General features: G+C 45.4%; 2 protein-coding genes across 2 annotated transcripts; one reads left to right on the forward strand and one right to left on the reverse strand.

Moving 5' to 3' along the window:
* Positions 1-43,964: 43,964 nt before the first annotated feature.
* On the forward strand, positions 43,965-49,685 carry Sod1 (superoxide dismutase 1). Its single transcript, XM_051191868.1, has 5 exons — positions 43,965-44,103; positions 46,022-46,118; positions 47,655-47,724; positions 48,418-48,535; positions 49,489-49,685. Exons 1-5 carry the CDS (start codon positions 44,032-44,034, stop codon positions 49,594-49,596), a joined length of 465 nt encoding a protein of 154 aa, XP_051047825.1. The 5' UTR covers positions 43,965-44,031; the 3' UTR covers positions 49,597-49,685.
* A 2,430-nt stretch (positions 49,686-52,115) lies between these two features.
* Positions 52,116-103,887, reverse strand: Scaf4 (SR-related CTD associated factor 4). Its single transcript, XM_051191873.1, has 20 exons — positions 103,737-103,887; positions 85,281-85,364; positions 84,578-84,622; positions 82,802-82,963; positions 80,529-80,664; positions 79,894-80,033; positions 79,158-79,334; positions 74,822-75,036; positions 74,469-74,577; positions 72,372-72,644; positions 71,874-71,959; positions 70,872-71,062; positions 70,110-70,210; positions 69,567-69,680; positions 67,658-67,814; positions 66,894-67,051; positions 65,863-66,028; positions 65,688-65,774; positions 65,342-65,467; positions 52,116-53,399 (listed from the first exon to the last, which is right to left on the reverse strand). Exons 1-20 carry the CDS (start codon positions 103,764-103,766, stop codon positions 52,465-52,467), a joined length of 3,492 nt encoding a protein of 1,163 aa, XP_051047830.1. The 5' UTR covers positions 103,767-103,887; the 3' UTR covers positions 52,116-52,464.
* Between the last annotated feature and the right edge of the window lie 40,292 nt (positions 103,888-144,179).

Raw genomic sequence — 144,179 nt, forward strand, 5'->3', positions numbered from 1 at the left:
GGCAAGTATCTCTTTGAGTGTCTCTGAGGCACAACTAGGAGGTCTCCTCACCTTCCAAGAGGCTCTGAATCTGCATCAGCATCAGCATCAGCCAGCCTCAGGACCTCAGAGGCTCTGCATCTGCATCAGCATCAGCCAGCCTCAGGACCTCCACCTGGACTTCTCAAGCTACTAAGCAGCCTTGGAACCACCCTGCAGCCCCTCCCAAGTCTCGGGCTAAGTTAAAATAAAGCTTTTGAAACCGTAGAGTAAATAAATAAATAAATAAATAAAAGAATATAAAGTAGACCCAGGGCACATCCCTTAATTTCAGCATATGGGAGGCAGGAGTGTGTGGATCTCTGTGACTTTGACCAACCTGGCCTATACTGAGTTCCAGACAACCAGGGCTACAGAGTGATAGCCTGTCTCTAAAGGCCAGGGGAGAGCTTGAGAGGTGACTCTGAGACAAAGGACGGAGACGATGCGTACAAAAGGCCCATGTTCATCCCCAGCACCTGTAACTGCAGAAAAGGGGATCAGATACCCTCCCATGGGCGTTTGCACATGTGTGGTGTTCATGTGTGCGCTCGCACACACACATACATATATACACACACAATACACGTGTGCATGCTCACATACATATAGGCATGAATGAAAGCATCTGTGAATGAAAAGAAGGGAAGCCAGTGTCTTCACCGTCCAGTGACCAAGAACATGTCACCTAGTGATGGGCCCTAAAACTAGGAGGTGACATCACCAGGCCAGCCCAACAGTTTCCCACAGAACAAAGCAATGAGTAATCAGGCAACAGCCGCCTCTGTGGGAAGCAGAGAAGCCATGCAAACAGACAGACACAATGACAGAAAACACCCTGAATCCGGGTTTCTTCCAGACTCTCCTGAGGCACAGCTGCTCTGGCTCCATGTGACAACCTTGAACCGTTTGAGTCAACACCTTTCAAGAGTCTCTGTCTGATTCTTTCAACTGACGGACCTCAGCCAGCTAAGTCTCCCATAAAAGCTGTGCAAACAAAGGCTGGAACAGCGCTTGACTCACTTTAGCTCAACAGAAGGCCTGCCTTTACCGTAAAGCCAGCAGCCCCTCAGACAGCACGAAGTACTCAGCAGCCACCCTGACCTGTGCAGGGGTGGGGGCTGGCCGGTTACGCGGAGCTCCCGTCCTCTCAAAGAGGCTTCTTGTGCAGGAGACGGACGCTACTACAGACGTCGGGACTGGTGAAGACAGTTCCAGGTTACCCGTCATCAACGGACGCGTCTACAGCAAAGCTTATTTCTAAGGCGCAGGAAGGAAGCATCGTGGAAGACGGGGCAGACAACTGTATGAGCCAGAGGACCAGGAGGGCGGCTGTGGAGGAGGCTGTGTATGTCTTCTCTGTATGACAAGAAAGCTGTACCTGTGAAAGCTCAACAACATGGTCACCAGCATGGATGCTGGCAATCTCACAAAGCTTCCCCCACTAAATGAAGAGCCGCCGGCAGTGGATGGCTGCTGGGAGAGGCAGAGTCTGCCTCCGAGGAGTGGGTGCTCTGGGAGGTCAAGTGTAAACACATAAGCAGGGGGACAGCCCTGACTGAACCCCGGTGTGTGCTGGGGGGTGGGGTGGGGAAACAAGGGCAATTACAGAATAGGTCACGAGTTCAAGGGGGTGGGAGGTGGGAACTGTGAATACAGCACATGAAATTCTGGGGAAAACAAACAAGGACTCTCAGAGCCTTCATTCAGGGCTCAGCTTGTGGGTCCAGGTGCACCTGGGGGAAAAAGAGGGAGGTGATGGACTTGCACAAGGCCAGCAGCAACAGTGGACGGTGCACGTGTGGAAGGTGGACACCCTGCCCCCTCTCTGCGGGACACAGTTCCTCCACTCTGCTTGTGCTAGGTCTACAGGCCCTGGTGCCCACAGCACCTCAGCCACATGATTTTGCCGGAGTCCTCACCACTGGACCACATGGCCCGGCACATGACCCACTCCCAGGCACTCCCAGTGATGAGGGCTAAGTACACAAACTGGACCAGACTGAGTTTCCTTCCAGCTTTGCTGTGTAACTCAGGGAATGACACAGCCTTCGCCTTCTGGTGGTCTAGTGGAAAGATCCGGCCAGACAGTATTTCCTGAGACAAACGGGGATCGCAGAGGAAAGGGCCCGGATAGCATCACTTGGACCCCTGAATCAAGCTCTACCTGCAAATGTCCCCATTAATCCTTATGCTGCCCAGTTACAAAGAATCAATGCATCTACATTTATCCCATACAATGGTGGGAAATGCATTTATGTCCGTGCCATCAAGAGCCTTAACAAAGATGGAGGGAGGGTGGGTCATAGAGACGGCTTGATGGTGACACTGGGTGGCTTACAATCACCTGTAACTACAGCTCCAGAGGATCAAATGCTCTGACCTCTGCTGACACTGCACTCACATAAGCACAGACACAGACACACACACAGACAGACAGACACACACACACACACACACACACACACACACACACACCCTCTTAAGAAAAGCATGGAAGATGCACTAGGAAACTGGGGCAGGATTAGACATGATGGGTGTGGCTGAGAACTGTGAGGCCAGGCTGGGACATTTGCTTTAAGCAGACAAGTAAACCCTTCCCGGGATTCTATGTCCACAGGCAGAAGATGGGTGGTGAAAAGGGAGGGGCAGGGGAAGGAGAGGGTGCAGTGAAGACAGGCCATGTCACGGAAGGGGGACATGGTGGGGAACGGTAAGCAGAGGAGGAGAGGGGACACGGGAACAGAGGCCCATCCAGGACCCTCCACTCCAGGACCCCTCCCACTGGGACCCCTCCCCTCCAGGACCCTCCCATCCAGGACCCTCCCATCCAGGACCCTCCCATCCAGGACCCTCCCACCGGGACCCCTCCCATCCAGGACCCCTCCCACCGGGACCCCTCCCATCCAGGACCCTCCCATCCAGGACCCCTCCCATCCAGGACCCCTCCCCTCCAGGACCCTCCCATCCAGGGACCCCTCCCATCCAGGACCCCTCCCATCCAGGACCCTCCCATCCAGGACCCCCATCCAGGACCCTCCCATCCAGGACCCCTCCCATCCAGGACCCCTCCCCCATCCAGGACCCTCCCATCCAGGACCCTCCCATCCAGGACCCTCCCATCCAGGACCCTCCCATCCAGGACCCTCCCATCCAGGACCCTCCCATCCAGGGACCCCTCCCATCTAGGACCCTCCCATCCAGGACCCCCATCCAGGACCCTCCCATCCAGGACCCCTCCCATCCAGGACCCTCCCATCCAGGACCCTCCCATCCAGGACCCTCCCATCCAGGACCCTCCCATCCGGGACCCCTCCCACCGGAACCCTCCCATCCAGGTGCACGCTGAGAGAAGATTCACAGATTTCCAGGGGGCAGCTATAGGAGGGTGGGGTCACCGGTGACCCCAGCACTATGCAGGCTGGTGCAGGAAGACTGTGAGTTTGAGACCACATAATGAGACCATGTCCCAACAAAACAACAAAACAGTAATGATGACACAGGGTAGCATTAAACCAAGGGTGAGGCTATGGTTTCCTGGGCAAGTGCTCAGGTCAAATGCTCTGGAAGTCTGTCCTGTCCGCAGGGAAAGACATACTGACCAGAAGTCTACAACCTTCCGTGTCAGGTGTCCAAGCACAGAGGTATTTACTCTCCTGGGTCGCTTCCTTAAAACCAGCCTTTCTCAAACTCATTTGGCCACAGAAGCATTTTTATTTAATTCTCTGCACTAACCACTTCACAGGACCATTGTGAAAACGCTCTGAGCAGCAGGGCTGGAGGATCCTGGAGCTGGAAGAGGCAGCAGCCATCATTCATGGCCATCCCTCTCCTGAGGTCAGTGCTTAGCAATCTGCTCTGATGCCTCCACAGTCACACTGGCCTCTTTGTGCCGAATTTGGTGGGGGTGGAGAATTGGGAGGGACAGGAGATGCTACGGCTGCACAAACTGAGAGGTTCTAGAAGACGGGGTATCCAGCCCCTTGCACACCCTATACCCAGGCACAGACAAGCCTTTGTTAACATAAGTACACTCCAAGGGTTTTCCTCTTCCCCGTGTGCTGGACAGGGACTCCTCAGTTACAATAAATAAACACAGTGCCTATAGAGCACATGACTCTCAATGATTGTATCTAAGATGGACAAAGCATCCCAGAGGAGTCCTGTCAATCAGAACCCCAGAGTTCCCAGCATGCTTATCTAGCTTGTTACTAACAACAAAGTTCAATGCAAAAGAAAATTCCAGAGCAGAGTTTTTCTTTCTTTATAAATGTAAGAGTGAGACATTCTGCATAAACACCTGAGGTTAACTCTCCCCTACTGGCTTTAATGCATCAGACAAGTTGCTACATTCTTTGTCTGTGCCTTTACTTTCTCATCTGTAAAATGGGATGGATAGCAGTCATAAAGGTTTTCTCTGGGAGTTAAGAAAATGTGTGAGGGGCCAGGCGGTGGTGATGCACGCTTTTGATCCCAGCACTCTGGAGGCAGAGGCAGGCAGATATCTCTGAGTTTGAGACCAGCCTGGTTTACAAGAGTTAGTTCCAAAATAATCTCCAAAGCCACAGAGAAACACTGTCTCAAAAAAATCCAAATAAGAAAGAAAGGAAGGAAGGAAGGGAGGAAGAAGGGAGGAAGAAGGGAGGAAGATGCATGAAGGGCTGGAGTGTTTACTGGTTTGGTTCCTGGCACCCATCTATAACTCCAGCTCTGGCCTCCTCAGGCACCAGAACACACACACACACACACACACACACACACACACACACACACACACACACAATTTAAAATAAAAATATATCCTGAAAGAAAGGAAATGAAAATGCCATCTGAAACCCGAGCCACAACTGTGAGTGCAGAAGTGTCCCTTTGGCTGGCCTGGTGTGGTGACACTCACCTGAAACCTCAGTATTTGAGATGTGGAAGCAGGAAGACTCAGGAGTTCAAGGGAATCTTCGGCTATATAACAGATGTAAGGCCAGCCTGGACTGCACGAAACCCTGTCTTAAAAAGCCAAAGGCCACACCAAATGAACAACACAGCCGGAAGAGCCAGGTTTCCATCAAGATGTGAACAGATGATTTTAAAAATCAGAAAGAACAAAGGCTATGAAAATATTTGGCGGAATGCTCTTTGGTGGTCCTTGCTCACTGAGGTTCAGAACATAACCAACCAAATGCTACTCAGGAGGCTGACTGCATGAACACTTGGAGACAAATCCAGGGTCCTAAAAGAACGGCTCCTAATGTGCGGCTCAGAGTGCGCTACTGACACCTGCTGGCCAGAACTGGTATTGCATGGATGCTATACTTGACCTAGGCAACCTTTTTCATGGGGAATGTGGGAAACGGGCTGGGAAAAATCTTAGCCTGGTTTTCCTGTCCTTTGTGGTTCTCAGGACCAGCAGACTGAACATCACTGGGATCCTACAGAGATGTAGATTTAGACTGTGAATTCTTGTGTATCAGTGTGTGTGTGGGGGGTGGATTCTGAGACAGGGTTTCTTCTATAGACCTGGCTATCCTGGAACTCACTCTGTAGATCTACCTGTCTCTGCCTCTGCCCTCTGGCCTCTGGTCTCTGGCCTCTGCCTCTGCCTCCTGAGTGCTGGTATTAAAGGTGTGTACCACGACCAGCCAGCTAGACTCTGAATTCTAATGGGACCCTCCTTATAAACTCCACTTACTACGGTTTAAACTGGGCACAACAACAGCACATACGTGTCATCCTGTGGGAACCCACAGAATTGACTCCATTCCATTTTGATTTAAGGTCAGGGAGTTTATGCCCCCGCTCTTCCAAGTTGAAAAGACAAGGATGTCTGGCCTAAGAGTATGAAAACAGCTGCGGATTTAACTAAGGAGACAGTTACTTGATGCTTGGGTACTAAGAAGGTAATTATGCTTGCTTGCTCTTTGTATCTTGGTAAAGAAGTCTTTCGCCTTCTCCCCTCTTTTGACGGGAGTAGAAAAGGATTGTACACAATAAACACAGGCAGTTCAGGATTCACTGGGTGCCATCCCTACTCTATTCTGTGTCTCTGTCTTAGTGTCTTTAACTTTTCTGCCTGCCATCTCTTAATTCACACACTTCCCTTCAAACACAGAGCAGACGAATACGCTGGGCAGGACCGGGCTGCTGTGGTCTCCCGGGTGAGGGACACTATACTACCCCAGCACTGGGGAAGCAGAGGCAGGAGGACAAGTTCAAGGCCAGTCAAGGAACCATGTGGGTATATGGCTTCAAAATTAAAATAAAAATTTAAGAAAGAAAAGAAAAATCTTCCCGCTGGAAATGATGGCATGGGAGGAACAAGAGTTGGGTGTTCAAGGCCAACCTAATCCACACAGCAACTCTAAGGCCAGCCTGGGCTACATGACACCCATGCCTCAAAAAAAAAAAAAAAAAAAAAAAAAAAAAAAAAGATGTGCCTGGACTATAAACTTAGTGGCTAGGTGCTTAGGAGGACTCCAGGGAGGCAGATATATTACATAAATGAACTCCAGGCATCTCAACACCTAGCACCGCTAATGTGCCTAAAGCAAGTCTTTTTGTACACACACACACACACACACACACACACACACCACAGTGCTGTCCTTTGCTCAAGTCCTATCTCATACCTACTCCACTGAACACATCTTCCTCTCACAGAGTTTCCCTTAGCATCTTCCCTGAGGTAGGACCCGAGCATTCCTTTCTTCGAACACCAATGCCTTGTGGGTTATTTAAACACATCACTACACAAATGAAATTAGTTGGATGAGGTGGCTGTCACATTAGAGAGTAAGAACATAAGCTGCACCACCAGGTTCAAACAGAACAGGAAGCAAGGCTCATCGGGTATCGAAGAAGCTGGTGCTTCCGGGACACCCTTCCTGGGTGGCCAATCACTATACAAACCATCTACTTGGCTCAGCTAGAGTAGACTTGGCCTCTGCATAGAGAAGGGCAGGACCGTCCACGTCTCATCAGAAGGGTGTGTGATGAGGAAGGCCCATTCTGCATCAGATTGAAACAGCCACCGCACAGGTGAAAGGACCTCTCTACCTTTTGAGGCCTCTGGCTCAACTTCCCATCTGACATTCTAATGTGTCCACTGGCAACAATGCACACTTAATGAGGGTCCTGTGCTTTTCTTTCTAAAATAGGAAGTAAGAAGAGAGATGGTTCAACCTTGGGAAATGCTGTCACCCGAGCTACGTAAGAGTCTTTAGGAAAACATCGTGGAGGAATAAATAGCCGCTGTCTCATAGCAACATTCAGCTGAACAATGCTCAGAGCTTGAGGGTGTACTTTGGTTAGAAACCCATGCCTCCGAAAAGAGACCGTGATAGAGTGAGCTACTTCCCGCTAATTATGGCTGAGGAGGGATGCGTCTCAGTAGGCGACCTGGCTGCAAGGACTGCCGGGTGCCTTGGAAGCCAAGTAAATGAACTTAGGGCTGGGGCCACTCAGGCACTCAGAGCAGCTTCTTGGGGCTGCTTTCTTATGTCTGTGCACTGATCAAACAACAGCTCATGCTCCTAACAGCAACGTGGAAGCAAAGATGGTCCTTCCCCAACCTCCAACAGACACACCAGCATGGAGCTGACACACGCACCAGGCCTGCTGGAAAGCTTATCCCTCTGCCCAAAGTCTTCTAGAAAATGAAGACAGATATTCCGAGCCAGTGCTTGGGGAATATGACTCGAACAACTGAAGTAATTAATATTCATTTCTTGAACTCCTGTTTCAGCTCAAAACTCACAGTTTGCATGCTAAGCCACAACTTGCTTTTGTATACTTCTATTTCAGTTTTCTTTTAAAAATATTTATCTATTTACAGCTGGTGGAATTTGCTTCTCCCCTATCACGGTGTTGGTTTTGGAAAGTGAATTCCCATGATCCTTGGTCTCAAGCGCCATCTTGATGGCCCACCAACATACATCCTCTTAAGTAAGCCACTAACACTTCCTCTGGAGCCTCGCAGTCTCAGGAAGCGGTGGCGGGCAATCACTCACTGTAAGGCAAAGTCACGGGGTTCCTCACCCTGTCTTTGTCACCTCGTTCCAGAATGAATGAAGACTAGCGGTTAATCCGCTTTCCTGCTTATCCTTTGAATTCATTACTTCTCTTGTTACTACAGTAAAATACTGGATAAAAGCAATTTACAGAAGGAAGCCTTTACTTTGGTTCTGGGTTTGTGGGTACAGGAAGTCATGGCAGCCGGAGCCTGCGGCAACTGGTCACACTGTGGCCACAATCAGTGGCCCTGATGAGTGCCACTGCCCAGCTCACCTCTTCCTCTACCCTGAGTTAGGTGACCCCGGCCCTTGGAATGCTGCTGTCCATGTTTAGGGTAGTTATCACCATCACCATCTCAACCTAATCTAGAAACTCCTTCACAGACATGCTCAGAGGCGTTTCTGCGGTGAGTCTCAGTGTCACATGGACAATCAAGGCCACCCCATACCCTTTGTGGACTCCGTGGTAGATAGGACTGCAAGTGTCTCTGGAGACTGTCCTGCTGCACTGACTATACCTGGGCCCCTCAGAGTTTGAAGCTTTGCTCAGCTCCTGACCCAGGATCCTTGAATCAGAAGCCAGAAGAGTAAGGACAATGGGTCCTGGGGTTTAGCCCTCACTTCCAGAACCCTCCCTGAACCTCTTCTCATCCTTAGGTCTTTACAGCTGATACAGTCAGCACCACAGCATCAGCCAAACCACTACCTGTTTCCATCTGTCATGGTCTTCACCGAGTGAGTGCCAGGCTTAGAGGGAGCCAACACTTCCCTGGGAGGTGAAATTAAGACTGGGTGCCATCCTCACACATGAGAATAGTAGGGGAAATCTAATAATGAAATTTTATCAGAATAAATGTAAAATGTGACCCACAACTCACAAATATCAAGGGCATGCAAATAGCTGACCTTGTAAAAAAGGTCCTAGAAAGTTCAGTTTACCACAGCCTCGATCTATGCCTACAGCAACATTCTCACCTGTGGGTCATGACCCCTTTGGCAAATCTCTATGTTCAAAAATAGTTACATTAGGATTCATAACAGTAGTAACGTTTCAGTTACGTAGTAGCAACAAAATAATTGTATGGTTGTGGTCAGCACAGCATGAGGAACTAACTATATTAGAGGGTCACAGCGTTAGGAAGGTTGAGAGCCACGGGCCTGCGGGATGGATGCATTTGTTCTCCTTAAGGGCCCAAAGCTGCTGTTTTGTAGGTGTTGACAGACAGGCAAAGCTAGAAAAAAAGAATCTATCTGTGCTCTGTTCTGGCCACACCTGCTTTATAAGCAGGACTGAGAAGAAACGAAGGCAGACAAAGCCAAGACTGATAAGCAGACTCAGTCAGGTGAGTGTGGGCTCCAATGAATGGGACAGCCATACCAAAAAACAAAGCTAAGGATTCAGGGCTGAAAATACAAATAAAGATACACAGCAGAGTCACTCCTCGAATCAGGTAGTAAAACGAAGAAGTTAAGGATTGTGTAAGAATGTTAAAGAGGAGCTGGCTGGGGTATAGTTTAAATAGCTGGAATGCAGAAGGCCCTGGGTTCCGCTGCCAATAGCACATAAATAAACCAGGCAGGCCTGGAGGTGCACACCTGCAATCACAACACTCAGGAGGTGTGGCCAGGAGGGTCAGAAGTTCATCATTGGCTGCACAGCAAGTTCAAGGCCAGCCTAGGCTATAAGAGATACTGTCTCAGGGGGAGATAAGGATGAAAGACAGACAGACAGACAGATACATACATATACATAATAGAAGATAAATACATACATAGAAGATAGATACATGCATACAGAGGTGGAGAGAGAGAGAGAGAAAGAGAGAGAGAGAGAGAGAGAGAGAGAGAGAGAGAGAGAGAGAGAGAGCAAGCTGATGGGCTGGGAGCATCAGACAGTAATATGTTAAGAGCTAAAAGAAAACCAGTCAAGCAGAAAAGGGAGTCATGAGCCAAATGGTGCTCTGGGTTGTTTGTGGACTGGAGCACTCACTCAGGAGACAGGGCACAACCAAATTGAACAGGGGATGTGCTCAGGTCCCTTGTTAAGACTAAAAAGGATCCAGCAAATTCTCTACAAGTTCAAGAAGAACTACCAAGAAGCGTGCAAACCAGAGGCTGTGTGTCTCAGCAGGTCCTGCCTAATGTGCACTAGCAGTCCCTGTTTCCATGGTTAGAAGCGTTCCCTTCAGCATAAGCGGCCTTTGAAAATCCCAAATGCTAGTTATTGAAGCACACCCTATGCACGGAATCATGCCCAGTTCTAAATGTGGGGCATGAACACAACTGTGGAATCAGATCCCAGACTGAAAAACACATCTGAGAACTGTGCAGTAGAATTATAGAGAAACAAACAAAACAAAACAAGGAGGAGGAGGGAGGGGAGGAGGAGGAAGAGAGGAAGGAAGGAAGGAAAAAGAAGAAGAGACATCTCATTATATTTTAACCAAGTCTGCAACTTTATGTTGGCTGCACTCATACTATCTGTCACCACATACTGGACACACCCTGGGAGCACCGCCACTTACCATGTGACACATGTCCCCCATGGTGTCTGTGACGGCACTTGTGTTGGAGCTTCTGAGTGACAGCACTGACCAGAATCTGGCCCTGGTTGGCCACTGCTCACGTGAGGATGTTAAACTAGCTAGCTGCATGTTTAGTTTTCTAAGTTCCTCCTTAACAAAATAAGAACACAGTGAACTCCCAGAGGGAACAGGAAGACTCAGGGCAAAGGGACCCTGAGGTCCATGGTGGGAAGTCCAGGTTGTTCAAGTGGCCCAAGGAGAACCATCCCACACAGAGCAGGGAGACAAGGACGCCGGTGGCCACGTCCTTGTTGGGGACTGTGCTGAGACCGGTTTTAGAGTTCAGTTGCGGAGTTCGAGCGAATTAGACACAGGAAACCAAGGCTGCTAGTTTTCATTTTGTTTTCTGAGCCCGGGGGGGGGGGTCTCATAAGTAGCCCAGGATAGCCTCAAGCTCACTGGGTGAGCTTTTTCTGCCACGTCCTATACGCTGGATCATAAGTGTTCATTACCATGCCTCCTGCACGTGTGCTAGGGACCACACCAGGGCTGCATGTGCGCTAGGCAAGCATTCTACCAACTGAGCCACGTCCCTAGCCCAAAGGCACCAGTTTGGATATAGGTTAAGATATAATAAAGAAACTCCACTAAACAGGAATCTAGTATAAGAAAGCGTGGATGGAAGTTTCTGTCCCGCCTGGTCCCGCAACTGTTTAGGCCCAAATAAGCACACAGAGGCTTATATTAATTATAAACTGCTTGGCCAATGGCTCAGGCTTCTTATTGACTAGCTCTCTTTTAATTACTAACCCATCTTTATTGATCTGTGTCTCTTCATGTGGTCTTATCTTACCAAAGGGTGCCTGAGCATCCTACCTTCCCAGTAGCTACATGGCATCTCACTTGAGAGTCACTCTCTGTGTCCCTCTTTCCAGAATTCTCCTAGTCGGGAAGCCCTGCCTATACTGCCTGCCCATTGGCTGAAACAGCTTTATTCATCAACCAATAAGAGAAATATTTATTTATTCACGGCATACAGAAGGACATCCCCCATCAGGAAAGATTTGTTTCTATCATCAGGAAACCATCCTAGAGGTGGCCTGGCTGTTCCACAAGGTCATCAGAATCGAGACTGACATTTGGCTTCACATTTCCCACATGTGGCTACATCTATGATCTGAGGAATTTGACTATGAGATCATTAAGACCCAAGAAAAGGGGCTGGGGATATGGCTCAGGGATTAAAATGAGTTCTCTCCTCAAAAAGGAGCAAGGTTCTGTTCAGAACCAGTCATGTGACTCACAGGTGCCTGTAACTTGGGGGTCCTAGGGGGTCCATAACTTTCTTTGGCCTCTTCAAGAACCCCTACTCAGGTGTACTACCCACATATACATATAATTAAAAATAAAATAGATCTTTATCATGAAAGACAATGGGGAAATTATATAAGCACTTGTTCACTGAATGTCTGCACAAAAATGTCATCATGTGTTGAACAAGCATTGGAGTACTGATACAGTGCCTCACCGTGAGAGTGCTCCAAGACCCTGAGGATGAGGAGCATTGGACAATAACAAACACTGCACACACCTTTTCCCTATACACGCCCGAGACAAACACTTGCCTTTCACTTAGAGGAAGGATTTTACAGCTTCTCTTTGTCATATCCAAACCATCAGTAGCACGATCAAAATGCATGATGTACAGGCCAGAAAATTCATCAGCATCAGCATCACTAACCGCCCACTGTGGAGCTTGAGACAGTCAATCTTCAATGCCATCTTGACAGGACTTGGACTCATCTGGAAGTCAAACCCTGGGCATGTCTGTGAGGATGTTCCCAGAGAAGCTTAACTGAGGAGGCAGGACTCAGCCTGGATGCGGGTGATGCCACCCATGTGCTGGGAGCTCCAGACTGAAGAGGGAGCTCACATGCATCTCTTTCTGCCTCCTGCCTGTGGGCACACTCCATCCTCCTATTGCTGTCATGAGTTCCCCACCATGACGGATGGGCTCAACCTATGAGCCCAAATAAACCAACTATTTTGCCACAGAAATAAGAAAAGTAACCGGTACAGGGTCATTACTGAATAAAACTGAACACGGCACTGACCAGAATGGCCACGCAGAGACAGGCATGCCGCACAAAGCCATGCTTCCCATCCCAGGCAGGGCAGAACAGGGTGGTGCGAGACTTCTTATGCTTCTTGGTGCAGTGTGCAATTAAGAGTTTGTTATGAATTATGTATGGAACATTCCACTTAATATTTTCAGGCTGTGGGTAATGATAGACAACTGAAGCAATAGAAAGCAAAGCAAGAAATAAAGAGGGCCAAGGCCTTCCATCTTATAAAACAGTACTTGAGCCGTTTGAGTCTGACACTATGTCATTTAGCGGGTTCCCGTATCCGTGAGATAAGATGCAAACGGTGTCTCCAAGAATCACAGTGGCCTCTGTCCTCCAGTGACATTCAAGCCACTTGCCATGAATATTGTGAGAGCTGTCCTCGAGAGTGGCCCCAAGGGGGCTGTGAAACCATTCATCCATCTGCAGCTAAGTGTCCCCTGTACACACTGACCGGGCAGCTCTGTGCTGCGGACTCCATCCCTGGCGGAGGCTCGGTGTGTCCACAAAACCTCCCATGACCCTGCTGTCACTTTTTCTGCACTGCAGATAACCCACTTCTGCTTCTGCCTTTCAGCTCAGTAGAAGTGCGCACCAAGTCAGCTTCAGGAACTTTGCTGTTGCCATGGGTAACATGAATTCAAAAGAGGGATGGAACAAAACAGCCTTTCGATATCTGCCCTCAAGTGGGAAGCTAAATGAGGCGCTAGAACACCTTAGAAAACAGGAGGCTCCTGCAAGGGATGGAGCGGCTCAGCTCAGCCATGTGGAGTCTCTAACAGCTGCTAAAAATATTCTCTCTGTGTGGTGCTTGCAAGTCCTGGCAGATACCCAGAGAAAGGAGAATGAATGTTTGAAACTTGGGCCTGCACCATCCAGTGCCAGCCACGGCATGAGTAGCCACAGAGCACTTGGAACTCGCACTGTGGAAATTAAGCCATGGACCTGGGGGTATAGCTCAGTGTTCCTTGAGTTCAATTCCTACTGCCACATATGAAGAACACGCCTTCCAAAAGTCAGGTGTGGGGCTGTGCAGAGAGGCGGCTGGAGATGGCCCAGCAGTTGAGAGTACTTGCTACTCTTGCAAAGCACTGAAGCCTGATTCCCACACCAGATGACTCACAACCACATGGAACTCCATGTAACCCTGGTGGTCTTGGAACTCACTATGTAGACCACGCTGGCCTTAAACTTACAGAGATCGGACGACCTCTGCCTCCAGAGTGCTGGAATTAAAGGTGTAAGTTGTGTACTATGACCCGCCACCCCTGAGAACTTCTGACACACCAACAGCTTATTAGGGAAGCGCCTATCCTTGGGGAGTGGCCACAAGCGGTGGCCACTCCGACTCCTCGGTACGAGGGGCTGCAGAGACTTCAAGTGTCGCTGCCGGGAGGGGGTCTGGGTGCTGGTGTGAAATGGGAGCAAGGGAAGACGTTAGAGACAAGTCCTACATACGGGAACCTAGTTTCTGAGGAATGTGTGAGCTGGGTGAATAACAACGCAGCGAGCAGACTGGTTTTGAGCGGTAGTGAGCAGAGGAGAACTTCCCTGTTGATTTAGCCGGTCTACCACACCCGAGTGTCAAACCACTGTTTGTCCACAGTGACAAAGCTGTCACTAATGGCAGTCAGGGAAATACATAGCAGCCCTTGGTCATGCCCACCCCGCCCCCAAGCCCTCCCTCCCTCAATGCACCCTCTCACTTTCATGTCCTTTCTCCTATGGATTTTCATACATGCGTGTATGTCTGTGAACCACATGTATGCAATGCCTGTAAAGGCCAGATGAAGGTATTAGATCTCTTGGAATTGGAGTTACATTATGAGACACTCTGTGGGTGCTGGGAACTGAACCTGGGTCATCTGGGACAGCAGTCGATGCTCTTATCCCATAAGCCATCTCTAACCCTCACTTTTTTTTTTTTTTTTGAGACAGAGTCTCACTATGTCTCCCTGGCTGGCCTCAGACTCCCTATGTATACCAGGCTAGTCTTAAATTCGCAGAGACCCACCTGCCTCTGCCCCCTCAGCACTGGAATTAAAAGCGGGCACCACCCCAACCAGATACGCTACACCACTGAGTCCAGCTGGTGCTGCCCAAGTGTACACGGGTGTGGGATTAGCTGCTGCAGCCTGGGCAAGCTACCAGCAGCTATGTTCCAGGAGAAAATCCACTCCCCGCCAACTGCCAATCCCTTCAGTCAGAGTTGGGGTGGGGCTGCATGAGCCCCTCCAGAGCCATGCAGTGACAGTGACTGGCTTGATTACAGCTGCTGTGAGACTGTGAGTATAAGAACCACGTCCAGGGGACAGCGCTCACTGCTCACCCCCGGCTCTTACACTGTCCTGCCCCTCTTCCGAGTGTCTTCTAAGCCTCGAGGGAGGGGCTGACAGAGATATCGCAGTTAGGCCTGAGCACTCAATAGTCACTTAGCTCTTCACTACTGCCCACTACAAGGAGTTCCTCTGGCCAAGGCTGAGGGCAGTGCCTGGGTATAAACATAAATATTTACAAGGGGGGGCCTAAGAGACACCAGGGCCACCCACTGCCATAGGCTTGGGGTGGAAGACGCCACTATAATAATCACATATGTGATGGAGAGGTGAAAAAGATAGAAAAACAGAGCGTAGGGTCAGCAGGGAGGCGTGCAGCAGCCTAGAGCCTATGCAGACACAGGCTCTGCCCCAGAGCCTGCTGCCTAGCCATGGGATTGCCCTGGCTCTGGGCAACAACAAGGCCCAAGGCCTCCTGGAAGGACCACTGGGGACTGTGGGACTGTGATGCCACCAGAGCCAAGCTGTGAAGAGAGAGGCCTGAGAGCTGAGGGTCTACGCGCGGTAAACTCATTCTCCCGCCTGTGTAGAGACCTAACATCACAAGCCACGAAGCATTCGCTAACTCAGCTGGGCTGGCCGGCACCTGGCCAAGGAACCTCTCAAGAGGGGGCTTCACTTTAAGCTATGCTAGAGAGATCAATTATCCCTTTAATGAGATGTACTTCTCCCCTGGAATCTGCCCTCAGTGCAGCTGTTCAGGGTCTCCATGAGGTTATGTTGGGTCTGCTCACCTTTCTGACTCCCTAATGTTTATTAGACTTGGCTGATGATGTTCACTCTTCCGGCTGTCTCTCGAACTTTAGGAAGCCACGGTCAACCCACTGTAACGAACATCTGCTTTCGTGAGTCCCACCCACTCCCACCCTAGAGTCAGGTAGAGTTAGTACAGGGTGTGGGCCATGCGCACCCAAAGACACTTGCATGTTACACCCAGCCCTTTGGCTCCCTGGCCAAGTCCCACCCCGTTGCCTGGCATCATGGCCGCTCACGCTGATCCAGGGCTCACTTACAACCCTGCTGCTGGCTCTCTGTTAAACCAGGTAGAGTCTGCCCATGGACTGAGGCCAGGTGAAGAGTTGGCACACTCACTTGGCCGTGTAAATACCTTATCTAGGCAACTCCTTTTCCTTTTAGTTTACCAAGGCCAGTGAAAACCTGCCACCAACTGCCGAGCGATGTCATTCCCGTGTTCTGACACGTTCCCAGTGCAGGGAACACAGGTCCTCCGCCCTTTCTGCAGGGGTTAGGTAACAGTGCCTCTCCCCGCCTACCCTCCCTACCCTGTCTCCTGTAAAACAGCTCTCTCTCTAAACACAACTGTTAAACAAACTCACTCACAAGACCAAACCTAAGGCCACAGCAAAGCTGAAACCACGGAAAGGAACCACTGCATTTCAACAGCCACTGAATCCCGACTAATAGAGCCAAGCAAGCTTCCTCTGACGGTGACGCTGGGAAACTGTCACATGCGTGTCATGACTGGGCAAGTCTGCTAACTGAATACGCCAAAGAAAGCTCCGGGCACTACCCAGTGCTCTTCCTCGTCCACTAAAGTGTTGAAAGGTAAATAGCACATCTCTGGAATGAGACACAGTAGTGATTCAAGTCAACACAAGCTCCTGACTGACCACAGGACATACTTACGACATGTTCGTGTGAGCTGTACACTCTGCTCACCATCGTCTCTGTCCCCCTAATACCCACTGGGACAAGTGGATGCCCTGGGGTTTCCCGATTTGTAGACAGATAAACGGGAGGAAGCTTGTAGGGACAAACTGGTGCCCAATCGAGAATAAGTAAGGCCTCTTAATCACCGGCTTCCCCACGTGCTGTCCCCTGTGCATGCTGCAGGAGCCAGGCACTGCCAGGCTGCAGGTGGCCCACTCATCCACACGGGCCATTGCTGAGCCTCTGTTTCACACATGGCACTTGTCAGGGCTGCAGAGAATAGAAACATGCCGAGGACACCAAGTTTCTCCTACCTTGTAGTAAAGAAGAGAGTATCAGATGCTGGGTGAGTTTGCCAATCAGAAACTGATAGCCCAACAGTAGGACCAGCACTAGAACAGAGACAGAGACTCCCCCAGCAAGCATGGCAGCATGCTGGCAAGCTCTGGGTTCCATCTAGATTACCTCAACAGATAACGTGGGAGGGCCTCTGAGGACACCTGACATCAACCTGAGACTTAGACGGGCTGGTGCGTGGTACCCACACACATGAGCACATGAAAACACCCACACACACACTCGCACGCGCGTGAAGAAATAATGCAGAGGAATATCATTCCTCTTCCTAGATTCCTACATACAGCAGGGACAAAGATCAGTCCCTACCTAGAGCCTACCTAGCACAAATGAAAGCCTGACTTCAGTCCCCAGCGCTGCATATAGTGGGCTTGGCGGTATACCTACATTCCCCACACCAGGAAGAGCAGAAATTCAAGATCATCCTCAGCTACAGAGGAAGCTCAAGGCCAGCCTGGGCTACAGATACCTCAACAACAAAACAAAAAGCCTTTGGGGGGGCTTCTGCATACAACGCCATGGAAATTCCCCTTTGCCACCCACCCAGAACTCTCAGTCAGCTCAAGCATCTGGAATATTCCTTAGGGCTGCTATCTCATCCTCTCTTTTGCCTACCCCGGCCATGTCGGGCAGTGCTTAAGGGCAGGGAAAGTGGAGCTGGGGTTGCTCTCAGCTGGCAGAGTGCTAACCTCTCTCTCAGGATACCCTGACTTGACCCTGGGGCTCATAAATGGGTGTGCTGGTGCACATCTATAATCCCAGCACACGGGATTCGAGGCAGGAGGGTCACAAGTTCAGGGTCACCCTCATTTACATAGCAGATCTGAGGGCAGCCTGGGACATGTGAAACTGTGCCTTAAACAAACACATGAAACAGAGAATCATAAGGAGCGTGTGTGTGGGGGGGGGGGGGAAGGCACTGATTCTCATGGCATGCCAGCATGGGCAGAAGAGGAGAGGTCACAATTCAGCTCCAGGGTTCAACTTAAGAAGCACACACCCTCCCTCCAACACAGCACGCCTCCCTGCAAAGCGCAGACATACGTAAGAGGTGAAGGGTCAAACACGGCTTGGGTGGAAGGGAAACTGTTTTGTCTGCCATGTGTGTATCGGCTTCAAACATGCCTTATTTTTTATGATCATTAACACAGAGCGTGATGCTTGCAACTGTTTATATTTTCTCACACTGGACTTGATAAGTGGTTAGGAAGCCCCAGGCCTAGTTCTGTAGAAATCACATTTAAACTAAGTTTTCCGTTCCCTGAAACCATAACGTTTTGACTAAGACAGATGAGATCTCCTGATGCTGCATGAAAAATTTAGGAGGTTTGGGCCTAAGACTGGGGGATTTTACAGCTATGACTTTAATCCCTTTACTTAATTTCTGAGAAACTGTGTGAAGGGAAGCCACACTGCAAGGTAGGAGTCAGGCACTTTGTCCCAATTTCACACAATTAGAAGTTCAGTTAACCACGTGACTGGGTTTGCATACAAAATTACCTCAACTATGAAGAAAGCTGTGGCTTGGCCCCTCGACATCCCCTAAAAGCTCATGTCAGGCTGAGGGCGGGGTTAGTTGGAAGAAGGTCACGGCAGAGAGTGAACAATGAGATGTGTTTTGCACACTCACCGCCCCTCCTCTTCCTCTCCTGCTTCCTGGCCGCCATGAGGTGAGCAGGGTTTGTGCCTCCCTTCCCTCCACAGCCTCCAAAGCAATGCAGTCAGCTGAGCAGGGACTGAAATCTTTGAAAGCGTGAGCAAAATAAACCTGTCTTCCTTTACATGGACCCGGCTCAGACATTTCATCACAGGGGTTGGAAAGCTGACTACTAGCACTACCCTGAAAACCACGAAACTGACTGCCTATAGGGAGAAGTAAGCTAAGCTGAGGGAGGGACGCATGGACTTCTGGGATACTCTCAGCACTTAAGTTATTAACTGTGGGAGAATTCCAGAGAATTCTGACTCATGGCATTAGCGCATATTTTACACTTTCACATGTATGCTACATTACATAATTAAAGGCTATGGGGACAAGTAAGCTAATTTGTGCTAATTTTCCAGAAAGAAACATGGAAGCTTCCAGAAATTATAAACGCGATTATAATTGGGAAAAAGCCTGGGTCTTATAAAACTGACAGCCCAAGCGATGCAAATTAAGTGCTGAGTCCAGAGGTTAGCATGGCTTTACTTAGAACATGATCCAAAAAGATGTGACTCCTGAAACCAGTGCAACTGGACACCAGGACTAAAGTAGCAATCTGCCACAGCTAGATACAGACATTCTTTTGTGTTAAAGATATAAAATTCGAGGAAAGCACACTTTTAGAGGGCAATATCAAGGCTCCTCTCTCACCTTCAAGATGGCAGGACAAGAGGGCTGGAGTGGAAGGGAAGGGGTGAAGCCTTAAGAACAAATCAGCAACTCGGAGCTCCTTACCAAGGCAACTGTGAAGCCTTGCTGCCCCCTGCAGGCCACGAAGCCATCGTTCTGTGACGTCTGAGGACCGAGCTAGCTTTTCCAGGTGTTTCTGATGACCCATCTTTTTTTCTCAGCACTTTTATGCTCAGCAGGTTATCTGAGTATTGGCAGCTGTCAATTAAAAAAAAAAATCTAATTTACGTCAAATCAGTGACATTTGGTCTACAGTGGTCCTAGGGAAATCCAACAAAACCTTGCTTTCAGAAGACAGTGTTTGAAGGAAGTGGGTGTCAAGTGTTCCCAGAGTTCCAATCCCAGCACAGTCCCCACGGGGTGGCCTTTGCCAATGACTTCACTGCTCTTAGCCTGGCTTTCTCTGCTTTAAAACAGCTGTCACTGGGTCTGTGGGTACCATGGATGCTGAGGCAAGACAGTGTCTTGAAGACTTTTCATAATGCTCAAAGGCACATGGATAATGTAAGAGAAAGGCAGCACACGCCTGACCTCTACTGGCTCCCCCTTTAAAATCCTTTGTCTATAGTGAGGTGTCTAGCTGGATTCCTGCCTCTCCCACACTTTCCGTCTGTCCATGAACTAATAACTGTTCTAAGAAACGCCCTACCCCCAACAATCCATCTCAGAGTCCCTCTTGAACCCTGAACTGAAACTATTCAAACAGAAGGGAGGTACTTGCTATGTTATATGGTGATATTTTGTTCGCACTCTAACAAGTAAAGATCAGAGTGTGGAGCTAAGCCACTAGGTATCCATAGACACCAGGCAGTGGTGGCACAGGCCTTTGATCCCAGCACTCGGGAGGAGGAAGAGGCAGGTGGTTCTCTGTGAGTTCAAGGCCAGCCTGGTCTATAAAGCAAGTTCCAGGACAACCAGAGCTCTTACACAGAGAAAGCCTGTCTTAAAAAACCAAAATTAAATAAAATAACAATAAGAATGTCTGGAATAAAAACCAAACAAACAATATTAACAGGCATGAGAATTACTCTTACATGTTGTTAGTCAGGAAACTGTAAGAGACCCTCAAAACATATAGGCTACTGCTGCTGTAATTGGTTACCTGTCGGAAGTTGAAGGAAAGTCGATATTGTTGAAAACACCACACACTTTGGACACTGGGCCTGAAGGATCCAAGCTAGGTCTGACTGTGAAGGCCTCCTCCATGTGAACTAGCTGGCATAGCACCTGAAGATGCCATGCAGACTTCCAAGGGAAGCAACCAATAGTCCTATAAACTACAACAAAGCCCAGCACGGCATAACCTTAAGGGCACAGTAATGGTACTTGTATCTTGGTGGTACCCAGCAGCTCTAATAGAACTTAAGTCTGCCCAACAAGAAGGAAATCATGCCCAGTGCTGAAAGCTCAAGCAACTACCAAGGGCTAGTGAGGTCATGATTGTGAAGGGGAACCTACAACCCCCACTTTACTAACCCAGCGTAACCCTAGCCACACTCTAAATATTTATTCTTTTTATTTAATTTATTATTTTACATGTCGATCCCAGTTCCCTCTCCCTTCCTCTCACCCTCCCTCCCTCCCTTTTACCCTCTCTGCCCTCTCACATGCACCCTAACCACCCACCCCTCCCATCCCCCCACCCCAATACCATATGTAGGGCAATGCCATCCAGTTGGGGTCATGTAGATCTGACAGGTCATGTGAAGTAGGGACTAGGGCTTCTCTCCTGTCTCTAGAATAAGGCAGTTATCCCTCCATGGAGGATGTGTTCACAAGGCCCTTTTGTGCACCAGGGATACATCCTGGCTCCACTGTCCGAGGTCTCTTAGACTGCTCAGTCCTTCTGGCTGAGACCCATATTCAGGGGGGCCTGAGTCAGTCCCATGCTGGCTTCCCAGCTATCAGTCTTGTGGCCCGTTAGCTCCTCCTTGTTCAGGTAAGCTGTCTGTATGTGTTTCAGCCTCTCCATCTTGTCCTCTCCATCTGCATCTGGGTTCTAGTTTGATTCACTGTTTATGTATGGGTGTTTGTTCCTGTTTCCAACAGGCATTAGATGAAGGCTCCATGGATAAGTTAGTTGTTTATCTCACTATCCAGGAAGGGCATTTATGGTAGCCTTTCCACGGAAGCTCAAATTGTTAGATGGCGGCAGTCTTGTAGTTCTCTAGACCATTCTTTGTGTTCAATTTTATCTTCAAACCAATATTGGCTCCCTCTTTTATGTTCTCTCTCTCTCTCTCTCTCTCTCTCTCTCTCTCTCTCTCTCTCTGTCTCTCTCTCTCTCTCCTGTCTTCTATTCCTAACAGGGCTCAATCTTCCTGGTCGCACGTGTTTTCCTTTCCTCCCCCTCGCTTTCTCCTACTTCTCTCTCCATTCGCTGCCCCCCCCACTTCCCCTGTGCTCTGGGGGACTTTAAATATTTATTCTTATACTATACACACGTGTAGTTCTCACTCCTCGAAAAAGAAACTTCTCTTTGCAATAGACGGAAACCATTTCAGAAAAACACACCAATCAAACTGCGAGGAACAAGTGACCACGTGGTGCTCAAGCCCCAAAGAATTACACTTTCCACACCACCCCTGCGCCAAAGGCTCAGAGAACACTGTGGAAGAGGGGGCAGAAGATTCTAAGACCCAGAGGACCAGGGATTTTGCTGAGATTTCATCTCCTAGAAATGTCAGAGAACCTAGACCAGTGAAGTCTCTCCAACACGGCTGCCTGCCTAAACAAGACCTGAGCAAGTCTTTGTCTACAGTTGGTAAAGATGGAAAGCACAGAGAGAATCTGGATACTGCACAGTATTATATTGTCTTTCTATTGTTTGACTGCTGAGGAAATAACAACTGTTAAAAGAAATATTGCTAGATTAATTCAATTTATATATTTTAAAAATGCGTTGACTTCAAAATTTAAATCTAAGGACAGGTTACTGGGGAAAGGATTTCTAGTTTTGTTTCCACAAAAAATGAAAAGCTGTGGATTCCTTCCAGACTAACATGGTTTGATCAAGCTAGACCCCCCTGAGACAGCATCCCAGGTGATCCAACATTCAAAACAGCCTTGCAGACTACAGCCAGGATTTCTGTGTCTTTTTTAGTCTTCTTAGGATCCCCATGACAGTGCCCCCTACCAGCAGGAGAGCGCTCCCAGGCTCCTCCTCAGACCTAGTTCCCCAGGTTACTTCCGCCCCTGTCTCCACCCCCAATGGCGTGGTCAGTGCCACAGAAGAAAACAAAGTGAATATCTCACTACAACATCCACTACAACTTCAACTTCCACTTTCCCAGAAAGTGGAAAATCCAAGATTAGGACCATTCATTCAGAGTCCTAGACTAAGACTATATATACACTTTGGGAATGATTCCCAAGACCACTCTCACTCTCAAAACAGTAAGTTCAGAGAAGCTCACAACTGCTTCCAAGGTGACTCACTGTCACTAGATGGCTGCTATTATACTTGCAATTTCATTTTTATTTTTTAACAACAAGTGGCGGGGTGGAGGGGGCACAGCTCCATATACAAACCTTCTTGGCATCCTTTGGCAGTTAAGTCCTGGATGATACGAAATACTGTTTTTGAAATAATGTGTGACAGTATGACGCATCACAAGGCAAGGGGTGCCCCAGAATTGGTGTCTCAGGGTTTACAGGCTGGCTCTTGTGAACATGGCTGCCTCCTCAGTCTATAATGGCTTCAGGGGTCAGCTGACACTGTGTGTCCATGTCCCACCCTAAGTTAGAATGTCTGGCATTGCCTGAGTCCTTTCAGCAAACAGCACTCTTATCAGACAGGCTCTCCCAAGAGTTCAGAGATGGCTTCCCAGGAGCTGAGGACAAGGGTTGAAAATTCTTTATTGCACAATCTGCTTTCTCTGCAACCCACGGATACAATCTGAATTTATGTGGGTTTCTGTGGGTTTCTATACCCACATAACTCTAAGAAAGGAAGATCCAATTTGATTGCAAAACATGATTGGGAAATAGAAACTGAGCATCCCAGAAGGGAAAGGAGAGACACAGGGAAAAACAGGCGAATGCTGTGAAGAAAAAACACAGGAAGTTTGGAGTACAGAAAAGTCACATCTAGTGTTTCTCTCTATGCTTCAGACCTAGAAGGAAAGTGCCAGACGGAGGCAATTGTTGTGCTGGCTCCAATCCTGTCCTCTGGTTGATTGCACTGAGGACACCAAGGTGAAAGTTCAAGTGGGGGGAGGGGGTGAAGACCGAGAAGCCAAGCAAACTCTTCTATCGAATCACATTCCCAGTGTGGTGATGTTACAGCGATGGCTGGCTTACAACTTGTGCAATCAGTGTAGGTTCACCTCTGTGTTCACTTTTTTATCTTTGCTTTTGGCAGTTGGAAAAAGGACTCCACCACCATTAGGACAAAGTTCAACCGGAAGGAAGCCAAGGCATATCATTTAGAGACGATGGAGGGCAAAGGAAGGCAAATATGGAGTGCTGCCAGCACAAGAGACTCGGTATTTCTCCAGAAAACAAGGGCTTGGCCTGGGAGAGGGAGAGCGCACAAGAATTTAGGGGAGGGGTAGAGAGTGGAGGAAATGCTGGGCGCACTATGCAGAGCTGGAGGAACTGAACGGGAAGTTTTCCTACTTTACCCCACAGGGCGCCTTTGCCACAAGCTGGGCTGACTCCAGGGAAGGCCTGGCACACCCCCCCCCCCCAAACTCCTAATTCTCAGCCCATCTTCCGCCCCTGTGGGATTTCAGTTCTCCTCCAGTCTTCCAAGGAAAATAGCTGGGATCCGGGCGGCCCACTCAAAGGCTCGTGTATTGACAGCTGGTCTCCAGAGGGTGGTGCTCTTGGGAGGTGGTGGGAAAATTAGAAGGGAGACTCATCATGGTGGCGCTTAGAATATGACCGGGCAAAGCAGCTTGACGACTAAGGTGCCAGAGGAGGCGCCTGAAGGTGAGGTAGTCAGTGGCCTGTGATTTACAATCCAGCTTTGTGGCTTGTCATGAAATGTACAACAGGTAAAGAGCCCAGCTCCATTCAACAGTTCCTATTAAAAAGTCCCTCACGTTCCTGAGCAGTAACCTGGGCGTCACTACCGTCTTCAGCCACATGCCAGCAATCCCTTCTACAGAAAAGCTAGTGTGACTGATAAAATGTAGACATGTAACCTCCAGAATGAGTGACTTCTAAAGCAAGTAGTTGGGGTTGGGGTTCAGAGTCAAAAAGAGGAAGAAGTCCAAAGAATAGAATTTTCCCGGCATACTTGAAACCCCAAGTTCAGAATCCCCAGCACAACAGAAGGCTGGGGAAGGACTCCGGAATACTAGGCATGGTGGCGCACGCCTGTGGTTTCAATGCTCAGGAAGCAGATGAAGGTGGATCAAAAGGCCCAGGCTATGAAGTTAAAAAAAAAAAAAAAACTTGCATAGCAAAGGAAATACTCACCAAGTGAAAAGACAGACTATAGAATGGGAGAAAAATTTTGCCAGCTATACATATGATTATACAAATACTTAGAATATACAAAGAACTAAAAGATAAAAACAAAGAAAACAAAACAAAAAAACTGAATAGCAAGAAAACAACTCAATTTGTTCAAACTTAACAGAGAGTTCTCAAAAGAAATACAAATGGCTAATGGTCTTTAAAGTTTTTATCATCTTTCTCCATCAGGTAACTACAATCCAAAACTACTTTGGGATTCCATGTCACCCTGGTAGGAATAGCAACACAGAAAACAAATGACAGGCGCTGGTAAGGACGGGAACGGGAGAAGAACCCAAATCCCTATTGTGGGTGCAGAGCACTTATAGTCACTGTGGAGATCAGTGTGGAGGTTGCTCAAAAAGCTAAACCCAAGCTACAATATGACCTGGCCATATCATTTCTGGGCATGTACCAGGGCAACACCATGTCCTGTGACATAGATACTGTACATCCATGTTCATTGCTGATGTCCACAATATTTAGGAAGTGGAAATCAGCCTAGATATTCACCAACTGGTGACTGGATAATGAAAATATGGTACATACACACAACCAAGGTTTATTCACCTGTAAAGAAAATTATAAAATTTGCAGGACAATGGACAGAACTGGACAATATTATACTGGATGAGGTAAACCAGGCCTGAAAGACAAATGTATGTTCTCTCTCGATTGAAGACCATAGATAGGTTCAAGTTTTTAGATTTTGGTGTTTAAGTTGACCGGATGTCTGTGGGGGCCAGAAAGGAAGGAAGGAGTCATAAGGTTAGAGGTGAGAGGTGAGGACAGTAAAATGTGTGATATGGAAAGAGAGATGGAAATTTTTAAATAGTAAGAGGCTGGGCAGTTATGTCTGCTGAGTAATTACCAAAGTTAGAACTCCAACCTCTCAGGGCCCGGGAGACTGAGGCCATCCTTGAGAGATGCTTCAGAACACATGCTTGCAACTGTCTGTCCTTCTTTAGGCGAATGGACAGGGAGACACATGTGCCCATGGAGCAAGTTTGAAAGGACTAAGGAAGCCTGACTTGTCCCAGATGATGCAGAGTCAAGGAAGAGTGTCTGTGTTGCTTGAGATGTTGCACACCCAACAGGATGACTATTTGATATAAAGATTAATTTCAGTTACACAAAAGTTAAGTAAGTTGTGATCCTTAGGCTGAGACGCTGGCTCAGTTGGTAAAGTAATTGCCACAGCTTGAGGATATCAGTTTGGATCCCCAGCACCCACGTAAAAGCTGGGTATGTAGTGCACAGATGGACTTTGGGAGCCCATTCCCTATGGGACACTCAGCCTAGACACATGGGAGAGAGGGCCTAGGCCCTCCCCAATGGTTGCGCAGACTTTGATGGTCCCCTATGGAATGCCTCACCCTCCCTGGGGAGGATAGAGGGTGCAATGAGGAGTTAGTGGGGGGAACGGGAGGAAGGGAGGGAGAGGGAACTGGGACTGGTATGTAAAATAAGATTGCGTTTAATTTAAATAAAAATTAATTTTAAAAAAGTGGGGTATGATGTGCATCCTTGTAAGCCCACAGCTGGGGATGTGGAGACAGGCAAGATACCTGACATCAATCTCTGGCTCACACACACACACACACACAGAGAGAGAGAGAGAGAGAGAATACTGTGGAAGAAAACAACAAAAGCAGGGTCTTGGGCTCCAGTACTGAAACCGCGAGCAGGCCACGCCAGCGCCCTCATGTTTAGCACGGAGCTCTTGAGTTCTAGGTGTATGACCTTAAGCCAGCACTTAATGAGTTGGAGCTCCACTTTCCTCAGCTGTAAAAGGAATACTAAGACTCTTTCCCCTCAGCCACTGGGCAGATGCAACGGCTCAGTGGACCAAAGCATTCGCCATATGAGCCTGACACAGCAGCCTGATCCTGGAATCCACGGTGAAATGGGGACTGACTCCTGACTTGTCCTCCGCCTTCACGTGTGCCATGATAGACACACACACACACACACACACACACACACACACGTAGTAATGTACTTATAATGATGATGATAAATAAAAACTTAAAGAACCCGGCCTTTCAGAGGATATTGAGGGTTAAATGCAATGATGTGTGTGGAGTGTGCCCTAGAGCCAAGCACAAGAGAGCTTGCAGGGTGAGGTGAGGGGCATATGACTCCACAGTGCCCGGAGGGCTGTTTTTCCACCACCTCTGGTGGCAAATGGGCAGGCCCTAGCAGACGTTACACAACAGGTTACGTAAGCACTCAGCCGCTAACTCCACTTGAGGGCTGAGATCCCACATGCGGTCTGTTGTGTTCAGAGGGGAACCACCTGCCTCAGTTTGCTCTCCCCGCTCACAACGTGCCCTGGCCCAGCAGCACCATCACCGAGCTTGTGGAGGTTGGCTCCACATGTGCTGTAGCCAACAGCTCTGTTGACAGAGCTCTGGGTGGTTTTATGCATGCCGGTTTGAGAAGTATTGATGACACCTCTCCTTCCTAAATTAGGGGCCAGAGCCACTTAAAACAAACACAACAGACACTAAAAACTTACAAGAGTCATACGGTACACATTCAGGGTTAACTTGGCAGGAAGGTAAGCATGGTTTTCTGTGGGATCAGACTTTCATTATACATCCTAAACTTGTAGCTCTGTCTCCTGGGTGCTGGGATCTCAGGCAAGTCTCTATGTCTAACCAGGCATTAGAACTGCTTTGTTTTGTTGGAGGCTGGGCTGCAGGGAAACTCACGGCTGTCAGAACACTGGAATACATCTTGTGCATCTAGACATCATCCCTAGAAGAGGTCATAGCCCACTGCACTCTGATTCAGTAAATCTATTTCACAGATTTATAAATGGAATCACAGTATCTATGTGATAGACTTGGTTCACTTGGCACAGAGTCCACAAGGTTCATTTATGTTACTGTATATTGTCGTTTTAACTTTTTAAAAACGTGTTTGTGTGTTCCTGTGCACCCACACACACACATCATGGCACATGTGTGGGAACAGAGGACACTTATCTCTCTGCAATCTATTCTCTCCTGACACCTTGTGAGATCTAGGGAAGGAGCCAGGTTGTCAGGCACTGACACAAGGGCCTTTACCCTCTGAGCCATCTCACTGGTTCCGAACTCCGTCAGAAGGCTGAGTGACATCCCACCATATGTGCTCATCACACACCCTTGTCTTCTGATAGGCTTCATGTCTTGGCTCTTGTGGAACTGTGGACAGCTCTTCTGTCTCTTCAACATGTCTAGTTTCCACGGTGGCCCAGGTCTGTAATCCCAGCACTCAGGAGGATGAGGCAGGACTACCCGAGTTCAAGGCCAGCCTGGGCTGTATAGTGTGACCTTGTCTTACATAAAGTAGTGAATGGCTCCCAGTACAGTGTGGGCTAGAAGAGGAGTGACTGAAGATGGCGCCTGCCTTGTTCCCCATCTGGTTTTCAGCACTGAGTGTACTGTACGGGCTGGGTACATCCTCACTCTTCTTGATCTTATCTTGAAAACTTGAAAACTTGGTTTGGCCAAAGGCAATACCAGCATGCTTTGGTATGATATTATGTTGTCCTTTGTTTTATGTTAATTCTGTCACATATACATGTTGTAGTTTTATGTGCTGAGCCACCCCGATACTCCAGGGAGGAGTGGCTCCTTATGTGAAGTTACATTTGGTTTGAACTCTTGCAGATGAGTTTTCAAAGGGTCACACTAGGCACTTTTTTTTTTTTTTTTTTTTTTTTTTTTTTGCCAAAATTACAAAAAAAAAAAAAAAAAAAAAAAAAGGCTATTGGGTTACTAGGATTAAGTATCACAGCCAGATGATGTTACTGGTGAATGCTCCCAAATATTTAAAAAAAATTACCAATGCTAACCCTTCTCAACCTCTTCCAGACACATGGGGGAAAAAAAATTCAAATGTATTTCACATGGTCAGGATTACATAGAACTAAAGTCATACAAAGATATCTGAAGAAAAAGAAATCTACAAAAAGAAAAAAGAAAAAGAAATCTATAGACTAGTAACCTTGAAGGATATGGTGTCAATTTTTAAAAACCTTTTAAAGGCTGGTCTCAAAGTTGTTTTGCAGCTATGCAGCCAGTTCTGACATTGTACCCCTGGCCCTCCTGTTTCTCAAGTACTGGGTTACAGGTGTCCACAATCACACCTAGTGCCATCCTTTTTATTTCTGTGACATCGCTGTAATGTCTGTTCCTCTGTTTCTCACTTCATCTTAGTTTTCTCTTTTCCCTGCAGTAAATCTATTGTTTTCTTTACTTTGTTTATCTTTTCAGAAATCAACTCTTAAATTTGTAAATCTTTTTTTTCAACTTTAATGGTTATTTTTTTTTTCCTTGTCAACTCTAGACACTTTCTTCTAGTTAGATGTGATGTAAATTTAGAGAACTTACTTTCCAGTTTCTTCTTTTTAGTTTTTTAAAATTATTATTTTATGTGTATGCCCATTTTGCCTAGCTGAATATCTGTGCACCAAATTGTGTGCCTGGTGCCCAGAGGCCAGAAGAGGGTGTCTTACCCCTAAAACTGAAGTTACATACGGTCATGTGACACCATGTATGTGCTGGTAATTGAACCCCAGCCCTCTGTAAGAGCAGCCAGTGCTCTTAACCACCGAGCCTGTTGTTGTGATGATATTTTGTTTGTGCTCTAACAAATAAAGCTTTTCTGACGATCAGAGGGTGGATCTAGCAAGTAGCTAACCATAGAGGTCTGGAGGTGTATACAGACAGACAGGAAGTGATATGGCTGGGCAGAGAGAGGAATATAAGGTGGGAGGAAACAGGAGCTTGGTCTGTTTTTCGCTGGGAAGTTGAAGAGGTAAGGTGTGGCTGTGGATTGCTTCTTTGACTCTCTGATCTCTGAGCATTTCCCCCTATAACTGACTCTGGGCATTTACTAAGCTGTATTAGCACTTGTGCTACAGCCTGAACAGCCTTATTTATTTCTTTTTTTTTTTAAATACAGGCACTTTCTGTATATATAAAATCACTTAGTAGGATGCCCCCCACCCACCCAAAACAGGATTTCTCTGTGTAGCTTTGGAGCCTGTCCTGGAACTAGCTCTTGTAGACCAGGCTGGTCTTGAACTCACAGAGATCTGCTTGCCTCTACCTCCGGAGTACTGGGATTAAAGGCTTGCACCACCAACACCCAGCTGTTGTATGTCTTTTGACTGATAAATTTAATTCCTTACATTTAAAATAATCATGGACAAGGAAGGTTTTGCTGTCTTATTCTCACATCTCTTCTGTGTATATTATTCTCTTTGTTTGCATGTTGATATACTATGCGTTATTTTCTCTTTTAACTCCCACAAGCATTTGCTCTGTCTTTACCACGGAGCTTACTACAAATATGGATGGCTTAAATTCAGTAACATGCAAAATTTAACATTTTTACTCCACATATGTGTGCTGTTGTCATGGCTCACATGTATTACATTGTAGGCCTATTAACCTATCTCTTATTCACAGTTATTTACAGTACTTTTGTCTCTCTCTCTTTGGTAAGACAGTTTTAATAGTGATAAACTCTCTTTTCTTCCTTCCTTCCTTCCTTCCTTCCTTCCTTCCTTCCTTCCTTTCTTTCTTTCAATACAGGGTTTTTCTGTAGCTTGGAGCCTGTCCTAGAACTCACTCTGTGGACCAGGCTGGCCTCGAATTCAGAGATCTGCCGGTCTCTGCCTCCCCAGTTCTGGGATTAAAGGTGTGCACCACCACCAGGCTCTCCACCATTTTTGAAGGATTTTCTCCTCAGGTATGCTATTCTTCCTCTTCCGTTTCTTCCTTCTATTATTTTGAATACCTAGCTCACACCCGTGTGTTCTGTAAAGTTTCCGATAGAAATTCACTCATAGTCTTATGAGATTCTCTGGCACATTAAGTATGTACTTCAGCAGCATTCAGTATATTCTCATTGTGGTGGAATTAATCCCTAAACCTTTTTATCTTGTAAACTTAAACTTCTGTGTCCATTAAGCAATAGCTTCCCATTTCCCCTCTTTTGTTGGACCCTGACAACCACAATCCTCCCTTTCACATGGATTTGACTGTTCTAAGTTCCTCATATAAATGCAATCATACTTTTTTCTTTTTAATGTCTATCATATTTCACTTCGCAGAAAGTCCTTAAGTTTTGCCTGTTTGTAGCATGTATCAGAATTCCCTTTCTTTTACAAGGTGAGTAACATTCCAATGTATGAATATGCCACATTTTATTTATTCATTCATCTTTATTTCAATTGCATTTCACAGTAATAAGCACAATGGGCTGAGAATGTGTCCCTCTTGGTAAACTGCTTGCCTAATGTACACAAAATCCTTGGTTTGATATTTGGCATCATGTATATGCATGGTAGTGTATGCCTGTAATCTCAACACCTGGGAGGTGAAGGCAGGAAGATCTACCCTAGGCTACCAGAGAGAGAGAGACAGAGACAGAGAGAGAGAGAGAGACAGAGAGAGAGACTATGCACAAGTACATAGAAACATACACAAACTCATAAGAAAAGAGTATTAGCTTTAATATACACACTTGCTCTCCACATCCTTTCACCCTGTGGATCTGGGGAATAATGTTGCTGTGATCACAAGTATACAAATACCTATTCATGTTCTACTTTCAACTATGTGGGGTGGGGATAGCTAGAAACAGGGTTGTGTTGAAAAGAGAAAGGCAGATGGTCAGGCAGCCTATTATATTTGTGTCACTGGTTTATCAATTAAATGAAATGCTCCTATTTAGGAACAGGGCAGGAGAAGGCGGAAGCACGCAGATCTGAGAGTTCAAGGCCAGCCTTGTTCACACAGTGAGCTCCACGCGAGCCAAGACTACAGGAGACCCAGTCTCAAAAACAAATAAACAGAACAAATCCAGGCAAGAGACTTTTGTCTCCTTGCAGATTTAAACAAAGTCCCCTCCTGACGTTTCAAACACACCTCTGTCCAAGGTAGCATCCACACTCCTCTGTGCCATGTGATGCTCTGTGCTGTGCTAATCACAGAGTCATCAAGCGCTTCTCAAAGAAGTGCACCTGCATCACAGATTGTCAATGCCCTGGCCCGAATACCCCTTCTTTCCACAGATATAATGTCACATAATCTGTCTCTCCAAGCTTATGTGACGATCAGGTTCCATTCAAGTATCAAAACAACAATGGCCAGCAGTGACACAAGGAGGCCAGCATTTGAAACAGCTAAACTGGATTAAATAAAACAGCTCAAACAAGGAACGAGGAAGAAACGTAAACACCACCAGAAACAGACTGTGCTCCCTCAGGGAAGTGTCTGCCTCACAACATGACGACCTGTATTTGATCATTAGCAAAATCAACAGTCAGAGACATGGACTGTGAAAATGAAGCAGACTTTTCGGCTCTCAGGCTGGTGAGGAAGCAGTAATTAAGAGAAGGCTGAAAATGCACACAGGTATTTTGAAGGTCAATTTAGAAGAAACTTACCCAGCACAATGAGTACTTTTAGTAGCTTGCCTTTCACAGTAAGAAGTATGCACAGTGCAGAAGAACCAGGCACAGATCTGGAGAAACCACATAGCCGTGCCCTAACATCAAACAACTAAGCCTACTGAGTGCCCAACAACAGGGTAACGGCTGAACTGTGCTGTGAAGGTGACGTTACTTGGAACTAAGGCATTACAAGATGCAGTTAGTTCAGATGAGGTCATGTACCCTTACAAGAAGCAGAAAGGACACACAGGAATGGAGACAGAGACCTATAGACAAGAAATCCATGATTACAGAGCAATGGGGACACAAGCCAAGGACAACTAGAGCTACAGAATTCTCAAAGAATCAAGGAAGATTTTTTTTCTCCCTCAAGGCTGAAGAGGACAATCACCCTACTGACATAAAATCATAAAAGAATACATATTTTGTTGTTAGAAAACATCTCATTTGTTGTAACTTATTAGGGAAACAGAAAAATAACACAGTAGACCAGTTAAAAATGCAATATATACATAGTTGGAGATGAAGGCAAGGTCTTCAACCTATTCCTTTCTATCTTTTGGATTTTAAACTATGTGACTATAGTTGCTTTTATAAAATCACCATAAGTAAAACAGCATTCCATTTATTTTCTTATAATTTAGCTGTATGGACATTATTTCTTATGCTTCAAAACCACAGTAAAGAGCATCATATTGTTTATTATAATATTTACATTGAAAGAAATGCAAGACATTACCTAGTCTAACATACAAAAAAGTAGGTCCCAACTATGTCCACAGCATATCTCCCATACTCTGAGTTTGTTAGGTTGTGCATCTCAGTTATGTCTCTATTGTTGTGAAGAGCACCGTGACCACAGCAACTCTCATAAAGAAAGCACTGAATTGTGAGGGCTCGCTTACAGTCTCCGAGGTTCAGTCCATTATCATCATGGTGGGGAGCATGGAGACATAAAAGCAGACGTAGTGCTAGAGCTGAGAGCCCTACATCTTGATTCAGAGGCAACAGGAAGTCAACTGAATCACACTGAGGAAAGCTTGAGCAAAAGAGACTTCAAAGTCTCCTCCCACAGTGACACACTTCCTCCAACAAGGCCACCCCTCCTAATAGCACCACTCCTTTTTGATGGGAGATGTCATTCAGTAAATATGTTTCTCTTATTGGTTAATGAATAAAGCACTGTTGGCAAATAGGAAGGCAATATAGGTGGGACTAGAAGACAAGGAGGATTCTGGGAGAGGTAGTTAAGAAGAGTCAAGATGTAGGACATGAGAGAAGAGGTCTGGACCCTCCCTCCAGTAAGATAAGACCACATGGAAACAGATAGATAGAAATAAGTTAATATTTAAGATAGAGCTAGCCAATAAGAAGCTCTAGCCATTGGCCAACAGCTTTATAACTAATAGAGTCTCTGTGTGTTATTTTGGGACTAACGAGGCTTTGGGACCAGGCTGGTGGGAAAGTGTTTGTAATACCCTTTGGTGGCCATTTTCTTTCAAACCACCACAGTATATGACAAAGGAAATTAAGTATTGAAGATGGAGCTAAGAGGTGGTGGCACATTCCTTTAATCCCAGTACTTGGGGGACAGAGGCAGGTGGATCTCTGAGTTCAAGACCAGCCAGGTCTACAGAGGGAGTTCCAGGATAGACAGGGCTATTAAAAAGAGTTGAAGATGGTTGCTGGCCTTGGAGTATTCATGTGGCCTCAATGTCATTACAAGGCTTCATAAAAAAGTGTGAGAGGTGCTGGGAAGACTATTCCATCTGCAAAGTGCTTGCCTCACAACTGAGGGTGTGACTTTAATCCCAACACCCACATAAAAATGGCAGACATGGTGGTGCACGCTTGTTATCCCAACTTCGGGGAGATAGAGACAGGAAGGTCCCTTGGACTTTCTGGCTAGCCAGTCTAGATACTAGCTGTTAAGCTCCAGGCCTGAAGAAACCCTGTCTCAAAGGAGGTGATGACATTTCTAATATGATACCAAAGTTGTTCTCTGGCCTTCACACTCAAGTGCACGAACCTGTGTAGAAAGGAAAGGATCAGGTATGCTGGTCAACAGTAGGGTACTTGCCTACCATGTGTGAGGCATTGAGCTCAACCTCACTACCAAAGAAGAAAAAGAGGAGAGGAGAAGGAGCCAGAAAAATCAGTTTATAGTGACTTGGTGTGAAGAAGAGTCAACTGTATTGGCCCTGAAACACAGGCCACAATGTTGGAAAAGAAAATGGAATGGACTCTCCCTAAGCCTTCACAAGGAACATGGCCATGACAACGCCTTGACCTTAGCTTAGTGAGGTCTGCATCAGACTCCTGACTTCTGGAAGAATGAGAGAGTAAGCTACATTGCTTCAAACCACCATGTGTATGAACATTTCTAAGTGTGTTTATATACATTTATTCTCTCTTGCTCTATTTCTAGCGCGCTCTCTCTCTCTCTCTCTCTTTCTCTCTCTCTCTGTGTGTGTGTGTGTGAGAGAGAGAGAGAGAGAGAGAGAGAGAGAGAGTGGGTGGGTACACACATTCATGCTCGAGGAAGCTCAGAGAAAAACTTGGGAGTTGTCAACTCTTTCAGCATATGGGTCCCAAGGTAACTCAGGTGGGTCAGGCTTGGTGGCAAGTGCCTTTACTAGCTGAGCTATCTCACCTGCTCTATACATGGTCATTTCTCAGGACAAACTAGGAAACCCAAACACCAGGTTAATTTGTCATCTTAAAGAGGAACAGACTGAAAGCCAAGAGGATTAGAAAGTGGAGAGGTGGGTGCTGAATCACAGAGCTCCTGGCCAATCACAAGGCTTTCTTTTCTTTCCCAACCCCATGCACAAAGTCAGAAGATAAACCTCCTTCCCTTCAGATACATTTGCTACAGGCAAGACTCTTGGCACACTTAAAATGTGCTCTACTCTTAAAACAAAACAACAGCTTATTAACATTTCTGGCGCGTTTCTCACTTTGAGAAATAGACAAGGTGCTACTCTACTCTATACTCTTAAAGTAGGTTCATTAGGAACCACTCTCTCACCTTGCCGGACCAGTTAGACTTGTCTCCTGTGGTCAAACTGAACTGGAGCTTTCAATTCATACTCATTCTGAGTTTTTATTCCCACAGGAATAAAGAAAATAAGAAATCTCCCCAGAAGACAAACCTATAGATCATTCTGTCCCATGAAAAGCTAATGCAAATGTCAGAGGATCACTCATTGTCAAGAGTTAAAAAACGATCATGCTTGCGAATGCTGTGATCTAAAGTGAGTGAACCCTGTGCTATATATAATCCAGGAGAAGACTAACTCAGAGACCATGGAAAAAACTGGAAGGGGAAAGATAATTCCAACTAAGTGGCATGGAAAGAAACATTATTTTGGTTACTATAAGAAAGCTGACATACCCTAAAAACTTAAGATAACATGACTTCTTGCTGAATCAAGACCCTAGAGAAACATGATGTCTAGTTACTTTACTCAGACGTATGTAAAATAAGAGTAATGGAGTAAGAACAATGATTAGTTTATTCTGGACTGGAGCAAACCTCATCAATCGCTTTAAAGAGTTCAGGAAACCTGGCTCAGGTCAGGTCACTACCCATTTCTAGGTTGTGATTATTTTCACGAGGCTGTCATTTTTAATTCCCAGTTTACAAATTGGATGGCATCTGTCTGATCTGTGCATGTAAAAATAACGCAAGGCATATGAAGAAGACTCGTGGGCTCCAAGTTAAGGAAAAGGCAGGTATGGGTATGTGAAGGAGACAGTAGCAGAGAGGAGACACTGGGATGGTTGCCAGCACAGTGTGAAATGCCTGTCTTCTCTGGCAAAGCAAAATGAAAGACTTCCGTCCCAAAGGGTTTTGTAGACAAATCCTCACACCGAGGAGAACCTTATTCCAGGAGCCTCCCGTCTCATCCCCTGGCCCGTTAGACACTGGGCATCTACTGCCCAGTCTATGATTTGTACTCCCCTCTTCAGTCCATCTAGTTAAAATATTCAAGAACAAATATACAAATATATATATACATATATATATGCACACACACACGTGTGTGTGTGTGTGTGTGTGTGTGTGTGTATTCAATAACAGACAAGCAATGATTACCTCCCCCCCTTACTTCTGTACCAACTGGGAAGAAACCTTATCTCCAAGTGTCTTATCTGATTCAGGCTGGGTTATCTCCTGGAAGCATCTGCAGAAGGGCTGGCTGCATCTCAGCTAATTAATGGGCTGGAAAGACAGTGTCTTCCAGCTGCAACATCCTTGGCTCCTTTTACTGAAGTTAATTTCTATCATGTCTGCAGGAACACTGCCTTAGGGCGTGAGGAGATGCCAGTCTAATTCTTCGTTTTGCTTAGGTTCATTTAAGAGAAGCAACATTTCCTAGAAGCTTCCAACTGGTTCTCCTTCTGTCTTGAGGACCAGGACTGGGTGGGTCACAAGCTCCCAGCCAAGCTCTTTGCTGATGAACGGACAGGTGTGGTAGGTTTAGATGGAAAAGACCTTCAGTCACGCAGAGGAGGGCAAACAACAGAACAAAACCCAAGTTCTGCCAGTGTGGAATAAACAGAGAGGGATAGCAGAGAAGTAAACAGCAGTGATTGCTAGAGACACTAAAAGTTTGTTTCCAAAATGAAACTCGTACTCTCCTCAGACTTACCCACGCCTTCTCAACCACTTTACTAACAATCCCTTCTGCTGTGCCAACACCCTGGAGTCATTACGGGTTCCTTTCTTCTTGAACCCTATACCCTACTCACCAGGCAACCCTGTCCATGTTGCCTTTAAAGTACACCCAGATTAGAGCCCAGGAGATTGTAAGCTGCTGGGAAGATGGCTGGTCTCCCTACATTAGCATAAAACCAGCCATGTTCCAGTAGCAGGGAGGTGGAGAGCATCTGGAAGCATGAGGACTGGCTGTCCTCATGATGGGCAAGGGCAAGGAATGAACCTCATGCAGCTCTATGGATGATGGATGGGACAAGAGGCCAGGCAGATGTGAAGGAAGGACAGATGGGAACAACACAGATGCCCTGTGGAGGAAGCACGTGGCCTGCACCATGGCTGTCCTCCCTTCCCCTCTCCGGTAGAGGTTTAGGAGCAAGAGACACAGTAACACAAGATCTTGAGAACTTCGGGGGCACTCATGAAATGGGCACAGTAGAGGTGAGAAGGAAGCAAAGGTCTGGAAGGAGCTCCACGTGGAAATGTAACATCACATCCAGTGACAGGGCTCCATTGACTGGTACAAGCCTGGGTGGAGCAAACAGGTGGGACCTGGTGGTGGGAGGCAAGTGGTCAGAAGCTCACGTGACAGATGTAGGGCGTCTCACTGGATGACGGCCGGGCCAGAGCAGGAATGACTGCAGCTCCCAGCCTAGGACAGGGCTTCCCCCTTGGGCCCCCAGGGCCGGCCATGGGACAGGAGAAAGCAGCAGCAGATAGCGGGGAGACAGAGCTGTCCAGTGGAGGACAGCAGTTGGGAGAAAGGCTGTGAAGTCCAGCTGCAGGACGCCAACTCAGGAGTGTTCTAGTGATATTGTGAGCACAGAGCAATACAATAAGACTGTGTGAGCGGACGAGGAGTCCCCCGGGTGCTTAGATCACCTTGCTACTGGAATTGTTAAGATCGGAGCCTGGGTCCTGGAAAACCTAAAAAGCCAGGTTTGGCCAGGCCCTGCCAGCCATCTTCAATAGGCCACCTGAACAAGTCACAGTGAAACAATAATAAATAAATGAAGTGCACTTGGGAGGCAGAGGTAGGCAGATCTGTGAATCTGAGGCCAGCCTGGTCTACTGAGTGAATTCCAGGACAGCCAGGTCTGTAACACAGAGAAAACCCTGTCTCGAAAAAACACATTTAAAAAAAAAAAGAAAGAAGAAAACAAAACAAAAATAACCAAAAACTAACCAACCAACCAACCAAACAAACAAACAAGCTAAAAACTACAAGCCAGACATAATGGCACAAATTTTTAACCCTGGTACTCAGGAGGTAGAGGCAGGGCAACCTCTGTGAGTTCGAGGCCAGCCTGGTCTACAGAGTGAGTTCCAGGACAGCCAGGGCTGGTGGAGACCCTGTTCCTAAACACAAACAACACATTCAAGTGTCTGAGGTCCTTGTTAACTGTTTTCACCACCCTGCCACCATAGGGCGCAGAGTTTGCTAGGAAGATCTTTTGAAGGGGAGATCAGGAGTTGCCTGAGGCTTGGGAAGGACAATGGATTAAGCATGAAGAAACCTATGGTGCTGGTGAATGTGTTTTACAAGTACCTTTTTAGTAGAAGACAGACATTTGAATTCACTCAAAAGAAAAAAGAAACCCTACACTTAGCATGGTGAATTTTATGATAAATCATATGCTAACAAAACTTCTAAAACACAACTAACCCTCTGGGGTTGGAGCCTCACCCCCATACACACATCCGTGTGATTGTGTGTGTGTGTGTGTGTAAAACACTAATGTTGGTGAATCACTGCTCCAGAGAGACCACTTCAACTATAAAAATAAAGCGACAGGATTGGCATTCAGTTGGCCCCTAATACTGATGCATACTGATGCGGTAGATGGTGAAGCCAGTTATGTCCCCTAAAGGGATGGAGACACAGTGTGTCCGATGTACAGCCCAGATTCAGAAAAGACATGACGGGGCTCAGACAAGTGTCCAGATGGACTCTCCTCACTTGGTGATTTTAGGTATCTCACACACCATATGTGAATATTCTCAATTAAACACCTCTTCCTAAACCCACTCTCCTTAGTAAATAACACCTGCCTCCCTCACCCTGCATAGCCACAGGCTGTTAGCATGAGGTTGTTAGCAAGTGGCATTATCTCTGACTTTCCCCCAGTAACGGTTTCAGGACAGGCCCTAAGTTATCATGTCTCCCCAAAGGTTTCTCTGCCACCAGCCTCACCCCATCATTTTCTACCCATACATGAGATACTGAGTCACTATCCTCACAGGTAAACATGACCACACTGTCCCTGCTAACTGCCTGTGGTGGCTTTACCTCTGTCAGTAAGAAACTATCTTCGAGCACTTGTGACAGAAATTGCATTGTGTTACCTTAATCATATAAAAGCTTCCTTTTCATGCACGATGAGCAATGCCTGTTGACCTGAGCTCTGTCCCCACAACCCATGTAAAAGTAGGAGAGAACATACTCTACAAAGCTGTCCTGTGTCCTCCACACCCAAGATGTGGCATGTGTGCATCCTACACACACACACACACACACACACACACACACACACACAGACACATATACAAAAAAGCACCAATTTTCTAGTGATAACTACTGGTAACTTCCTTTTGCTGTTTGAGTTTCCACTGACAATTTCTTATCTACCTTACAGCAATGTAATGTACACTTATAATACAAATATGCAGAACCAACTTTTCATTTAGTGAGGCCCAAGTTCCTGTGGTGACTCAGGCTGACAATTGCTCCACTCAGGTGCCTTTGACGGACAGCTTGACCCAGGATGACAAAGGCACTCCTGAGAATCTGAAAACAAGCTGGGGACATCAGGACAGAGAGCTTGTGCTATGTATGCTTCATGGCCAAGATGCCTAACTACACATCTAACACCTAATTCATCTGTAAACTGCTAATCCAGGCTATTTATTCCTACTTAGCAATGTAAATTTATTTTGTTTTCTCCATTACGAGCTTTCAAAAATGCCTCAGATACTTCAAGCCTCTTTGGTGTAATCTCAGAGTGTTTTAATTGGTTGGACTTTTTTTTTTTTTTTAAAGAAACACTTATTTACATTTAAATGTGTGCAGGTAGGACAAAGGCCACATCTGGCTGTCTGGGTTGTTCTCTAGTCCTGAGTGAAGGGACTCTGGCCGGCAAGCATGGCTCTCCCTGGCAGGCCCTGCCCTTCCCCCTGTCCCTCTGCCTTGTTAAACTTGCTGAAAACCGTTAGATAGCATTCCTGAAGCTCGCCACCAAGCCCTAGTCCCTTATTTGGCCGCTTCCTCCTGCTAAGGCTGACTACCAAGGTCCAGCAATCAGAAACTCCCTTTGGCTCGCCTAATTAGCATGCCAATTAAAATGAAACACCTCATCCTAACCCAGGGTTCCGCCCTTTACCTTTATAAATGGCCGTTGCCTATGGGCCATGAGTGTCTCCCCTCTATCCAGAGGCAGTCCTTTGTCCCGCTGGGACAGACACCTTTCCCTTTTCCCTTGCCTATCTCCTTCACCCTGTGTCCTAGCCCATTCTAACACAGGCCTCCTGTTTTTCTCCTCTTAAAAAGTATACCTGCAGGGCTGGAGAGATGGCTCAGGGGTTAGAAGCACAGACTGCTCTTCCAGAGGACCTGAGTTCAAGTCCCAGCAAACACGTGGTGGCTCTGATGCCATCTTCTGGCATACTGGCATACATCACTGTACACATAATAAATACACATCTTAAAAAAAAAATGACACCAGTCAGGTCACTGGCTGCTGTAACTTTTCTTCCCCACTTAATAAAGGGTCTCTGTGAAAACGGGTGTTTGGGTGTGGTTTGTGTCTAATCCGGGTCTGGGAGGGAGCCCCCAGTGTGCAGGGATTGGGGGTGGGGGCCCCAGTGAGTGTTATCTGTTCCTCGGCATTAGAAGATAACACTATCTTTGTACATTCTACCTTTGGAGTTTTACTTGATCCTAATATTGTTCTGTAATTCAAATAAAAAATCCTTAGGAAGAGCAGGAAGGCCCCGACGACAGTCCCTCTGTGCTTTGTGATCTGCAGACTTACACAAAATCTACAAATGACTGAGAACATTGGTGTAAAGGGGAAAGGGCTTGGGGCCCAGAAGGAAAGTGTTCCCTTGGAAGCTTCACCCCAGTTGGTAATGTCTGGGGACACTTTCGTTTGTCACAGCTTGTTTCTTGTATGTAGTGAGATGAAGCCAAGGATGCTACTAAGCATCCAACAACACACAGGGCAGCTGCCATAAATGACCTAGCTGAAAAAATCAACAGTGCAAAGGCCATGTAACACAAATAACATATCTAGTCACTACAATCCAGCAGTCCTGTTTTAGGAGGAGAGGGAAGTTTCTAGGTTGGGGGTACCTTCTTGGCTTCATGAGAGACATGCTGTCTGAGGAAAGGTACAAGTCCTCTCCACCTGTGCTGGCGACCCCTTTGGGCAGGTCCTGGGTAGGGGATTCAACTCCTCTAACCCTGTGGAATGGGAAGCCCTCGCCTGGCTTCCCAGGACCAAACAGACCACTCCAGCCCCACCTGAGTGTTTCAAGAGTGGCAAGCATTGTTTGAGGGAGGCCCTTTGTACCCATAGCCTGCTCTCTCGGCAAGTTTACAAAGAACTGAAACCCAACTCTAACTTCCTGGAACCCAAAGAAAGTCTGGCTTTGGTCAAAGGCCGTTTGGCTGGGGTTTGTGCTTATGTAATTCTCCAGTATGCAGGCGAGTTATCTGGAGAATACAAATAACGATGGAAATCACAGATGTGTATCCCTTCCATCTTACACAGACTCATCAAACAACAGTGTTAATAAAGTTTTCTTTCTTTCTTCCTTTCTTTCTTCCTTCCTTCCTTCCTTCCTTCCTTCCTTCCTTCCTTCCTTCCTTCCTTTCTTTCTTTCTTTCTTTCTTTCGGGGAGTAGGGTTTAGAGACAGGGTTGGTTTCTCTGGTTGGAGCCTGCCCTGAAACTAGCTCTGTAGACCAGGCTGGTCTCAAACTACAAGAGATCTGCCTGCCTCAGTCTCCCAGTGCTGGGACTAAAGGTGTGGGCTACCACCGCCCCCTATAGTTTTAAGCACAGCCGTCATGGGGCAGGATGTGTGGGTGAAGGATGAAAAGCAAGCATGGAGTGCCCAAGAGAGAATGAGAGCTGGGAGCCTCTCACCGGAGAGAGGGGCACCGGGCCTGCTGGGCTCTCACAGGAGAGAGGGGCACCGGGCCTGCTGGGGGCCCATTCCCTCTGAGTTTGGCGTGACTGTCACTGCCTTGAGTGTGACAGCTGTGACTACTTCTCTTAGGCCCTCCCAATTAACATTTACTCTCGGAAGGGGTGAAGGCTCAAGAGGCCTCACCCTCTCTGAAGGAAGGTAGGTAGGTTGCTGGCAACAGCTGGAAGAGGGAGGCTCCTCTGTGGCTTGGCTGTCTGGGTCACCTAGGCTCTGGTAAGGAACCCCAGTAAACTTATTTATTCATCTCGCTGCATTGGGGGAATTACCATTTCTTTGGTTTGTCAGTACTCGATCCGTGGTAAATATAAATAAGACTCCGTGGGAAAAGTCACACAGCAGAGCCCAGGGGTCTAAACAGGTAAGTGTACCCCAGTGTGGCCAAATAACCTTCTTTTTCTGTCTCACCCTGAGCTAGAGTTGGGTTTCCGTATTTCCTAAGGATCCTGCCTCCCGATGGCAGCAGGAAATGCAGATGTATGTATGTATGAGCTCTTGGGGGACCAGGAGATTTCAATCTTAAAAAGAAATAAAGTCTAGATAAGAATTCCATCTCTTTCTGAGGCCCTTTCTTAGCTACAGGAACTCCTATATGTCTTTATGGACATTTCTGAGGGCAATAAAATATATTGTTGATGCCATTTCTTTCTTCCTTCCTTTCTTTTTCTTCCTTCCTTCCTTTCTTTCTTTTTGAAAGCCGAAAAAGTAATTGTACCCTTTGCTCATTCCATAACATTTTATAAACATTTTTCTCGAAACACTATTTCACCTGTTGCATGGAGGTATCAAAAATGACTTCCTCAGGCATGGTGTCCTCCAGGGCATGGCTTAAATCGACAGTAAGGTACGGGCGATCCCTGAGAACTACTCGGTTGCCATTTTTGGTGTCTTAAGTAGAGACCTGTCAAACAGGCAAGAGAATAGAGAATTTAGCTGGGAATGTTGGGGCAGACGAGCTATCCTAGTTACTGGGGATCCTGAGGAAGCAAGGTGTCAAACTCAAGTCCAGTCCCTATCTAAAAAACAAACAGAAGAGGAGGAGGAGGTCTTTAATCCCAGCACTCAGGAGGCTGAGGCAGACAGATCTCTGTGAGTTCGAGGCCAGCCTGGTCTACGGAGAGTCCCCAGAGACACAGTGGGCTCTCGTCTTAAACAAACTGAAAAAGGAAGAAGAGGGATGTGGCTAAGTGCGGCGGGGAGGTCTCCAGTCGAATCCCCAGGACTAGGAAAATAAAGGAAAACAGAAGCCGTCAGGCGCCGGGGAGCGGGGAGCGTGGGGGCGGGGCAGGCCGGGCTCTGCACTTTTAACGCTCGCGAGGGGACGAGGTCGGGACGAGAGCACCGGACACTACGCCGAGCGCTCACCGGGGTCCCCCACGCCCGGCCCGAGCGGCTTCGGTCCTCCCGGTTCTGGGTGTCCGCGGGGCGGCCGCGCCATCGACGCCACAACAGCGGCTTCCCCGCGCCGCCTCCACTCTGGAACTTTCCGGCCCGCCCGCGCTCCCCTCAGCCCCACCCCCAGCGTGCCCCGCGGCCAAGGAGCTCCGCGGGCGACGATTGGTCCCGTGCCAGGGTGGGCGTGGCCAGGCCCGGGCGTATAAAAGGGCGGCGGCGCGCGGGCCTCGGTTTGCCCCGGCGTTTCCTGCGGCGGCTCCCGCTGTCGCCTGGCTTTTTTTCCCCCTCGCCTCGCCGTCCCCGGTCCGCAGGGTCCCGAGGCCGCCGCGCGTCTCCTCGCGAAGCATGGCGACGAAGGCCGTGTGCGTGCTGAAGGGCGACGGCCCGGTGCAGGGCACCATCCGCTTCGAGCAGAAGGCAAGGCCCGGGGCGGGCGCGGGGTCGCAGGCCGCGGGGACGCCGCGCACCCTGCCGGGGAGCCCGCCACGCCCCCGCCGCGGCCTGCGCGCCGCTCGGTGCTGAGTCACCGCGGCCTCGGGCAGGGGCTGGGAGACGGGGAGAGGCCGGGGCGCCGCGGGAAGGCTTCCCTCCCGGGCGGGTCCCTGTCGGCGCCCCGGAGCGGCCAGCCCCGCCCGAGAGAGCCCTGCAGGCATCCGCTAACCGCGGCCGGGGCTGCTGCTTTTCCGGCGTCCCTGTCGCACGGGCTCGGCTCTGCGGCCACCGGCTGCGGATCGCGCCTGTGGCCTTTTGAAGCCGCGCCCTGGACTGCTGTGTGCTAGGACCGGCACGGGCCGCGCGCGCGAGGGAGAGAGAGGCAGAGAGGGGGGTGGGTGGCCTTGCACAGTCGTCCATTGCTTTCCTAATCTCAAAGCTCCGGAAAGAGACCCCGGCCGTGGGTGTTTTCTAGGGCGGCGAGCTTCCGAGCGCCTTTGGAGTAGTGTGGAGGAATATTTTCGGGAAATATTGTCAGTAATACTGCAGAAACACATGCATGCGTCACAGGGGAGAAATTTGAGGCGAGATTGTGTCCAGAGCCTTAGGGAGGTTCCCACCTGCAGGGAGATTTTTGTCGTACTTAGAGCTTGGTCCCGGGAGAATGTTTGATAAATGGATGGTGCGCTCTAGAACGTTTTGCATAAACGTGAGAAGACAGACACCGAAGTGAACGTCTGTCTTCCTTTACAACCGAGAACGTGAAATTTAGTTTGTTTCAGCAGTTGCTTTGGCGTTTGAATGCGTTTTCTTCTCATTCTGTGTAAGGTTTTTTGCTTTTGCCTGTTTTTTTTTTTTTTCCCCCTTCTCTCCCTCCTCCACAGGTAACTCAACACTGTGAGAAAGGGCTTCTTTTCCCTCCATGAGCTGGGGGAACCCTAAGTAGGGGTCCACCCGAGTCCAGTCCGATTCCTGTCATCTCCCAGCAGGAACATCATATGGCTGGTGCCCTTTGTACTCCACAAAGACAAGACCCTTGGATAGTTAAACATCCTAGATTGGCACTTGTAATAACTTGGCTACCAATGCTGTTTGGTTTAACCTGTTGCCAAGTTTCTCAAATCAAGAATGTCTGCCCAAAGCCCCTTCTTTTGTTGAAATGGTTGGGGTTTAAAAACAAGAGAAAGGTCTCAGCATGTGTGTTTCTGATTGCAGTTGCTTCTTGATTGTCCCTCTGTTGACACAGGCTCTCTGTAGCTATACTAATTTGAATTTTGGATGGAACTTTACCCCACAGTTAACCATCACCACACTACCTAGATGGTGGCTGGTGACATTGGCCTGTATTGTTATTGTCCTTTCTCTTTGTAAAGTGGGAAGTTCTCTAGATTTGAATGTCTAATAAGATGGTTTTTTTTTTTGTTTTTTTGTTTTTTGTTTTTTGTTTTTTAGTAGCTCTGTTTAGACCCTGATGGACCCCCTCAGGCAGTAGGAATGATATTTCCTGGCTACTAAATAAAAATAAGGGTACTGACAGGAACTGAATGACCACCCCTGAGTGCTGAGTGGAGAGCCAGGGTCCTGGATTACCCCCTTAATTTTGTTGTTCTGCTAGTAGCTTTTGAAATGCTGTTGGGCCCAGGAGCTTGCTGACATGGCATCTGGTAGCAAGTGTTATGAGAAGATTGACAGGGAGAGATGCCTAGAGCTAAGCAGGTGGAGAGTCACCTTGTAGGAAGTGGGTACACCTGGGTTTGGACATAGATTTTTGTTGGGGGGGCATTAGGCTTCATGCCTTCTACTGGGACGAGTAAAGGTGTAAACTAGCAATTTCCTTTGTTCAAAGCATTTGCAAGCCAACGTGATCATTTATTTATTTACCTTTTTCTTTTTTAAAATAAAGGCAAGTGGTGAACCAGTTGTGGTATCAGGACAAATTACAGGATTGACTGAAGGCCAGCATGGGTTCCACGTTCATCAGTTTGGGGATAATACGCAAGGTAGGTCTGGTGCTGTACCTGGCTGACCAGCACATAGGACAGAGTCAAGATGCAATAGCTAACCATTAAGAAAGAAGAGGGTTTTTTTTGTTTGTTTGTTTTGTTTTTTAAAGAAGTTAACGACTTAGGTCAACTTTGAGGAAAATAGCCACAAAAGGTAGTGTTTAATTTGTTATGTGCAGAAAGGAGTTTTTTTGTTGTGATAATGTCTTAACTTTAAAGCACATAAACAAAAAAAATCACACTCCTGCTGAGTAATTTTTTGAGGTGCTTGGCCCTGGGGGTTGAGGGTGGGTGTTTTAGGCCCAGTGTCTGGGAACAGCCCCAAGCCTTGATGTGAGCGTCATAGTGGGACAGAGTGGGGGGATCTGAAGGCGCAGCACGGGTGATTAGGAGAAGGATAGCTTCTCAGTTTGGGGTTAGAGTCAAGCCAGCGAGAAGCAGAGGGTTGTCCGTCTCTGTCTCCGTGACTCTGTTCTCTTTCTCCCCCTCCCTCCCCTTTCTAATAAAACTTCTCATTTAAAGACAAAAGTAGTGGGTTAGATTGCATTTAGTGATCTTGCCATGTTAGAGTAGTAATGGTTCCCAAACTTGTAAGAAGAGCCTCATTCATGTTGCTAGAGCTTTTTCCTCCTCTCCACTCTACCCCTGCTTCCCTCCCTTCTCTACGTAGCCCAGGTTGGCCTGAAAACTTGGGGTATATTCCAGTCTCTGAAGTTGGCATCCTCCTTTAGTCTTGTGTGTGCTGGGTTATGGCATGTATCATTAGAACCTGTGTATCATGTGTCATAATTTGATCAACATTTATGATCAGGTTTGACCCATTTTGATAATTACTAAAATTCCCCCAAGTTGCTTTGCCTCTGCTCTGATAGCTTTGATTTGCTAAACTCCTTTCTGAACCCTGCCCTGCATTTACTCCCTGAGCGTGGGTAGTTGTAAATAATGGAAGGCTCTGCATGAAAGGACTTCCTGCAATGTTATGGCTGTGGTTCCTAATGAGTGGCATCCCATGGCCCACATGAGTACCTCTAATAGTGGTTCCACCCCTCGAGTTGTGCAGGGCAGCAGCCTTGGCCGTGAAGTTCCATTAACAATGTGCCCGCCCCAGGTAAAGGACCGGTGGGTGAAATGCTTGGGGGCACGTGGTCTTGAAAGACAAGTGTCTTTGTCATAAAGGTGTGCTGCCTTCTTAAAACCCGAGATCTTTAAATGTGGGACTTTAACTTCAGAAGAGCCATTGAAGGAACCCGAGCCAACATGGTATGACACTCCATGTCTCTAGCACTTAGAAGGCTGAGGCAGGAGAATCACAGGTTGCAGGTATCCTGGGCTATAATAGTGAGACCCTGTCCCAAAACAAAAGTAAGGGACCAAAAAACAGAAAATGTGACAGCCTAAGGAAAGAAGGTGGCTTGAGAGTATAAGGCTATACAGCCCTCATGGTGTCCTTCCTGTTCCTGTCACCCCAGCACACAGCAGGCCAATGTTTGCTGTGTTGGAAGTTGTATCTAACTGCTGGTTTCTTGTGGATAGGCTGTACCAGTGCAGGCCCTCACTTTAATCCTCACTCCAAGAAGCATGGTGGACCAGAGGACCAAGAAAGGTGAGTGGCATGTTCCATAGGCATGAAGGTGCAGAGGCCACCTAGAAGACAGAATTCAGTGATCTCCCTACATCTGCTTTGTATTGGTTTTTACTCACACAACTTCTCCATCCCCCAGTGCTGGAATGTTTTTTTGGGGGGGTAAAGGAGTTGACAAATGGGGACTCTTAATGTGATTTAGTTTTGTAGCATTTATTGATGATGAATACAAGAGCCAAAAGGAACCAATACAGAAAATGTCAAGGATTAACAGTACTGTCACTAGCAAAGTAAATCATTATGTAACAGGACACTAGTGCAGATAAAGAAAGCTAGTTGAGACTCCATTTATAGGTGACCCCCCCGCCCCAAGCCCTAAATTTAAAGGACTGCCTTGTTTCTATACTGGAGGCCTGGGAGCAAAGCTTTGCTAAGTATGCCAACTCAGGAGCTGAGTTCATCCTTTGCTATAATCCCCAAAATGAGAAGTATATCCCAGACCATGACTCTTTTCAGAGTGTGCTTTTAAACATGAACTGTGTTCAGGTGTTTCCAGACCTCTGTCAGTCTGGAAAAGTGGTCACATCTGGTATGTGTTGTGCACTTGTAACCCACTGGTATGTGTTTGACTTGGTGACGTTTCCTTAGCTCTTCAACTGTGCTGATGTGAATGTAGATATGCCTGCTTATCCCCTGATGCTGTTCTAACATTAGGCACGTTGGAGACCTGGGCAATGTGACTGCTGGGAAGGATGGTGTGGCCAATGTGTCCATTGAAGATCGTGTGATCTCACTCTCAGGAGAGCATTCCATCATTGGCCGAACAATGGTGGTAAGTTTTCATAGAAGAACATATGTGGGACTTATAACATGGTTGCATACCTTTTTCCATGACTTCATGGTCAGACTATTTTCTAAAGAATCACATAAGTTGTTAAAAGAGTTCAGAATAGGAACAAAATTTTATTGGGTATGATAGTGAAGAGTTAATTTGCCTATCAGGTAAGAACACTGTTCTGCTGAGATGCAGTGAAAAGCAGGTTACATTTGATCAGACTGGGTCTACATTGAACAAACAGTAGTCTTGAGTTTAAAACAGCCAGATTTTCTTGCCATGATTTGCTCCCCTTAACAGTTAAACATTTCGTTGAGTGTAAAAATCTGCGATGGATGTCAGTATTCAGGTCTGTAGGTTATCATCGCTTGGTTACCATATGGGAGCCGTCTTCCCAAGTTACCCTCGGGAGCTGAGTCTGGTTCATGCAGAACAAGTAGTAAAGGCTCCTGCCCAGCTTGGGCAGCTACCTTTTCAGTAGGCACTTCCTTTCAGTTGACCCTTTATCCTTAGAATTTTCTTCAGCCCTATTGGTGAAGCAGAACAGTCATTTATAAATGTTCTAAAATTAAATTTAAAGTCTTGTTGCTAAATAAAGATATTTAGAATTGCCTCTTATTTAGGCCTATAGTTCACTGATGTAAGATTTTGGGCATGTGTATGTGTGAGGCTGAGATCAGCGTGTGGTCTGGTACAGTCACTTGGGTCATTAGTATTTCATTTAGAAACAGCAGCATTACCTAGCATTTAAAGGTAACGAACGGGTCTTTGTCACTAGCAAGGAGAACTTAGTTTCTGCTCCTAACTGATAGCATAAATACTAGCTTATTTATTTACTAATAGATTTGAACATTTTGTAATGTAAGTGGTCCTTTTAAGTCTGGTATTACTGGGAAGAGGTGCTAATTACTTGACTGCCCAAAGCTAAATGTTCTCAATTCTTTTCAAAGGTCCATGAGAAGCAAGACGACTTGGGCAAAGGTGGGAATGAGGAAAGTACAAAGACTGGGAACGCGGGCAGCCGCTTGGCTTGTGGAGTGATTGGGATTGCCCAGTAAACACTCCCTGTGTGGCTGAGACTCAAACTCATCTGCCATCCTGCTAAACTGTAGAAAAAACCCATTAAACTGTAATATTAAAAGTGTAACTGTGTGACTCCTCTTTGGTTGTTTTAAGGACTGGTAATGAGAACTGATTGATGATGCTCGGAAGATGTGTGTAGCTTTATAACTCACTGAACAAAAATTGATTTCCATGCATCTCTGTAGACTTAATTGCACATGGGCATTAAACTCAATTCTCATTCAAGCCTACAAGTAAACATGTATGACACTTGTTTTGAGCCTATTAACATATATAAACAAAAATTGGAAGTTAGCGCCATACATCAAGCATCAACAACAGACTGAGGTGTTGCTAACGTTCATAGTACTCCATTTTGAAAGGGTTTTGTGTGGTAGCTCAAACCAAATTTGATCCTAGAAAATGTGCTGCCCTTTGTTAGTAGCTTCACAGGAATTAACAAAAGCTCTTTGTTTAGATTCAGAGTATCAACTACTTTAAAATAAAAATACTATATTTAGATGTCATAATTTAGGAAAAAGCCCCCTAGTAACTTGCACTGAATTTGGAAAAGGCAACTATACCTGCTCTCCTTCCTAAGTGACTGCACCATCTGTTTCAGTGCTCTGGAAAACAGCAGCACTGGAGTTGTGAGGAGAGACCACGTGTGACTGCAGATTCTGACTGAACCCTGACTTCAGAGCATACATAAGCTGAAGAGATTGTCTCTTACTATAGAAAGACACCCTTTTAAAGGAAATCAATGTGATATCAGCTTGTACAAATAGAGCCTATCTGAAGGTCGGAGAATGGAGCTTGCCACTAGCTAGCCACAGAGGTGGAGGTCTGTACAGGTGACTATCTGGAATAGTTCATTAAGCTGAAATGTTTGTGACAAGTGAGGTATGAGCCATAGTTCTAAATTTTCCATATACAAGTCATTGGAGACTGCTAAATTGGAGAAGGGAAAACTTTGGTGTTCTAAAACTGTTCATAAGGAATGTGTTCATAAGTGGTTATGTTGAAGTTTGAGGTAAACATGTCACAGATTTCCTTAGAGTAGTTTTGATGTGTGGGATGACTCATGGCCGAGACTAAGCATGTGGTTGTATTGTTTAGTGGTTCGTTTCTCATTACGTTAGTTGGAAATGCAAGTCTGTCCTTGAAACCTGGGCACGGGATAATCAGGTGTATGTTTTCTCCCTGGAAGTATTCTAGAGCAAGAACTTAATCTCAGTAGGGTCAAAACTAAACCCTGAGACAGCTGCAGAAGTAAATCTTCCCATCATCACCAAGGCCCTGCACTTAAAACTCAAGTGAAACCATACAAAAAGAACTTCTCAGAACTAAAGCTAAGCCAACTTAGGGAATTTTTTTAACTTAGCATCTTGTGGTTTTAAAAAAATCACATTTTCTTATTTTTAGGGTATGTTCATGAGAGGAAGAGGAGTTAGTGTACTTCCAACACTTGGGTCCCAGCAGTCAAGCTGAAGCCATCAGGGCTGGCAGAACATTTCTTTACTGTCTGAGTCATTTACTTGTTCCTAATTTTAGGAAAAAACAGTGGTTCTCAATCTGTGAGTCACAACCCCCCCAAGGGGGTCCCATATCATCGGATATTTACATATACAGTTATGAGGTAGTAACAAAATAAATTTCATGGTTGGGGTCACCACAACACAAGGAACTGTATTACGGGGTCGAGACATTAAAAAGATTGAGTCAGGCGTTGGTGGCATATGCCTTATAGTCCCAGCACTCAGGAGGCAGGGGTAGGCAGATCTCTGAGTTCAAGCCTGGTCCAAGGAGCTAGTTCCAGGACAGGCTCCAAAGCAAAAACCAAAACAAACAAAAAACCAAAACAAACAAAAAGAGATTGAGAACTACTGTAAATAAACATCAAACTAACATCAAGTCCCTGATGCTAGACAACTGTGCTTTTTCAATACCATTGGTTTTGGCTTCAGATGCAGGAGCAGAAAATCGAGAGTACTTCTTGAGCTATTGTTGGAAATGGTAAATGCAACAGGCAAAGCTTACAAGATACGTTACACTGTACCTAGTCTATAAAAAGCTTTCTGGTTGCATACATTGACCTTGACCTCATTCTACACCTTGGAAATTTTAATGGGATGATTTATAAACAACATCTTCAACCTTCTAAATTAAGTAATGCCCAGGTAATCAGGTAATTTGTAGTATAATGCGTAATGTTAGAAATCCAATTATTTTACATATTAATTATAGCAACATTACCTCAAAGCCAACAGGGGGTAAAAGATCTGAACTGCAAATACAAGTTTCTTAGTTTAACATTAAGACCAATAACCTTTACCTTATGATCAAAATATTACGAATCAAAAGAATAAGACTTGTGCTGGCAAATACTACCTAAGTGTCTTCTTCCCAGCAAAGAAGTCTAACTTAGACTCCAATCTGTTATCAACAGCTCAAACTGATGGCTAACATCCTTTTCCACCTTAATGCAGAGCATGAAGAATAGCACACGTTAAAGTTTGTTACGAAAATAGAGTTTATTAAAAACATCCCTATTGTTTGAGGAGCTTTCACCGTTACCTTGTCTTAAATTAAAAAAAAAAAAAAAAAATAGAGAGCACTTCTAATTAGGATTTGTAAACTTTTAAAAGTCAAAACTTTTAAAAAGTTACAGCAAAAAAGGGTAATATATCTTCAGTATTTTTTGTTATTTTGTGGCTATTTTTAAATAGAAGGGAAGCAATCAAATTGCTTACAATCCCCACCAACTACTGTGGGGTGGTGCAGCAGGAGCAAATATTATACAGCATCTGTACACCTCAGCTCTACACCCCAGTGTCACTGTCACACTCTGTCACATCCAGTCTCTAGCGAGGAGCCTCTGCTGCCGAGCCAGAGTCCTTCTCGGGTTCAACGGATGAGGTAGCCTCAGCAGGTGACTCTTCGGAAGGTTTTACCACTGTGGCCATGGCCTCCCCCTTGTCAAGTTCTGAGACAGTGTCTAAGTCTCCCACTTGGCTAAGGGGAGGTTCACTGGCTTTGTTACCGCCCGCCCTGTCTGCCGTCAGCTCGTGCTTATCCCTTCGGCTTTCTTCCTTCTCTCTACGAGACTCTCTATCTCTGGAATCCCTGTCTCTGTCCCGATGCCCACTAGAGCGTCTGTTTCTGTCTTCCAAGTCTCTGTGCCTCTCCCGGTCAGGGCTCCTTCTCCCCCACTCTCTCCGTTCACGGTTACTATTATCTCTATCGTCACTTCGGTTCCCATACCGTTCCCGGTCATTTTCCACCCTATTTCCAAAAGATCTTCTTCCAAACCTTTCTTGGTCTCTACCTGAATTGAACTGCTGCCTGTTATCATTTCTAAACTGCTGTGGCTGCTGCTGCTGAGCTGGCTGCTGTGATGGTGGTGGCTGCTGTGGCTGTGACTGTTGTGGTGGCGGCTGCTGCTGCTGCTGCTGTGGTTGCTGCTGCCTTCCATCTCTGTCTTCTGGTCCTCCTGGGCCTGGTCCTGGGCCCCCAAGCCCTGGCATTCCACCAGGCCTAACAAAGGGGCCATGTGGTGGAAAGGGCCCTTTCATTCCATGAGGTGGGGGCATGGCAAAGCCCCCTGGTCCTGGAGGTGGACCTCTGTGCATCATGTGGGGCGGCATGGGGCGTGGTGGCATCATAGGAAACCGCTGCAAGTGAGGTGGTGGCATCCCGGGGGGGCGCTGCAGTGGGATCAGGCCAGGTCTGGCACCAAGAAGACCAGTAGACGGTGCCTGAAGCCCAATTACAGGACCGGGTGCAACTCCTTGACTGCCTAGAAGATCACACAAATGAAAATGTCAGTATCTATTTCTAGAAGTTGTAAAGAAATATACAATTCAGTCTTGAATCAGTCTCACTCTTGAATTCATGCTGAGCTAACCCATTAGCTAGGGTAAACGATGGGAGACTCACTATTTAGGGACCTAATACACACACACAGACCAAGAAATACTGAAAGAGGAAATTGTAGCATTGCAATTCTTGTCAGTCTTTTTCTCTAGCAGAAGTTGTTTTACCAACACTTATGACATTTAACAGTGTGCTAAGTCTCAATGAGATAAAGGCCTGTATTCACTGTCAGCACGTCTCTCAACCACGGTTTACAATCTGATTCCATGTTTTATGTGACTACTCTGAAGGAGAGGCTATAAGGCATCTAGACAGGCTTCATGTTCCAACTACTTCATGTAGCAGTTGTGCAGTATCCACCAGTATTCTAGGATCTACGACAATGACCCCCCCCCCACAAACTCGTTTTTCAGTGTTTTCTAAGCACTGTTTGAAAGGTCATCTACTAGGTCAACCAGAGGGCTGGACTATGTGGAGTCCTCAGCCACGCCCCTTCTCCTCTTCCAAGGCAGAGGCTGACTCAAGCCTTCCTCTCACTGCAAGATTCATGTACGTTCAACCCAGCCTTTACACAGCATGGAAACATAAGGATTTGTTTCTGTTTTGATAAACAGGCATCAATCACATCTATTTTTTTCCAAAGACAAAGAGCAAAAGTCACTATGATCAAAAGGTTATGTTGATACTAGAAAAGGCTCCAGATGGCAACAGGTAATATAGCAACAGCTAATAGTCACACCATTGCCCAAGGACCACAGAAAAGCCTTTGAGAAAGCTTTAGGTTATGACCATCAGCTGACAATGGTCAGAAGAGCCCGTGTGATAAAATGACACCACTAATTTTAGATTTACGGCTTGAGTCAACTTACGCCTGCCCATTGTAGAAAACTAGCAAGTCCTGCATATCCCCAAGTCTTCTATATGCAGCACTACTAAGGATGAACGAACATTCCATTTGAACTATGTGTGAGCCATATGTTTGGTCAGACTAAGCCATTCAATGTATGAATGCCAGCTTACAATATTTTTACTCAGACACTCAACCACATATTTACTTGGTTTCACTGTGCAACCTTGACTGTCCTGGAACTTGCTTCAGTAGACCAGGTTGGCCTTGAACTCACAGAGTGTTAGGATTAAAGGTGGTGCACCACCACAGCTCAGCTAAGAGTTACTTTTGATAGGCACTTAAGCGTTCAAAAAAGGTGAACAGTAGTGCCTGTAACTTAAAATGACAGTTCAGTGCCTGCTGAGGTGACTGTGGCCACCATTATTTCACACATTTTTTTTTTAGTAAGGTGATATTGTAGGACTAAGCAGGACATTTTAAATCCATGTTCTTCCAATACCAATTATGCTTTGAAGTCAAGTTTAGCAGGTGAGAACTTAAAGCTAACGACTAACAACATCAGCTTGTAAGGTGAGGAGCCCTGTGAAATGGAGAATGCGGCAAGGACTTTGAGAAGATCACTAGAAAACCCCAGAAAAATAAAAATAGAGACCACCAGCTGGGCTAAGCCTAATACTCAAGTGGCAAATGCAGCCGGTGCTTTTAGTGCACTGGGTTGTTAGGAAATGTCTGTTTTCAAGGACCAAGATGATTGGGTGCGTACTGTTACGGTGGTGTGGCATCTTCCAGTGCTAAGAACTCAAGACAAGCCTGAGAAATCAGTCAGGCTCTCGCTGGGAACTGGAGAGTCAGTGCTTAACCACCAAGCTGACTGCGGATGGAGGATGCAAGGCTAACTCCATATCACAGGAGATAAAATGATCTTTTACTAAACGTAAGCCACAGACCCTGGGACCACTTATTAATCCTCAATCTGATCTGAAGATGAGCAGGGATAAATCGGGCCAATACCTGCAGTAATCATGGACTGAAGTCTCCCATAAAGGACAAAGCAAAACACCTGCCCAATCTATTTCACACATGTGTTTCTATCTGGCATCCACTCTAAAGTATCATCAGCCAAACCCTTTTCATTTTTGTCATCTGGGAAGATGTTTGCGATGGTATGGCCTCTTGGGGCATGGAGAAACAGTGACATTTATAGGTCACATATACTACTGGCCCTCACTCAATGGATAACCTCAGCTCCCTGACCCCTATAGCTGCAGCTCCTTTAGCTATTTTTGCAGTAAAAATCCACTATGTCTGTAATAAAGGACTAATTCCGATGTGTCCGGTGAGCCCTTTAATAGGCACATGTTAACTTTTGCTAGGAAAGCTTCAGGCTTTGGCATTACACACCAGCGAAATAGAAGACACTTCAGGTGTAGAAAAGGTATGCAGGCTATACTTAGGTTTATCTGGAGTGGGCTGAGTTTTGTAGTTATAAATTAAAGAAAAACTAATTAATATACCAAAACTGTAATCATTGGATGATTAAAACATCCCTTCCTATTTCAGTAGCTAGATGGTGCCCAGATGCTGAGAGGGTTGGACTGACCATGTGTGGCCTGAACAGGCATCGCAGAAGAGGCCTGGGTTGGGTAAGAAGGAAAAGGCAGAGAAAATACAAAACCAGTGTGGGTAGGGCAAGGTGTGATGGAGGAGAAGGAGTTGGGAGCTTTTAAAACAGCTTAGTTAGCGCTCCAGTGAGGCAGTGGGTGAGCCATCCAAGGGATCCCAAGGGTTAGGAAGCTGACTAGGTGGGCCAAGGCAGTAGAGGCCTTGAGTGACATGATAAAGGACCTGGTCTTTCCGTACTTGATGGAGAAAACCAGGGTGGAATCCCAGACAGATGAATGATCTTTTTTGGTACGTGGTGCACAGAAAGCCAAGAGGATCAGACTATTAGTTAGGTTCTTACTCCCAAGAATCTCAGAATGACAAAAGGCTGAACTGGAGTAGGAGACCCAGAGGGCAGGACTGAACTCTGGGATGAAGAAAACACAGATCTCTGCATGGATGAAGGTGTCAATGCAAGATGGAAAATGCAGAACCAACAATTTTAGATGGACAAGAACTGTCTGACTGTAACAGAGCGCGTGGACAGCCTTGCAGGATGAGAGGCAGTAAATCCTATACAAATGGGGGTCTGCAGAGCAGAGCCAGTGTTAACACTGGCCAACACGGAACAAAAACAGCTCAGACCTGGGGAGATAACACACCACATACACTTAGAATTTTCTAGAAAACCAAGGTTTGGGAGCAGGCTGGGGGGGGGGGGAAATCCAAATGCCTGCCTGTAATCCCAGAACTCAATATGGAGGCAAGAGGTATGGTGGGCCCCAGCTAGCAAGGGTGAAGATGGTGGTGGCAACAAAACAATTACATAGTAGTTAAAAAAAAAAAAGGCCAGTTTCCTATTAGTCCTCACAATGGCAGAACAGATCTATGGAAAGGCTAAGGGGCAGATGTCAGGAGGTCACTCTCGACACCAGTGCACAGGCTGGGATCACACGGTGTGAAAAGGATACATATAAACACAAGGGCTTTCACCCACAGAGGGCATGAGACCCAAGGGGGTCTTTAAAGAGCAGAGGAGTCTCCCATGTGCAGGGGTGAGGGCCAAAGGATCTGCCCCTCCTCCTCTACTTGGCCAACCTGGCCTTCCATGGCAGGTAAGGGGAGCTTCATCACCAGGAATGCTACCCATCCATGCACCTCCTGAGACTCCCTCAACAACCTCCTTCCTTAGTCCTAGATTCTCTCTCAACACTGCTTCCTGGAAAATCCCCAACAACCGTTTGATATTCTTAAAACCTGTAGGGCTGGGGACATGATCACAGGGCTTCACACTGAACCACACCTTCAACCCCAATGCTTATTTAATCTGGGAGTTCCCCCCCCCCCCAACCCCAAGCATACTGACTGGCCCCCTTAGGAAGGGTTTTAACACGTTATTTCTCCCTGACCAGCAACCTTACATTTCCCAGTCAATTCACAAGCCCACATCCAGGGTATTTATTTCATAGGTTACTGTTTCTTCTCAGTCTACTTATCTGGTTGGCTTTAAGAAAACTTTAGTAAGATAAAACTCCATGTCCTATAATGTGCTCATACAAACATTTCAAGCCAATGGTTTTTGCATTCAGCATACCTTCACTATCCTTAGAAGCCTGATCTATTAACCATCATTTTCTCCTCCCCCAGCCCAGCCAGTTATTTTTTATTTCTGTGGACTTGCCTGTTAATCAACATAAAAAAAGAAAAAAAAAATCATACAATACGTAGTCCTTTGAGAGTGCTTCCTTCCACTTGGCATTTTTCCAAGGCTCATCCAAGTTGTTCAGCATGAGCAAGTACTTATTATCAAATAGTCTTCCATTATATGACCACACCATTTTGTTTTATTATACTTGCTTTTTGTAAAACAATCTTTTGCTACTTTCCCACCCAACCCTTAAAGCTTCAAAACGTACTTAAACCCTGGCTGTGGCTGTACAAAGGCCCCTTGCCCCTATTGCTGGATCCACTCTTAATCCTCTATTAACATACTGTATGTTACCCTCCCTTCTTTCTTGTACTAGGTTCTCCAGAATCACCCACTATTTAGGAATAAAAACTAACTGTTATTTTTTTTTCCCAGCATTTACCCCTATGTGTCCACATAAAGCAATACTCCCCAGGGATTTAAAAAAAAAAAAAAAATAATCTACACCCATTTCTCCACCCCCATCCTCTCCTGACCCTGCATCTGGTTTCAAATGCATCATTGCAATCAACGTTTTCTTACGGCACCCACAGCCTTCCTTTTGTTGAGGGCTGCTGCCACTACTCAGCACGTGAGCTGAGACTACATCTTGTTGCAGGCTCCAGGACGGCCTCCATTTAGATCTTCTTGCTTCTTCTACTTCCCGGGTTTGAGGGTTACATCACGAGCCATCACCGAGACTCAGGGGTTTTGAGCCAACAATGGCACTTGGGAGCTCATGTCTTCCCCTTTGCCTCTGCACAGCCTCTAGAGTATTTCCCCGTGTCTCGGCCTACTGGCTACATCTTTTCTCTACCCTCTGCTGAACAGGCTACCACATGGGTAGCCAGGCTCCCAACAGAGCAAAGTTACCTTGACTTCAGTTTTTCCAGCAACCGATTAATGTATATCAACTGCTTAGAGATCCTGCCAAACACATGTCCTTTAGCTATCGGCATCTTATTTTCAACTGTGAAAGGTTTTAAGGATTCTAGGGCTATGCCCATTTACCAACTGCTTCTGTAAGTCTCAGACCTTTGCCACACCCTTATCTAATGGCATGTGAATGGGGTGTATCGCTCTAGAATTTACCCAGTGTATTTGGCACAACCAAGTCACAGCTCCAACTACTCATGTACATGTGACAAATGTACACATTTGATGCTTTCACAGCACATATTAAAAGTGGGGTAGTCCTGGAGGGTCACAAACTGCGGTACCATCCAACGTGGCTACTGTTTTCTTCCCAGCCCCCGGTCTGTTCCTTATAAAACCCAGCACTGCTCCCCCCCCCCCCCCTGCATCCCCAGACTTCACAGATCCCCTACATCCCTCTGCCAGGCTCCCTGATTGCTCTGATCCAGCTCTGCCAGTCCTTTGTGGCTCCTCAAGGCACAGCTGCTTCTTAGTCCAGGTTCGCACTCGTTGGTGTGCCTGAAATGCCAAAGCTCAGTACTTACGTGGCTTATTTTCCTTCCTCCTCTACTCGGTTTCTTTCCCAATGCTACTTCCTCCAAATGCCCACTCTGGTCATCTTATTGATAATGAACGGCACATTTCAGCATCTTCAATGTCTTCACCCCCTAACATACCTCTACTGTCTTCTCTCTTCACTGAAGGGTTCCATTCGATAACATTAGTTTACTTATCCAAAGGAATAGACAGACACCAGAGACACATCTCATTTTGTTCATTATGCTACCTTCAGCAGCTAAAATGATATGCGGTACAGAGTAGGTTGTTTTCAGTAGACACGAGCCCTTGAGTGACACTGACTCTTGAATGGTGGTTGCTAAGGCGATGAGCCACCCCTGATGAGAGTAGAGGCTATGGATCCCAAATCTTTTCAATATAACCCTGGGAGATCCAAAGCTTAAAAACAAAACAACACAAAAAAAAAAAAAACCACAAAAAACAAAAACAAAAAAAAACAAAAAAAAAAAGAAGTTCTTTTTTAACTTCTTTTTCTTAATTGACATTGTCTGTCACTGTTGTTTTTAATTTGATTAACAGAATGGTCACTATAGTATTCTCATGGGGGGGTGGTCTTACACAGAAGGAAAATATCCATCAGCCTCCCATTTCTTCTTTATTTGTACTGCTGGGGCTCCAACCAAGGAACTACTGCGTACAAGTCAAGTGTACTGAACCACATCTCCCTCCAGCCCACTATCAATGACCCTTCTCAACCAATGCCTTCTGATCTGTGGGCAAACATATAAATATGTCTTTATTTAATCAATCAATCCTTCAATCCACAAAAGGCATTTTCTGTTTTTGACACCCTGCCTCAGGAAACTGATAAAACAATTCAATTGACCTTTGATTCCTCCTGCTAGGTTCACCAATTCATGGTATTTATCAACATTTACTTTGAGAACATTCCAATCAATGCTCACAGTGGACTGTGCTAGAAGCTGGTGGAAACTTATGGAGTTCATTGTCAGGAAAGGGAGAAAGCACATTCCATTTGCTGTCACAAACAGGACCCCTTATTCACCACCACAAAATCTCTCAGAGAGACTGGAGTCTCCAACAGTATCTAAGAGAGAAGGTACACTGAGATGTCTCATCTACTTTTAGCAAAAGGCACACTAATATATTAATTCAAGAAAAGAATTTCAAGTGAAGGCCAATCATCAGCCATCTTTAAAAAATGCCTTGGATTTTAACTACTTTTTAAAATCATTGTGGGCTACTTGCTAAGTGCTTTATGGCAACCAAAAGACACAACCATGACTTAGTTCTACTGGCTAATAAACTTGACACTCACAGTTAAATCCTATTAGTCAAAGTAATTTTCTGTAGACACTTTTTTTTTTTTTTTTTTTTAAGTGTTAGCTAGGAGTCTTACCTGAAATTCTTCACAGCGTTATCTGTGTCTCCCCAAACCTCTGGATTCCCAAGTTTCTATCGTCCTACTCTACTCAGAAACAAGCGGAAAGGCTCTCTTCAGCCTAGTGAACACCAAGAACTTCTAGCCTCAGGGGACATAAAGACGCTGTGTAAACACTTAGGTGCCACATAATATCCTCCTGTTTTGTTTGAAGTGCTTCACCTTCAGATAACATTGTATTCATGCATAAATTCATATCCTAAGCATATTTCTGTTGAGATTAACCATCGCTTTTGCATTATCCACTCCACCCACCAAACAACATTTTATATATTAAGCTGAAGACACTGTAAGGAATATTTCAAAGCCATTTCTATGTGACACTAGTGACTAGCGGAACAATATATTGCAATGTTTAGAGTACCAATTTTGGTCTTTTAAAACTTTCTAAAGAACACTCTTATAAGACAATGTCAAGAAGCTTTCTGGAATATCCTTCTAGCTTGTAATTTAATGTAACCATACTAAAGTTCAGTACAGAAGTATTAAAATGCATTTTTAAAAAAAAAAAAAAAAAAACTAGGCATTGTTCTTAAAAAAAAAAAAAAAAACAAACCTATAATTTCTCTCTCTACTTTTGTATTTACTATATTACTAGTATGTAACTAACGGATTGGTGTTCCCAATAGTCTAAGTGCTGTTTACATTACTAGCTATGAAATTTATAAAGTTCAAGAGAAGAGACTGAGCTGAGAAATCCAAAGCTAAACCATCAGAAATCAAATACCCACGTTGAAACAATTACCAAAATGCAGGTATGACTATTTTAGCGCTGCTAACTTAACGACAATATAAAATCAAAGGTACTTCAATAAAATTTATAACGCAATTTTATCTTCAGTTTGTCCTGAGGTCCCCTAGTCCGAGACCAACTCAAAGGCCTGCTGTAGCTACGTAGAGACTGAAGTATACCAACCCATGGGCCAGCAACTCCACTAATAGGCCATCAATGTGTGACTCTTGCTTTAAAACCGCCTGTCACTTTACAGCAAAGAAAAGTAACCTTTCACTTGTAAGGTTATCGTCACAAGTAAAATTGTATTTATAGACTTCACCATCTGCAGCGGGGTAACAAACGCAGGGAAGGTGAGAAGGTGACAGTCTCTCCATTTTATAATTAACAAGAAGTGCACGTGTCAGGAAGCCGCTTCACTTCCCAGAGGAGGGATTCACTCCACCTGGCAGTTTGTGTCTGAAACATACTCTGGATATCCTTGTAACATAGGACAGATAGGTAACACAAACAAACATCGTTTTTGTGTACTTTTTTATTGTTTGGAACACCAAAGTAACCCAAACTTTACATTTACAATTAACTTTTTAATAATATGCTATACATAATATTAGCAATACATAGCATACAACGGATCTGAAAGGCAAACATAAATGCTCATACAATCAAAAGGATGAACTGCATTGCTACCATCTTCTCTCCTAGATGACTGACAACTGTAGATGTCATCTTTAGCTTTGATAAAACCACTATTAGTTTCAGCTACTTTGGCTCTTTAAAATCTAGTAATAATGAATAATTTAAAAACATGATAAAGGCTTGTGTTCTTTCAAATTCAGGTTTTAGTTTTGTTTTGTTTGGGGGACAAAGGGGGACTTAGCTCAGCTCTAGAAAGAGGCAGTTATCTCCAAACTAAGGCCCAAACTTAAGTCTCAAGACAAAATTTCAACAGCCCCAAGGCACTCCACTGCCATTCCTTACAGTTAGTTCTCAATGTGAAATTTTGATCTGCTTAACATTTGGCAGGCTTGTGCTGCTTCAAAACTACTGGCACACGCTGGAAATGCGTCAATGATGCATTGCAAGAAAACTATTCGGACCTTCAATACTGGGTTGTGTTAGTAAGTAAATTGCTACTATGACTTAACATTTTCTGAGTAAGTCAAATAATGGAACGCAATTGCTTGTGATCTGGTCTTATCTTCCTTAAATGCACAAGCAATTATACAAAGATGGTTGTTCCAAAACACTTGCTTTCTACTTGAGAGCAAACAAGAGCTTATAATAAATCAGAGCCCAGAAGTGTCAGCACAGACTGGAGCACAGCACTTCTCTGGGTGTCCTGAGCACAGCTACGGTGTTTCTTACCTGTAATAGCACCCACTGTTCACTAAACGCCTCCCAGGTGGCAGTTTGTATGTTAGCCACTGAATCGCCACCACACCCTGGTTGTCGATGCCATCAGTGCTCCCTTACAGACGAGGAAATGGGGCTTCGGCATTAGCCTCTAGGGTTAAGGTGCTCGGGTCAGCACAGCATCTCCTTCTACAGACTCACAGAAAACATTAGAGCACAAGAAGAGAGGGAGCACCTAGTCTCCGTGTTCCCACAGGAGGACTAACAACACCGGCACCCAGCTTCCGATCCACCGTGATACATAATGTGATTCTTGCGTTCCTCAAAGTGGTGGAACTGTGATTCTTTTGAATAAATTCTCCTTTATTTGCACACACACACAAAGACAAAACAACAGCAACAACAAAGAAAAATACCTCACTTTAAAAAAAAAAAAAAAAGCTCACCCCTCTTAAGTGGACAGAGGTGTGTATGGGTGAGCACTTATTGAAATTCACTGGTGACACATATATCCAAGGAATACTGCAGGGATCAGATTCCTTTTTTGATTCTTGTGACAGATGACAGTGTAAGATGGCAACTAAAGGCAAGAGAGGAATGCTGGAATGGTGGGAATGTGAGAGGAAAGTACACTATGCCACACACATAGTGGAATGAGCAATGGCGGGCAGGTCAGGGGAGAAACCCTGTCACCTCTTCCAAGGGCTTGACTTATTTATGTAAAAACGATGTCAAAAACATTTTCATATTAAACCTTTGTAACAATAAGAAAACCAAAACTCATTTCTCTGAAAGGTCAAGATTTACGTGACCACCTTTTTTCAAGAGCTCTTTCTTACAGACAGGAGCTCACTACGCAGCACAAGCTGGCTCCCAACTCAAGATCCTTGGACCTCAGCCTCCCGAGTTCTTGGAATACAGTACCACAAGGCCCAGCACGTTTCCAGATGTCTGACTGAAGTCACACACAAGATTTTCCTTCTGTTAACTGAAACTAGACTATTCCACGTTAAAGTATTTATTTTAATAAAACAGTTTCCTTTATTATATCAAATTCTAAACCTTCCATTTTCAAATTTTGCTTTAAAAGTTATAGACAAAGACAATCAGAAGCGAAGAGCCCCACATTAAAGCTGCTCATTTACCTATCCCACCTCACTTATGGAAACCCTGATCTCTCCCGACCTTCCACAATGCGAGGGGAAGGACAGAAAGAAAGGTTTGTGAGGGATCGAGAACTACGCAGGAAGACTCACTGATCCTCAGCAGTGCTAGGCACCACAGCATAAATTTATCAACTTTGATTTGTTCCATGTTGGTGGCAAAGGTTAAACTCTCTGGTGGTGGTAAGAAATAAAGGGCATGGCCTTCAGGATTGGGGTAAACAGAGGCAGGTACTCACTCCAAACAGGACTACTTACAAGCAATGGTTACCAAACTCTGGGAGATCATGAAACCTTCCTACTCACTCAGTGAAGTTATAAAGACCAAAGAAAATGACAAATGTACACAATTCTCTAAGAGTTTTAGGTAGCATAACAACCATGGACATTAGACAAGATTTTGTTCCAAGCCAAAGATGTGTACAGGTGGAGAGGATGCAGAGAGCAAAGAGCCGATTAGAAAACTGCATCTGACTGAGGTTCTAAGGTTCTTGTGCAACTATATTAGAAATACAAAAGAAGCTGTGACCTGGTGAGGTGTGGCAATGCTGATGATGTGCCTCATTTCCCAGTCTGGTGCTCCCGTGCCAACCCCAAACAGTGGAACCTTTGAAGCAACGCTTCATTAAACAAACCATCTCCCCAAACCCTCCTCTAACAAACAGTCCTAACTTCACCGTAAAAAGAAACTGGCAGTTTTATGGGGTACCTGCACTAAGTAAAAAAAAAAAAAAAACATCAATACTAAGATTTTGGTGTAAAGTTCTATACCTGAAACCAATGTCCCACAATCCTACATCTCAGGTCAGCAACAGATTCTTTCCTAAAGCAATGTAAGAGTCTGAAAGCAAATGTACACACACGCACACACATGACCTCTGAAAACAAAATGGACTCATACTCAGAAGTAGTAACTTCCCATTAGGAGAATCAAATGTTAATTATACTTGGTGACATGACTTCAAAAAGGATTTTTTTTTTTAAACTTAAAAGACGGTCTACCATAAAAACTATGTGATGTACTCAATGCAACCACAGCAAACTAGAGTACACCCTCATAAGGGTGACTGAAGCCTCCAGGCTGACCTCCCTTGACTGCAGCCATGAGGTTGTAGAAAGGAGCAACTTGAGCAGAAAAAAACCCAGGAGCCAGTAAGAGTGATCTCAACTAGACCTCAACTGTACAAAGCTCACAAGAAAACAGCGCCACCCTGTTAGGATTATCACAGATGATATATCTGCCAGTCTATGTATTTTTAAAAAAGCTTTCAAAGATGGGTAAGGACAGAGAAACATCTATGAGGAACCAGCTGCTAGAGCTCAAAGTCTGGAATCATGTTAAGAACATGTAACAATTCCTTTCACAGAAATTACTTTACTCAAATTTTTGTATCAAATTAACATGTGCAGATGGGAATGTTTTCGTGAAGACAACTAGGCCATGGTGCCACCATGAAGATGTCTCCTGGCAAAGAGCAAACTGCACAGCCACTTCAGATCGACCTCAATGACACATTATTTTTAAAAAGCCAAACTTGAAGGGGGAGGGGACTAACAATATAAAAACAGTGAACTTACCAAGAAGTGAGACAGGCTGGGTTACAGGAGGGGTGGGCAGATTCGTGGGTGCGGCAGGTGGCACAGCAGAACCATACATTTTCGCGCTGTCACCAGACTCGGCGTCTCCTCTAGCCCCAGACACCACTGTTGGAATGGGATTTCCAATAGATAAGTCTTTTGTAGTGTCTTCACTTATACCAGCGATAGTAGCTAAGGAATATAATTACATCGACATGTGAAGCTGAGTAATTAGTTACGTTCCCGGTCAACAATCTTTACCAGCCCTCAGACCCTACTGTGCGCTCTCATTCCCTGCTACCCCACTCCCAGACATGAAGCCAGCCCAGAGGAAAGGCATGCTTACAGTTTGGGATGCTTATTGGTGGAGTGTGAGGAGGAGGGATGGATACTGGTGGGGTTATAGGAGGTGGGGGTCCAGGAGGAAGAAAGCCTGCAATAAGAAAAATCAGGTCAACTAACTCCGGCCACACCGTTTCTTCTTTGAGCCTAAAACAGTCCTCTCAATCGAGTCAGTGTACCTGGTGGTAAATGCATCGGGTTGAATCCTGGGCGCAAAAATGGTGGTGGAGGAGGAGGAGGAGGAACACCAGGGCCAAAGCCTGGAGGGGGGATTCCTAAGGGAGGTGTGAAAGCAGGCGGCTGCAGGGCACCAACTACAGGAGGACCCGGCTGATGAGGTGGGACCTGGAAAGAAAGAACAAACACATATCTAGCCGCTCTCAATACAGTGTATATACACCAAGAAAATACACACAGGCGCTTCTTATTTTATTATTATACTGTATTTATTACATTAAGAAGATGGTAGGTAACCTGTACATACCTAAACGCTATAAATCTAAGCTTTGCTTTCTCCTTTAAGATGGCCACTCAACACTGTATTTCACTGGCATCCATTGGTGTTCTCACAGCATGTGAGACATTTGAGAATATCCCAAGGCTGAATTTTTAAAAAAACTGGGGAATACAGGTCTAAGAAAGAATAGCTGGCAATTTATGTAGTAGGCTAAGATCAACAATCCTAGAGTCAAATGTCTGCACTGCCTTTCTGGCCATTAAAGTTTTTTTAAACTGGGAACATGCCAACTTAGAATAAGTGTATGAGGTTAAAAGAGTTAATACGCATTCAATGACACCTAACCGAACTGTCAGTAAGAAAGCCAGACACAGTGGCTCACGTGGTCCTAGCACTTGGGGACGGAGGTACAACGATGCAATTTTGAGGTCAGCCTGGGCTACATGGCACAACATCATCTCGAAAAACCAAACCAAACCAAAAAGAGAAAAAAGATTCCCTTTCCACAAAACACCTGAGATTGGGTAGGTGTATCTGAGTTCAAAATACAGTAACTCCCACAACTTGTCAATAGTCTAATACTATCCGTTTTATTAACATTTGTGGAAAACATTGGCGTTCAAAAGCAGATGCGACATAGCAAAATATGAAAAACTAGTATGGCCACTCATTCACTTTTCAGACAGAGCAGTGAGACTTGGGACGCCGTCTTTCAGGCCCGCAAAGGCTAAGCCGTGTCCCCGCTCTTCCTACCTGTGGGGGTGGCACTGTTATAGGCGCAGGGCCTGGGATAGGAGGCACAGGCACGGGCAGAGGCTTAGGGACAGGTGACACAGGCTCCGTGTGGGGGGCTTCTGCGCCTCCATTTTGGGCAACTTCATTTTCAGGCTTCTTGGGAATTCCCTTCCAATCTATGAATTATAGAAATAGAACAAGAAATGCTTACTATTTTCACTTACAAATTTAAATATAGAAATGAAAATGGAGGACTAGAAAATATTAGCTTCATTAAATTTCTACACTATTTTAACAATTACTTCAATGCACACATCCTTTATTCCCATCACAATCTTACTACGACCTTGGCACTTATATTCGTCTCTACAAACAACTTCCTGGTCTAACACACGTGCCTTCTTTGGACAGTATCACCACAAAGATCTGGAGTCAAAGTAGGGCTGCAAACCCTGGTACAGCCATCTCCCGAACCCCGAGAGGTTTCTGGTGTTCAGCCTGTACCAATGATGAACAGCTGGGGACTAAGTAATCTCTTTTCACTACAAAACTCTAATTAATAATGAGTCTCATAACCAATGTCTGACCAGTGTCTGTACTTCTCCCGCTAACTAACCGTGTTATACAGATAAAGGTCACCAAGTCCTCAATTTACAAGAGAGCCTGGCTTATATCAGGAACTTCAATATCACCCCACATTCATCCTGGCACAAAGAATGCACTTCGTGACACTGACTTGTCACATGGCCATAGGCTACGAAAGGTGTTAAACACTGTCTTACCTGGGTTAAGTGTGTCACTGTCCAACATTCCTCCTTCACAAAAACTCTCCAGCTCCTCAGGTTTGACTTTGTCCCACGGGACATAAGTAACACCCAGTTCGACATCCCAATACTGCTTATAATCTGCCTTTATTCCTTTGTTTAAGGCCCAGGCAATCTACAACCAGTGAAAATACACAAAGAAAGGAAAAGAAAAGTGGTCATCAGTCTTCAGAGTTCATCATTCTCCAACACTCTACTCATCACATCAGGACAAGGCAGCCTGGATTGTTGTCCCTAAATACATAATACTTAAGACTTTCCTTGACCCAGCACAGCCAGCATACAACAGACTCAACAACAAGTTCATCAAGGAGAACCCTGATACACTGGGTATGACTTTACAAAGTCTACAGATATGGCAACATCATTTATAGTATACATCAGGGTAGAAGAGGAGCCAACACAGGGTGACAATGACTGGGACCCCTCAGAGGATTGTTGTCTGTGTGCTCGTATTGTTATCTCTGTTGATATTTTTAACAGTTAATTCTAAGAAGAGATGGAAAAACTTAAGTTGTGGAATATCTGTAAGAAAGTATTTTAGTAGAAAACATCTTCTTTAAAGCTCCAGTTAAAGCTAGATAAATAAATAGATAAAGCTATTTACTGCATGCTGTAATCCCAGTACTTAGAGGAGGTGGATGGAGGAAGACCAGGGGCTCAAGGCCAGCCTGGGTTATAAGAGACCTGTTTCTAAATAAGTACACATGTAAGTAAGTAAGGAGGCATAGCTAAATGACAGAGCTTACCTAGCCTACACTAAGACCCTGGTTAAATTCCTAGCGCTTTATTTAATTTAAAAAAAAAAAAAAATTGTCGGAGAGATATGGCTCAGAGATTAAGAGCACTAACTGTTCTTCCAGGGGTCCTGAGTTCAATTCCCAGCAAACACATGACTCACAACCATCTATAACAAGATCTGACGCCCTGTTCTGACATGCAAGCAAACATGCAGACAGAACACTATTATATGATAAACTAAATCTTAAAAAAAGAAAAATTTTATCATTAAGAATTGTTAGCCTAGCAATAAAATGACTCATAATGACATTCTGCTATATCCATAGATCAGTGCCTTCCTTAGCCACCACCATCTTGCAATTGATGGGAGATAACACAGAGATGCACAGTCCTAAATGGGAATCTTCATCATTCCCCCACCCCACTCAGGGTTCAGGGAACTATGTAAGAGCCAGAAGGGATGGATAACTCCAGGGAACAGTGCTGATGCACACATAAAATCAGGACACGGCAGCATGTACAGGGTCTGCACCGGTTCAAGCCAAATAAGGTGTCAGAACTAAGAGAGGGAAGCGGACATGTGCCCCCACCTCCAACCCAGAAGCCACCTGCAACTGACATCTCACAAAGGAAAAACCCTTTCCCAGTGATTCTCCCTGGGGAATATAACTTCAGGGCAGGCCCATGCCCACCAGTGGACAGCCAACACTGAACTAACTGGGTTTTCTTGGGGGGGGGGGGGCAATGAGACAGATTTGGTCTTCAGCTGCTTTGTTGGGGGCACCCTGTCTTGTTGCTCTTGTTTGTGTGGTTTGATTTCTGCATTTGTGGCATGTGTGATGTTTCCTGTGCTTTCCCCTGTTTGGATTGTTGTTGTTTTATTTTTGGGGGGGTTGTTTGTTTTTTGAAAAGAGAAGGGATATGGGACTAGGGGTAGGGGTAGGATCTTGGGGGAGAAGAAAATGTTTGATGAGAACGCACTGCATAAAAAAACTTTCTTAACAAAACAGAAACTCAGTAAGTTGTCAGTAAAACTGTATGTCAACTAACGTGTGACTGTTTTTCAGGAGGCCTTCATGTCTCAAGCCATTCCAAAGCATCAAAATTATAGTTTGATAAAATGTACCTTTATGGATTTCTGGTTCACTTTATAGTTTCCCCGGCTCAGTTTCTGCAGGGCACGGTATGCATCTTGCCTATGAACCATAACGATGTAGGCACAACCTCTGGGAGGAATCATCTGTCCAAAATATTGCAGTATTGTAAAAGGCAATGACAAAAACAAAGAACATGATGATACAGATGTCACCCCCGGCCTTACCCCCACTCGTCAGCATTGTCTAGACCGCGGCAAAGAGCTGAACATTTGCAAGCATGCACAGAGCCGACCCCAGCATCACCAACAACACATGGAGGGTTAAACTCATTCAAGTTGGGTTTTGACTACATTGTACAAATTTTGTTACAGACTTTTCTAGAAAAATATTTTAACTTAAACATGGCTGTCCAAGAAACATCAGCCGCTGAGAACGTTAAGGTGATCAGAACAGCCCAGGCTGCAACTGCCTTCCACAAACCCATGCACATTCTACCTCAGAGGGCAAGGCCTCAGGCTCAAAGCACGGCTGGGAGCATCTTGCTCAGCTCCCTCAGGGCAGTAAGTACTCACATTAATTGACTCAATTGGACCAAACTCTTCTAGGAGACTGGCAACGTCTTGTTGAGTAGTCCTTTTGTCCAGCTGCCCCACCCACAATGTGGTACTACAAACTGAAAGTGAACCAGTGATCAAAACACTCATTCCATCCCAAGCAGCACGGCACACGACTGCACGCCGTGACTATGTAACATCACAAAACTTAAACAGGAAATGCCATTTATAAATCATACAAAGAGTTTACAAAATTAGGTAGAGATCAAGCCAGTACATAAGGATTGGGAAACAATGGTCTCTTGGTGACTAGACCTGAAAATGTCCTGCAGCACTGACCTGCCTTTACTATCTGGCAGCCAAGGACAAAACAAGGACCTGACCGACCCTGTCATTAACAAGTGCAGTCGTCCCTGCCGAACTTGGGTTTCCCTTTATAGTGCCTCCAAGTGTGGCCTACTGGCCACTGTTATGAATTAAACTGGAACACTTCTACATACATGTTCTAAAAATGATAAAACCAAGAGGAGACACCAAAGGAGGACACAGCTTGCTAGTAGGAAGACACCTCCTGGTATACAGGAGCACTAACCCTGTGCAGTACACAAGTAGACGTAAGGAAATACTATTCAGAATAAAACTCACCCATGACAATAAGGGTTCCTATGGCTTTGCTGCCAGTCATAAAACATCTTAAACCCACAAATGAGAAAGAGGAAAAAAAAAAAAAAAAAAAAAAAAAAAATCACAAATAAGTGTGAAGAAAGGTTCATTATTTACCACTTGCAGTCTCTGCCTTGATCTGAGGGAGGCCTTTCTGTCGCCGTTCCCTCTCTTTTTCTCGATCCCTTCTTTCTTGAGACCGAGATCGAGGTGAGTGCCGGCGCCTGTCCCTCGACCGGGACCGAGACCGTCGGTGGCGGGATCTCCGAGACCTGGAGCCAGATCTAGACCTTCTCCTTTTTGGTGACCTAATACATTTCATTAAGAAGAAGGATAGCACAAAGAAAGAAGGGAAAGATGGACATATTAACTTGAAAAAAGAAAAAGTGAAATGTTTGGATCTGTAAGAACAAAGAAACAGGGAACTCACGGACATAATTTACACAAAACAATTATGGCTGCACCACCTGTAACTGTACTCTGTTTAGCATCTCTAACACTACCCACAAGTCCATCTTCACGCTTAGGAAGCCGGTCCTCAGGGCTGGAAACATTGCTGCTATTATCACCTTCTTCTTCTAAGAATGTCTTCTCTCAGCAATTAAAAACACATTTGAATTGTGACACAACTATGACATTTGCACTTTTGTTGGTAACACTGAACATAAACTCCTATAAAACCACAGACTCACGGGTACTAAATTGACTCAGATGATATGTAGGTAAGATGCTTTGGATTTGAAAAAAAATTTATTTGGGGTGGGGGAACTCAATTTTAGACAATATCTCACTGGCCCCAAACTTCTGATGGCCAAATGCTGGAATTAAAGGCATACACGACCAGTCTGAGCGCAGGACTTTAGGCATACTAGTAAGACTCACTCTACCAACTAACAACAACCCCAGATGGAACTAAACAACAAAATAAAAACACAGCCATTATTTTTGATACCTTTTCCTTATGTACCGAGTGTTACCCAGAAGGTGGGCCAGGTGGACTGCTGAGTTCAAGGCCAGCCTGGTCTACACAGTGAGATCCTATCTCAACACAAAAGCAAAGAAAACAGTGTGGCTGGCTCCCTGGTCTCCTCAGACAGAGCTGTGGCTCCTGTAAGTTACCTGGATGCTGACCTAGATCTTGACTTTCTGCTCTCAGGTGCATGCCGCTTAACCTCCGGGACACAAGGTTGTTCTACTTCCATTTCCTTAAAAACAATAAATAAATAAAAATTAAAAATCAGAAAACGAGACATCTGGAAACCATAGAGCAAGAGGCCAAAATCTGAGAAATACTAATTTTTCTGATTGGACTAAATGACTAGCCACCACTGAAAGAAAACCATAACTCTCATATGGTATGCAAACTAAGGAGGAAGATTCTACTTCTGGAAGTTACTCTGTATAAATTACCGTTTTACCAAGCACCATCAAACACAGTAAACTAGGCTGTAGTCAAACCTATAAACACTAGCTTCAATCCTCACAGCTGATAGTATTGTGTGGACCTTCCACACAACTCTTGGAGCCAAGAGTGGCCAAAGACCAACACATTGAAAAATTAAAACAGCAAACAAGTAAGAAGGAATTTGCACATAAATCAATCCAAGAAACTATTACCTGCTGATGTGGCTTTTGTGAAAGCGGCTCATTTTGTGGCTGAAAAGTAGGTTGGAAAGTTGGTTGTACTGGTGGGGTTGGAGGAATCCCGGGCTGCGGCATCCCAGACTGCGGCATCCCGGGCTGCGGCATCCCGGGCTGCGGCATCCCGGGCTGCGGCATCCCGGGTTGCGGCATCCCAGGCTGTGGCATCCCAGGCTGTGGCACAGGAGGAAATGGAGATGCTGAGAGAAGTCCAAATCCTGGCATCTGTCCATTAGGAGGAAGTGGAACCTTTCGTTTTAAAGAAGAGTTAAATCTATTTTAAGTAACAGCAACCAAAAATAAGTTTGAAAAGTTATTTTATACAAAACTAATAAATTTTAAGTAAAAAAAAAAAAAAAAGCCATCTGATTTCTGTATGTATAACTTTTCTGTAACCCATTCTACAACTCATTCAGAATTCTCAATGGTGATTCAAGATACAGCTTTATTTACCCAAGGTAGCAAGATGACAGGCTAGTCTTAGCTAAAGAGGTACTTGATTGCAAATCATCTTCCTTCAACTTTTTAACAGTAATTGAACATTTTTTGTTTTTGGAGACAGGGTTTCACAGGGTTTCTCTGTATAGCCTTGGCTGTCCTGGAACTCACTCTGTAGACCAGGCTAGACACAAACTCACAGATATCTGCCTGTCTACAAATGCAATTCTAGGACAGACAGAACTACACAAAGCAACACCTTATCTCTGAAACAAGCTCAAAACAGGAAGCAAAAATTGAAGTGGTCTTACAGTATAACCCAGTTGGCCTGAAACATACAATCCTCCTGACTCACACCTCAAATGCTGGGACTGTGTGTTAACACCATACCTAAATATGTGTGCAATTTAAAAAAAAAAAAAAAAATCTACCAAAGGATGTTTGACATACTTTTAAAATTTCAAGTAAAATTCACAATGTATAACAAGAGGAGGGGTGGATAAAGAAGGGATAGATGGAGAAGGGGACACATGGGGGGGGGCAAGAGGAGAGGAGACTATTGTAGGTATGTAAAATAAATGAAAAAAGTTACAGAACGCGCGCGTGTGCGCGCGCGTGCACACACACACAGGGAAAAGCACAATCTGCCATTTCTGCAGGCACTAATTCCAACACCAATGCAACTAATCATGTCCCCAAATATCTTCCTACTAAGCATTCAAAAACTGTCAGCAGAGTGGGGCCGTGGTGGCGCATGCCTTTAATCCCAGCACTAGGGAGGCAGATCTCAGTGAGTTCAAGGACAAAATGGTCTACAGAGTAAGTTCCAGGACAGCCAGGGATGTTACACAAAAAAGCCCTGTCTTGAAAAGCCAACCAACTGACCGACTGACTGACCAAAATTGGTAGTAATTTGTCTAATAAATATCTGACAATATGTTCATGTTTTCTCCATTATTTAAACAGGCCTCCTCAATAAGCCATTAAAGTCACAGTACCAGCTATATGTCATCAAATGCAAAAAATGACCCGGAAATAATATAGACAAGAAAATACATAGTGTTAAGGATATTATCTGGGCACCCTTTCCACAGGCTATAAAGCAATGTTTCCCAAGGCTGGCTGTGCATGAAAATCACTTAGTATTAAAAATCAAACACAAGTCCATGAGTTATATAGAGAATGATCACAGTGGGGCGCACATAGGCTCTTTGTCTTTAAAGGCCCCACCCTGCCCCTAATTTAGAGTCATAGCAAAGTATTTAGCAAAATCAATTCAATGTCCAATCCCTAATCTCTCTAACTCTCTCGTGTGCTACACCACCAACGGCAGGCCTGAAAGCCCTCTCCAGTGGTCAGTCATCACAGCACACAGGAAGACTTCCAGCAAAGGAAACAGCTGTGTGGCTACAGGAGTTCTTTTAAATAGAACTGCACGTCACTGAACGACTTTAACTAAAATAATCATTAGGTGAACAAGTTGTGTTTATAAGCTTGTTATAATAAAGATATATTACACAGCTCTCTCGGGGGCTGCGGTTCTCCCTAGAGGATTACACAGCAACAATGGTGCTCAGAGATACAAACAGGGCCAGCAGATAGAGTTCATAAAACTCAAGACAAAAATACCTGTACCTGATGGTGCACTGTGTCCTGCTGCATCCCCATCATCCGAGGTGGAAACTGATCCATATTTTGATGCTGTGTATAGGCTGGTTGCTGCATGCCGTCCCCAGGATAACCACTAAAACAAGGTGAGCACTTTCATTACTCATTCAAAACCACTCAAGACTTAGTCACATTTACATTGCATAATACTATTGAAGAGTCACAGGTAATCAACAAATAGTAGTCCAACATAAAAGCCACATTTTAAATTTCTGACTCTGCAAAGGGTTCAAACTCTCTTAATATAATTTGACAAAATACTCTGCTTAGATTATGCTTCGTGACTGTTACCAATATCAAAGAATGAAAAAGAAACTCACAATGGCACCTGTGGGGGAGGGGGTGAGGCGGCAGAGGGTACTGCCACGGCAGGAGCGATAGCCGGGGTGGCCACGGAGGCTGTGGGAGGCGCAGCAGCAGCAGCAGCAGCAGCAGCAGCAGCAGCAGGGGCTGCAGCAGTGACAGCAGCATCCTCTTTCTTTGTGTCTTCCATGGCTTCTGGTTCATCATCATAATCGAACCTATCGAGCAGCTTCTGCAATGTGCATGGCAACATTCACTTAAAACAGACTGAGTCAGCCCGCCGGGAACTTAACAGAATAACACATGTTTACATCAGTCACGACCCTCCCATGCTATGTCTTTTTCTCATGTATGTCCTGGAGAGTGTGGTCCAAAGACAGACAAGATACAACTTTAAATTCTACAGTCCTTCTCCAATAATAAAAGCAGTGCTTTCTTTCTGAATATTGTCTGGTTATTTCATAATAAGGCTTCTGGAGTGCTGCATGACACAAACAGATGTGTGCTTACAGGCAGCCAGACACACATGTCCACAGGCGGCCTGGCCAATACCCTAACATAATGAAAGAGCCTTTTACTCGAGTAGTTTCCTTCTCAAAACTTCACAGCTTATACTACCAGCTTATATTACCAGAAACTTTCATTAAAAACAACAAACAAGCTCAAATAATCCACAAAGTCAAAATCTAGAACAGTCATTTTAAGATACAAAGTAAATTTAATAATATTTTAAGATAAAAAGTTAAACAGTAATTTTCAATTTAAAATAAGTTTTAAAGTAAAACTTAAAGGGCTAGGGTGATGATTACTGCCTGTTACTACAAGTCTGACACCTTTCAGAGTCATCTTTGGACCTGGGGTGGGGAGACACAGACACACACATTGTAACTCACAAAAAAAGATTAATCTTAATAAAAAGAGAGAATGCAATATATTGAACAGTTATATTCTGTAATCATAAAACCTGCAATGATATAGAGTTTTTTTTTTTTTTTTTGTATACAGACAACGAAGCCAGGGTATAGAAGTGAAGAACTATAAACCTCCTACAGTCGGTGAGTGTAGAATCACAGTGGACACTTGTTTTTTGTATTTCAAACGCCTGAGCTCCACTTACATCGTGCATTTTTTTCTGCCTGCCATACTCAGTTTCCACCTCAGGCTCCTAACCTGCTTCTCCTGTGCTGTCCTGCTTAGGAACTCTGGTGTACTTTATGAGCAGATTGCTAAGTCATGACACATAAACCACATGTGAAGAGATCTGACATAGCAAAGTTCTTTATAAAAGAACAGCTAGTGTTTTCTGAATGAATATAATCTATACTTCAGGTACTTTGCAGCTGTTTGTATGTTAACTTATTTTATAGTACCAACATACATTATTTAAGTTATAATATACATACTGATCTGGAAAAAGACTTAAATCAATCACAGAATCTCTAGCTTATCGAAAAAAACAAATTTTCAATGGTTTAGAGGAAATGGAAGATCTGAATAAAAAAAAGTATTCCCAGCTTGAAAACAGTCAAATGAAAGAGCACAGAACGAACAAACGAATGCATGCGCGCGCGCGCGCGCGCACACACACACACACACACACCACTCCCCAGCAGAGAATTCCTTTTTGCAAACCTGATGGAACTAACAACTAATTAAGGTAAATCAGCAAGATAAGATTCCCTCCACCATGGTATTTACCCAGGACTTCCTACTAGTTGTGTTAGAAGAAAAGTAACAGGAACAGATGCCGAAGACTGTCAAGTCCAGTACCACCTAGAAACCCCAAGGGAATACCTGGGAAACCGAAACCAGGCACTTGATACTGCAACTAGTTACAGAGATAAACACCAGCCTTTTCTCTGTGGCATTATTAACCAAAGTAAGTGCTAAGAAACATTTTAAAAGACTAGAAATCCAAGAATCAGTAAAACAAAAAATTATGTAAGGCCTTTATAAAGACCATCAAAACATTTTAGTTCACTATAGAGATTCTGTAGCAGTACATCCCAAAGCTACCCAACAAGCATGTTTTGATAGGTAATATATGTTACCTTGCATATCTACTATGGAGACCAGTTGTAAGGTCCAATGTAATTTAGATGTTACTGTGATGGGAAAATGTTTTAGATCACATTATCACTTCATCAACAGACCCAGAGTACAGCAAGGCTACTCTGCCTAGGGAACACGATCTTCCCAACAGGAACTGGGGTGTCCCAAGGAGTCGCCCTGAGGACCACCTTCACTTGTACTGGTCTGCTGCCCCTGCCATGCTCTCCAGGCAGAGCCACACTGTTAAATTTTACATGAATTTACGCCTGCTCATCTGCCTGAAAACACTTCAAATTTGTTTACTCTTTATAGAAACTCACACAGCTGCTCTTCCAGAAGAGCCAGTTCGGTTCCCAGCACCTAGACAGCGGCTCATCATCATCTGTAACTCCAGTTCCAGGGGATCTGATGCCTTCCTTCTCTGTCCTCTACTGGCAAGTCACGCACACGGCTCACATATATACATACAGGCAAAACATTTATATACACAAAATAACATAAACCTCAGAAAAATCTTTCCATCCAATCACAATAGATACCACTTATGGTTTATCTGAGGAAACCTATACATAAAAGCAGGAGTAGCCCAAGTAAGCCTGGAAAACAATTAAGAGAGGGACACTGGAAGTAAAGTATGTGTGTGTGCTGGGTGGTTAGGTGCGTGCATGGACCCCAAATTCAATTCCCAGCACTAGATACATGTCTCTTCAACTATTAAGATGAAGATATAAACATTGGTCTGACAAGGTAGTGTCAAACAAACAAAGAACAAAACAACAAAAACAGGCATGAAAACAAGACTGTAGAGTAAAAAGCAAACAAGCAAACACATAAGCACTTGACAAAAACCTTGAATGATAATGTCAACAGACCCCACTCAAGAACTAGAGAGACTTTTGAACTCAGGACACAGAAGTACAGAACTAACAGAAGGATAGAGAGCTTCTTTCTTGGGGGGGGGGGGGATTGGGGGGGGAGCAGAGGTACACAGAGAGAACTTATGTTCACTTGTATATGAAAACACACATGTGCGTGCATGTGTGAGCGCCTGTGAGCGTGTGGCATGCTCATGCCAGGTGTCTCATCTCCTGTCCTCGGTCTGCTCTGCCTGTGTCTCGAAGACTCAGCTGGGACAGGTGACTGGCAAGCTCCATGCAGCTTTCCCGTGGTTCCAAGCATGTAACCTCGGTCCTCACGCTTGTACAGCAAGCATTGCACTGACTACATCGCCTCCCTGGCCCTGTTCATTCCTTGTCTGCTCGAAAATTAATCTAGTATTTCTTAAAATCAGTAGTCACTTATTAATCACTCAGGTAAAATAATGAAAACTGGCATTTACCTACAACATTGGTTATTGGTGATAAATTTTTTATAACTTATTTTAGACATTATAAAATCAAACATTACTTAATGTTGCAATTTTCAAACTATCTTTTTTTTTTTTTTTAAACTTTGAAACTGGAAAAAGAAATTTTAAACAATCATAACCCACAGCACATCCACACCCCTGGTGGCAGTATCTTAGACATGCCTGTTAAGTTCCCAGCTGGTGGCCTTTTTGGGGAATGGTGAAGCTTTGGGAGGTGGCGAGTGCTGAAAGCCACCAAGGGCACGCTTCTGAAAGGCTCACTTGGTCCAGGGCCCTTCTCCCCTCTTCTTGCTTTCTTCCACTTTAAGCTGAAGAGGGTCGTCTCCACATGGCCCTGCTGCCAACCATCCATGCAACTCTCTGACACCAGGAACCAAAATTAATCTTCCCTATTTCAATTTGTTCTCTTGGGTATTTGGTCACAGCCACACAGAAAAAGAGTTCCTAAGGATGGCACGGCCCACTGAGTAAGCAGAGAGATGCTGGGGTCACCCCAGGACTCATGTCACAGACATGGTAACGACAGTTATCATCACAGCAACAGCAAATGTCTATCAGTAGCAAAATAGATAACCTCTGAGGTCCCCCTCTACTGGGATCTTAATAACCATCCACGCTCAATGTACACAGACCTAACAATACAGATCAGAACAAAAGCATAGACCTATAGTGCATTGCTTCTGGAAAAACATACAACAACCCGACAGCATCGTTGCTAGGTACAAGTGGTACTAGTTAAGACCGCCTTCTGTTCACTTTTCTTTATTCTGTAAACTTGTTGACAGTGAGCCTGCACGACATGTATAACCAGGAAAAACCATTTTGATATTGAGGAAAACTCAAACCACAGACAAAACGAACAATCCAGAGAAGCTGCAGAAGAGAGCCTACAGTGCACATGGGTAACACAGTGGGGTGGTGTGAGAGCGTACCTTGTCAAATGCAGTTTTTTGTTCAGGTGGGGGGAAAGCGGCTTTTTGTTCAGGTGGTTGTGTAGGAGCTGTCTTTAACTGAGCTGTGATAGCCTGAACCTGGGCCATCACAGCATTGTCAAGGGCGGGAGACTGTGGTTTTGGAGGCTGTTGAAAAGTCTGAAGGATCTGCTGAAGCTTAAAGAATGGGAAAACTGATAAACCACACAACAAAGCATCATCATCAAAGTTAACTTACTAAAAAGAAAAACTCTCAGAGTGGCTGGAAATAGCATAGCAGTAAGCAAAGTGGGCAAAGAATCCACCGCTCACTAAAGGCTAAACTTGTGAATGAACATATATACAGTGTATTGCTCATGGTTAAAAATGTATGCTGACAATCCCAAAGATACAAACAAGGCTCAAAGAACAGAAAACACATGGAATTGTAACAGCAAGTTTTCTAGAAATACAGAAAATTTCAGTCCATATAATCTTGAGTCAATCAGAAATACTACAATTGTGAGCAACGACACCTGCCACTTCAACATCTCTCAGTTCTTTCCGGGAGACGTTATCACTTCCTTACTTTTCACACTCACATTTCCCTTATTAGCTCTAACCCTCACATTAGCTCCCTAGGGAAGGCTACTCTGGTTGAAGACATTTTCTCCCACCAAGGAACATTTGAAGTTGGAACGGGAAACAACGGCATCAACGCTAGCTCTGCAAGCCACTTGAACATTAAGCAGCTTACCTGCTGGCCTTGAGTGGTCTGAAAGAGCTGAGCCACAGCAGCGAAGGCGTCAGAGCTGGGCAACTGTGGGACAGTAGGCATGGAGTTGCTGGGTGCTTGTACAAGTTCAGAAGAGGCTTTTACTGGGGGAGGAGGTGACCCTAAAAAGCAAAGGGCATCCGGCCTCAAAAAGAGTCAACACACACACCCTCCTCACCCATTTAAAACTCCCTTAAGTTTTGTTGCTAAGACACAATTCTGCCCAGCTTAACTTGCGGTTAGTAAGGTATATAGTAAGTGACAAAGGACACATCCCCATTTGAAGTAAGAATTACATGAAGAAAAACTGTACCTTCCACATGGAAACCCAAGTTTCCTTCCTATGGGAAAGTTCTACCAACTCAGAAACAAAACCTTTCATATAAAGAAACTCAATTCTTTCTAAAAATCATGTTTTTTCAAATAGTATAGTCTGATTATGATTTTCCTCCCAACTCTGAGTCCCTCCCCACCACCCCCTCTGATCCACATCGATTCTGTCTCTCATTAGAAAACAAAAACAAATCAACCAGAATAGAACTGAACAAGCAAGCAAGAGAGAGTGCCACCGATGCCAGTGTGCTCTCAGGAACTTTCCTTACGACCCCACACAGTACCTTCATTGTTGGTGACGTTTTCTGCTATGGGAAGAGCATTACTGCTTCCTGCTGCCATGTCCAAAAGAGGTTGAATAATTTCAATTTTGAATACTCCATTTTTTTGCCAAAGATTTAGCACACGAACTATTTTACTCTGTTATGTGCAAGAAAATGAAGATACAATAAATATTTACAGAAATTGCTCATCGTATCCGATTTTAAAGAGAAACCATTAAGTTTCACTGGAGAGGAAAAAATCCTTCAGAATCATTACCAGTAAAACAGCTCAAATTAACCTCTACTCAGTGGTCTAACCAAATGAAAAGGACAGACTATATACCTAGCAGTTAAAAATAAAGATGTTATTTGACTATCATTGCTCTTTGCTAAGAGTTACAAAGAAAAACAATTATCTTAGAAAAGTTAATCAAGGGAAGAATGTTTTCAGGATGATCAAGACATTAATTATTTCAGAGACTTTGTGCACGTGGTCGGTAGCACAAGCTTGTGATGCCAGCTCTCAAAAAGGGAAGACTGCAAATTTGAGGATCAATACCCTGGCACAAAAAAAAAAAACAAATGAAAACAAACAAACCAGTTTTTAAGAAATTGGCTAACAGGAAAAAAATGTTTTGTGGCCAAGTTAAGTATGAAGGAGATACAGATGAAATCTGTTGTTCCTGGGTACAGGTTTTAACTCCCATTCAAAGGATCTTTTTATTCCAAGAGCCTAAGGGTGTACACACAGACACTACAACACCGAGGGCTCCTCTCTATGGAATGTCTCCGTTCTCATTACTGAGAGTGGAGTATCCATGACTCCAAACTGAGAGAATGGACCACAGTTATAGCAAACAGAGAAACCACCTAAACTGTAAAGGGGACAACTTAACCCTTCACACCTCAGGAAAGGGCTGGTTAATTGTTTCACAACTAAACCTACATACACCCTAAGGTTTTCTCTGAATCTCAAGTCTAGCACAGGAATGTGAGAAACAAAGTAAGCATCCTTTTTCTTTCTGGTTTGACCAAACTGCAAATAAATCCAAGTTTTTTTTCTGTGTCATAGTTTCTTTAGGTATTTAGGGAAACCACAGCAGCTGATTATGTGTTTTCAATAATACTGCTGTGTGTGTAATTATTCCCACCTATTTAAAGAGCACATGTGTGACTGTTATGGTCTTGCGTGTGCACGCGCGCGTTGCAATTTTATTGCAGATGAGTATCACTCACATTACCTGCATGTTAGGAAGAACAGTTCTGACAGAGGACCAGGTGATCCTACATTCAAAACAGCTGGACAAAGCAGCCTTACAGACTACAGCCAGGATTTCTGAATCTTCTTCGAATCCCCCATGACAGTGCCCCTTACCAGCAGGAAGTAGATTGGAAAGAACAACGCCCAAATTCCCAAATATTGTCTATAAATGTTTGTTTTCATTTAAATGGACTTGGTTATATAAAATAAATTTTAAAAAAAGACAGACAAGGGGAAAAAAAAAAAAAAGGAAGACCAGTTCTGAGCAACAAACTACTACAGAGCTGCTCATCATCAAGGACATCTTTCTTTGTAGCTCAGGCTTGCTGCTCCCAGCAATCTTCCAGGAGTGCTGAGATCAAAGGTATGTGCCACTATGCCCAGCTAGAAAATTTTCTTATTTAAAGATAATGCTTCCTGTACAAATCTTTTTGGTTTCTTTTAACTGGGGCAAGAACATTTAACACAAACCATACCTTCTCTAGAAATGTTCAGTGTGTAACACAGAGCTGTTCATTTTAAGGACCATGTTTGGTAGATCTCAGAACTTAACCTTGCCTAACCGAAACTTCAGACCTGCCACTAAGCATCTCCTCACACTCCACTCCCCAGCAATCACGCTCTGCTCAGAATGGTTCCTTCTGCATTTCAACATTACTAAAGTCCTCGTGCAGAATGTGAATTTGACATCTCACAAAGAAGCCAGACCAGGAAGTGACCACAGCAAATAAACTTAAGATTAAGGAATTCACTACATGAAGATATTATCCAATAACATAGAAGGCTTTAAACAACATGAATCTAAACACTTAAAAAACAAACCCAACGAGCTAGACATTAGTGGTGCATGCCTTTAATCCCAGCACTCGGGAGGCGGAGGCAGGTGGATCTCTGTGAGTTGGAGGCCAGCTTGGTTAATTAACAGAGTGAGTTCCAGGACAACCTCCAAAGCTACACAGAGAAACCCTGTCTTGAAAACCCCCCTCCAAAAAAATCCAACAAGAATGCAAATTTTAGAAGTTTTTAACTGTACCTTATCTTCAGATGGACAGAGATATAAATATTGGAATGTAGCAGTTATATTTTTAGAAAATCTTGGCCCAAAAACATCTTTATCAGTACCAAACTGATGTCGAGACTGTCTCACAATGGAATCGATAACATATAATCCTGGAACTTTGTATTCTGGTTTACACTGCAAGGGTAAAGATACAAAGTTAATATAAGAACAGTAAAACCAGTTAGGGTAGTGGTATACACCCTTAATCCCAGCATCCCAGAGGCAGAGACAAGTGGGATCTCTGTGAGACCCAGTCTACTCTTCTTAGTGAGTGCCAGGCCATGCTAGGCTACACAGTAAACCCCAGGCCCTGTGCCCACCCACACCCAACCCAAAGGGAAATCCAAAGCAAAACTGACACCCATTATCTCACAAGTATGCAGCGCTACACATCCATCATCCACTGTGCAGAAACTACTCAAGTGTTCCAACCACCTAACTGGCTTCAAGTCTGTGGACAGTTACGTTCTTTGATATCTCAGACTACAAGGAGGAAATTTCCCCCAGACCCTCCATTTCCTCTCCAAAACTTCCCAGAGGCCATCACCAACCCACTTCCCTAAAATCCAGTCATTATGAGTCTCTGAGTCAATAATTTCCACATTTTAAAATTACAAAAACATACTTTTAAACATGCTAGTTTTACCATAGAAATAAAAAGTAAATGGTCATTTGGGTCTATCTATAAACCGGACAAAGGCAAAACAAAACACTTAGAGAAATGGGCACTTCTATAGGAAAAGGTATAGCCCTTCATGGCAGACAATTCAACAACAAAAACAAAGCCTTCTTGAATCTTAGGAGTTTATGCTAAGGAAAACAACATGAATGTACATTTTCCTTTAAGGCTAGTTACTGAGGCATTTTCAATGAGAACTATACTGGCTAAGTAAATCATAACAGAAATCATACAAAGGGTCATTGTGTAGATTTTATAATATATTCAATTGGAAAAGCAAGTCAACAACCACACTGTGTCCACTTTCCTTACAAATGTACACATGGAGATTCAGCTGTACACACTAGTAACCGGAGGCAGAAGCACGGTGCAATCAAATGCTCTTCCCGCTTACATCTTTGCCTTTGTGGTCTGTTGCTACAAGAAGCTTCTAACGGATATAAACACCTACCATGTACTTCACGGCCAAGGCAGATCAATGGGTTACGATATGTAGACCATTCTTAGTGCTATTGGTGCTAATCACACACACTTTAAGGAAACACAAAACCACACAACTAAAAAAACAGTCTGTGATGGCAACAGGGAAAAGTCAGGAAAATTAAAAAGGAACAGGAGAATTAAATGTCAACAGAGTGGATGGGGCACAGGGTCTAGAACAGGCAGGGCGTAGGCTTGGGGAGGACAACAGACTCTGTTGTCACATATGACACAAGGTGAGTGCCAAGCTTCAATGATTGGCAGCAATATGAAAAAATACCTTTTTCTTTTTTAAAAAAAAAAAAATACTCATTTTATGTGTATCGGTGTTTAGTCTGTATATCTGATACGTGTGTACTATATGCATATGCACAGGGTTCCCTGAGACTGGTAACATAGAATGTTAGCATCCATGTAGGTGTTACGGAGAGGGTCCATGTCTCTCTCCTGCAAGGGTTTTTCAGGGCTCTTGTTGAGCCAGGGCTCCAACTCCAGTAACCTTTTTCTACAGCGTTCAGAAGCACACATCCAAATTTCAGTTCACACATGTAAATACATATAACTAAATATAGTAATAATGAAATAGTTACCTTTTTGATGAATTTTTCTACTATCTGAACAACATGCTTATAAAGCTGAAAAAGAGAAAAAAATTACAGTTCATTTTTACATTTCCTACAATTAGTGAAAGCACCCAAAACCTTGAAATTTTTAATTTAAAAATTTAGCAACTAACTCAAAGGGCCTTTGGAAATAGCTCAAAACTCAACAACAAAGAATCTTGGGAAAGGAATTAAGCAAAACAGAAACTACACACTCCTTTCCAAGGTGAATGTGCTTTCTTAGTCAACCAACCTTCATGAAGCAAGGGTCAGGCTATCGAAACAGGGGAAAGAACAGAACCAAAACTAAGTAATGGCATTTCCAAATTGTGCCATTTACTAAAATGTGACCTAGTGTAACATATTTCCCACAGTCTAACTTTTTACTTTTTTTTCCCATAAGAAGACATTATCTCACAGCTGGTTTATAAAGACTGAAATAGTATTATCATAAACTTTCAGCAAAATTTAATTCACAAGATAAATTCTGATGTTAACAATATTTTAAATATGCAAAGCAGAGCTAACCAGGCATCTGAGTGGGTCAAACCGAGCTGGGTCCCCGGAACCCACACCAAGATGGAAGAACAGAGGTGACTTCACTCAACAGCCTTCCAACCTCCACATGTCACACCCTCACCCTGCCAGTAACAATTAAAACATATTTCCAAATTAAATATTTCATCCTTACCTTAATAGCTTTAATAGCAGCTTTAGTAATCAGAATCATCTTGGCTCTAGAGATGGGAGGTTTCATATCCATAAGTGAAAAAAGCTTGAAAAACAAGAAATAGACAAATTAAGGTCAGTTCCCCTTATTTTACAAAGATATTTATACCCACTGGCCAAGAGAACATCAAACCTTTGTAACTAAAATGTGCAAATCTGGCTACGTATCCGGCATCACTAACTTTTCTATATACCTGCATCATCACTTAGAAAACCAATGGAGAGAATCACATAAAAAAGAAAAAGTATGAATACAGAGGCAAAAACATTTAAACAGTTAGAAAACCAACAAAACCAATCTTTAAAAACAAAACAAAAAGACCGTGAAAGGAAACAACACACCTCCTGCTGGATCAGGTGTGGTGATGGTGTGAGTTTATCAATGTTTAGCGTAATTTTAGTTCCAAATCTTACTGAGACCTTAAGGTCATTTAGATAAACATGTAAAAAGTCAAGGAATAGTTTCATAATGCCACTTTAAAGATACAAATATCTATGACGATACAGTGAGAATTCACAATTTCTTCATTTAAATAAAACCCAGGCCACCACTCATAGCCAAGCGATCAGGTAATCTCTTAATGGCAAAACACACAATATTTTCTCCAAAAATTATATCCAACTAAGATATTAATAACCAACCTCCCATCAGCCATCTCCATTTGCTTACAGCTAACACTAATGTTTCAAGTGTGTATTGCTGCGCATACCATACTGACTAGACAATACATCACCCGTCTAAGACAATCAGTCTCTTCCTAGGGTAAGCAGCCCTACTTGGCAGCATGTCCTAAAAATTCACAATGTCATACATAGCTCTTTAAAACTAGGGACAGTGTGCACCTACACATAGACGACAAGACTGGATGCAACCAATATAGGAGACACATGCTCTACGAAGAAAAAGCTGAAACATTTCTGTAAATATTTAAGAGAGTGGGAGAAACCACATAAAGTATCACATAAAAATTCATTTCCTGATGAGATTTTTTTAAGAAAAAAAAAAAAAAAAAAAAAAAAAAGGACAGCAATTCTTTATTATTTCCTAATATACAAAGTTCCAGAGCAGTAAGAGGAGCACTATTCTTTGAGGGGTCAGAGTCTGGTTCCCAGCACCAAGGGTGGGTTGCTCACCAGTGATGACTCTAACCCTAGGGGATCCAATCCCTCTTCTAACCTCTGTGGGCACCTACATTCACATGCAAATAAATAATCCTCCCCTTTCCCTCTCTCTCTCTCTCTCTCAAAAAGGGTTCTCCTTCAGAATAACATTAAGTGCAAAAGTGGAAAGAACTAGAAATGGATGAAGCTATGCACATCAGTGAACTAAGATAAATGTAAATCTATTTCAACTTAAAAATTCTAAAACGAATCATAAACACACAGCACACTTTTACTAGTCTTTCCAACTCTGTACCTTAAAACAGAGCAAGGGGTTGCAGAAAGTTCACGGATCAAGAGTAGATTGCTCTTTCTCTTTGAAATAAAGTCCAGGGGGCTGGAGAGAAGGCCGTTAAGAGCACTGGATGTTCTAGGGATCCTGAGTTCAATTCCCAGCACCCACATGGTGGCTCACAGCCATGTATAATGGGATCTGATGCCCTCTTCTGACATGCATATGTGCAGACAGAGCACTTGAACACAAAAATAAATAAATAAAAATGTTTGAAGTCCAATGAACATACAAGACTGTTATTGCTTCCAAACAAAAGCAAACAAACCATCAGTCATTTTAAGAATTCAAGCCCAGGGGGCTGGAGCAATGGCTCAGAGGTTAAAAGCACTGACTGTTCTCCCAGAGGTCCTGAGTTCAATTCCCAGCAACCACATGGTGGCTCACAACCATCTGTAATGGGATCCGCTGCTCTTCTGGTCTGATAGAATACTGTATACATACATACATCAATAAATAAATCTTTAAAAAAGAAAAGAATTCAAGCCCACACTGCCATATAGCAATAAGCAATGTTGGAGCAGAGTAACAGGAGGCTCAGAAGGAAGAAGGGAGTTACCTCCATGTTTAGCAAGCTGACCTCATGGTCTCTAAGATCTGCTTTCATACGACTTGTAGAAAAGGTTCCATGCTTCAGATAGTGCCCAAGAAATTAGTGTGACTATCATATCTCATCTATTTTAAAGCTGACACTTCCTAATAGCGTATGCAATGCTGTTTACCAATTACATTTATTGGAGAGTAGTGACCATGACAGGGTAATTCAAGAAAGAAACCAAAGATGCCAAGCAGGCATATTCTCCTCCCTGAACGTTGCATTCATTCTGCAATGAAACAGAATGTGGGCTGTGCACTCAGTCAGCAGACATGTAAATGGCTCTTTAACACACAAATAACTTCCATGAAGAAAGCTGAGGAATTTGTGCTAAAAGGAAGCCTAGAGTAGACTGGAAGTTAGGGACATAAAAAAGCAGAGCAGAGCAGAGTGGAGTCACACGGAAGGGCATCTGCACTGTCACACACTACACCCTGTCCTTTTATTTAGGGAATCATGAGGGTGTAAGACATGAAGGTTTTATTAGTGTGACACGAATACAGGTATGAGCATGTCAGAGTACTCACAGCAACTTTGGGTAGTCAATTTTCTCTTCCCACTGTGGACAGACCCAGGCTCTCTACCTGCCTATGAGCAACACTGGCCCACTGAGCCACCTCCCAGACCCCAGGCTGCAGTTTCCACAGTGGGACTGCATGCAAGCAGAAATGGATTAATTAACTATTTGCCACTCAAAAGCTTAACAAACAAGTTGGCATAGAGAGGCAGCAGGGCCATTTCCAAAACTATTTAGAGACAGGATATCACTGTGTATCCCTGGCTACCCTTGAAATCAGAGCTCCACAGCCCCTCAGTGCTCACTAATATTAAAGTGTGTACGCCACGCTTCAGAACTCTTCAGATGGTCTTACCTATTAAGCATCATAAAGGCCTCAGGGCATCTGAGTTTCTTTTTTAGATGACCTTGACTCTCCCTCACCCAAGGCTTAAGAGTTGAGAATTTGTATTTAACGTAATTGGAAGAAAAACACTTCAGGAATGTTGCAAAATTGGATGTGTAAAATTTATTTCCTGAAACGGACAGTTAACAGTATCTTACTGACTTGCTTACAAGTTAAAGTGGTCCCTTACTGTCTAGACCACTAGCTTCATTAGATGTGAATCCACTTCCATGGAAATACTCTCCTGGTAACCATACGCTCTACCTCCCATCATGTGGACAGAAGTACTAAGAGGCTGTGTGTGGGAGGGGAGAGACATGATTCCATGCCCACAGATGAGCATGCTAAGGTTTAAGAATCGGTCCCAGCATTTACATCCTAACCCTAAGTTACTACAATACTAATTTGTGTATGCTTGAGAGGGAGAGAGGGAGAGAGGGAGAGAGTGGGGGGGAGAGAGAGAGAGAGAGAGAGAGAGAGAGAGAGAGAGAGAGAGAGAGAGAGAGAGAGCGCATATGCGCATGGTGGCAGCAAAGGTCAACCTGAGCTGTCTTGCTCAGGAACCATTGGCTCTTTAATAAAAGAAAGGCCTGGGACTCTCACTGGCTTGGAGTTCCCTAATTAAGCCAGACTGGTGGTTGTACTAATCCCATCATCCCTTGCTCTACTGTGAGATGACAGTATGCTATGAACAGCTACAGACCTTTGCTGCCACCATGGACTAAAACTCTAAAATCTGAGCCCAGACAAGTCTTTCAGCTGCTAGTACTGTCAGTGACAAGGGCCTGGGACATCTCGCAGTAGCAGGACACCTACTTCACATGTACAAGGAAAGCCCTGTGTCAGATTCTTACACCAAAAAAAGAAACACAAAAACCAGAACCCTGCCCAGGTCACCGAGAGGGTCAACGTCACAAGTCGGGAAGAGCTTTCAGTAGCCAGGTTTTTTTCCGGTCTGTACAGCAGTTTACTTTCCAAACCCATACGAGCAGGCCTAGCTAGGCAAGCCAGGGCCATTGTTGCAACTGCTTCTGAATTTGATCCCATGTCTTTAATAAGCAATACTGTATTACTGTCTTATAAAGTATTAATTCCACTCCCAAATGCAATTATCTAAAATAGTTCCTAATAGTTGTCTTCTTTCTTTCCTTGGTGTCTATGCCCACCCTCCCTCATATATACCAATCCCAATTGTTTTCTTTAATTAAAATCAATTATGCTAAACCCAACACAAACGTCTGTGACACCTGCTACTTGAGAAGCTAGGGTAGAGGTTACAGGTTCAAGACTGGCTTAGGCAACTTAGTGAGATCATGTCTCAAATAGAAAGTAAATAAAAATAACATAATCACTGTATCTGTTTTCTATTTACAAGCAATTTCTCTCATCTAAAATGACTTACCTACATACTCCTTTCTCTCCTCATCTAGAGCCAAGCTGAAATTTAAGAATCTTAAACAATGCTGTGAATGAATGCAGATCATGGCAGGCCCTGCTAGCATTAATGCAGCACCTAGTGAGGACTAAGGCCAGAGCACAGCCAGGACACCGAGGAAACAGTTCCCTCACTGGCGCCCCTTACAGGAAGTGGTACATGATCTGCACACTCTCTAGCGTATTTTCAATCAGCTCTACACTGCTAATATGTAATGCATAGCAAGTACTTCTGAAAAAGAAGCGTGACAAGAAAGAAAGAAAGAAGCCTATCACTAATGAGGCATGACAGCAACAGTTTTCAAGCACATGCCGGAGCAGATGGGAGATTCAAACAAGAGCAGCACTGCTCACACACAGCAGATTCAGGGTTACCCTTCGGAGTGGCCTACAGTTTTTACCCCAGCATTTTTAAGCCAAGACTAGTTGACTCTGAGCAGAGGACTGGTTCAACTATACTGTCTCACAGAACTTTGCAGTTTTACTTGTGGACACTTAACACAAAAACACCCGATCTAAGTATAAATTATTAAATCTTCTTGTGGATTATAGTTAAAAATAAGAAAGCATTGATATGGGGGGCACTTTAGAAATAAGAAAAATAAAACCTAAACTGCCAAAATGGAGGGGAGAAAGGAAACTCAAGACTGGCTGTTTCTAACCAACATCCAGTCTCAGCCAATAAATCAAGGGAAAAACAAAAAAGAACCAATTGAAAGCCGAAGCGTGAAAACCATGAAACTGTTGTTCCAACACCACTGAGGAACTGAGTTAGGAGAGTAGCTTCCAAAGCTGGGCAGATGAGCCTTTCCAGGCCGCAGTAACCCTACATGTACAGTCTGTGCTATTACCCACCTGTGAGCAGTGAGTGTTCCTAAGCATGGTTGGTAGGGAACACCCCCCAACCTTGTCAATGGGAAAGCCCACCATGAAGCCATGAGTAGTCACGAGCTCCTCACCCCACCCAAGTGACAGCAGATTCAAAAGCACAATCTCTCATAAGGCATTAGAAACAAACATTAGGAAGAGCCTGAGTTAGGCTCTTGGACATCTTTTAAGTAAGCCTAGCCTTGACACTGTCCTCTTTCCTGCTAGCCTCCTCATCCTCACCCCTCATCCAGTAAACAGACTTAGACAAGGAGCACAAGGGTAGGCATACACCTTGTATTTGGAGTCGACTTTCATTGTCAACGTCAATATGGTGGATGGCTGCACTCCTTCAGAGTCTGGGGCAGAATCCATTTCTTGCTATTTCAGTTTCTACTGGCTGACCACACTGCCTATGGTGCACAGCCTCTTTCTACCCAAGGCATCAGCACAAGCCTTCTCCCCCTCTGACCGCCGCTTGCCTTGTCTTACTTCCTTCTGACCCTTGGATAAGTACCCTTTGTGATTATACAGAGCCCTCTCAGATAATCCAGGATAATCACTCCATGCGGAGACCATTCAACCCCAATTTTTTTTTTTTTTTTTTTTTTTTTGGGTACAGCGATAACAGTCCCAGGTTCAAGGAATCGACGTTGGTACCCATGCAGAGGTGTGTTCGTTGCTTTAAATAAAACAGTGCTCATTCATTTTGTTAACATCTGACATTTTTTCATCGTCACCTCTAACAAACCCCATCTTCATGGTGACATGCTGGGGTTTTATAGTCTTTCCTATCTATTTAGGTAGTGTGGAAATCACTTCTACTTAAACCAAGTTTCATTTCACTTTATACATTCTGCATGTTTAGATTAAGTCATCCAGTAGTTTTAATTTTAAAAGGGGGTGGTGGGCTTATTTCTAGGAGGTCCTCAACTGATAGTCCTAATGCTATTTATTAAAACTACTTGATACCCTCACCTTACCTCTATTTTTCTAATTGATTCAGGATGAAGTCATAGCCAACATATTTCTGGGGGAAAAAAGTTAGGCTGTCTTTACTTGACAAAAAAGGTTTTTTTTTTTTTTTTTCTGTTATAAACTGTTAGTAAAAACGTTCTGATTTTTGGTAGAAATAAAATGAACCAGTATAGACTCTACGTATGAATTCTACTCTTGAAATGAAGCTATTAAGGAAATGAAAATCATTAAGAAGTTACATAGCAGTGTTTTGCATGTATCATGTGTATCCTAGAACCAAAGTTATGGACAGCTGTGAACACCATGTATGTGGGTGCTGTGACTCTAACCCAGGACCTTGGAAAAAGCAAAAGCTCTTCTTAACCAGTAAACCACCCCTCCAGCTCCAGTCTTAAGAAAGGAGTGTAGCCTGTATGTTTGTTAGTGTGTGTATGCCACTGAGGCCAGAGAACTAAGTTGAGTGTCCTCACTGCCTGACACAGGACCTCTCACTGAATTTGCAGGGCATGAGCTGTCCAGACTGGCGGATATGACTGTCCCTGCCTCCCCCATCGGATTTCCAGGATGTGCTGCCATGGGCTGGGCTATCTCCTCAGCACCGTAAACTTTGAGACAGGGTTTCTCTGTGTAGCTTTGGAGCCCGTTCTGGAACTTCTCTGGAACTAGCTCCATCTGCCTTGCCCCCTGAGTGCTGGGACTAAAGTCATGCACCACCAATGGCCAGCTTAAACATTTTTTTTACTTCTTAAATTCCTTAAGTACTTTTTCCTTTAAGTTTCTTTCAAAGGGTACATACATAGCCCAACCTTCCTTTCCCTTGAAAACTTTTTCTCAAATTTATTTCACAATGGATTTTAAGTATATCTAGCATTACCATTCTGTCTTTTGCTATTATATAAACTCCAAGATGACAAAGCATTTTTCCTTTAAGTCTTGCAAAGTTTAACAAAAACAAACACAAGCAACAACAACCAAACAGAAAGCCCATACCCTAAGACTGGGCAGTAAGATAGCTAGCTAGCAAGGCACTCGTCACCAAAGGCTAAGTTGGATCCCTAGCACTCACTCCTGGAGTTCATCCTGAAACTCCCACGCGTACATACACATGGTACAAAAAGGGGAGACCGCTTCTGAGAGTCATGCATGCACAGCAACAGCAGCAGGTGTGCGGGCCTCCAGTGAGACAGGTATGGAAAGCACTCCACCCCCCCCCTCTTGTGAGCACTTGACTCAGTGTATCAGATGCACCAGCTCACACCAAATCAAGTTAATGCCAGCACAACTGGGGTGTTTAATGACATAAACAACTCCATACAATTATTGCCACAATTCGCTGACAGGTATGGAAAGTGCCCTCTGACACAGCATTTCATTTTAGGGCTTTAGTGTCATTTAACAAAGCTACGTTTGAGAAAGTACTCAACTACGTTTGAGAAAGCACAACAAAACAAGCACTGCTATACCCTTCTCCATGAAAGACGTTTCCTGTGACCAGAGCTATGAGAGCAGGTACACACAGCAAGAAAGGGCCTGTAAGCTGGCTCCCCAGGCAAAGGTGCTCGGCTTAAGTCTGACGCCCTGGACTCCAGGGTCCTGCAGGTTAAGTCCTCTGACCTCCACATGTGCGGTAGTACACTCCCCTTCTCTCCATAAATACAACTAAAAAACTCAAAGAGAGTGAAACTCAAAATCTACAGTGAACTCAATTAACAACGGAAATGTTAATAAACAGTACACCAATGAGCAACCTTACCAAGCAAAACTCCGAGTATAAATTAAAATGAGCCACAATTCTTCATGTGTCTATGGTGTTGAGTGCATCAAAGCCAAAAGCTGGTGAGATATAGCTGATGCATTTCAATTACTCAGAGAGATATGAAGTTATAATAACAAGAACTAAAAAAAGACCCCATAACCTTCAACCAATTTTACTTCCAGAAATGGAAATGTACCCAAGGCAAAAATGGGATGCTCTCAAAATTCTCACAATTGCCGGGCATTGGTGATCCCAGCTCTCAGGGAAAAAAATACTAAAACCCCTTATTTAAGATAAGCAGGTATAGCATTTACTGCAATTAATTTTCTTTCATTTTCTAATTTAAAACTGCCTAACTTGCACTTTGTTTCAGCTATAAACTGGTAAGGTGGTGCAGGCCTTTAATACCATAAGAGGCAGGCCTGGTCTATAAATAAGGAGTTCCAGGACAGCCAGGGCTATGTGGAAGGATACTATCTTGAAAAACCAAAAATCGGCTGGGTGTCAGTGGTGCATGCCTTTAATCCCAGCACTCTGGAGGCAGAGGCAGGCAGCGAGTTCCAGGACAGCCTCCAAAGCTACAGAGAAACCCTGTCTTGGGGGGCGGGGGGGGGGGGGGAGAAAGTCAACTATAGAAACTCACTAGTATCAGGTATGACTTGTCCATGAAATACAGTTTGACTGAAGTTAACAGTCTACACTGCTTGCTAATTTTGGAAGGTATAATGAACTTAGCTATATACTGCCAGCTCACTTGAAAATACTTAATAAAACTTTTTATAATTCTTTGTGGGCTTTGTGGGCATGAAATGCCAATCTGTGAAACTGTTTTAAGTGTATTTAATTACTAATAATTTATTTTCATGTAAATTCTATTTCCTGGTATCAAATCATTTAAAACTTACATGTTTAAACCAAACCAATTACAATTCCAAACCTATCATAAACAGAAAAGTTAAACTATAAAAGGTGGTTAAGTTTTTAAAATAATCAGGAGAAAGATATTTCATTGTTTCCATGAACAACGTCTTTCCTTCCCCTCTCTCTATTCTTGGCACTGGGGATGACCCTTGGGTCTCCATGATTGGCAAGTGCTCTCACACTGATACACACTCCAACTCAAGGCCTTTGGTCCCTGTGAATAGCACATTTCCCCGCCTGCTTCTTTATAAAACCTACCCCTCAGATTTCTAGAACCAGATTTCAAACCAGATATTTTCACAAGCAAAGTTATACATAATATTCTTAAATTCAAGTGTCAAGAAACCCTCTTTCCTAATTTTTCCCCTCATCACATTTTCCTACAAATGCAAATGTTCTAATCCCAGACCTTAGAGAAACATTTTACAAAATAAAATCATGCAAATGTAAAGATTAGTTAATATTAAATCAAAGCCATTTTAGCTGAGCTTCATGTATTTCTACATGCATTAACAAAACAATATAGTAATATAACAAGCAATATTAACTCGCTTTATCCTACTTTCCAAATTATTTACTAACCCAAAATTGTTACCATTTACTGCTGGAAGAAGAACCTTTCAAAGTAATTTCTGATGATTTGTCCTAAACTATACCTCAATTTATTCTTCATTTTGGAGAACCTCCCCTACAATTTCCAAAATCTAACCCGTATTCACAGTCACTTCAGAACCAAGTGCCACTACCCTCGCCAGGGTTTTGACAATTCAGCTCCAGTTTCCAATACCAGGCCTTTTCTATTCCTTACCTCCATCTTGATCCACCCAACTGCAGTCAATCCAAAACGCCTTTTCACTTGCTGAAGAAATGTGCCAGAAGGTGAGGCTAATAATGTATGAGGGCAAAGGTGCTTGTGGTCACTGCTCTGAGCCCACGTGCACACTGTGGGACATGCGCACACACCATCACACACTCGATTACTGAGAATGTCCATGTGTTATCCATGGCCATGGCTCTACTTTACTAACACAGAGCCTGGTTTCAACAAGTTTTATTATTAGCTTTACTAGTGAACTTTGAACTCATATATCAATGAAATACCTATGAAGAAACATTTTCATGAACTAATTATTTCCTCCTAGACTTCAATAGAGAAAGAAATAAAAAACAACTTGGTTCAAAGACATAAAAGTTTTATTGTAAGAAAATAAAATTAAGTTTTTTTTTTTAAAGCATTTAGGCAAATTTATAACACTGGCTATAGCACCTAGCTGTTATTTAATGAACAAACACAAGATACTGCCTCACTTCTGTTTTTCCTCAAATAATCTCCTCTGGTAACTTATATAATATCATGTCAAAAACAAAGACACCCCCTGAACAAGCCTTAGACTCAGAACCAACAAAAGCCATATAACTGGCTAGTGCATAGTTTTCAGTCTGACAGAAAGCCAGCATCAGGCAAGAAAACAACGAAATGGTATGTTATAATGAAACATTTTTGAGTTTTTAAAGTTTTGAAATATAATTTATAATAGAACTACATTCTAAAAATGTACTTCACTGGTTTTCAGAACAGTGGACAACAAATCTGGACAGCCACAATGGTGGTGCACACATGTTATTCCAGCACCTGAGGCAGAGCCGGGCACTGCTGCAAGCTCAGAAACCGGTCTGGGCTACACTGCTATATGCCAGCCAGAGCTACAAAGACCCTGTTTCAAGCTTAGCCAGCCCTTTCTAAAGTGGACTGACTAATACTTGGTAAGTTTTAGGAATCAGGTGACATGCACCTTTTAAAAAGTGGAGAGACCGCAATGGCTGTCCTTGCAGAGGACCTGAGTTCAGTCCTCAGTGCCCACCAGGGGGCTGACAACTGGCTGCAAATCAGGCCCTGGGGGTCTGTCAGCCTCTGTTCGTCCACACCAGTAACAACAAACAAGTGTGGTGAGTATGTGCGTGTGGAGGTCAGAGGTCAACATTACACGTTTTCCTCTATTGCCTTCCATCTTCTGGAGAAAGGCCATGCCCCCGGGACCCACTGCTAGCATTACATTATATATGTGGGTGCTGGGATCCTCATGTTTGTACGGCAAATGCTTTACCAAGTCAGCCATCTCCTCAGCCCAGGCATAAATTTAAAAAATACCTTGTTTCCTAAAGAGCTATGTGGCTCAATGGTTAAGAGAACTTGCTGCTCTTACAGAGGAACCAGGTTCCCAGTAAGCACATGGTGGCTCACAGTCATCCATAACTCCAATTCTAGGAAATCTAACATCCTTTTCAGGGCTTTGCCAGTACTGCACACATGGTGCACATACATACCACACAGGCAAATTACTTATACACAAAAATTCTAAAAAACTTAAAAGACATGTTACAGAGTTGTATATATAAGTTATATAGTTGTACCCTATATAGGTAGGACTTTCTAATTTTGCTTCAGGTAAAAAATTAATACTAACCAAGAACAAGGAAAAGACAAAACAGAACCTTCATGAGAGTACAGGAAGACTCTCAGGGTGGTGACAGACTACAGAGTTCGTCAACCCTCGCTCTAACACAACAGCACACTTCAGAGAGGGGCGACCCTGCCACAAGAATGGAAGGGGTATTGGATCGGGTCTAAACACATTAAAGCTTCGTCTGTCCTTCTTACTGGTAAGTACTTGAATTAATAACACTGAAATTCATGGGGAAACACCCACTTCCCCACCTAGGCTGCCAGTTCCAATGTATGCAGCCATGTTCAAAGAGGGTACAGAATTGAGGCTTCCATGGATTCAGTGTCTCTCTCCAGTCTTGTGATGTACCTGTGTATATTCGTGTGCTTGATTGAACAATACATTCAAACTATGCTGGTGATGGGACTGTCTCCTCCCATTTAATATATTTGCCAAGAGCCAGGACCAGCTTTGAACAAATATATAATGAATATGAAGCTTTAAAACTAAACAGCTCATGAACAAAAATCATGCAGAATGTCATTACTAAATGACAAACAGTAGTGGGAATTTATGTAGACGTTAATAGTGGTTAATAAACATGGTAGAAACAGACATTGGCTTTGGGGGGAAATCATCAGTGAATTAAAAAACAAACACGTATGATGCTTGAAAGCATATGTGGAGGCCAGACAACAGCTTTATGGAGTTGGTAGCCTCGTTCACCCTCACTTATGCTCAGGGGATTAAACCCAGGTGACCAGAGCAAGTCCCTGTCAGGGTAACTTTTTGACCGAGATGACAACTGACAATAAAATCAATGATGTACACATAGATGATGATAGGACTGCTCAATCTTGTTGTCAAGTAGGCTTTTTATGAGTTCCTACTAGACAACCAGGGGCTTCCTGCCTGGTCACCTGCTACTTCAACTCTGTGGAACATCTTTTATTAGGAGTATAGATAAATCTAGTCATTTAACTGTCTACTGAACAAAAGATTAACTGTCTACTGAACAAAAGACTAAAAGTTTAGCAGCCATTGATAAAACAAACTTAAAACCTGAAGAGATTAGCATACTATTATACTATTCTCTACTACCACTGTGAAAGTTAACACACAGCAAATTTCACTACTCTTAAAAAAAAAAAAAGAAAAAGAAAAGACTTATTAGGCACTAACCAACCACTTTCCACTGTGATACTTACCTATAAGTGGTATGATTCTATGTATATGTATAAAGTTCAAGTTTTTCAAGATAGGGTTTCTCAATATAGCCCTGGCTGTCTTGGTAATGGCTTTGTAGACCAGGCTGGCCTTGGACTGGAGAGATCCACATGCCTCTGTCTCCCTACCAAGTGCTGGGATTAAAGGCATGAACCACCATGTCCAGACAAATTTCTTCTCTGGGCATTATCTATTATGTCTGAAAGTAATTTTATAGAAAAGGGTGTTTGGGGAAGAAAAACTGCACTGAGTGTCAACTATTCTGCCCATCTAGGGTCTGCTCCAGCTGGGATTACCGACCACATGGGTTAATACCAAGATGTTCCAATCATCCAAACACAATTGAGAACTTTTGTGAGGATACCACTTGTCCCTGATAAAAAAACAACCCTAGTTTCTAGTTCTTAACTGCTTCCGAGTTTCACTGGTTTTCAGACTAATCAGGGCTATGGTAAGTAAGAGCTTTAACTATACAGCACGGAATGGACTCAACAAGCCACACATATGCTGAACACAACAAGCATGGTCAGGGTGTGTAATAAACTGTGTTATCAAGGTATATTTAGAATGAGATTTAAATGTGTACACTCCTACAATTTGTTTCTGGCTTTCAACAAACAAAACCACCATTTTGCCATCTTTCTATTATTAGCTATGGATGGGTTATCCTCAATTCTGCTCCATCATATTTAGAAACCAAATATTTCTGCTACTCTTAAATTACTATGTCAATTTATTACTTATGTAGGCAACTTTTTCTAAAATAAAATAGTTGACAAATAATGTAAAGAGGAACGTGTTTTTTTTACCAAGAACATTGGGGATAAATGCTGTGGGACAGCTTTCCTTCCCTTACTGTGGGAAGAGAATGAGAGCTGGGGACAGAAGAAAACTGTAACCGATGGGATCCAAACACAGTCCAATGCAAGAACCAACGAGCACAACAGTATGTTCCTCCACACCATAAGATCATTCTGAACCCTTTCCCACTAAGATCACTTAAACAATGATTAAGAAATCTGCAGTGAAAATTCAGCCTCGACAAAGATCTAAATCCCACTGAACAATCCTGACTACCAGTCACAATGAAGAGGAAGGGCAGCAAGCCCTACTCACTAGAATTCTCAGTAAAAGTGCTGAGTCAAGAATGGCAGAGCATCAGTTCCTAACAAATATTCATAGCTTAATTTGTCTGATTTTAAAGATAAAATGAGTAATAAACTACGCGTGTTTCCCTTCACTTCCGTGGTCTGAGTCCAAACCCAGATTCCTTTTCCATTCACTTACTCACAAGCACCCAACAGTGCTTTCCAGAGGTGGCGGCTGCTGCTGCATGAAAAGGTTTCCCCCATAATATATTTTCAGTTTAAATTTCTAACACATACAGAAATACAGTTTGCTGTGGTCCTTAACATTTATGGATCTAAAGGAGTCAAAATGAAAAGTAAGGACAACTGTCAGAGTGGATGTGCACAGAAACACATTTGACAAAGTTTATTACAGTTTATCACCAAAAATGGATTCTCTGTAGAATTAATGTGAGCATGTTTAAGAATATGCAAATAAGCAACATATGTACAAACACAGACTCCATCTTTATTGTTCACAGATCTCATTTCATCATCATTTGACTGTCTCTGCTGGAAGTAATAGCTTAGATGAGGACAAAAAAGGGACTTTTTAGATTTAAAAATAGTAACTCATGTTTTCTACATTATTTTCGTATATCAAAGATCTTAAAATTATAGATAAGTGGGGAGGCCAGGCTATGTTCCTTTAAAGCCTATGACTATAATTAACGGATTAAAAATTCAGTAACTTTCTACCTCCCTAGTGCTGGGATTAAAGGCATGCGCCATCAGCACCTGTAACTTTTATTCATTTCACAAACTTCAGCAAAATTTTAAACTTTTCACATTGAGGAAAACCGCATAGCAGAGCACAAAGTACTGGCCATAACGGACCTGCCTCATTCCATCTTTTTCAAGACTTATTTATTAGTGTGTCTTCGAGAGAACACAGCACCTAAATACCAAGTTAATAAGTGCCTTTAGTAACTTCACTTTCCTTCTTTACCGTCTATATCAAGGCAGACTTTTCTCCATCCTTTCCCATCTGTCCTTTGCCTTTTATCCCCAACTTCCTTCTCTTGCTGCTTTAAACTCACCTCTTCATATCTGTTCCCTGAATATGCTCAATTCTCTGCCTTTAAAGTTTACTTCATGTATCAGATCCCCCGAACTGGGCTCCAGTGGGTGTTGGGAATCCAATAGGAATCCTCTGGAAGAGCAGTTAGCACTCCTAACGGAGCCATCCCTCATACCCTAAAAACCTCTTCCTTTCATTTATTAGAGAGTAGGGGCTACAACATACTAACCCAAGTGCCCAAACTCATCTGATAGGGCCCACCTCTTACCAGACTAAAATCTTATGGTGTATGTAGCATGCATGCATAAACACACAGCCTGCCACATCTAGAATACTGTTAGCCTCTCCTTCCCATCACCCATAAATCAGTTGTTTCTTCTAATCACTCAAAACCGAACCACCAAAAATTACAACTGACTTATTTCCTTATCCGTTCAACCCTAAACTTCAAATTCCACTACTCCTAGAAGATTCCTTGGCCATAAATCTTTAATCTGTTGACCACTCCCTTGGTATTCTACAAAGTACATCAACTAAGCAGAGAGATCTATATTCAAATCCAGACTCTGCCATTAGCTTAGAAATGTGCCCTTGGGTGTATTATTTAACTTCTTTAAAAAAAGAAAATCAGCCCCTTCCAAGGCCAGCCTGCTTTACAAAGCAAGTTCCGTGACAGGCAAAGTTGATATGCAAAGAAACCCTGTCTGGGATGGATGGATGGATGGAAGAAAATCAGCTTCTCTATATGTAACTGGATGTCAGGACAGCCTGCCATTACAGAGAAACCTTTCTATATGTAACTGGATGTCTGTAGGAATATGTCTATTAAACTAGATAGACTACATCTATAAAATGCCTGACAAGCCAAGTATGCTATAGTAGGTATTTTCTTTCCCCTGCACCCTGGAAATTTTATCAGCACCCATATGAGAGTGACTCTGCCCATCATGACTACTTCTGAATCTAAAAAATACATGCCCAATTGCTTGCCAAAAATATCCACACTATTCCACACAGCAGCAACTTAACCTATTTCAGAACCAAATACATTTCCTTCTTCTCCACTGATCCACTTGAAGACTGATTTGTACTGATGGCACCATCACTATCTTAGCATATAGAATACAACAAAAGGTTTTTTGGTTGTTTGTTTTCAAGTCAGCATTTCTCTGTGTAGCTTTGGAACCTGTCCTAGAACTAGCTCTTGTAGTCCAGGCTGGCCTCAAACTCACATAGATCTGTCTCCCTAGTGCTGGGATAAAAGGTGTGCACCACCACCACCACCACCACCCAGCTGACAAAAGGTGTTTATACAACACCAGACACCAAGGTCCATGAATTCCTTCGGCCCACACTCTCCCGAGCTACACTACACCTGCCTCCCCCAGACCACACCACTACAAGCTAAACACATCTCGCTATTGTACTACTTAAAGTCTTCACTGTTTCCCCATAGCCTAAAAATGAAATTCAAATGGGAGACATGAAACACCACTCTCCAGACCAATCACCCTTACTCTCCAACAGCTCCAGAGTCAAGCCACTACTTACTTCTTAGTCTTACCACCCCTTCAAACTGTCTCCTACCTTCTCTAAAAACCCAAAACTGATAGTGTTCCTTTTAAGTTTTCACTGACACCTCATGGGCACCCCAGAACACACAGAACCCACTAGATTTGGGAGATCCAATGTTACAAGGATCTGATCAGCAATGTTTTCTGAATGGGGAGAAACAGTAGAAACTAAGTACTACAAATCCAGGCACAAGAACATAGGTTTTAAATTGCAATTTAACAGAAAGAGTTGGCAATGGAAACATAAGCCTAACAAATTTAACTCCAAGTTCACAAAGACCAGGAATAAAAGGAAAATGAACATGAGAAAATACTCACTATGCCATTTAAAAGGTAAAAAATATATTTCCCTTCTCAAAGAGTATTTGGTATTTCAAAGCAACTTCTGACTGCAGTGTCGGGCTGTATTTCCTTATACATTTAACTCTGAGACTCAAATTCTATTATCCTTGCAAGGTTGGTGGCCTTGAGTTGACCACCCCCTTGGTATTCTACAAAGCCTAAGTGGAGAAGTTAATAATGGCTACATTAACAAAGTACTTGACATCACCTTCCACAATACCTTAAATCAGGATTGAGTGTTTCTGGCCTTTAAAAGTACATTAAAAACCTCCTTGTTCATTAAACACACCCAAGTTAGTTTTCATCTTGAGAGGTGTGTCTGACATCTAAACGGCTGTGGCATTGGTGTAAGCTCCCATCTATTCAAGAACTGTTTGCCACTGCCAGGCACCTGCTCTGTCGGGGGTGGGGGTGGGGCCCGCTAGGGAAAAGAACTGAAATGTGCCCTCCAAGAGGCAACCACCCCAGGCAATTCTACAAAGTAAGCGTTGAACGCTGGGATATCTGGAGTGGGAACCTAAGAGCAGAAAATACCATTTTGCTGTTTTGAAGTCGGTCCCTAATGAACCCTTTGACTCCACTTTCTGCTGAAGTCTGTGAAGACATGTACCCATCAGCTCAAGTATTGAGAGGGTGGGCAATCTGTACAGCAACCAACATTCTCAACTGCAGAGAGGGTCCCCAGCATAGCACTACAAATCGACAGGGGGCCAACACCCTAACCCTATCGCAAAGTTGAACCACAAAAAAAAAGTCTTATTCGTGGGATGGAGCAAGTTCTGACACCACATCAACACATGTCAAACTACGACATCAGATTTCTTCAGTGCTGGTTTATCTTTAGTATTTGAAACGGGAAACATAATCCAACTCAATCCACAATAGTTTCCAGTCTGTAACTGCGTTTTAAAGCATCAATGGTCGTCTCCTCCTCCTCCTCCCAAATCCATTGAGATAAATAAGATGGTATTGGACTTTATGCTCCAAAAGCAGCACCTGGAACGATCAGAGATACAACTAGAGAGCTTTAAGGCGGCAGGCAGCTTTGTTCCCGGTTTGGGGAGGTTTTCACGTGTCAATAAATGTTCCTCAAGAAGCGGGGGGCTGAGGACTGAGTACCGCGGGGGTTAGAGTGTGAGGGTGAGCGAGTGGACTAACGCGGGGCAAACACTCTGCTCGCTCTCCCACTCAACGTTCAAGGTGTCACGTTGTCGTGAAGGGGGACGTTCCGGGCTCTAAGGGCCAAAGGAACAACCTGCCTGTGTTTACTCGTGAGCGTGTCAACGCGGGAGGCGGGAGGCGGGTCGGCACCCTCTAACTCTCGGCCGGCCGGGATCAGAGTCCAGCCAGCGGCCGACGCGCCGGGGCCTGAGCAGCAGGAGAGCCCGGGCGGCGGCCGAGCCGGGGCCCCGAGCCGCGGGAACTCCCGCCCTGAGTCCGCCCGGCCCGCCCGCCCGCGCCCCGCTGCAGCCCCGGGCGGGATCTCGGCCCCGCCAAACCGATAACCGTGCCGGGAGCACAAGGGGCCACGTTGGAGGGGCCGGGGCCGGAGGCGGCGCCGGCCGGAAGGGGGCGAAGGGGGCACGGCGGGGGAGGGGCGCGGGGTCAGCCCCCCGGCCGTGGCCGCGACCTATCCTCGCCTTCGGGCCCGCCGCCCCGGAACCCGGAGCAGGAAGCGTCCCCGCCCCGCCTCGGTGTGCTCGCAAAGCCCTCGGGGCGGCGGGAGAAGCGGCCCGGCGGGCCCGCAGCAGCCCTGCCCCGGGCGGGCACCCCTCACCTCCTGGTTGAAGGCGTTGACGGCGTCCATGTTCGCGTTGCGGCGGCGGCGGCTGCTCCGGGCCCGCCGGTCCGGTCACATAGACCTCGCGCCGCAGCGGAGCGGGGCCGGGAGCCGGCAGGGCCTGCCTGGGGCGAGGAGGAGGCCGGGAGGCGACGAGCGGCGGAGGCCCGGGCCGAGGCCGAGCAGGAAGGGGCCGCGGCCGAGGCCGAGGCGGCGAGGCTGGGCCGGCCGAGCGCAGTCAGAGGCGGCGGGCCCCGGCTCAGTCCCGTGCGCCGGCGGAGGGGACGCAGGCGGCGGCGGCGCGGGGCTCCAACATGTCCGTTTGGCGGCGGCGGCTGCGCTCTGCGTCGCGCTGACACGGCCCCCCGCGCCCTCACGCACTGGCCCACACCGGCCCGGGCTAGCGGGCGGGCCTCTCTCTCTCTCTCTCCCCTCTCTCTCTCTCGCCAGCAGGATGGCGGCAGCGCCCGGAGTGCACGCCGCGCGGGGCACCCTGGGACAGCTCGGGCCTCCGAGCGCTTCCTGCGCACGGCCCCGCCCCGCCCCGCTCGCGCTTGGCCCCGCCCACGCCGGGCGAACCGTGCGCGTGACGGCGCCGCGCGCGCTTTCCCGCCGCTGCCGCCGCCGCCCGCAGAGTCCTGGGGCCCCTGGGGCTCGAGAGGCCCTAACCCTGCGGCGAGGGCTCCCCGGGTGCGAGTGTGGCGCCCAGGCAGGACTGTGCCCCGCGGGCCCCGGCAGACAAAGCGCGGGACGGCGAGCGCGTGCAGTCTGCTAAGCTCCCTGCTGCGAGCTCGCCCGTGCGGACCTGCGCCCGCCGCACTGCGTGCCTGCCCCGCTAGGACACCCGCGCAGACCTGGAGGGATCCCGGGGCCGAGGAGCTCCCCGCCTCCACCCCCACCCGACGCCTGGGCTTCCCCGAACCCCTGACGCTAATTTCCCCAAACGCGGGCGTTTCGATCTCAGTGGAAGCGCTGCTACCGTTGTTGGTCGGGCGTGTGGAAAAAAAGGGGAAAAAAAAAATGAAAGTTTTTCTGCTGCGGAAACCTCACTTTAGTGGACAGGGCAGGCACGTGAGCGCGTGATTATAAAAGCAAGAGGACCGGACTAGAAGTTCAGGAGGATTTCCCGGGGAAAATGACGAGCAAGATAAAAGGAGAATTAGAGAAAGGAGGGACCCTCGGGGCCCCAAGCATTGTGCCATCGCCGCTCCCTGGAGGACAACCTGCTGGAACTTAGGGAAAGCAACCCGCGCTACCCAGACCCGGTCCGAAGAGTTAGGGTTTTGTTCCGAAGAGGGTCCTTTAAGCAGAGATTCTTAGCGTGCAAAGTATGAGCTCAGAAGGGAGTAAAAGTGGGGCCAAGGACAGCATGGCTTCAGACCCTGGGCTGATGGTATCAGGCCACCATCAGGCCTTGAAGGACATACTCAGGAAGTGTGGCAGGGACAGGAGGGAGCGGTGGGTTTGAGTCAACTTGGTAATTACAGAAGGGAATGACTTTGAGGGAGTAATGGTTAACACTTGCAGGTCACTTTCCCTGTGCCCCGGTCTTAGTTTGTTATTTAATCTTATTTAATCTCCGCGCCAAGGTTCTGTGTCAGTTCCTATCTAGCCGGGCACTCATCTTACACCTCAGAGAGCGAGTGAGGCCTAGGTCAGTTAACTACCATGCTCAAGGTCACACGGATGGACGATCTTCCTTTTGGGTGCTCGCGCCACTTGAGCTGTCCTGGGATAGTAAGTGAAGGTTTCTGGGATGTAGTTGGAGTCAAGAAAAATAACTGAGAGAGGTAGAGTCATCTGGAAAGCAGCTGAAACAGGGCAGACAGAATTTAAGAACAAGAGGTTGGGAGAAAAAGGAATAGCCCTTGGAGAGTGGCAAGCCCTGTCTAGGGAGAAGGTTCTAGTCCACCAAGGCAAGGATTGGAAAACTCCTCAGTAGGGTAGTTGTGGTTAACAGAATGGCCATTAGAGAGGATTCTGACTCTGGAGACAGGCAGATGAATCTCTGTGAGTTCAAGGCCAGCCTGGTCTACAAAGTAAGTTCCAGGACAGCCAAGGTTACACAAAGAAACCCTGTCTCATCCCCCCCACACACACACACCTCCCAAGAAAAATCTAAATAAATAAAGTCTGCTTTAATGGCTGTGCCATTTACCCCTTGTGTAAGAACCTTCTCTCCCACACTGCCTTCCCAGTAAACACGTCTAATTATTACATATCAGTTAAAAATTAAGTCACTGGAAAGTGCTGCGGATGTTGGTTTAGTACCCAGAAATTTGCCTTACACTTTGGCTCGGGTGCTGAGGGCAAAAGCCCAAGTAATACACATCACAGAAGGGGAGGGCAGGCGAAGAAAGATGGGTTGCAGGCAAGTTCTGAGGGTGTCGGGACACTAGGGCAAGGGAAACCTTTGAAGGCGAGAGAAATGAGCTCACTCACTCGTTTGCTAAAGCAAAAACTAGATAGGTCCTGTATTAACAGTCCTTTTCGGTTCTTTAAAAATTTCTTTATTAATCTGTGTGTGTGAGGACAGCACACTCACACCGTGGCATTCATGTGGCAATTAGAGGACAATGGACAAAGTCAGCTCTCTCCTTCCTTAGGGATTGAACAAGATGGCATTAAAGCAGTATCTTTTTTGAGACAGGGTTTCTCTGTAGCTTTGGAGTCTGTCCTGAAACTCAATCTGTAGACCAGGCTGGCCTCAAACCCACAGAGATCTTCCAGCCTCTGCCTCCCGAGCACTGGGATTAAAGGTGTGTGTCCCCTGCCGCTCCGCCCTCCCCCTCAACCTCCAGCAAAGCAGTATCATCTTTCCAGCCTTTTCTGGGACAGGATCTCATGCGGTCCAGGCTGGCCTCTAACTTGATATGTAGTTATCTGATCCTCCTGTCTGACCTCCCACATGCAACATGCAACATCATATGTGGCTTTAGTTCATTTCTTGTGGCTGTGACCAAATATTTGACAAGAAATAGCACAGTTTGGTTTGATATTTCAAGACATGGTTTCTCTGTGTACACCTGTCTTGGAACTCACTCTGTTGACCAGGCTGGCTTCAAACTCACAGCCATCCACCTTCCTCTGCCTCCCAAGTGCTCGGATTAAAGATTGGAGATACTGCCACCACCACACCGCCACCTGGCTGAAAGGAAGCAATTTAAAAGCGGAAGAAGGACTTGTTTTGGCCTGAGGCTTAAAGGTGGATCGGGTAGGGAAATGCACACCATGTGACTCCTGGTGGCGGCTAGTGAGTGCTGCCACCGTGATTCCTCCATCTTTATGGAGCAGGATGGAGAGAAACGGTAGGAAGTAGGGTGGGGCTCTCTCAGTAATCCACTTCCTCCAGCAGGGAACCACCTCTTAGATTTTCAAGGGCCTTCTAGAAACATTGCCGCCAGCCAAGGACACATGGGAGACATTTGTTCCGTATGGTCTGGAGAATGAGATACTGTAGCCACATGCACTTTTGATTTTGGATGAGTGAATTTATTAAGTATATAACAGCCATAGGGGAGGAACACATATAAACAAGCCAACCAAAAAGAGCAGCTAGACAGACAGAATTGCGTCACCTACCTAAAACACCCAGCAGAAACTGACTGGGGAGGCTGAACTGGCCGGCTGGTAGTTGTCCACTAAGCTCTCTGACTGAGCTTTCGAAGCTGAACTTCTGGCTTCTCTTTCCCACTGCAGGCCTCTTTATATCTTTTTAGGTCTTTCATTGGGATAAGGAGTAGTAACCCTGCTAGAAATGGTTTACTTTCTAGGTGTTCTCAAGGTCACAGCATTATGACTCCTGGGTTGTTTTGCCCTCCCTATTACAGAGTTAAGGACCCAGGCCATGCCCAGATGAGGTGGAAGGACACTTTGAGACAAGTATGTTTTGTCTGAAAGAGCCAGTTTCCAGAGTGAGCTCAAGGAGAACATGGCAGTCAACCAATATACTGTACACAACATCATTTTATACCCAAATCACTTCATGTTGTCAAGTTTAGCCGTTGTTGTCTACTGTCACTTCATGTTACCCCCTTCGCACTCACTTGAACATCCTTCATATTCTCTAAATCCATTTGCTTTGACGAGAGTTATCATCCACAGGACAACTAACATTGCGTTGGAAAATTCAGAAGTTAGTGCATCTTTAGACTTCTGCCCTTGCCTTTCTAGCCGGTCATCTGCCAAATACTAGCCAAGATCCCCACAGTAAAATCCAAATTTACCAGTCCCTGAACGCATCTGGGTCCTGACAGAACTGGGCCTTTACTGTCATCTAAACTCCGCCTTGGGCAGGCCCGTTAGGCATAGCTGATGATGGCCACAAGTCACTTCCAGTCTCCCACAGATATTCCCAAAACCCAGGGCAGTACTTGTCAGCTTGCATTGCCGTTATCTGCCCAAGAACCTGAATCAGTGCAACATTGCCTAGCCCCTCCTCCTCTCTACCTGCGGACTGGTTACTTTCCTCTTAGTGTGACTTAACACAGAACAGACTCAGCTTGAGAGGAGACAGGCTCGTTTTGGCTCACAGTTTAGAAGGCATGGTCCAACATGGCAGGGAAACCGTGGTGGTTGGAAATGGGTTGGTCCATGGCAGGGGGAGCCAGGAAGCAGAAAGCTTGGGCAGGAGCTACGGCACTACTGCTGTCTGCAACCCCACCCCCAGGGCTAGGACCTACCTCCTAAATGTTTTACAACCAGCTGGCACCAAGCGTTCAGATGCGAGCCTTTGGGGAACTTGACTGTAGCCATAATTACTCCTGTCTGTGGACCTCAGCAAGTGCTCACAAAGAGAGATTTTTTTTTCCCTCTTCAACCAACTGGCTTTTTTAAAAATCTTGGATGTCAGGGAAATTTGTCTGGGTAAGGAATTATTAAAAGTTGAGCTGGAACCAGAGAGGCCTAAGGGGAAGATGACAAGCTCAGCTTCGCACTGGTATCTTGAGGATCAGATGCAGTATGAATGGTTAATGAATGTAATGTTTATTGAGTGAGAGCATAGCATTCCACATGGGGGTATTTTCTGTGTCCCATCCTATTGAGATGTCCATGTGTAAGGAGCAAGATTTTGTTTTACAGCTCCCTGTGCTTGCGGTGGATAACTTAGATAGGGCTTACTTACTGGAAAGCTTTGCTTGGTTTTGATGTTGACAGTGTTTGGGAGCTTTAAACAAGGACTCTAGGGATGTGTGCTATGGGCTAAACTTTGGGCACCTCAGCAACAGTTTCTAGCATTTCCCTGTTCTGAAGAAGAGCACTTCTGCAGGCATGTGCACAGCTATGCTGGATTTCCATTTTTCCTGGCAGACCAGGCAAATCTTCCATTAACGCACTTTGGGACAAATGACAGAATCTCACAAAAGTTGTCCTTTGTGGCTGACCTTGAGCAGTAAGGATGTACCCTGCTTTAAAAGTGGCCAGAGCAGCTGAGCAATTGTGGTGCACACCTTTAGTCCCAGCACTTGGGAAGCAGAGGCAGGTGGATCTCTGTGTGTTCAAGGCAAGCCTAGTCTACAGAGTGAGTTCCAGGACAGCCAGAGATGTTACACAGAGAAACCTTGTCTAGAACCACCCCCCACAAAACAGAAAAAAAAAAAAAAAAAAAAAAAAAAGGCCAGAGGATCATTAAGTAGATGTGAAAGATAAAAACCATCAGGACACTGCAACCATTTGTAAAGATGCCTTCTTTCTAGGAGCATAGGTTTATGCAGATTCATTTGCTCACAATGTGGGAGTGAAAATAGGAAGTTTGGAAAGCTATTGTAAACAAGCTTGCACTTTCAGAAAGAGTAAATACAATTCAGAGGACAAAGAACGTAGATGGGAGTTCTGTCCTGGTCAATTCTGCACACTTTGACTCATTTTTCTGAGAGGTACGCTGGCTACAGTCACAGGTGTGGGAAATGTGGCCCAAAAGTATATCACTTCCAAAACTATTCACAGATTAAGAATGGAGAGCAAACAGTTATTTCTAATGTTTTATCCCAGATGGGCCCTACCTGACTTCTTTTTATGCCAACTCTGTCTTCAAGCTCTTATGCTGTTATTGCCCAGAAGATGGAACAGACCACAAGGGGGTGTAGGAAAGAACCAAGATGGTCAAGAAGGGATCACTCAATGGCTCCAACAGTTGGAATTTTGGGGGAATTTTTGTTTTAAGAAATGTACACAAGGCAGTGTGTGTGTGTGTGTGTGTGTGTGTGTGTGTGTGTGTGTGTGTGTGTGTAAAGCCACAGCATGCGTGTGGAGGTTAGAGGACAATTTTGTGGACTTGATACTTTCTTGAGTTCCAGGGTTCAAATTCAAATGCCCTTACTCACTGTGTCATCTCACTGGCCCCCCAAGACACAGACTGAAAAGGAATCCTAATGCTATCTGAGTCAAAGGTTCTTATATGTGGTCTGACATCCCAGGAGATATGCGCATGCCTGCAAGCAAACCCAAGAAGAAAAGGGTGACTGGAAAGCCCATAGGCAGGTCCAAAGGCATTTACAGTTGAACAAATAAATAAATAAGCCTCTCAGTATCTACAGGAGACTGACTCTGGAATTCTCCAACTATGGCAGAATCTGAGATTACTCAAGTCCTGTCCTCAAAATGGCATGGTATCTGCATGCAACCTAACGTAACGTCAACAGTGTTCATCGTTCAGAGAATAATGAGAAGAAAATGCCTGTTACCTGTTCCACATACACACAGATACATTTTCTAAATATTTCTCATTCTGGTTGGCTGAATCTCAGAAGGCAGAGGGCAGAGTATAAAGAGACATTTGCATAAGCAGCCAAAACAAAGCCCCCTTGTCCTCTCTCAGTGAGCACACATACCACCTGCGGAGTCGCCGGCCGGCCACTCATCACCAGCAGTTAGTGTTACCGGACAGTTTCTAATATTCCAGTCTTTGTTTATTTCATTTTGATTTTTTAGAGCCCAAAGCACATTAAAAGCAGCACTCTATCAAATGAACTATGTCTCCAGCCTAAGCTCAACATGTTTTAGGCTCTCCTGTGTTACACTTGATTGATGATGCTAATACATCAATGGTTACAAAGTGTGACAAGGCAAATTCGCATTATGCCAGGGAAGGAACTCCCCCAACGTTGCCTCCCCCAACGTTGACATAATTCAAGAGGTTAGAGTAGTGGGAGAAATCACTGGATGGGAGGAGACACATAATGAAAGAGATTTGGGAAAAGTGGTTGCTTGTCTCTGGCTCCTACTCCTCTGTCATTGGGGAGTGGGGCCGGGAGTTGCTATGGTTTGGATGTGCCATATGCTTTACAGGCATGGTGTGAGGTCTCGGTGACCAGCTGGCGGTACCATCTTGGCCTTTGTGCCCCTACCATGTTAGGCAGTGGGGGATACTGACCCCAGGGCTTCCGGTATGCTAGGAGCTCTATCTACCCACTGCATTACCTCGGCAGTCCCTAGAGGCATGACTCGGGGAGGCAGGTCACACCCTCAGGAAGTGGGCCACCGACAGTTCAGTCCCACCAGACTGGTCCCACAACCACTTCAGCCCCACATAAACACACAGACAGACGCTATATTAATTATAAAACCGTTGGCCGATGGCTAGGGCTTCTTACTGGCTAGCTTTGTCTTAATTATTAATCCATTTCTATCAATCTATGTATTGTCACGAAGCTGTGGTTTACTGGTAATGCCCCCCCCCCCAGCAGGCATGTTGTTACTCCTTCAGCAGCATCAAGACTGTGTGGCTGGCTCACTCTGCCTACCTTTCCCAGAATCATCCTTCTCTGGTAGACCCGCCCATCTGGTAGACCCGCCCATTTTTCCTGCCAGGCCACAGTGTGTTATTCATCAAGCAGTAAGAGAAACACACACAGAGCGTGCTCAGGCCTACGTTTCATCCTGGCCACTTCTGTCCCTTTGCTTCATGGCTGCCATGAGTGAGTGGCTTCTGCTCCATTATGTTCTCTCCGCCATGATGGGCCGCTGCCTCGCCACAGACCCACAGCAATGGGGCTCAACCACTGTATGCCAAAACTTCTGAAACCGAGAGTCAAAAAATCAAACCTTCTCTTTACGTTGGTTCTCTTGGGTATTTGTCACAGCCATGAAAAAACGTAACCAACACAGGGGTGTGGGGTCTCTTCTAACCCAAGGCACAGCCTTGATTTGGTCTCAGCCAGTTTCTGTGAGGACAGTCTTGTCAGGACACAGGCATGATAATGCGGCTACCTATGTGTGGTTTATGGCTGCTTCCAGGCTACAATGGCAGGGTTGAGACAAAGAAGACTCAAAGCCTGAAATGCATACTATCTGCATCTTTTTAGAAAAGCTCGAGTACTCTCGTTCTGACCTCTTCTCTCATAAGTCAGATGTTAGGGGTCACCAGGGAAGCCTGAGATGTATCCCCAGTAGGGACATGGCTAAAGTAGGAGTCACAGGCCTGGCGAAGCCAGACACGGTGATGTGATCCCTTGAAGGGACCTCCTGCACTATTTTGTTACTTAGAATATGCTTAGATTTAAAGATGCTGAAGACACCAAGCGCCGAGCATGGTCCTCTCTGGCAACAGAGCCAACGCCGTGATGTTGGGATCCAGGATGAACAGGGAAGTGATCCTGAGTGTTTGCTGACGCCCACTCAGGCCTAGGTGGGTGGGTAGTGCAGTGAAGGGGTTTCATTTGAAGGAACTAGGTAGGCCACCTGGAGGCTGGATTTGACCACTGGGGTCACAGAAGGACTCTCAGGGAGTCACCCACAATCCAGTGAAGTCAAAGCCAGCAGGATAAGGAAAGGACTCAGAAAATACCCAGAGCTCCCAAAGCAGCCATGACAGAGTGAGCTCTTGCCACCTGCAGCCCAGAAACCTAGCAGGAAGCCACCAGTCAGAAGAGCTGACCTAGACCCCGACCCCTTCCCAACCCCTCCTGACCCAGCTTGTGGGTCTGCACTGACAGCTGGCAAGTCGGGAGACACACAGGCAGGGGGACAGGGGCCACAGGGCTGCGGATCACACTTCAGTGGAGAGCCACAAGTATAGGAAAGGAAATTTACCGCTGTTAGATTTGGTGTTCTGACACCCTAGCTGCTGACCTGGAGATGCTCATGATTCAATGTGACTCATTCGTTGCCTAGACGTGAGTAGAAAGGCACTGCGTGGTGATGGCGGTTCATTGGGGCTCACGAGAAGACTCCGCCCACTGAAGAGAACTTTGAGGGTGAGTGCCAACACGGAAGACCCTGCCAGTGCTATGACTCATGCTTACTCAACGTACCCGGTCCAATAGTGAATATTCATTGAGTACTCGCACAAACCACACGCCACACCACACACTTTTCAATGAGCCTGTAGTACGCTACTGTCACAGAAGGGAAGCTAGGACAGGGGACAGCCCAGAGCCTCCAGGCTAGTGAGTGGCTGAGATGACATCCAAACCCCAAACTCTCAAACACTGTTTTCTGTCCCTCTGCACCCACTGAGGAATGGACCAGGCCCGCGGGTGTTCAAGTCACGTGTATAATATAACTCAGTACTTGTGTATCACTTAGGACTCCCCCAGCTTTAAATCGTTTATAGACTGATTGTACCCTCGATGCAGCGTCAATGCTGTGTAAATAGGTGTCGTGCTGCGTTGTGTAGGGAAGGACAAGTGACAAGCAGTGGAAAAGCCTGCACATCTGCAGTGCCTGCCATGGCCCGCCTGAGGAGGCTCAGGGGATGATGCTTTGGGAGCTGGTGCTTCCCGTCCACCCTGTTGACGGATGACCCTTCCTGTCTACCCTTCACGGATGACCAGAGTGCTTCTGCCCAATCCTCTTGCCTTTGCCTCCCGTCTCAGCCTGGGGGTGCTGAGATTACAGATGTGTTCTACTGTATCAGCCCTGGGTTCTGTTCATCAGGCTCGCATGGCAAGAGTGTTCACCTGACGAACCGTCTGTTGACCACAGGCTTGTCTGTTTGTTTGTTTTTGGGTTTTTGTTTTGTTTGTTTTTGTTGTTGTTTTGTTTTATTGAGACAGGGTTTCTCTGTGTAACTTTGGAGCCTGTCCTGGAACTTACTCTGTAGACTAGGCTGGCCTGGAACTCACAGAGATCCACCTGCTTCTGCCTCCTGAGTGCTGAGATTGAAGGCTAGCGCCACCACCACCAGGCTTTTTTTTTTTTTTTTTTTTTTTTTTTTTGTAAATACAAGGACTCCCTATATCTCCCTGTCTGGCCTGGAACTCGCTATGTAGACCAAACAGGACTCAGATTCAGAGAGGTCTGTCTGTTTCTGAATTTCAAGTGCTGGCAGTAATGGTGTATGAGCCACCACCACCCAGCCCCAGATGCAATTTTTAAAAAGTGCTTTTAATCTGCCGATGGTTGACCCCATGGATGCAGAACACACATATATGACATGCCTATTAGCCCAGAACCCCAAGGGCTGGTCGTCTAAAGATCAGATATTTTCTAACACATCCTGATTGGCTGGAGACTTGTCAGGCTTCATTGGATCAGCTGACTCAGGTGTTAAGCTGAAGAGTTGCCCGCACTGAAGCCTGGTCTAGTTCTCCAGATTGAAGGCTAGTGAGTCACGCCTCGGTCAGACAGCAGCACACCCGGATGCCTTCTACCTGTCTAAAACCTGGCAAAGGCTCACACTCACCGAGTTGCTTTCAGGGAGGACTTGCAAGGTAGTGCAACTTGTTCTGCCCAGAGCCAGGCACGCAGCAGGCAGACAATAACGACGTTCTTCCGACCTCCTCTCCAAATCTTCTGTAGCTTTCTGAGACGTGTCTGTCTTCGACTCTCTGGTGTGAACCATTTTGGTCACACCAAATGAGTGTCAGTCACTTCAGCTCTTTGGCTAAATACCCTACGAGATGATCTGGTTTCCCAAGGGGTGAACTGTGGTACAGCCTCAATGAACTAGCGTCATCCCGAGGATGGGGAAAATTCACCATTATCCCAGACAAGTGAAACCGAAACAAACAGCATTCTTCTGGTGTTTTGTAGGTGTTGAAATGGGAAAAACAAAACAAAACAAACAAACAAAAACCAAGTCTTTGGCAGATATGTGCCAAAGTCGATGTGATGTGTCTGGGAGTCTGCATACTTACTGTCGTCAGCCAAGTGGAAGAGCAGGTCTGATTCCATTCATAACACACTGTGGTTCCTCAAGACCCAGATTATTGAATACAGAAACCAAACTAGAGGGCTTAGCAGGAGCTGCTATCAGCTACAGCCTCATGGGCATCACTCGGGGGCTATTATTATCTGAGACATTCTTCTAGAAAAGGGCATGGGTGTGATCTACCATTGCGAATGTTCAGAGCTCCTTGAGATAACAATTGAGAAATGGCCCATCATAGTCCTTACTCACTCCATGGAGTTGAGAGACCCTGCTGGGACTGGCTGTCTCTATTGTTATGATAAAGTGGCTGGGCCACCTTGGTGGATTCCATGGTCATTGAGGGTGACTAAGGTAGGGGACAAACAGCCAGGCAGACAGAGCTTAGTGATAAGTTTTATCAGAAAGGGAAAGGGGGGAGGGGAGAAAAGAGGTAAAGAGACAGAGAGAGGACAGAAAAGAGACAGGAAAAGTCCTGTCTGCCCCAGGGAAACAGCAGAAAGAAAAGAGAGGGTAAGTGGATGGGGTCTGTCTTTTAAAGAGGTCCTTTGAGCCTGCATTAGACCAGGGTACTGCCTGAGTGCATTCTGCCAGGTGACAGGGGCAGGCCAGCACAATGCCTGGACCCTTACATCTATTATGTATGTATTCCACTTATGCTCTCAAGAGCTGGAGAGATGGACAGAAGTGTGGGCGACCGCTTCGCTGAGTCCCATGAAGACAAATGTTGCTCAGAACTCAGTTTGTTACCCTGTTGGCCATAAATGTTTTCTCTACTCCAAACTGGCATTCTCGAGTCACAGGAAATAATATCAGCCCTAGGCCCACTTATAATCCTCCAAAGATCTAGGTCACGTTTACCCTGGTCAGTGGAAAGGCAGCTGTTTGGGGAGGATCATGGCAAAAATTTATAATATCCACTTTGATCTTCTTGGGTGCACCCTCCCTTCATTCAAGAGACCCTGAGGCTCTGACCTAATTCAGGTTTGTTGAGAATCTGTCCCAGTGGCCAAGCCCATGTGTCTGTTTATCAGACCTGAGTGGGCTCTTTAGTGCTTTTGTTCCTAGACACTCTGCAATCACTTAGCCCCAACCCTACTGTGCTGATTTTGTCTCTGTTTCTTTGTATCTTTCTTGATGTACCTTCTCCGAAGGTTTGGAGGGAGGCTGGTTGCCAGGTTCACACCCTAGCTACAAAGGAGCCTCAAGGGGGGGGGTGGTTACAGAGATAACATTTTAAGTATAGGGTATGAAAAGCAAAGTTTGTCTCCCACCAACATTTATGTTCTGGGAAATAAGCCCTGATTTCTATTCTGTACACTAGAAGAAATTTCCATGACCTTTAGCTAAAAACAGCAAGAAATACTTTTTGTTACACTGTTGAAAATTTTTAAAATTACATATGTGTAATTTAAATTGTGTGTGTGTGTGTGTGTGTGTGTGTGTGTGTGTGTGTGTGTGTGTGTACACTTGCAGAGATCAGGGGATAATTTGGGGGAGTTGCTCCTCCCCTTCCACCATGTAGGTCTTGGGGATCCTCAGGTCTTCAGGCTTGGCAGAAAGTACCTTTATCTGCTAAGACAATCTTACTGGTCCCCACGTCTTCTGCTGCTGAGAGTTCAGAAATTAGTCTCATCCCAAAAGGTAGCTTCCAGTATCTTCAAGTGAAGTTTGACAACACAATGGCCTTTGCCAGTGACCTGTTAGGAAAACCAGACATAAGTCAGTACATGCTGTTTCTCTGACCACAGAGCTGGGCTCAGACGTGGGCATCTGTTATGTTCTAGGCTAAAGGGCAACAAGAGCCCCTGTCCTGTTTCCCCTGTTTGAGGAAACACTTTTCCTGTTTCAGAAAGAGGAGAAAGGAAAGCATGTATGCTGTGTGGTAGCTGCGGTATCTTCACAGCAGTGTGAGGATGAACCCAAGGCATTGCTGGAGATGCTAGACCAGATCCCCTGGATTAAGGCAACTCTGAAGTCTGGTTTGTTTATAGACCTGCAATTATGAGAGCCAGTACATTTCTGGTTGCTTGCACCAATTTGAATTGTTTTCTGGTTTTCGTTGTTGTTGTTTTTTTTTTTTTTGATATTGAGGACATCTTGGTTAAATCAATATAGAATCATCTATGATTATGACTCTTAACAATGTTCTCTGAAACTGGTATTCCTTCATATTAACCACTACTACCTTGTATGACGAAAGCAGCCTGAACGTGAACTAAGATGACAACATAACAATCATAAATACTCACATAAAAGAAATTAGTACTAATTGATGAAAGAATGCAAAACAGCTTTTAGAGTGTAAGAGAGGAACATAAGAATTCTGAATGCAGTATATTGACGCTTCATTCATATTTAAATGAACAGGGCACTGTCAAGTGTCCAGAAGATGCTTGGACACACGGAAGTGTGTCAACTACCTCTCCCACATTTTCCTCCTGTTGGACTGCTGTTTTATCATTCCGAGGCACTGGAACACCAGGGGAATTGATCTGCGATACAATTTTAGGTGACATTAATTTGTTTTTCTCAATAATAAGCTTCTAGTGCAACAATTTTTATTATAATCAAATTAATTCACACCTGCCCCCCCTCCAAATGATAAGGCTCAAGGCCATGAAGAGGCCACTTTTATATTTATTTGTCTATGTGGTAGTCAGCTTTCTGCTACCCTACCATGTGAAATGAAAGATCATTTAATAGGGGAGGAGTTTTTTTGCTTCAGGTATGGAGACTGTCATCAGGGTTGCTTTGGTCCTGAGGCAGAGCATGGCCAGGACGTGTAAGAGAACTAGGGAGGGTCAGGGTCTCACCACATCTTTCGGGGCTCATTTGACTATAAGTCCCACCGCTTCCTAGTAGCATCTCTCTTGGGACCAAGCCTTTACCATGGGTACCGTAGGTCATTTGAGAGATTGCTTAGCCTCCAGCCTGCAGCAGTCTGGATTCTGGCGGGCTGACACAGCTTTACTTCCAGAGAATGGATTTCAGTTCTATTACGAACGCTTCGTTTCCTTTGTGTTGGCTTTCATGATAAGCAAAAATAGCAGATGAACTGATGTGCCCCTTTGTGGCTTTCTGCCTTGAGACTGATATTCTCTCCATATTTAGTAGATACCCAAATGCTAACAGGTAACTCTGAGGGCAAACGGGAGTTACAGAGGGTTTCACACGTACAGTCTGAAATGGTCTTAGGGCCAATTCAACCAGCAGTGAAGGGTGTCAAAACCACAGTGTGCGTACTGACCTGAATGCCTCACCAGTCTTAGGGAGAGGTGTGCCGATGTTCTTATGAGCTTACTTTGATATTTTTATCTTCCTCTCACCGATAGTTCTTGGGTAATGATGAGGTAAACTTCTTAGCCTCCTCATGCCTTTCCTTTTCGTTTTGCTGTTGGTGAAGTTCCGTAACTTTGACGCTGAGCAGTTAGTTCTCATCTACACTAGCTGTGTGCAGGATTTTGCACGTGGTAATGAAAGACTTAAACTAGCAAAGAAATGAAATGAAGCCCAAAAAATTGGAATGCTGGGTGGAATTTGCTAACCACCAGCCCTGAGGTAGCAGGATACCAAGAACTCACACTGCCCCTCCTTTCCGTGAGTCAGCAGGTGGTGAATAGGGTCCTTAAGAAACAAAGAGATAGCTGCAACTCCAGTTTGCCCAGACAAGATTAATTAGCACACTCAGAGGCCCTAAAGTCTACTGACCCTAACAGTGAGACCATCCAGCCTCAAAGGGTCACCTACTCAATTGAAAGACCCCCTCCCTAAGCTTGTGGGTTTTGGCTTTAAAAACGCCCACGCCTGGGGAATGGGACCTCTCTCTGGCCTGTGTGCTGAGGGAGCCCTTTTGCGCAAATGTTTTCTGTTCATTAAAGCCTCTTGCAGCAAATGGACTGGACATTGAGTTCTTGGGGATACCGACTGAAACTAGGAGACTCCTCATTCTGAGGGACACAGGTTATCAGAATACAAAGCTGGCTTGCTGGCTCTTCATCCTCGTTACATTTTCTGGACAAACGTACCCGAAGATGATATGGAACATTCCTTCTTCCTTTAACCCACATGGCTTTGCTGAACCTGGTAGTGTAAGGATGGAAAAATTTAGCCTAATTTTCCCTAGACTCTGCCCCCTAGCAGTGAGTAGACAAAAGGTCATTCTTGACTGTTTACGACAGGGTGGTTCATGGACAGCACCTGTGAGTGAATGAGAACAGAAAATGAACCGTGCCACACTACCCAGAAGCCCTAGCGAAAGCAGACTTCCTGGGCTAAGGGCGGGCTTGGATAGTTCAAATTGATTGGTCCACACTGGATGCTATTGAGATGATTGGTTTGTAATGCGCGGGCTTTGTTGTAACCCTATGAAAGCTGTCTGAACCCTATACCCAGGGTTCCCAGTCCTCTACCCCACGTGGAGTATGGCTGCGGACCCCAGTGCACGGGAATATAAAAGACCTCATGCTTCTGCATCAAGGCTGCTTCTCGTGAGTGATTTGGGGGGGGGGGCTGCCTTTCCTGAGTCGGTGCGTGAGGGTTCGAGCCCTCCGCAGGTCTTTCAGTAGCAGTGCACACTAGGCATCCCCACCTCCCTGGAGGCAACGGGCTCTTGAAACCTGTACCGTAGATGTGCTGATGAATGGCGACGGTGCAGGTTACCGCATTGTTGACGGCAGAGTGGCCCTTCTCACCATTCTTTTTACAGGTTTCCAGCACCGCCCCCCCCCCCCGGTTGGGGGAGAAATAAATGAACTAGTATTTATAAGTGCCTGTCTTAGAACTGGCCTTTCATAAGCATTATACTGTTATGAGTATGTTTTTTCCTGCTGCTGGTCCCACCGCCACGCCAGCCCCAATTAACACACAGAGACTCTGTATTTGATATAATGCTGTTGGCCAGGTACTAGTTTCTTATCGGCTAGCTCTGTCTTAAGTATTAGCCCATTTCTATTAATCTAGTATTTCCATGTGGTCTCATCTTACCAGAGAGTGGGCCCGGACCTCTGCTCTCGCCAGTCTCTACCTGCTGACTCCTCCCTACTACTTCCTCGAATCCTCCTTGTCTCCTAGTCCCTCCTATCTTCCTTTCCTATTGGCCAACAGTGCTTTATTCATTAACCAGTATGAGAAACATATTTACAGAATGACATCTCCCATCATCTCCTCTTTTCTGTCTAAATAAAAAGAAGGGTTTTAACCTTAACAGAGCAAAATATATCACACAACATTTATCAAATAAGAATCACAGTTAGCAATGTTTAGTTCATTAACATTTAGTAAGATTTAAGAAAATATTTCATCATCTATTTTATCTTTGTGAGTCTAAAGTCCTGTATGTAACTTATCTTTAATCCTAACTAAGGAAAACTATAACCATAACTATTTGTCTTCAACTCCTTCAGTCATGATGCCTAAAAGCCACAGTGATGAGCAGAATGGCTAGATGTCCCCAAGCAGCGGTAGCCAACTGCTGTTTAATTGCACTGAAGTCCTGCTTAATAGAAGGGATTGCATGCCTGGTACTATAAACTACCCAGGGCTGGTGAGGCCATCGAAGCTAGAGGGAAAATACTTTGCCATTTCCCAACCCAGGAAACCTTCAAAATTCAAACAAGACACATATTTCTTTCTTTTTTCTACCAGATAACAAAGGCTGAAATATTTTCAACCGAACTGTTCATCTAGCTCAACTACATCACAGGTAAGAGCCAATTTTTATTAATACATTATCACAGGTTATAGATTGTGTTTGCTCAACCCATGCCTGCTGGGAAGCTGTTGGCTCACCTTTGTTTTGTTTTGTTTTTTTTTAATCTGAGAAGGTTTCTTTCCCTCCTCAAACAAAGCTTAGGCTCTCCGGTGATTGCTGGCCCTACCACAGGCTCATAGATAATTCCTGGGGAGCACATCCCAAGTTCAACCCTGGATTTTACAAGACAGATTTTACAGTTTCATTACTGAGGGCAACCTGCTTAATCCTGGACATCCCCCCACCCCACACCAAATTTGTACTTAGAAGAAAGTCAAGGGGACAAGAATCAGATGCATCAGCTTAAATTTATCATAAATTTCCCCCTGGGGACATAGTTTGGGGCACAAGACAAGAGCTGGTTCATAAACAGAAGGAGGAAATGGTTTTGGTGTGTGGCTGCCTTACTGTGCATCTCCCATGATCTCCTGCTTTATGTGCAAGGGTTGTAGATGTACCAGCCTGTAGCTCCTTCTGTTACCTCACACCTTCCTGTCATGAGTTGTTCCCAGACTGATCATTTTAGGCGATCCGTCTTTAAAATGTCTTAGAATTATCCTAGGACTCCCCCCATAATTCTTGCTATTCTACAAGTCCGCCTCCCCTAGATGGAATTGCCTATCATTTTATAATGCCATGGCATCTGTTCATCAGTCTTTACTCACGTGCTACTGTTTAGATGGACAGATTGTGTTCTTATTACCTATGACATTTTCATAGGCTTCCTATGCAAAGCGACATTATTGCCCTCGCAGCCTAAGGAAGACTGAATACCCGACATTCCCCTCTTCCTCTTATCAGGGCTCATTCAGAGCTTGCCTCTCCCCCACTCAAAGTCTAAGTTCAAAGCCTTCTTTTCATTTGAGTCTGTGTCCTAGAAAACTTTTCTCTAGCAACTGTTTCATTAGCGAGACATTGCCTAAGGCACAGCGGCTCTTTCTTGTCTGCATCCTGACTTAGTGAAATAACGTTTGAACTCTTTATCATTAAACTTAAGAAAATGCCCAAATCTATTGCTAAGGAAACCAGATTTTTTTTTCTTTTTCAAGAATGACTTGTATAATTGATCCTGAAACAAATAGTAATATATTTAGGATGTGCATGGTCTTTTATGCTAATTTCACTAATTGTTTTTTATTGGTTCAATCACACAGACTGGAGTCATTTTGGAGGGGGAACTTCAGGTGAGAAAAAATGTCTCCATCACATTGGCCAGTTTGCCAGTCTGGGGAGGGGACATTTTATGAGGTAATGATTGATGCGGGAGGGCCCAGGCCACTGTGGCCGATGCCACTCCTGGGCGGATGGTGCTAAGTTGCATAAGATTGCAGGCTGAGCCAGTCAGGAGCCAAGGGGAGCAAGTAGTAATCCTTCCCCCATGGCCTCTTTCTTCCACATTCCTACTCTGAGTTCCCTCACTGGTGAAGTGTGACCTAAGAGTCATAAGCTAAAATAAAACCCTTGTCCCCAAGTTGCTTTTGGTGCCGCTGCCACTGCGTTTATCATAGCAATAGAAAGCAAACTAGACCACTCCAGCACAGAATGCCCATTCCACGATGAGCTGGAGCATAATTACTAGTTTGTGACACAAAATCAGAGCATTGTTTGTTCATCTTTATGTGTTTTAATCCATAGTAAACAATATTTCTAATTCCCCTAATAGATACATTTTCTATCTTCTTGTTTTTGTTTTTCTCTGTAGCTTTGGAACCTGTCCTGGAACTTGCTTTGTAGACCAGGCTGGCCTCAAACTCACAGAGATCGGCCTGCCTCTGCCTTCCATGCTGGAATTAAGGCACGTGCCACCTCCGCCCGGCCATTTTCTATCTTCTAAGACACTTCTATCTCTAAGTTAATTCCTCTATCACTCTCTGCCTTACTCCCTGGAGAAAGGTCTCTCACTGGACTTTGAGCTCTGGGCTAGATTGGCAGCCAGCAAGTCCTAGCCTCCTCCTGAAGTCGAGTCCTCACGCTTGCATACGTGGCTTCTACCCTCTGGGCCATCTTTTCAGGCCCTATTTAGTAATTTTTAATATGAAAGCATGCCTACAGTCCTTGAATGGCCACATTGTACTGTTTCTTTTATTACGGAGGACATGAAATTCTGTATTTTTGTATCTTTATATATGTGGTTATACATATAGCATAAAAATTACATGTACTAACTACATATCTGCCATCAGTATCACAGTCTCTGATTGTGACTCAGCTCCAAGAATCTTATACTTTGTTTTTATTTTCTTTCAAACCTCAGATTTATTTAGTAGAGTGTTTAAAAATACCAAAGAAATTGAAACTGGAGAGATGGTTTAGCTGGTGTAAGACCCTCAGAATGAGGAGTCTTCCAGGTTTGATCGATACTCCAAGAACTCAATGTCCAGTCCAGATGCTGCAAAATGCAAGAGGCTTTAATGAACGGGTTCCTCCAGCACGCAGGCTAGAGAGAAGCCCCCTCCCCTGGGCCCAGGTGTTTTTAAAGGCAAACCCACAAGCTTAGGGAGGGGGTGGGACCCTCTGTCCATTGAGTGCTACGTGACCCTCGGAGGCCGGATGGTCTGCTATTAGGGTCAACAGACCTTAGGGCCTCAGGGTGTGCTAATTAATCTTGTCTGGGCAAAGGAGAATTACAGCTATCTCTTTGTTTCCTAAGGACTCTATTTACCACCTGCTGACTCACAGGAAAGGAGGGGCAGTGTGAATTCTTGGTATCATCTTCTTATCTCAGGGCCTTGTGAGGGGAAGTTAGCAAATTCCAGGGAACAGATATTGGTTTCCAGGTTAGTCCATCATTAACATTACTTTTTTGGTCTTTCACTGGCACAGACTGTTCTTCCAGAGGACCTGGGTTCAGTTCCCAGCACCCACATAGCAGCTCACAACTGTCTGTAACTCTAGGATCCAACACCCTCACATAGACATACATGTAGGCACAACACCAATGCACATGAAATAAAAATAAATAAAAAAATACCCAAGAAATTAAGTTTAATTTTTATGAAAATTAAAATTTTTAAAGATTTATTTTAGTTTTTTTTTAATGTATGTGTTTTCATCTGTTCTTAAACACAATATTTTCTTAGCAGAATGTTCAAAAATATTCAAGAGCTTTTATTTATTTATTTGTGGGTTTTCTTTCTATTATGATTTTTTATGTTACTCTCTTCTAAGGGCTGGATTACTTTCTGGGTGGACTCACCTTTTAAAAATGCCTCCATCTCTCAAACTGCCCTCCTGCGGATCTAGCACATTAACAGTTGGGGAACAAACCATATGCAGATTGTAGTCCCCAGCCAGGAGCTTTCTCATAGGAAAACAAGCCGCTAAATTCTGTGTTGTGTGATGAATGGCTAGAGAGTGGGAATAACAAAAAGAAACTATGCATATCACTGAAGGCAAAGGTCAGTGGTCTAGTTGCCTGCTTTAGGGCAGGCATTCCACAGGGCACTTCTCACTGTAGCTAACTTTGAGTTTTACTGTTTTACAAATGAGTCAACAGAAGATTCTCGCAAGTGAGTGGCTCCGTGACAGTTTAAGAAGGATCTTTCAATACTGTTCAATATTGCACTGAATAATGATGCCAATTGTCAATGGTCAACTAATAGCTCTCCTAGCAATTGATTTATTTTTCTTCAATAAGATTGCATAAATAAAGAAAAAAGTGTCAAAGTCAGAGTTCACATTTACATCTTCCCAGCTTCCTCCTATTATAACCCACAAAACAAATCCAGCACCCTGAGAGTCAAGGCTCAACTACATGGGTTTTTTTTTTTTGGGGGGGGGGACAGGTGTTGTGTGATGTTTTTGCTTTATGGGGGCCCACTACCCAGCTCCTAAATAAATCATACATGAAAGCTTATTCTTTATTAAGAATGCCTGGCCTTAGCTTGGCTTGTTTCTACCCAGTTTTTCTTATTTTAAATTAACCCATCTACCTTTTTCCTCTGTTTTTTTTTTTTTTTTTTTTTTAATTTTTCTTATTCTTGTATACCTTAAGTCCCTTCTTATTCTGTGACTGGCCGCGTGGCCGCGTGGCTGGCCCCTGACATCTCCCTCTCATTCTCTTGTTCCTTCTTTTATCCTCTCTGCCTGCCAGCCCTGGCTACCATTGCTCCTGACTCGCTATTGGCCGTTCAGCTCTTTATTAGGACCACCAGGCGTTTTAGACAAGGAATCACAGCTTCACCGAGTTAAACAAACGCAGCATAAACAAAAGTCACACGCCTTAAAATACTATTCTACCACAGACAGGGTCTCATTTATCCTAGGCTGGCCTCAGACTTACTATAGTGTCAAGAATGATTCATGCTGGTACCACTATTATAGCTGATTTTATTATAGCTGATTTTATTATAGCTGACTTTATTCAGGACCGGGCCTTGATATCAGGACCCTGTACATGATAGGCTAGCCCTCCACTAATTGATCCATAGCCCAGGCCTTAGCTGCATGGTTTTTAGAAAGCCATTTTTTTTTTTTTTCCCAGCCTCATTCTCCTCAAGGGTAAGGGTGAACCAGGTTCTAGGCCCATCACAGTACTCGGGAGATATCACGAAAGGAGGGCTGTGGTTTAGCGATGACCACTCTCTCCTAATATCAGTTGTCCCATGGTGGGCATGGAGGAGTTTGTGCTAGACTTCAGAGTTTCCGAGTCTGAATGGAAGACGTTTGACAAGCAACCTCTGAAATGTTCATGCTCTGGGTCACATGACAGGCCTCTCTCTCTATTTTAGGCCATCAACTTTCTCTTTGGTTAGCTACAGTGCACCAACTTTGACCAAGTTTCTGTTCCTCAAATCAGCTTCTTTATCCTAATCAGGTAGGAGTGTTGCATAAACTTTCTGTTGTCTAACTTTGTGAAAACCATCACTTACTGCGCTTACTGGGTTGTCAGGAGCTCTGAGATGGAGGTCTACCCTGGCGCACATCCACCACGGGATCTTGGATGAGTCCCTCCATCCCTTTCTTCTGTGTATCCACCCCTTTCTTCTCAGATCTTTGTGTGTAATGTGATCAGTAGAGCTCTTTCTTATGGGTTCCCTTCAGGGATGGCTTGCAGATGACTGTGAAAGGTTGGGGGTGTTGACCACTGGTGGAGTATGTGTTTAGCATGTGTGCAGGCTGTTCCACTGTGTCTTGATGAGGATGGGAATCATCTCTTTGTCCGGCGAATCCATGCTGTATACATCATCCACCTATTAGTAAGGAGTTATCTCATTTACCAAATCAACAACCTAGGTCTTCCAGCGCTTCTGGTCAGGTAACTCAAAGGGCAAGAATAGTGGTACCAGCAATTTTATTATTTATTATAATATGCCATTATTATTGTTCTATTTTTATTATGGGTTATTGGTGTCATTTCTTTTACTCTTATCTAGACGCTAAATTTTATTATAGGTGTGTATACACATGAAAAAAGATGTACTGTCCAAAGTAGTTGGAACTAATTAAAGTTTCAGGCATTTGCAGAAGATCTTGGAACATATCTCCAGTTGATAGGGACCTGCCAGACTGATTCCCACCACTATGAAAATGTACATGAGCTAATTAACTTATTAAGGGTCAAGGTGATTTCGGCCCACAGACTCAGAGGAGTTCCCAGCTCATGATCGTTAGCCCTGTTGCCCTGGGCCTGTGACAAGGCAGCGTATAATAGTGCAAGCATCATCTAGGCCAAATCCACTTATTTCATTGCTTAAAAAGCAGAAGTGGAAAAGGACAGGGCTGCAATTCCACAGTCCCCTTAGTGGGCATGCTCCCAAAGATATAAGGACTTCCCATCAGGCCCCTCACCCTACAGATCCAAACACCTCTCAGTGGTGCCATAAGATGGGACCAGACCTTTAACATACAGACCTTTTTGTGACATACAAGATCCAGACTGCAGGAAGGGGACTACTATAATAGGGACGTTCAACACCAAGGAGAGTGGGAGGCAGCATTGGGCCATGGTCAGGCTCATCTGTCAGAGCAGAGACTCAGCTAGTTCTTGGTGTGATTTCCTTCCTCTCAGCTGAGGCCACAAAGTAGCCACACCCCGATCTCTCCAGTCTCTAGAGTGAGGAGGATGAGAGGGGATGTGGCAAGAGCAGAATCTTTCCAGACAGGGAAGGGAGGCCTGGCCTGGAAGGGATGCCTCACCACACTGGACAAGCACATGGGAGAGGGTGTGTGTGTGTGGGGGGGGGGCAAAGGGAAAAGTCACCCTTGCCCTGGGTCCAGCAGAACTGAAGGAATTTCCCTTTCACCTGAGGTGGCTCCATGACTCACGTATCATTTGCCCTCGGTCTGATAATCCGTGTTCGCTTTCCTCTCCTGTGGGTAAATGTTAGCTTGGTCATCAGCCATGTTCCCTAGAAGGGAGGAGGCTTCAGCCTCCAAGGCTTTTCTCTGTTGTTTCTTGCTCCTTTAAGACCCCCAGCAGTGGAAATGTACACCATGACCTCAGAGGCCACAGGAGTCCTTACCTGTGACTTTAAGGCTTGCGGTTGCAATTGCTATAGGGAATTCTGTTCCACTGATGCAACACACTCTGCATATTTATTCGTTTAGTGACGTTCCCGGGCTTTGAGGGAGGCGAGCACAGCGTCTGTTCCCCCCCCCCCCCCCCGTCCGGCTCTGCTCATGCACTCAGACAACAGGGTGCTGTGGAATGAATGTGTGATAGCTTTGGGGGAGGTGAGTAGGTCATGGAAGAGGAACCCTCGTATGACACACATGTCCCTGTGAAAGGGCCCCAGGAGTACTCCCTCATTCCTGTTTCCATAGTGTGTAGATATACTTAGCAGTCAGCTGTCCACAGCTCGGAAGAAGGACCAGAATGCACCTTCACCCTGAACTTGGATTTCCAGCCTCTAGAGTTGTAAGAGATAAAATTCTGGGGTGCAAGTGTGTGCACGCACGTGTGTGTGTGTGTGTGTGTGTGTGTGCATGCACGCATGTGTGTAGGTGCACAATGGGTGTATGTTCATATGTGTTTGTGTGAATTCAGATGTCAACCCTGGGTTTTTCCTCAGATACTGTCCACCTTGTATTTTTTTTTCTTGAGACAGACAAGGTGGCCTAGAACGCACCAAGTAGGTGGGCCATTGAGCCTCAGCATCCACCTGTTTCCACCTCCCCAGTGATAGAATTACAATTGTGCCACCGGTGGTACCCAGCCCTTTTGAAACATGGGTTCTGGAAATGGAACGCAGACCCTCATGCTTTCGAGGCAAGGACTTTACCAACTGAATTCTTTCCCCAGGTCTCAATTTCTACTCTTTAGGCCACTAAGTCTGTGGTATTTTGTGACTGCAGCTGCAGCTTACTGAGACAGAAGTTCCTGCAATCACATTCTTGGTTCTTGTTTATGGTCTGTGGTTGTCACAAATTAAAGACTCACATCTTCAAAGACAGGCTGGGCCTCACCATTGGCATCAGCTGAGGCAGGCCCACCCCACCATCAGCGTCACCTGCATTTGGTTTCCAGTGATTTCTCTTTTCCTCATTAGTGGACGCATGCAATGATCCATGCTTTGGCCTGAGTGCTGGGATCAAAGGTGTGTGACACCCCCACCTGGCCAGCCACAACAATTCTTATAAATGAAAACATTTAATTTCTCTCAAACCACCACAGGCGTCACCGGCGTGAATACAATTCCCAGTTCTTGGTTAACTTCTCAAAACACGGGTCCAGGAGTGGTGGTTAATACCTAATCCCAGGACTCCGGAGGGAGAGGCAAGCAGATCTCCATGAGTTCAAGGCCTGCCTGGTTTACAGAGTGAGATCTTCACACACACACACACACACACACACACACACACACACAGAGAGAGAGAGAGAGAGAGAGAGAGAGAGAGAGAGAGAGAGAGAGAGAACTCCACCCAAAACAGAGAACAGAGAGAGGGGTGGAGTATACACAGAAAAGTCTGGAAGCATAAGAGACACAGCTGTTACTGAAAACTAACTTTTTTTGATGCGTCGGTGTGACCGTTTATGAAGGGGTTCTCAGTCTTCCCAGGCCACCTTCCTCTTTTTTTTTTTTTTTTTTTTTATCCCTTCCTCTCAATATTTTCCTACTGCCTTCTTTGCCATGGCAACACCATGAAGATTTTATAAAGGGTTAGCACCTTTTCCATGCCTTACTTCAAGGATAAAATATGCTAGATTTGGGTAATTCACAGCAAAAAGAGTACATCTTGAGTGTCAAAACGCCTGATTTCTTTCACGCCGTTCTGGTTTCTTGAGAAAAAGAGGATTTGATCTTTTACGATAGAATCATGGCCAATGAAATTGCTTTAAAATTGTTCATCACGTGCCTCCTCCCCCCCCCCCCCGAGAATTCACACACACACACACACACACACACACACACACACACACACACACACACACGAGGACTGTGATTTAGTCCTACATTGTTCGACTGAAGAATCTGTGTTGATGGACAAACCCGCTCTGGACAGCAGAGGGCGCTTATGTACACAATATAGAAGGTTACCCACTTTCGAACAACGGGGCAGGTGTGCCAGCTCCATGCCCTCATCCGTGAGCCCTGGCAGGGATGCATTTGATGGCATAATCGCTGTTCACAAGAGCGCTGTCATTCATGCCTTGTAATGTTTATTGCCCGGCTTCTCAAACTGCAGCTTAGGGAGCCGTATGGAACCGGGTAACTCAGGGTGAGGGTCGTAAACAAAACAAAACAAAAAAATCTGGCAATTAATTCAAAATTAAACACACCACGCATCTGAGGTGTTTCCGGTGGTGCTCGCTCCTTTGCAGCCTTGGCAGTGGGCAGTCTACACTCAGGCCTCACATTATTGTGCTGTCACAGCGCGCATCATCCGTGAACACGGCCTGAAGTACCTCAGTTTGGATTCGAGGCTATTGCGAATTACCCATCTCAGTGTTTTTACTGTCCATTATAAGTTTTCTACTCATATAGAAAAATGATGCTCTCTAATTATGGAAGCAAAGATTTTTTGATATTTGCCTACTATAATTCTTCAGCATATAAAAATCCAACCTTTGGACTATATTGTGCTAGGATATTTAGTTATAAAGATTGCTGTTTGAGTTCCTGATTTGGGTTTCATAAAAAGCTGGCCGAATGAGGGACTGGAGGGATGTTTCAGGATATAGCGTACTCACTGCTCTTAGAGGGCCAGAGTTTTGTTCCCAGCTCCCTAGTATCTCTCCAGACTCTCTTTCTACTACTTTTATTATCTGAGGATCATTGTTTCTGTCTCTCTCTCTCTCCATGTATAATTTTCTTTATCCATAGTAATTAATTAAGTTTCAGTTTTAAAGTGGCAGCCCCGAATTCCATTGTAGATGTAACACAAACAACTTTGAAGACTTTAAGAGTCACGCTTATTTGTTTGCGTGCGTGTGTGCGCGCGCGTGCGCGTGCATGCTTGGGCACAGCTGTGGAGGTGAAGAGGACAGGCTGCGGTGGCTGTGCTGTCCTTCCACTATGTGGTCCTGGGGACTCAGGCGGTCAAGCTTGGGGACAGCATAAATGTTATGCATGTGTATACGGTACACATGTCCAGCTGTGCAGCATTGAAGTCAGACTTAATGCTGACGTTTTTATACTTTTAATAAGCCCAGAGTTTCCCAGTTGTATAACTACCACTGCAGCACACGCTGTTGCTATTCCATTGCCCCTCCCCTTTCCTGTCCTTCCTCTATCTTCCTTCTCCTTTCCCTTTCTCTCCCCTCCTTCCCGTTCCCTTTCCCTTTCTCTAGCCTTCTTTTTTCTTCCTTTGCTTTTCTCTTCTCCTTCTGTCCTTTTCTATTTATCTGAACAAAGCAGTACACTGCTGTTACCTAAGTTCAACTGACCGGCAACTTTAATTCCTACAGTCTTCATTTCCCTTTGTCTTATAACCTGGCATATTTATAGATTCTGGTGATCAGGAGGGGATCAAAACCTGCCCATCACAATTACAAAAATGTCTCTTTCCTTTTCCTAAAAGCTAACATGCTTAGAGAGGCAACAGGATTAAGTGTGGGGAGGCAGGTGTATTTCAGGTCTAGATTCAGCTTCATCATCATTGAACTCCATTGGTTTGATGTTACCTTGAGTGTTATTGTGTCTTTCCCTAAATTGCAGTGATGGGAAGGACTTTTGTGATAACCTCTGGAACTCATTTTTTTTTTTTTTAAATTTCATGGAGAGTTGGCCTGGTGAATAACTTCCCCACGGTCTCTCAGCTGTAGGAGCAGAGGAAGACCTGTACCAGCATCCTTGACCCTTCACCCACTGCTCCTACTAGGCTCTTCGATTATACAAAATCATTTACTTCTGTCTTTTCTAACCCTGAGACATGTGGGCTTTGACCTTCAGAAGGCATTTAATTCTCTTGACTAACACCGTCTCTGTCTGTGTGCACGGGTCTGAAAGGCAATTACAATAATTGAATAAGACACTTACATAATTTTTGCTGCATTTGCTGCCCAGGGCCCATAATGAGCCAGGGAGGCGGCTGCCTAGCACTCGGGTAGACTGCCGTGGTATCAGCAAGATTCAGATAAACTGGAAGGGGTCTGGAGATCAGCTGAGATGATGGAAGTAGGGGAAATTGAAGCAGTAACACAGGGAATGCTTCCCCGAGCAGCCAGTCAGCCAGAAGAGAGCGGGCTCTGGGATGTCTGTGAATGTTTTCAAGCTGGAACAACATGATAAGTGCTCTACTATTTTGGTGGGTCTAAGAAAATGCCCCGACTGTAGACACAAAGAAAGATGCCACCACTAACTTAACTCTCTGTTGATCTCATCTCTTGACGTTCTGTTTCTACTGTGGTGGACTGCCAGGGTGACCAGTTGTCTGATTTGGCCTGGCACTCAAGATTTCCTTGAATTTGGAACTGTCAGTGTTCAAGCCAGTTTAAACCAGGATGGTCTTGAGCAAACCAGGCCAAAATAGTGTCCATCGCAACCCATCGCATGTGAGAACCACAAACTGGCCCTAGCCTATCTGGGCACCTTTGGACCTGGGGATGTAAGAGCAGGCTATCAGAAGTCTTGTTGGCACGAGGACTTCAAATCCCCTTGAAGAAATGCTAAGGAGATCCCCGTTGTTCATGGCTGAGCCCCAGAATACACGGTTCTGCATTTACAGAGAAATCAACCCAGGGGCATTTGGGTTCTCTGGAAAGACAGAGGCACGTTGCTTAAAGTTGCCCTGTGCAACTCATTCTAGGACTCCTGCTTAGATGAAGCCAGCAGTACCTAATGGTGATGGGGATGGCATCTCTATAACCACCTCTCTCCGGTCAGAGCGTGGTGCTTCTGGAACCCACAGAGACAGGCAAGCGTCAGTGCAGGGCAAGTGGAGAAGTGTTGGGACGGTCGTCAGTGGCCGCAGGAGGATGGCTGGTCGGCTGTTAGTAGTTAAAAAGTGACAGTTGTAAGTCAGGCCTCAGATAATAGGAAAACCAAACCTAGTGAGGAAACATGTGAAGGTCCTCTGAGAAGTGGCGGCTTAAATGCATGCTAATGAAACTCTGGGAGACTTCTTCCCAGCCCAACAGCATCTCTACTTGCACGTGACCCGACTCATCTAAAGTCGTATTTTTGCCAAAGCCAAAGTACTGAGAGAGTCACTCGAGAAACAGGATCAAACACCCACAGAGACATCTGACCCGAGCTAGTGGGAGCTCACTGACTCTGGACTGACAGCTGGGGAACCTGCATAGGACCAAACTAGGCCCTGTGGATGTGGGTGACTGTAGTGTGGTTTGGGAAGCTCATGGGGCCTCTGGCAGTGGAATCAGGATTTACTCCTACTGCATGAACTGGCTTTTTGGAGCCAGCTTGGATTCTCCTTGGAGGGATACCTTGCTCAGCCTAGAATAAGGAGAGGGCCTTGGTCCTGCCTCAAAAGTAACGTGCCAGAGTTCGATGACTCTCCATGGGAAGCCCTACCGGCTCTGAGGAGTGGATGGGGGTGATTGGGTCGGGGAAGGATGGGGTAGCAGGAGTGGGGACTGGGATTGGTATGTAAAATGAGAACAGATTGTTTTTAAAATAAAAAATGAGCTTGGCGGAGGTGGTGCACGCCTTTAGTCCCAGCACTCGGGAGGCAGAGGCAGGCGGATCTTTGTGAGTTTGAGGCCAGCCTGGGGTACAGAGTGAGTTCCAGGATAGGCTCCAAAGCTACACAGAGAAACCCTGTCTTGAAAAACCAAAAAATAAATAAATACATGAATTAAAAAAATGATTGATTAAAAAAACAAAGAGGACCACAGTGGGTTGCTGAAAAGTAAACACAGGAGGAAAGGAGACAAACTTAGTTCAAGGCCGCCTGGTCATGTCTGGTCAGGAGTGCTCAGAACCGAGGCATGGGTCAAGAGCAGACGGGGCATTTAGTAACCAGACTCTCCTCACTTGTGTGGCTGCCGCCGCTGACAGGAAGTTTGTGACAGCTGCAGCCTGGAGGGCTGAAGATCGCTGCAAGGGAGCCATGAGAAAAATGCACGGAGAAGGCAGTATAGCGCTGTTGGTCCTGGGCGTGCCGGCTGCCAATGCAGACTACACAGCCCCGTGTCTGCGATCACACCCTCCATCACTTCTGTAACACCGGCCTTGGTCCACATCTTCCTCAAGGATTGTCTGTCATCCTCACTCCTTATCCGAGGTCCTGGCATGCAAGTCCAAGGAGGCCGAGACAGACGGCGCTTGCTTGCAATTTCCCAGCTTCTGTCACAGCATCTGACTTTACATTCCCAATTTCAGGGCTCTTAGCGGTTGGCTAGTCGGAAAGAATGATAGTTGTCCTTTACAGTATCGCCTCCAGCCACTCAGTGTCAACATACACAGGTCCACAAAGTTTTAAATTCATGTTTCCCAGCTGATAGAAGATGACCGTCATTCATTCTGCTATAGAATATGCTCCTCTGTTAATATAGTCAAATTCGTGCCTTCTTTTTGTTGTTTGTTTTTGTTTTTGGAGACAGGGTTTCTCTGTGTCGTTTTGGAGCCTGTCCTGGAACTAGCTCTTGTAGACCAGGCTGGTCTCGAACTCACAGAGATCCACTTGCCTCTACCTCCCGAGTGCTGGGATTAAAGGCGTGTGCCACCACTGCCTGGCTGACTTCGTGCCTTCTACGTTCTGAGTCCACCCTAACGTTCAGGACTCCTGAGCTGGGACCACCCTCAAGTACTCCATCCTGATTCCATCCTGATGCTCTGTAATCCATGGGTACCCGTGGTAACGCCCACTACGCAATGAAATGGGGGGGGGGGGGTGAGGGCATCTGCTGCCTAGTCTGATGAGAGCAGTTGATTTTCAGAGCTTGTCCCTCCTTATGATGCCCTCTGACCTCCACAGGCATGCCATGGCATGTGCGCAAGTCACATTTAAATAGATACATAAACAGATGCGATAGAAACAGTGAAGTAAGTCAAGGAAAAAAGTGTTAAAATATCAGCCTATAGGTGGGACAAACCAACAGCGCCTTTCATATCTGGTCCAGAGCATTACGTTTTCAGATGCGTCTGCCCTCCCTCATCGTCCGGCTCCCTTTGAAATCAGCCAGCCCCTCACCTGGATAGGACCCTGCACCTGCTGGAGCAGTGCAGTCTCCATCCCAGTGCGCTCTGCTCTCAGTGGTCAATGCCGAGAAGGGCGACTGCGCCTCCTGGGGACATTTACCATAAAATCAAAGTAAAAAGTGGCAGTGCCAGGAGACAGCCTCTGTGTCCCAAGGAGTCCATCCACCTGCAGCGGATTGACTTCAATTGTGGTAACAGTGCTGCTTCCTTTTCACAGTCCACAGGGACCAAAGCCAACACTCAACATTGTATTGTGCATGTGTGAGAGCGTGAGTGCCTGTGTGTGTTTGTGTGTGTGCGCGCACGCGCATTTGCCCAACTAATTCTGGGGGACATTGTCCAGTGTAGGTCACAGAATTACACACACAGTGTCCTACTGGCTTATTTCTCTCCTGAAAAGTGTGTTGCTGAGACAGAAGCAGTGTGCGTGGAGGCTGGTGATGTTACTCTAACAATGGCAGGTACACACGCTAGTTCAAGTCTGCATCGCTGAGGGCAGACGCTGACATCATCGTGGGAAGGGCCGAATTCAGCCCATCCACCACCAGGGGGCAGGCTGGCTCCATCAGGAAGAACTACAGAGGTTGAAAGATGATGGTGTAAGAACTTGAGCCTGACCCAGCTGTGAAGAAGGAAGCCTGCGCCATAGGCTCCATTCACGGTTTCCACTCCTGATTTCACGCCAGCTCTGTGCATGACCCCGCACCCCCCAGTGGAGGGGCGTAGAGGGTAGGAAGGTAGGTAGGGTTAACCTCTTGCTCAAGAGCCAATGTGTTCATTGTCTCTCAAATGATGGCGTTTTATGTTTGCCTAATTCTTGATTGTCCTTCAAATCAATGTGGCCTTGGGACGAAAAGGTTAATAACATGCCACAGAATCCGGCTTGTTTCCTGTTTCTTCCTGGTGTTAGGCCCTGCGGATCATCAGCAACGTCCCTCGAGGAGGGTCTGCTCCTGGATGGATGCCACTCAGACGATTCGAATGTGTCCTCTCACCGAGTTTTTATCATAAAAGGGTGACTAGGGGTTTCTTTGCTCCCTGTCTAGAAATCATGAGCAGTAAGGGGAAGGTCCCTTTGCACTGATGGCCCTGAGTCTTGGAGATTTACGAGCTGGCCTTCCAATCCAGAGGCTTATTGCTGTAAGTCTTGAGAACTGGAGGCTTACGGCTCCAAGTTTTCAAAGCAGGAGGCTTACTGCACTGGGGGCTGGAGGCTGAGGCTTAGTGCTCTAGGATCAGAGTGCCCATTCCCAGTGCTCCTCCTCCAGAGTCATAGCTCCTGAGGGCTGAGTACCAAGCCCCGTAGCTCTTTACAGCCCTTGGCAGTGCTGTTGGACTCCTCCAGGGGCTGGGCTAGCAGTCTTCACACTGCTGCATGTGTGTAGGTGTCTGCAGAGGCCAGAAGAGGGTGTCAGATCTTCAGCAACTGGAGCTGTAGGTGGTTGAGAGCTGTCATGTGGGTGTTGGGAACTGAGCCTGGGTTCTCTGTAAGAGCAGCAAATGTTCTTGACTACCCTGCCATCTCTCCGGCTCCACCCGAGACTTCTTATTAAAAGAGAGGAATGGCTCCCAACAAAATTCTACCTAAACGCTACCCTGGTTAACGTATGCTCACTAGTCCCTCCAAAAACACACGGCATAACGGCCGCAGTGAACTGGATGTTTACACCTGGCAGAATGGTACTGTCTAGAACACTCACATAGCCACCTGTGACCTACATGTCGTGTTTGTTAAGTGTCAGCTGTGTGAGCCCTGGAGCCTTTTTATGTGCTCATAACAGCAATTAGCTAAATCGTGTTACGTCTTCCATCATCCATTCCATTCAACAAATGGATTGCCCCTAGACACCAGGCACAGGCTTCACTGTCCAGAATGAGTCAGTGAACAAAGAACCAAGATACGCTTTCTCCATATCGCTTATGTTTTATTCCAAAAGACACAAACCATCTTTTGGACAGCTAAGCTGAATGCTTTGGTAAGGCCTAGCATATGTAAATTGCACAAACTGTTGCTTAATTTGGTGTGGTTGAGACAACTGTAGGAAGATTGGAAGAAATCCTGCAATGGTCTGGAAAGACTCCACTCTCAGAATACTCCATAAGTGTCCTTAAATTCTTCTATTTTAGGAAAATAAAAACTAGAAAAGCACAAATACGGTTCAGACAAGGGGGAAAAAAACCGTCAAAGACATCCAAAGAAGGCTACATAAACCGTTTAAGGTAAATGTTTATATTTTTCTTCTTAAAAAATGACCTTTTACTGTTCAAGAGCTTTTAAAATTGACAGCCATCAGCTAGTCCCACCTGGGTCAGAAGTCCTCACCTGGGGTTGAAGAACTCTTGAATTAGAGTTGCGAGGGCACAGTGGTTTTCACTTGGGAATTCTGAAGTGGGCTCTGGGCATCTGCAGGTGGACAGGCTTCCTAGGGACCTACTCCAGAGGACCGTCATGGTCTCTTAACACTCTGGGCCTTTCTTGACTTTGAAGATGAGAGCCCCTGATGGCAGACATTGGGGGAGATTCCAGCCCACATTCACATGGCAGAGCCATCTCAGTTTGATTCTGCCATAGGCCAGATCTGGTATTGAAGGAAGTAAAATGAATATGTAGTGTGTGTGTGTGTGTACATATTTGTGCACATGTGTGTAAAATGCAGCAGTCAATGTTGGATATCTTTCTCTGTTGGTCTTTGTCTGAGACAGGATTTATCTCACCAAGTCTGGAGCTCACTGACTTGGTAAGACTGGCTGGCCGGCAAGCACATGCTAAAGCACTCGGCATTTTGTGCTTTAAAACATGGGTTCTAGAGCGTCAAACTCAGACCTCATGCTTACATAGCTAGCTCTTTACTAACTAAGCTATTTTCCCAGCCTCCAGTGTATAATTTTTGGTACCCAAATTAGGCATCCTAAGAGATTAAAACCCTTTTATTACCTTAAGATAAAAATCAGCCTGTGACTCACTGAGTTATAGTACAGTACAGTGATACAGGATTGTTAGAGCTGTCTGTGTGGCTGTTGCTACAGATTCTTTAGTGTGTGAGGCTCTCAGGTTTGGGTCCAGCAGTCAGGGCTGACTGGATATGGGACTTTGAGAGTTAAATCTGAGATGGTCCTGGGAAAACTGGGAAAGTTGGTCACTATAGAGAGTAAAATCAATTTAGGAGCGCGCACTGCAGAGCAGAGCTTTGTGGAGGAGGGGATCCGAGTGGGCGCTCAGTCTAGAAGAACGGCTAGCCACCCCGAGCTGGGGAAGGGAGCAGAGTGGATTCTAATTCAGAGGCAAGAGCAGCTCAGAATTCTTAGCACTGTTTGCTTAAACCCAGGTATTTTAAACCCAGCTTGTTTCTGGCGAGCACTTGGCTTGTTGCTACAAGAAGTGTGACAGAGCTAAGTGGCTCTGCGAGCTGAAGTGGTAACAATTCCTATGTGCACCCAACGCAGAATAGAGGTTAATTAGCTGGTGTTTGTAGAAGCCTTAGAGAGTCGGCAGCGCCCCCCCCCCCAGCTAGATATTATTAGCCAGTTAGCGCCACCTTGAAAGCATCCAACCCTATTTCTGTATTTCCATCAGCCCTTGTTTCTTCAGGGCTGTTTCTTCTTTGAAACAGCTGGGGTCCTGCAGATTTCAGCAGAAGCTTCTCTCTGGAGCTGAGGGAGCCACAGTGCCCATCAAGTGTGTGACTCGGTTCCAAACCAACCCAGGGGCAGGGCTGTAGGATCATCTTCCAAACAGAGCTGTTGCCTTTGTGACCTAATCCTACATACCTTTTACATGTGTTTCTCATGTATCCTTTTTATACCATCCATGTGTAATGTTACAGACCATGTGATAGTTGGTCACAAGACGTATGTATCATTTACTTATTTTCTCTCTCTCTCTTTCTGCCCTCCCTCTCTCTGTTCTCTCCTTATACTAATCGCAGATTAAATGTTCTCCCTGGATTGAAGTTAGCTGACAGACATCGCGGCTATAACTAATGTCCCGTGCATCTCAGATGGATTAAAATGGGACCACCTCACATAAACTGGAAACATTTTGGAGAAAATTAGGAGAGAAGATTAAAGCTTAATAAGTTGAGGAAGAAAGGAAAAAAAAATGCCAAACTTGAGTAATTATCAATGCAATCATTAAGAAAGGATGGAGCAATTAGAAGAATGAGGGTGGAATTCTGTGGATACGAAGAGCTTGGGAAACTGTAATTAAACATACAGGGTAGGAGGAGAGATGGTTGAGTGGTGGACTTGATATTCTTACCTTCTGAATTTGCTCCTCAGGAAAACCCTTTCTATCATGTTTGGATAGCCCTGCCCAATCTTAGTTTTCTCGTTAGTGTACCAACTTGCAGATAACGTTCTCTTTAGGGAATTCAGTGGCATTTTAATACAGAGCTGTCTTAGCCTGACAGTCCCGCCTCCCCAAGCCTGCAGGTAGATGCTCTTTATTGTGCTCAGTTCTGTGAGTGCCGCAGAGGAGGGTTGCCCGGTTCTACATCTTTCTGTTGACTGGATCCCACATGTGGATCCTGAAGGATCTGACCTGATTGATGATCAGTCTGTTGGTGGATTTCCAATTTGACAGCATTTTTAGGGAGTGGTAGAAACTAGGAGGCGGGCTTGATTAGAGACACCAGACATGCCTTTGAAGAATGTATCTTGTTCTGCTGGCTTCCTATCTCTTCCTTTGTTTTCATAACCACCATGAGGCTAGCATGTTTGCTCTACCATGGCCTACAAACAATGGAGCCCAGTGCAGGATGAACCATGAAAGAAACCTCTGAAATTGAGCTCCATCCCAGCAGACCTGAGACAACTTGACCTTTAGACATCGGTTTCCTTTTGCTTTAGAAGTGATGGGTCAAGCAGAGCGGTGGTGGCCCATGCCTTTAATCCCAGCACTAGGGAGGCAGAGGCAGGTGGATCTCTGAGTTTGAGACCAGAGCGAGTTCCAGGACAGGCCCCAAAGCTACACAGAGAAACCATGTCTGGACAAACAAAAAGAAGAAGGAGGAGACAAAGAAAGTGACAGGTCCCCTGCTTTAGCCAGAAGCTATATTGATGTCCCAGGCTCCTGTTACCATTGAAGGCCATCCAAATGCCTGAGGTCTGGCACCATATTGGTGTCCGACAGCCACACTGCCCCCTGGCTGCTGCTGAGGACCGTGTCTGGGTCCAAGGTCCTGCTGCAGTTGGGGCCTTTGTTGATGTCCATGGCCCATGTCACCTCAGGGGGTGACCATTCATGATGAAATCAGAGGGCCATCCTGAGCTGACCTTACCCTTCGCTGGCCCTAATTCTCACTGGACCCTGCAGCAAGAGAGCTGGCCCCAACCCTCACTGGAGATCGGGCCCCACCCTTCACCACAGGCCAGGGAGAATTGACCCATAGCCAGGGCGTAGGGGAGTTGGCTCCATCCCATTGCCTGAGGTGGGTGGTTCCAGTGACCCGAAATGACCAGTTCAGCTACCACCTGGGCCCACAGCCAGGCCTTGAATCGGCCCATCCTAGCATCTACCCCACCTGTGACCTGCTGGAGGTCACGAGGAGACTGGTGCTGAGGAACAATACCGGCAGAATCTCCATGACTCAGGGAGGCTGCGGGGTATCCCAGAGGAGCCCCTGTGAGGATGGTGTACCAGAAACCAGAGGCTTGACCCAGACCGGTGACTCATTGCAGCGAACACTTACTAGTAAAGCTGACTGAGCAAAGGGGTATACTATGTGACACATGGCTCCCGATGCCACCAGCAGGAACGATGAGGCGTTGGAGAGGCAGGAAGGGAGAGATGAAGAGGAGGGATTTTTCTTTTTGGTTTGTTTTGTTCCTGGTTTTGTTTGCTTGCTGGCCTTGTTTTTCGTTTTCCTTTGGGGAGGTTCTGCAGGGTGTGAGGAGGGCATGGGGGAATGGGAGGTGAGCAGAACTAGGGTGCATGGTGTGAAATTCCTAAAGAAGCAATAAAGACTTATGCTAAGAAAAGAAGTGATGTGCCCTTCTGCTTGGAGGGGGTCCCTTTAGTGTGACAGCCATCTCATTATTCTGACGCTCTGCGCTCTGCGGCCTTCTTCCATTTGAGTGGAGGCAGGATCTTCCAATGACCTCTTAAAAGGTTGTTTCCCTCTCAGGCATTCAGCAAGCCAAGTCTGTATTTCCCAAACACTCCTCTGAAGGGCAGACACACAATTTATAATCACCATTCGCATTATGGACAGACCTTCTTGGTAGACCTTCCTGCCATGGTGGGTGGTATTGCTCTCTGTTGCCACTGTCTACAGTGGACACAATATGTTTACTTGATACCGAGGAAGGCAGCAGCTAAATTCCAAGATGTCACAGGTGGCTCACATTCCCTTTTGAGTGTGCTTAAACTTGAAAATAGTGTATTATCAGCATTCTAGAAGACAGCTTGTGGAGATGATAAATATACAACCGGAAAAATTATCCAAAAAGTGAGCTCTGAGTTTGCACGGGGCAAGGCTACCGACACATGACGCAAGCTTCTAGCGGAGGTTAACACCCTTTAGGATGGAATAAGCTGACCACGCGGGTGAGGAAGAAGGTTGGGAAAGGTGGTTTATACAAAAGTGTTCCTGGGAGTTTCCTGGGAGTTTCCTGGGCAGAGAAAAACTCTTTTTTTTTTTTTTTTTTTTTTTTTTTGAGCAATCTTCAAAGTCAAATTGGGAGCCCTGCAAGGGGCAATGCCTGGAGATAAGAGCAGAGGAGACATCATATGCTGGGAAGGATCCAGGAAGGCCCCGGAGTAAGGGAGAGACAGAGGGTCTGCTCCAGAGTGGGTCAGAAGGAGACTGTGTAAGGAACAATGCTCAGGCTTGAAGGAAGGTCAAGAAGCCAGCCGATTTGGTTGCCAAGGGCCTCTTCCCTGGCATCCGGGCAGCCTCTTACCACACCTTCACGCCACAGAGAGAAATCCGTCTCTCCTTATAAAAACACAGTCCCGCCCCAGGGATCCCACCCTCCTAACCTTACGGAAGCTTCAGCATGAACCTGGCCTGTTTACACCCTTGGATCTCAGAGTTGTATGTAGCATTCAGGACTGGAATAAATTTCCGTTAAGCCACCTGCCCTGATACATTGTGACAGCAGCCACAGCAGAGGGACACTATGCCTATGGTGCTACATTCATTAGCTTCCCACATGGGTCTCTATTCTCTATACTTTCCTTTGTAGAATGTCACAGTCCCAAAGAGGCCCAGGCGGATCAAGGGAGGGGCTTGGACTTGAACATGGAGGTTGCTGACTGTGGGTTGGATGCTGTGGGTGGGAATCTACCGCACTTAACAGATTTCATCCTGCATCCTGCATCAAGGAGGACTCAGGTTCCGAGAACACGTTCTGTCTCAGGGGAAATGACATTGTTTTTCTAATTAGAACCTACTCTGCTTGGACTGCAGCTCCCCAAAAGGATGTGTCGGGAACCAGTGTTGCAAGGGAAGACTTACAGGAGGTTTGGTGACAAGGGCTCTGCCCTCATGAGCAGCCCATTGCCTGTTACAGAAGGCTGGGGTCTGTCAAGTGACACTCTCTGTCACTATTACTCCTTTTCTCTTCCTTTCCTCTGCGTGATGCCCTCTGCTATTTATGGCAGAGGATATTAGCCCTTCCATCTTGGATCTCGTTGGCTCCAGAATGACACTAAGTACAGTTGTGTTTGTTGTAAGCTGCCCAGACTCCAGTACCCTCTTGCAGCAGCACAAATCGCCCTGAGACCCGTCCAGGAAATGCCCTTCATTGACACATGTAATGAAGTCATAGATGGCTGTCTACAGGTGTAATTAAAGCGGGAGAAATGTATTGTCTGTAAATTACAACACAAATAAGCCTTCGGAAAAGGAAAATGAGCCATGGAAAAAATAAGTACAGAGTGATCCAAGCTATAGAAGCTACAGAATCCAGCAACTGTGAGGACTGCGTCACTTTAGTGAGTAGGGATAAGCCTGCAGAGATCTCAAGGGAACGAGTGTAGAAATGTCAGCACATGCCAGCTCCATGGCGGAGGGGGATGGCTGAGGAGGGTAAGGAGAGGCAGGAACAGCTAACGTTGGAACGCATTTGTCCCCACGTGCCTTCTTTGGGGGCAATTTGCACAGATCTTATGGACAGTGTTAAATGTAGGACAGGCTTTAAAATACATACAGCTGGGAGTGATAGCTCACCCCAACATTCAGAAGGCTAAGGTGGGAGGAGGCCATGAATTCCAAGACCAGCCTGGCCTACATGTCAAATAGCAGCTCAAGAAATTAAAAAGGAAGAAAAAACCCAACTGACTAAAATGAGTAAAATCAAGCATATAAGGGGTAAAGAGCAAATGAGGAAGATGCCAGGGAGGGCGAGGTCCAGGCTCTAGGTGCTTACGCCTGGTGACACTGGCAGATTCTGATGGAACCGGTGAGCCTGGAGCAAGCGAGAGCATTGTGTAGCAGCCGGAGGAGAGCATCGTGTTCGGAAGGGCACTGGTTCGTCATGTAGGATTTTTGGGGTAGGAAGAGGCCCCAGGTGGGCAGAAGTCCCAGAGGGCAGTGGGGTCTAGGAGCACGCCATGGGACCCGGGAGTAAGTGTGAGGACCGTTTTGCCGCATCATTCCTTCAGAGTCATCAGAAAGTGAGAGTGGAGGATGGAGGGTGGCAGCTGGTACCCTGAGTGGAGGATGGGGGGTGGGAGCTGGTACCCTGAGTGGAGGATGGGGGGTGGGAGCTGGTACCCTGAGTGGAGGATGGAGGGTGGGAGCTACCTGAGTGGAGGATGGGGGTGGGAGCTGGTACCCTGAGTGGAGGATGGGGGGTGGGAGCTGGTACCCTGAGTGGAGGATGGGGGGTGGGAGCTGGTACCCTGAGTGGAGGATGGAGGGTGGGAGCTACCTGAGTGGAGGATGGGGGGTGGGAGCTACCTGAGTGGAGGATGGGGGGTGGGAGCTACCTGAGTGGAGGATGGAGGGTGGGAGCTACCTGAGTGGAGGATGGAGGGTGGGAGCTACCTGAGTGGAGGATGGAGGGTGGGAGCTACCTGAGTGGAGGATGGGGGGTGGGAGCTGGTACCCTGAGTGGAGGATGGGGGGTGGGAGGTGGTACCCTGAGTGGAGGATGGGGGGTGGGAGCTGGTACCCTGAGGAGAGCTGAGATTAGGAGAAGGGGCTGCAGTGAAGACGACAAGCCATTTGGCTTTGGGCTGCAAGGTGTATGGGAAATGCTTTCCTTCAAGAGGTTGCAACTCTAATTCTTGGAAACATGCAAGTTCCCAGGCATTTGGGACTTTTCCAAATCTTTTGGGGTGCTTCTCTGTGGACCTCACTTTCATTTGGCAGCCTCGTGCAGGCCAGTGTCCTGGGAATATCTGCAGTATTGTATTGCAGTAAATAAGGATCAGGATAAACAAATAGGCCGAATAGATGTTTATTCAGGGAGAAATAACTTACAACCTAGACAGATGAACACCAGGAAATTCAACCCGATCCTCTCCTGTCCGAGTCACGCCAGAAAGAGAGAGCACATTCCTGGCCCCCTCCGACCTCCTTCCTCAGGTCACCTCCGCCCATCGCTCCACCCCCCAATGGGCGTGGTCAGTGCTACAGAAGGACTATGTCACTACAGTATTGCCTCCTGTAACCCCCAGAATCAGTAGGAGGAAGCAAATTACATTCTTCTTAGGTGTTTCCCTCAGTACTTCTCTCTGTCCCTGTCCCTGTCTCTGTCTCTGTTTCTTTCCCTGTCCCTGTCTCTGGGAACCTTTCTTGGCCCAGCCTGTGAGAAAAGCAGACGGGAACCCCGAGGGAAGAGACTCCCAGGATAAGTTGTGGAAGTTGAGTAGATGTCATCTTTTCTAGGTGGAGGAACAGGTCATGGTGCCAAGATGGGAGACACCGTGACTGGAATAGCAAGAGACAGACCTGTGTAGTGTATGGAGCCCAGGTGGGCTAGGCAGTTTGAACTTGATCCTGCCGCCTGTGGCTATTGAAGGTTTTGAAGTAGGTGGTGATACAACCAGTTTCAACCTGTGTCTAATGAGCACATAGCATCTCAGGCAGTGGATACGTTATCTT

This window comes from Phodopus roborovskii, unplaced genomic scaffold (genome assembly GCF_943737965.1).
Source record: "Phodopus roborovskii unplaced genomic scaffold, PHOROB, whole genome shotgun sequence".
NCBI classification, from domain to species: domain Eukaryota; kingdom Metazoa; phylum Chordata; class Mammalia; order Rodentia; family Cricetidae; genus Phodopus; species Phodopus roborovskii.

Coding starts and splice junctions, on each gene's coding strand:
- Sod1 (XM_051191868.1), top strand. CDS start 44,032: ATGGCGACGAAGGCCGTGTGCGTGCTGAAGGGCGACGGCCCGGTGCAG. Junction 47,725..48,417: donor GGACCAGAGGACCAAGAAAG/GTGAGTGGCATG, acceptor TTCTAACATTAG/GCACGTTGGAGACCTGGGCA. Junction 48,536..49,488: donor TCATTGGCCGAACAATGGTG/GTAAGTTTTCAT, acceptor TTCTTTTCAAAG/GTCCATGAGAAGCAAGACGA.
- Scaf4 (XM_051191873.1), bottom strand. CDS start 103,766: ATGGACGCCGTCAACGCCTTCAACCAGGAG. Junction 85,365..103,736: donor TCAACGCCTTCAACCAGGAG/GTGAGGGGTGCC, acceptor TTGTTTTTCAAG/CTTTTTTCACTTATGGATAT. Junction 75,037..79,157: donor AAAAAACTGCATTTGACAAG/GTACGCTCTCAC, acceptor TGCACATTGCAG/AAGCTGCTCGATAGGTTCGA.